General features: G+C 51.4%; 6 protein-coding genes across 13 annotated transcripts in view; 4 read left to right on the top strand and 2 right to left on the bottom strand.

The window, feature by feature from the left end:
- The first annotated feature begins 7,904 nt into the window (after positions 1 to 7,904).
- On the top strand, positions 7,905 to 53,558 carry ADGRE3 (adhesion G protein-coupled receptor E3). 5 transcript variants are annotated; one of them, XM_047095087.1, is made up of 17 exons: positions 7,905 to 8,060; positions 11,132 to 11,246; positions 14,625 to 14,675; positions 16,248 to 16,370; positions 20,229 to 20,384; positions 25,105 to 25,142; positions 31,376 to 31,559; positions 34,583 to 34,702; positions 40,606 to 40,790; positions 43,177 to 43,344; positions 44,378 to 44,575; positions 44,874 to 45,109; positions 45,402 to 45,468; positions 45,883 to 45,974; positions 46,819 to 46,987; positions 48,265 to 48,360; positions 51,964 to 53,558. In XM_047095087.1, the coding sequence occupies exons 3-17, from the start codon at positions 14,657 to 14,659 to the stop codon at positions 51,988 to 51,990; spliced, it is 1,878 nt and encodes a 625-aa protein (XP_046951043.1). In that variant the 5' UTR covers positions 7,905 to 8,060; positions 11,132 to 11,246; positions 14,625 to 14,656; the 3' UTR covers positions 51,991 to 53,558. The 5 variants fall into 5 exon arrangements, with proteins under 5 accessions (XP_046951043.1, XP_046951041.1, XP_046951040.1 ...); XM_047095086.1 differs by having other exon boundaries at positions 7,906 to 8,060; positions 16,245 to 16,370; XM_047095085.1 differs by lacking the exon at positions 11,132 to 11,246.
- Positions 53,559 to 57,819: 4,261 nt separating this feature from the next.
- Positions 57,820 to 69,041, bottom strand: CLEC17A (C-type lectin domain containing 17A). Of its 2 annotated transcripts, XM_047095096.1 has the most exons (12): positions 68,930 to 69,041; positions 68,706 to 68,783; positions 67,341 to 67,373; positions 67,194 to 67,244; positions 67,069 to 67,110; positions 66,868 to 66,909; positions 65,933 to 66,073; positions 65,785 to 65,847; positions 63,912 to 64,007; positions 63,549 to 63,700; positions 61,797 to 61,906; positions 57,820 to 59,138 (listed from the first exon to the last, which is right to left on the bottom strand). In XM_047095096.1, exons 1-12 carry the CDS (start codon positions 68,961 to 68,963, stop codon positions 59,006 to 59,008), a joined length of 975 nt encoding a protein of 324 aa, XP_046951052.1. In that variant the 5' UTR covers positions 68,964 to 69,041; the 3' UTR covers positions 57,820 to 59,005. The 2 variants fall into 2 exon arrangements, with proteins under 2 accessions (XP_046951052.1, XP_046951053.1); XM_047095097.1 differs by lacking the exon at positions 61,797 to 61,906 and having other exon boundaries at positions 59,006 to 59,138.
- Positions 69,042 to 79,370: 10,329 nt separating this feature from the next.
- NDUFB7 (NADH:ubiquinone oxidoreductase subunit B7) lies at positions 79,371 to 84,029 on the top strand. Its single transcript, XM_047095098.1, has 3 exons — positions 79,371 to 79,539; positions 83,225 to 83,393; positions 83,834 to 84,029. The coding sequence occupies exons 1-3, from the start codon at positions 79,428 to 79,430 to the stop codon at positions 83,964 to 83,966; spliced, it is 414 nt and encodes a 137-aa protein (XP_046951054.1). The 5' UTR covers positions 79,371 to 79,427; the 3' UTR covers positions 83,967 to 84,029.
- Positions 84,030 to 84,115: 86 nt separating this feature from the next.
- TECR (trans-2,3-enoyl-CoA reductase) lies at positions 84,116 to 108,797 on the bottom strand. 2 transcript variants are annotated; one of them, XM_047095090.1, is made up of 13 exons: positions 108,689 to 108,797; positions 87,145 to 87,195; positions 86,466 to 86,517; positions 86,087 to 86,131; positions 85,888 to 85,991; positions 85,695 to 85,810; positions 85,490 to 85,595; positions 85,278 to 85,350; positions 85,155 to 85,198; positions 85,024 to 85,081; positions 84,854 to 84,942; positions 84,465 to 84,510; positions 84,116 to 84,366 (listed from the first exon to the last, which is right to left on the bottom strand). In XM_047095090.1, exons 1-13 carry the CDS (start codon positions 108,701 to 108,703, stop codon positions 84,239 to 84,241), a joined length of 927 nt encoding a protein of 308 aa, XP_046951046.1. In that variant the 5' UTR covers positions 108,704 to 108,797; the 3' UTR covers positions 84,116 to 84,238. The 2 variants fall into 2 exon arrangements, with proteins under 2 accessions (XP_046951046.1, XP_046951045.1); XM_047095089.1 differs by lacking the exon at positions 108,689 to 108,797 and adding an exon at positions 95,067 to 95,722.
- A 6,864-nt stretch (positions 108,798 to 115,661) lies between these two features.
- DNAJB1 (DnaJ heat shock protein family (Hsp40) member B1) lies at positions 115,662 to 119,364 on the top strand. The gene is made up of 3 exons (XM_047095093.1): positions 115,662 to 115,942; positions 117,136 to 117,716; positions 117,950 to 119,364. Exons 1-3 carry the CDS (start codon positions 115,732 to 115,734, stop codon positions 118,178 to 118,180), a joined length of 1,023 nt encoding a protein of 340 aa, XP_046951049.1. The 5' UTR covers positions 115,662 to 115,731; the 3' UTR covers positions 118,181 to 119,364.
- A 12,500-nt stretch (positions 119,365 to 131,864) lies between these two features.
- GIPC1 (GIPC PDZ domain containing family member 1) overlaps positions 131,865 to 138,901 on the top strand; it is a 10,024-nt gene continuing 2,987 nt past the window's right edge. The window contains exons 1-4 of one of the 2 annotated variants that reach the window (XM_047095094.1): positions 131,865 to 131,913; positions 134,036 to 134,159; positions 135,893 to 135,980; positions 138,167 to 138,488. In XM_047095094.1, the coding sequence (XP_046951050.1) occupies positions 138,201 to 138,488 (288 nt within the window). In that variant the 5' untranslated portion in view covers positions 131,865 to 131,913; positions 134,036 to 134,159; positions 135,893 to 135,980; positions 138,167 to 138,200. Of the gene's footprint in view, positions 131,914 to 134,035; positions 134,160 to 135,812; positions 135,981 to 138,166; positions 138,489 to 138,901 lie in introns of those variants that run through there. The other variant, XM_047095095.1, reaches the window with a different exon arrangement.

Genomic DNA, 138,901 nt, shown 5'->3' with positions numbered 1-138,901 from the left:
ATCTTGTGCCCAAAAACGCCATGACCGTTGAGCAGACTGCTTGGCAAGCTAACGGTTGTGGCGAGGTGTACCGTCCCCCGCATCTCTCCAACAGGGCAAGAATATGTCCTTGGTCCTTCGGTCTGGGGGCCGCTTGCCCAAACCTCAGCTCCATCCCCACAGTCACATCAGTGGCAGGGAACGCCGACGTGGCAGAGGGCAGGAGACCAGGCATGCGAAGGTCCCGTGCCCCCAGATGCGGCATGACCCATCTACTTGCACAACAACAACCAATAATACAATAGAGCAGTTGTAACAGCATCCCGGAATCAGAGTCTCTCTCTCGAAATGTCTGATTGCCCCGCACTCACCCCTTTTCTCCTTGTGATGACGTGAGATGACAAAATGCCTCTGTGAGGCCCTCCCTGTGGGCAAAGATGAAGTGAGTTGAATGGCATAGGCGTAGTGACGTAGCGCTAGGCTGGTAACCACGTCTGGACCATGGGCAACTGAGGCCGTGAAACGCAAAGCCACAGGTGAGGGTGGACGAACGCATTTGGGACGTTTGGTATAAGGCCTAAAAGTAAAGTCTAGTATTTTTTTTTTTAAGGTTTTTATTTACTTATTTTGGGAAAGGATGCACGGGGGAGGGGCAGAGAGAGAAGGGGGGACAGAGGATCCAAAGCAGGCTCTGTGCTGACCGCAGAGAGCCCGACGTGGGGCTAGAATCCGTGACCTGTGAGATCACGACCTGAGCCGAATTCGGATGTTCGACCCAGGAGCCACCCAGGTGCCCCAAGGTCCGGTATCACGTGCTGCCCTGGTGTCTGGGGAAACTGGGATAGCCTGGATTGACCCAACCATAAGTTTGCCTCCCCAGTCTGCTCCCACAGAAAAGATCCCCTGTGGAAACCATCCTCCTTATCTTGGGGACCAGGCGCAGTTGCTGTTGGGTCCTGAGTAGCAGGCTTCAGCGCCCTGCCAGCCTGCAGAATGATTCAGACGAGCCCAGCCCATCCTCCCGTCAGGGGAGGGGAGCAGCACCAGGAGACCCCTCTCCCTCGTGTTACTACAAAGCCTGCCTAGGAGCCGTGCACAGTGTTCCTGAGTGCAGCCCTCTGGGGCCCTGTGTGGCGTGTGGCTTCCTCCTCCCCTGAACTATGAGTATATGTGACTCATAAACTACGGTGACTCTCCTCTGTCTGGCATCGGAGGTCATGCCCACAACTGCCAGGCAGGAATCCCTCCCTCGCCAAAGAGGTGAAGAAGAGTCCATCAAAGCAGGAGGGAATGTAAATCACAAATCTTTTTAAAGCACCACTGGGACAAAATAATCAGAATTTCCGGCGTGTTTACCCTTTGACCCAGTTCCAGTGAGTTTTCCCATAGAAATATTTACGCGGGATCCGGGCGCCCAGCCGGCTCTGTCAGAAGAACACGCGACTCTTGATCTTGGGATTGTGAGTTCAAGCCCCACAGTGGGTATAAAGAGCACTTCAATAAATTTTTTAAAAGTTAAAGAAAAAAGAAACATTGACACAGGATCTGTGTTAAAAACATAAGGCTGTTCATTGCAGCATTTTGGGTTACGAGGTAACTGGAATCAGCCTACCCATGCATCTGTAAAGGACTGAGTAATTCCGTGTAGAGCAGTATGGTGAAGTCATTAAAAGTGCAGTGGTAAAACAGTACTGAATGATGCAGAAATAATTTCACAGTGTATCTTACAACAGCTACTCAAAATACATCAGCGTTAGGAGTTAATTACACAGCAACATCCTTATTTGTCTCCCGTGGCATTTACCTATTCCCAAACTTGCCCTGCACCAACTCTGATTTTATTCCCTAGAACTACTTACATAAGAATGTATTTGGGGGGCTCCTGGGTGGCTCTGGGTGGCTCAGTCAGTTGGGCGTCCAACTCTTGATTTCAGTCATGATCTCATGGTTTCGTGAGTTCAAGCCCTGAACTCGGGCTTGGAACGTCGGGCTCCAAGCTGACAGTGCGGAACCTGCTTGGGATTCTCTGTCTCCCTCACTCTCTGCCCCTCCCCCACCCATGCTGTCTCTGTCTCTCTCAAAATAAATACTAAATAAAATTTTTGTAAAAAAAGAATGTTTTTTAGCAATTAAAGGGAATAATGGGGTGCCTGGGTGGCTCAGTTGGTTGAGTGTCCTGCTCTTGGTTTCGGCTCAGGTCATGATCTCATGGTGTGGTGAGTTCAAGTCCTGAGTCAGGCTCTGTGCTGGCAGCATGGAGCCTGCTTGGGATTCTCTCTCTTCCTCTCTTTCCACCCCTCCCATGTCTCTCCCTCTGCCCTTCCCCCACTCATGCTATCTCTGTCTCTCTTCAAATAAATAAATAAACTTTTTTAAAAAACCAAGGGAAGAAAATCAAATTTTATTAATGCCATGGATGTATTTTTTCTCCTGAAGAGTAAATGGATTGGCAGGATTTTAAATGTGAGAAAGTTAAGATTGAGTAAAATTTATCAATCTGACATGAAATCACCAAACACAGAGAAGGCATATCCTAAACATTTGTGGGATGGATGGAGGGATAGATGGATGGATGGATGGATGGATGGATGGACAGAAGGAGAGAAGGAAGGAAGGAAGGAAGGAAGGAAGGAAGGAAGGAAGATGGATGGGTGGATGGATGGAAGAAAGGATGGATGGATGATAGATGATGGATGGATGGACAGAAGGAGGGAAGGAAGGAAAGAAAGAAGGGAGGAAGGAAGTTGGATAGGTGGATGGATGTATGGATGATGAATGGATGATGGATGGATGGACAGGAGGAAGGAAGGAAAGAGAAGATGGATAGGTGGATGGATGGATGATGGATGGACAGAAGGAGGGAAGGAAGATGGATGATGGATGGATGGACAGAAGGAAGGAAAGAAGGAAGATGGATAGGTGGATGGATGGATGGATGGATGGATGATGAATGAAGGATGGATGGATGGATGGGTGGATGGAAGGGTGGATAGATGAATAAATATGAAGACCAGGTTCCTAACCCCCATTTCCTATGCCTATTACTAAATTTAGCTTATTAATTCAATAATATCTGTGGACCTCAATTTCCAAATGCAATAAGAATATAATAGTATATTTAAGATAACATAAAAAAGGACTGGTTAATACTCTGTAGGATTGGCCTCGGCTCCTTACACTCTAAAGGTTTAAATCTTCACCCTCAGTCCTGCTTAACAAACCAAACATTTGAAGCTACTTTGAATTTCTTATTCCTTAGTTTTCCCAGAAGGTGGCAGTATGGTGTAAGGACTAAGTACTCTGTATCTAGGTCCAAATAGGATTTAACCGTCGTCGTCGTCAACAAAATTAGATTGCTGAGGGATCTTGTTTATGCCTTGGCATAATATTATTTCTAAATCTTGTTTCAGATAAAATCATAAAGAGTGAGGAACCTTGAATTATTTTTTCCTACTTTCTTTTGGTGACAACCAAATAAGGGAGGGATTCTATTAGGTCAGGCTCCCTAGGCTTGTGATTTACTGGGGACTGCGCTCAGGAGAGAGAATAAGGAAAGCAGGCTACGGCAGAGTAGCAACATTTGAGACAGTGGGTATACACAGAAAAAGGTTTGGGTGCTGTGGGTGGGTGCTTCTGGCACTCTGCCCGGGTCCCATCCATCACTGTGCCTGTCAGGTTCTGTCCCCCACACCCCCCCAAGGGCAGCCCACAGCCAGTGACTGATGGACCCAGGGGATAAAAGACCTTGCCTCCAGATGGATCAAAGCCATGGTGCACCCTCCAGAGCTCCCCCAGGGAATGAAACCGAGGCTAAGACTCCTACTGAGACCACCTCATTTAGCTCCTTCCCCTGCCTATCATGCTTCCTTAATATCCTTCTCCCGAGAGAGTTCTCCAAAAACTCATGGGCACCCCAGCCCCTACTGTCCCCCAACACATCATGTGGATCCCAATTCCTACCTCGGGTTCTTACAGGCAACTGGCCCGAGATAGCCACACTATGAGGAATTTTCTATCAGTTAGTATGGGCTAGCTTTGGGATAATTGTGAAGGTTTTGCGGGGAGGAAGTGCTTCTGGGTCTTGAGGAAGTGCACCTAGCATTAGAGAGGAATGAATTCCAAGTAGAGGGAACAGCATGTGCGAAGAAAAAAGACTTTATGAGAATGGGGATTTTTGTTTTGTTCACTATTTTATCCCCTGTGCCTAGAATAGAGCGGTGCAATCTGGGGTTAGGGTGGAGGTCAAGCCTGGACTCTGAGGTCTGTAGACACCTGGAGATCCCCATTGTTGAGAGCCAAGCTACCAGCCCCGCCACCACCAAGAGACCTCTCAAGGGCTAGTCAGGATAGTCAGGAACTTGAAGTCACCAAGGGCAGCCACTTCTGAGAGTAACTGATAACTGCCCTCCAGCCAGATCTCTGTGTCATTAAATCAGTATTGATTGAGCACCTATTATGCCCCAGACCCTGTGTGAGGTGCAGGAAATACAGCGATGAATAAACGAAACAAAATTACTTGCCCTATAGAGCTGGCATTCTAGTAAGGCAGAGAGATAGTAAACAGAATAAGGGAAATAAATTGTTTTGTATAGTAGGAGGTGGTGATGGGGTGCCCGGGTGGCTCAGTCAGTTAAGCAGCCAACTTCAGTTCAGGTCATGATCTCACAGTTCACGAGTTCGAGCCCTGCACCGGGCTCTGTGGTGACCGCTCAGAGTCTGGAGCCTGCTTCTGTGTCTCTTCTCTCTGCCCCTCCCCTTCTCATGCTCTGTCTCTATCTCTCTCTCTCTCAAAATAAATAATTTTTAAAAAAGAAGGTGGTGAGTGCACTGGATAGAAACAAGTGGGGGAAGTGGATGGAGGGGGTGTGTGAGAGAGAGACAGAAGAAGGGAAGAAGAGACAGAGAAAGATTTAGACAGGGAGATCAGGGGAGACCTCACTAAAGAGAGGACACGTAAGCAATGACTTGAAGCGAGCCAGTGAGTCAAGTGGTCGCATGCAGGAATCTGGGCGAAAGCATTTAGGTAGAACAGCATTAGGCAGAAAGCATTTAGAAAACAAGAAGTACAAAAGCCCAGAGGCAGGAGTGTGCCTGGCATGTCCAAGGAAAGGCAAGGAGCTGAGGCAGAGAAAGCAGAGTGCAGGATGGGGGAGATTGGGAGGAGACGAGGGCGAGGAGGTGACTGAGACAGATCGTGCAGGGACTTATGGGCCATGGTGAGGACCCTGGCTTTTATTCTAAGTGAACCGGGACTCCCGAAGGCTCTCAGGAGAGGAGGAGTAGGATCTGACTTAGATTTAATAGGATCACATTACTCTTGACCTCAGTAGAGCTTTATTAAACATCACAGCTAGGCTGAGATGGACCAGGAGGAAGCAAAGAGAACCTTTCCAACCCGAATCTAGGACCAGGGTGTTAGGGGTAGGAAATCAGCATAAGAAAATGAACAAACTGTCATGAAGTCAACAGTAGCAAAGACAGCAGTCTGATAGTAAGGTGAAAAATCTGGGATGGATGGATGGAAGGAAGGAAGGAAGGAAGGAAGGAAGGAAGGAAGGAAGGACGGAAGTACAGGTGGATGGACGGACAGACGGATGGATGGACGGACAGATGGACAGATGGATGGATGGACGGACAGGTGGATGGATGGATGGATGGACAGATGGATGGATGGACAGAACGAGTGTCTAGGACCTCGACCTGCAGGAGACTCTCAGAAATAACTGAGAAGACACTTTCAGAGAGTCTTATTTTCAGCAAGAAAACCCCTGGAGCTTTATGCTGTAATTTCGTGGTAGTAAAAAGGAATTCTAATCTCATTTTGTATCACAGGTAAAAGACTAGAAGCATTCTGGTTTATATGTATGTGCTCTACGAAGCGGTGTGGGGGTAATAGCCAGCCAGCAGGGCAGGTGGACAGCCTGAGAGAGGGGTCTGGAGAGGTGGACTCGGGCCAGATCAGGTAGACTTTATGAGCCTAAGCAGCACATTTAGCCTGCAAAGTATCCATGGGGCCGTGAGGCAGAGGTGTGATAGGCTCAGATTCATATTTCAGAAAGCTATCCCAGCTGGGGGGCAAAAAATGGGATGGCAGGACAACTAGTCAGGAGACTATCGAAGTGATCCCAGATCAGACATGCCTGAGGGACAGAGAAGTTGAGTGACTTTCCCAAAGTCACACAGCTAATAAGGGGCAGAGCTAAGATTTGAACCCAAGTGGTCTGACTGTGGAATCAACACTCTGTAATAGCACATGCCTGACCATCAGGTGGTCTTTCTCGATCCACTCTTGCCTCCAACTATCAGCACACTTACAGAGGACCACTGGGGAGGAAGAATAGGAAGCCCCCCTGCATGGCTGCTTGGCCATTGTGTGTGTGTTGAGGGAGGGGGGTAGTGTATGTTGAGAGCCCAACGAACTGACCATGCAGGACTTATGGTCTTGACAAGGCCAAGAGTCAGCTAATTTCACCATGCTCCACTCGCCCAAGGAAGCCCCTCTGTTCGTTTCTCCCCATCTGCCTAGGCATTCTTGCCCTGTCTCCTCCACTCCCTGCTTTTTAAATTACTTGCTCAGGACTCTTTTCTTACTCTACTCTCTCTCCCTGAGCGATTTAATATAGTACCATGACTACACTTACCATCTAAGGGCCATGGTGAGGACCCTGGCTTTTATTCTAAGTGAACCGGGACTCCCGAAGGCTCTCAGGAGAGGAGGAGTAGGATCTGACTTAGATTTAATAGGATCACATTACTCTTGACCTCAGTAGAGCTTTATTAAACATCACAGCTAGGCTGAGATGGACCAGGAGGAAGCAAAGAGAACCTTTCCAACCCGAATCTAGGGCCAGGGTGTCAGGGGTAGGAATCAGCATAAGAAAATGAACAGACTGTCACGAAGTCAACAGTAGCAAAGACAGCAGTCTGATAGATAGCAGGGAGGAGAGCCCCCTCTTTTGTGCGTGAACCAGATCGACTGTATGTATAATGAATGTTGAAATCACAGTACGTCAAAATCAACTTATCCAAAACTTAACCCTGTCTCTCCCCCCAAAAACCTTCTTTTCCTCCAAGTTCCCTTCCTCTGTAGTTCTTAATAGAAAAGATTGTGTTAATTTTGTTCACTGCTGTATCCCTAGAAAGTAGCACAGATCCTGTCACTTAGTGATATTTGTCTCGATAAATATTTGCCGGAGGAGGGAAGGACTTAAGGTTTTCTTCCAAATCCTGCAATTGGTTTGGATTGCTCCAGATAACCAAATAAGTTATCACCCTGGACTGGATTTTTGAGACTCCAGCCAGATCTGTGGAGTGCCATCTGCTAAGGAGGTAAAAATACCAAGATTTGTGAAAATGACTGCTCCAGTAACTTGAGATACCAACAGAGATACCCTAAATTCTGGCTTACCCAACTCAAAACCACAGCGTTATTTAAGCTTGATTTTGACACCAAAGTCACTTCCCACTCCTCAGATAATGCTCTGTAACTAAAAGGCATTCCTCTCCTAGGGTCAATTGATTCTGTCACCCCAAGGGCAATCAACAATAGCTATGAAAACCTACCACCAAAGGAGCATATGAAAATGAGTGCAGAGGGGCGCCTGGGTGGCGCAGTCGGTTAAGCGTCCGACTTCAGCCAGGTCACGATCTCGCGGTCCGTGGGTTCGAGCCCCGCGTCGGGCTCTGGACTGATGGCTCAGAGCCTGGAGCCTGTTTCTGATTCTGTGTCTCCCTCTCTCTCTGCCCCTCCCCCGTTCATGCTGTGTCTCTCTCTGTCCCAAAAATAAATAAACGTTGAAAAAAAAAATATTTAAAAAAAAAAAAAAGAAAATGAGTGCAGAAAACATACAGAAAATAAACAAAAAAGCAGAACCACGGGTCTGGTGGTGAAAGACAAGAACAAGTTCCCTTTTCTGATAGAAATTTCCTTAGTCAGCTAACCTAAAGTATGTGTATCAAGTCTCCTAAAATTTCCTTGCAGTCAGAGAGGTGGTCAGCTTAAAAGCACAGTGAGGAGCTTCAAGTGCTGGCTGGCAAAGGTTACCTACATGCAGGAATGCAAGGGCCATCACTCCTTCCAGGTATGTGTGACCTTGGGATTGACTGTGACCTTGGGATTGAACCGAGCTAGTGGGTTCAACAATCAGCTGTCTTTTCCTTCTCTTTCTTCTGCTCTGCTTTAAACATTCTCTTCTGGGGCGCCTGGGTGGCTCTGTCGGTTGAGCGTCCAACTTCGGCTCAGGTCATGATCTCACAGCTCATGAATTCAAGCCCCGCGTCGGGCTCTGTGCTGACAGCTCAGAGCCCGGAGCCTGCTTCAGATTCTGTGTCTCCCTCTCTCTCTGCCCCAACCCACTTGCATTCTGTCTCTGTCTCTCTCAAAAATAAATAAACATTAAAAAAAAAAAATTCTCGGGGCGCCTGGGTGGCGCAGTCAGTTAAGCGTCCGACTTCAGCCAGGTCACGATCTCGCGGTCCGGGAGTTTGAGCCCCGCATCAGGCTCTGGGCTGATGGCTCAGAGCCTGGAGCCTGTTTCCGATTCTGTGTCTCCCTCTCTCTCTGCCCCTCCCCCGTTCATGCTCTGTCTCTCTCTGTCCCAAAAATAAATAAACGTTGAAAAAAAAAATTAAAAAAAAAAAATTCTCTTCTTCCCCTTGGCTTATGGTTTCTTTCCTCACCACCCTGTTCAGACTGCATTGTCAAATATCCCTAAAATGTTCCTGATGGCCCAATCCAAGGACTTGTTCATATTCATCTTCACAGGTTTTCTGTTTGACATCCTCTCCTCCGTGATAATTGTGTGACCTGGCACTGATCCGACTTTTTCTCTACCTCTCTTGCCATTCTCTCCCCCCCATCCTTTTTCTTTGTCCTGTGCCAAGAATATGAATAACAAGCAACATTTCAAGCACTCACTATGCACCTTGTATGTATTAACCCATTCAGTCCTCACAGTGGGCCGATGAGGTGGGTACCAGTATTTTCCTCATCTTAGGGATGAGTATAATGAGCACAGAGAGATTGTGTTACCTGCCCAAGGTCACACAGCTTGTAAATGGCAGTCAGGACTCGAACCCAAGCCGCCTGGCTCCAATTCTTTGCCATTATGCTCCTCCCACAGGATTCTGCTCAGGGACTCGTCTTTCTGCTCCCGCTCCCGGAATCTCTTGATCCTGTGGCTTCAGTCGCCACCTCTGTGTAGACGGTTTCCCAACTCTGAAGTCCCGTCCAGCCTTCCGGCTCCAGATCAAATAGCAATACCAATAGCCATAATATCAATCATACCAATAACCATAATATCAACCAAAGCTTACATTTATTGAGCACTTACTCTAGCCTCACATCAAGCTAAAATGGTTTTACCTGCATTATTGTAGCAAATTCTTCACGTGAATGATACAAAATACCATCACAGAGAGGTTATGGGACTTGGTTCAAGTCTCACAGCTGTTTAGTTGCAGAGGCAGGTGGTAGATCATAAAGTCTATCAAAATAATATAAGCTCTCGGGGCACCTGGGTGGCTCAGTCAGTTGAGCATCCGACTTTGGCTCAGGTCATGGTCTCGCGGTTCGTGGGTTCGAACCCTGGGTTGAACTCTGTGCTGACAGCTCAGAGCCTGGAGCCTGCTTCGGATTCTGGGTCTCCCTCTCTACCTTTCACCTTCTCATGCTCTGTCTCTCTGTCTCTGTCTCTGTCTCTGTCTCTCTCTCCCTCTGTCCGTCTCTCTCTAAAATAAATAAGCATTAAAAAAAATCTTTTTTAAAAAAAAGAATTGGATTCTAGTGCAAACAAAATGATCGTGGGGACAGCTAGCATTTACGGAGTGATTTCTGCCAGACATTACACTTCACACATGCCCTCGTTTATGTCATCACCCCCAACCCCAGGAGGTAGGCAATGCTGTCTCCCTATTTCATATAAGGAATCAAAGCAATTAAACAACTTGCACAAATAGTGTCCAAGCCACTTGACCTCCAGACCGGTTTCCTCATTGACAAAAAGAGTCAGTGGATGATTTCTAAAGTTTCTTAGAACTGTGGGATGCTGGCATGCTCATAACTCTTGGGAAACCCCAATTTTAAGACACACGCACATAGTATTGAGCACAGGTTGCTGGCTGGACTGGAAGGAGACCCTGAGGACTAGGCTTGAGAAAATGTGGTGGTTGGGGCGCCTGGGTGGCTCAGTCGGTTGGGCATCCAACTTTGGCTCAGGTCATGATCTCGTGGTTTGTGAGTTCGAGCCCCGCGTCGGGCTCTGTGCTGACAGCTCAGAGCCTGGAGCCTGCTTCAGATTCTGTGTCTCCCTCTCTGTCTGCCCCTCCCCTGCTCATGCTCTGTGTCTCTCTGTCTCTCAATAATAAATAAATGTTAAAAAGATTTAAAAAAAAAAAAAGAAAGAAAAGAAAAGAAAATGTGGTGGTGCCCCGGCTGCCTGAGCCTCAGGAACTAGGAAACGCTTTTCAACCTATATGTTTTACTACTTGGCTCTGTGAGTTATATTCATCATTTGGGCAGGTGTAGTGTTAGGCCACTTCTGCAAAGTAATTATTATACCAAAGTCGGGGGAAGGGAAATTTAAATGTATTAGGAAATATGCCAAGACCCTGCCGCTAAGCAGTCCACAGCCCAGCTGAGAATATATTCATTGGACAAACAAAACTATTCAAAATGGTCCATGAATGCGGTTGTGTAAGTAACTGATCACAACGAGCACCCTCTTTAATGCAGGCAGCACGGAAGGACGAACGACAGCCCCCCAAAGATGTCAACGTCCTAATCCCCTGCAGCCTGTGAATATGTCACCATATGAGCATAGGGGAGGAAAAACTTCACCTCTACCCTCTTAGGGTCTCTGGCCAAGAATAAGAATTAAGCTGACATAAGACATTAACAGGAGAGAAGCAGACAAGTTTCATTACCCTGCAACATGTACACGAGAGCCTCTTCGCAAGAGAACGAAGACCCAGGAAAGCGACACCAGAGCACAAAGCTTTTGTGCCTTTTCAACAAAGAAATGACGACTTTGTCAAGGGACAAGACGGAGGGGTTGGGGCTAGGGATCGTGAATGGTGCGAAAGTGACTAGGAGGTCTGTTGGAGGGATAACTGGGGGAAGCCAAGGGCCGTTCCAATGAATGTGTTTATACAGATCCATTTCAGCGTGCATTCCCAGTCTGGTGGTAAGGACATCCCTCGCTTCCTGGCACCGGGAGGGCACCTCTCTCTCGGGGGAAATGTTACGGCCTGATTCTAAGCAGGAAAAGGTAGGTCAGAAAGCCCTTCCTGCAAGTGCTGTTTCTCAAGTGCCTTCCACTCTATAAAATAAGCAACATGCCAAAGCGGCATGTTTTGAGGTGTCATGTCCCAAGCAATGTCACATGCTGAAAGGGACTTTACAGATACGGATTATGCTAAGGATCTTGAGATGGGGAGATTATCCTGGATTATACAAGCGAGCCTCTTATAATCATGGGCGTCCTTTTAAGAGGGTGGCAGGAGACCAGCAGGGAAGGAAGATACTCGACTGCTCGTTTTGAGGGTAGACCGTCAGCCGCGGAATGTGGGTCACCTCTGACAGCCGGAAGTGGAAGGGCATGGATTCTCCCCTAGAACTTCCAAAAGGAAGCAGCCCCACTGATAACCTTAATATTAGCCCAGTGAGGCTAACTTTGGACGTCTGGCCTACAGAACCATAGGAGAATACATTTCTGTTGTTTTTAAGCCACTAAATTCGTGGTAATTTCACAACCACCAGAAACTCATAAAGGGAAACCCAAAAAGAGGTAGCATTGCCCTCCCTCCCATTCTTAAAGGGTTGCCGCTAGCCCATAGGGCTTTGTCTCCCAAATCCTGCAGTCGGTCTAGATTGCCCCCCAAATGACCAAGTAACATATCACCCCTTCTACTGGACTGTCATATCTGGGGAGCAGCATCTACTGGAAGAAAAGGTACCCTTTCCTCCAGTCGTTGTCACTGTAAACCTGTCGCTGTCAATGGCACCTCCATGCATGCAGCACGTGTGGGATTTCTGAAAGAGAGGTCATGTGGGTTGATAGGTTATCAGCAGGAGCCCAGAGCCTGAGTTGAATCTCAGCTCTGCCCCTGCCTAGCTCTGGGAAGTGGAGCGAGTTACTTAGCCTCTCTGTGCCTCTCTTTTTTTTTTTTAGTATTTATTCATTTTTGAGAGACAGAGAGAGAGTGTGAGCAGGGGAGGGGCAGGGAGAGAGGGAGACACAGAATCGGAAGCAGGCTCCAGGCTCCGAGCCGTCAGCACGGAGCCCGATGCGGGGCTCGAACCCACAAACCACGAGATCATGACCTGAGCCGAAGTCAGATGCTTAGCCGACTGAGCCACCCAGGCGCCCCTCTGTGTCTCTGTTTCTTCATCTGCACAACTGGGATCATGCTACCAGCACTCATTTCCTGAAGTCATTGCAAAGCTAGATTAAGGGCATGTGCCTAGGGTGCTTAGAACAATGCTTGGCATGGAATGAGAACTCAATTCCCCTTAGATGTTGTAGAGGCTGGCCTTAGAATTTTGTCCCACCCCCACCAAAGAAATCCTCTCTCCAAGACATGGTATCTCTCTCCAAGGGGGTTTCACTGGCGTGTTTATAGGCAGGATGGAGGGAGTGGTTGCATCCCAGGGCATGCTGCCTTTGACTCCAGAAATTCCCTGTAAGTGTTGTTTCACAGCCACCAGCCGATACATGTTCTGGACCTCCCCAGGGAAGCCACACCCCCCCATCTTCTCCAGACTGTCGGCCTCAGACTCTCTCAATCCCCTGATCTCAGTCCTCTCTGTACAGGAATTGAAGTTCACCCCAGCTCTACCTAACTGGGCCACCCTGACCTACACCCGTCGCCCAACTTGGTTAACAGAGACCCTTCCATTGCCAGGACCCACTTTCTTTTTTAATTTTAGCTTTATTGAGGTATAATCGATAGACCAAAAAGTTGCACACGTTTAGTATATACATCTTGATAAGTTTGTACGTGTGTATACACCTTACACCCACAATACCATCACCACAATGAAGATACCAAACATTTCACCTACAAAAATTTCCCTGAGTGTGTGTGTGTGTGTGTGTGTGTGTGTGTGTGTGTGTTTGGTAAGAACACATAAAATGAGATCCATTCTTTTAATGCATCTTGGACTGCACAACACTGTATGGTTAACTACAGGTACTGGGTTTTACAGCAGGTCTCCAGAACTTACCTTATATAACAAAAACTTTACATGCATTGAAAAGCAATTTCCCATTTCCTTCTCCCCCTAGCCCCTGCTAACCACCAATCTGTTCTCTGCTACCATGAGTGTGACTCCTTTAGATATTTCACGTTAAGTGAAATCATACAGTATTTGCCCTTCTGTGTTTGACTTATTTCACTCAGAATAATGTCCTGTAGTTTATCCATGTTGCCACGAGTGGCAGGACTTTCTTATTTTTTAAGGCCAACTAGTATTCCATTATATATATATCACATTTTCTGTATCCATTCATCTGCAGAAGCCACTTTCTCAAGGGGTAACCAAAGTTGCAAATAAAGTGACTAGTCACCAGAGCTAAACTTCAACAAGTGGGCACTATAGGAGCCATTGGTTGGTTGTTCATATTGAAAGATTCCCACACGATTTGTAACCAATCATTGCCCAGGACCAGCTCCCACGACACTCCTGCCCACCCAAATCCTGCCCTGGGACCCAACCCACCTCCCCATAATTGGGCATCTACATTAACATCTGCTGGAGTAGAGAAGGGGGTCCAGAGTCCATGCTGATTGGCCGATTCCTGCACCATACCAGCTGTTAGTACTATCCTTGCAAATGGAAAATAATTCTAGATGTTGGTATGTAATAAGAATGAAAAGAAGGTGAGGGGAGAACTAGCTATCAGAGTGGTGTCGGATTTCTCAGGAAAGGGAAAGAGAAGCCACCCATCTAGCCATTGTCTTCAGGTCTTGACCCGAGCAGGAACACGCTGATGACACCACCAGACGCTGGGAAGGTTTGGGGAAGAGGAAGGAGCACTTGATCAGCCACAGTAGAGGCAGCCCACATTTCCCAAGAAGGCAAAAACAATACTTCCCTTCTAAGAAGTGTTTCTAGAACCTTGCCCATCTTCCCTCAAGAGGAAGACTGATTCTTATCCACGTAAATCTGAGTGGATTGGCGACTTGCTTGTAACCAGGAGAATGTGATAGGAGTGGAGTTTCATGGCTTCCAGGGCTGGATCTTAACAGGACACATAGCCCGTTGGCGGGGAAGCTCCTTCTTAGAGTTCTGAACTGCCATGGAAGCTGCCTGCCCAAGGTTGCCATGTTGGGAGGAAGGCCAAACTCCCCAAGTCTAAGGCTCCATAAAGGGGTGACAATGCACAGTTCCCAGCTGCTCCAGACCTCCAGGCCACTGCCTAACTGCAACCGTGTAAGAAACCCCAAGCCAGAATCACCCAGCTGAGCCCTTCCCAGAGCACAGAAATCATGAGAGATGATAAAATGGACCTTGCTGGTTTAAGCCACTACATTTTGTGATGGTTTTTACGTAGCAGTGGATAGCGGGCACACAGCCCTTGGAGAATTTCCTGGAATCTTTCCACAGCCATCTCACATGTCTCCCTTCTGCTTCCCTGTTCCAGGACTCTGTTTTCTGCTGAGTTTGTCAGAAGTCATGGCTCGGATGACCAAAGGTAAGTGCTCAACGCCTGACTTCTCCACAGTCCGAGACCAGGAAAGGTGGAGACCAAGGGTACATCTGGGACCACTCACATCCTCCAATGGGCTAGAGCAAAGAGGCTTGTTCTGGGAGTAGAACTTGGGGATGCTCGAACCCACGGACCGTGAGATCAGGACCTGAGCCGAAGTCAGACCCTTTAACCGACCGAGCCACCCAGGCACCCCAGGTTTTATTTATTTATGTAATCTTTACACCCAATGTGGAGCTCGAACTCACGACCCCAGGATTAAGAGTCACACGCTCTTCCAACGGAGTCGGCCAGGCACCCCTTAATGTATCTTTTTACTTTAGTGTCCTTTGTTCATTTTTTTTCAGTCACCACAATGTGCCCAATGTAGAAATAGAACAGAGGCTAAAACACACAAAGGAAGTGAAGTGAGCACTCCAGAGGGGAGAGACAGAGCAGGACGGTAATCATTTTATTCTGATAATAAGCGAGGCACCAAAACAAAAACAAAAAAAATAAACAAGATGATTTAAGGCTAACTTTAATCCCCTAGAGATCTCACTAGATTCTGATTCAGCAGGTGTAAGGGTGGGGCCTGAGCTTCTGCATTTCTAACCAACTGCTGGGGGATGCATTCTGAGTAGCCAGACTGCATTGTGGCCCCCATCAGGTTCCCAGTCCCCTCTCCCTGTGAACACCGCATAGGGAGTGTTCGAGATACTTCCTCAGCTCCAATCATTCCCAAGAGGGCCCACCTTAAGATCATTAGTGTATCTCTATCTATTTGGAGTCATACATAGACTTGCAAAGATAATGTGAACCCGTATCCGAATATACCTCCTGTGGGTCCCTACACTTTCAAGTTTTTATAATCCTAGCTGATACGTCTTGTGTGCCAGGCACTGCCCAACACACTTTACATGTATTAATTCACTTACTCTTCACAATAATCCATTTTACAGATGAGGGTACAAGGCACAGAGAGATGCACAGACACACGGCTGATAAGTTGTGGAGCCAGGATCGACCCCAGGGTCTTAACCAATCCATTCCCCCCTTTTAAAGATTCTGCAATGGGGGCGCCTGGGTGGCTCAGTGGGTTAGGCGCGCGACTCTTGATTTCGGCTCACATCATGATCTCACGGTTGGTGAGACCCAGCCCTGCAGAGGGCTCTGCACTGACAGTGCAGAACCTGCTTGGGATTCTCTCTCTCTCTCTCTCTCTCTGCCCCCCCTCCCTCTCTCTCAAAATAAGTAAATAAAAACTTAAATAACTAAATAAGTAAAAATAAAAATCCTGTGCCGATCTTGAGAATAGCACCATTATATTGCATTGAAATTTTTGTGTGAAAATTAACGCCAACTCCAGACCTCTGTCATGCAAACGAATCCTCACTTTGTTCTGTAGCTTGGGTTTCGTAGCTCTCGTTTTGTAATGTACTTAAGATCTCAAAGGAGGAAAAGGGTGTAGGCTTCCTCATCCTGAAGAGGCCCCAGTCAGAGAGGCAAAGCCAAATGGTAACAGACATCTCTCAACCCCGGTGACATCTGACCTGCCCCCTCTTTTCCCTGCAGCAGCTACCTGTCCACAGTGCCCCCAACACGCTTTCTGTGTCCACGGCACTTACTGTACCTGCGACTCTGGATACGCTTCTGACTCTGGGAAGAAATTCTTCACATTCCCCCTTGAGACATGCAATGGTAAAGGGGTAATTTTCAAACCACCCGGTGGCGGGAGTGGAAGGGAGGCAGCATGGGGACTGCTGTGGGTGGTGACAGCCACGCGGAAAAATCTATTGGCTCAACACTCATCAAGAAAGAAATGCTTCCGGGGCACCTCGATGGCTCAGTCAGTTAAGTGTCTGACTTGGGCTCGGGTCATGATTTCATGGTTCCTGAGTTTGAGCCCCGCATTGGGCTCTCTGCTGTCAGCGCAGAACCTGCTTGGGATCTTCTGTCTCCCTCTCTCTCTGCCCATCCCCCCACAGGCATGGGTGTTTTCTTTCCTCTTTCATTCTCTCTCTCTAAAATTAAATAAACTTAAAAGTAACATCTTTAAGAATGGGGGAAAGGAGGGAGAAAGGAAAGAAGGAAGGAGAAAGAAAGAAAGAAAGAAAGAAAGAAAGAAAGAAGAAAGAAAGAGGAAGGGAGGGATGAAAGAGAGAAAAAGGAAAGAAGGAAAGAAAGAAAGAAAGAAAGAAAGAAAGAAAGAGGGAAAGAAAAGAAAGAAAGGGAAAGAAAGAAAGGGGAGGAAGGGAGGGAGAAAAGAGAAGAAAGAAACAAACAAAGAAAAGACAAAAAGGGAGGGAGGAAACAGAAAAGGAAAGAAAAAGAAAGAAAGGGAAGAAGGAAAGGGGGAAGGAAAGAGAGAAAGAAAGAGGAAAGGGAGGAAGGAAGGGAGGGAGGAAATAAAGAAAAAGAGAGGGAAGGGAGGAAGGAAGGGAGAGAGGAAGGAGAGAAAGAAAGAGAAAGAGGGAAGGGAGGAAGGGAGGGAGGGAAGAAAGAGAAAAAAAGAAAGGAAGAAAGAGAAAAGAAAGAAGGAAAGAAAGAAAGGAAAATAAAGAAAGAAAAGAGAAGGGAGGGACAAAAGAGAGAAAAAGGAAAGAAAGAAAGAGAAAGAAAAGAAAAGAAAGAAAAAGAGGGAAGGGAGGGAGCAAAGAGAAAGGAAGAAAGAAAGGAAAGAAAGGGAGGGAGGAAAGAGAAAAAGAAAGAAAAAGGGAATGGAGAAAGGAAGGGAGGGAGGAAAGAGGAAGAAAGAGAGGGAAGGGAGGAAAGAAAGGGAGGAAAGAGAAAAAGAAGGAAGGGAGGGAGGAAAGAAAGAAAGAGAGGGAAGGGAGAAAGGAAAGAAAGAAAGAAAAAGAGAGAGGAAAGGGAGGAAAGAAAAGAAGGAAAGAAAGAAAGAAAGAAAGAAAGAAAGAAAGAAAGAAAGAAAGAGAAAGAAAAGAAATTCACGAAATCAACATCTTCTTTCATTTATTTGGAAGTTCTGATAGACTTTTCCATCCCCTTCACGGCGACCTCCTCTTTTCATAATCACACATGTGTGTCTGTGCCATCACCTTCCAAACTCAGCAGTTACTCCCCCCGCCAAGATGCACTGTTTTCCCCAGCAAGACGCTTCGTTTCAGGTAAAGGAATGAAGAGAGAACTCACCGTGATGGGCACCGAGTAACACCGCGCTATGCACCTGAAACTAATACAACACACGTCCCTGTGTGTTAACGATACAGGAATTTAAAAAAAGAAAAAGAAAAAAAAAAAAAAAAAGCTGCTTCATTTCACCCTTGCTTCCCCTCCCCCAGGAAAGAAGTGAGATCCGGAGAACGCTGTTGTTTCACCCCCCTCCTTAGCTCCCCTGCCACATCCCCGTGAAGTTCACACTTTCTCAGGGTTCCCTGCTCGCCCCTGCTTCCCCTGCCCTGCCTTTGCCCACAGGCTGAGTTTCTCTTCTCCCTGGTTTCACGCTTGCCATCTGTCCTTTATTTGGGGTACTTTTTCCTGTGCTTGCTTCGCGCCGGGCGCTCTCTCCGCTGTTCACTTTCGCGAGAAGGTTCTATCCTGCCCAGGTGGGGAGTGTTCCGTCCTCTTATCCGCGTGATCCATCAGCGACCTTCCCACGGATCACAGAACTGTCTTCAAGCTTGCGGGGCTGCAGAGGGAACGCAGCACCATCTGAGGCTCATTCCTCTGTGGCCACTTCTGTCTCACGCTCACTGAGGTTCCTCGCCGGCTCCCCAGGGAGAACATCCTTACTTTCCACTGGCTTAGGGGTGCGACCTGAAAGCTGACACGGGGAGGCTGGGGGCAGAGTGCCTGCGAGATGGGAACGAGACTGTCACGTCTGGCTTCCTCAAAAGAGAATGGCTAGGGAGCAGGCAGCAAAGCTCATCTGCGACGCTATGTCACAGTCTGAAAAGTCCCCATTTCGTGTTTGCCAGATCGGATGGGGACATCCTCACCACCCGCGTGACGTTTGGAAAGGGGCGACGGGGACCCTCAGGACTGGAGACATGTTGACTTAATCAAGACGTTCTCCCTCAGTCGGTTAATCTAGCAGGTGTATGACTGTGCCCGGGTTGCTGTAACAAAACACCACGGACCGGGCGGCTTAAACAACAGAAGTTTATTTTCTCGCCGTTCTGGAGGCTGGGAAGCCCACGGTCGAGGTTCTGGCTGTTCTCTTTTCTGGGGAAAACCTCTCTTCCTGGCATGAAGGTGTCTGTCTCCTTGCTGTCTCTTCACATGGCCTTTCCTCACTGCACACACACAGTGGTCGGGCAGGGAAGGAAGCCCTCGTGTCTCTTCTTCTACAGACGCTAATCCTATCAGATCGGGGCCCCATTCTCATGATCGCATTTAGCCTGTTCCATCCTTAGACACCCCATTTCCAAACACAGCCACACCGGGAGTTAGGATTTCAACATATTGAATTGAGGAGACCTACAAACATTCATAACAGCAGACATGGCCAGTATTTCACTTTAGATGCCCTCAGCCTTGGCCATTCTTTTGCCAAGTCCAAGGCTCTCTCTGGCTACCAGAGACCCCTCAGCTCATGCTCAGGACAGGTGGGAGTATCAGAGAGTAAGCTGTCCCTGCAAGCACTGCTTTTCCGATAAATGGTAAGATTGGGCAGACAAAAGCATTATCAACCGTAGCCAGAGCATGGAAAGAGCCCAAGCGTCCATCACTTGATGAGGGGATGAAGAAGATGTGGTATGTCTATACAGTGGACTGTTACTCCGCCATAAAAAAGAATGAAATCTTTGGATGAAACTGGCGTGTATTGTGCAAAACAAAATAAGTCAGAGAGACGTAGATACCATGATTTTTTTCATATGTGGAATTTAAGAAGCAAAACAGATGAACATAGGGGAAGGGGAAAAGAGAGAGAGAGGGAGGCAAACCATAAGAGATCCTTAGCTATAGAGAATAAACCGAAGGTTGATGGAGGGAGGTGGGAGGGGGTAAGCTAGATGGGTGATGGGCATTAAGGAGGGATGTGCACCGAGTAACGTGTTGCGATGAGCACTGGGTGATGTGTGGAAGTGACGAATCACCAAGTTCTACTCCTGAAACCAATATTACGCTGTATGTTAACTAACTACAATTTAAATAAAAACTTAAAAGAGAAAAAGATTTCGGAGATAAATATCCCAGTCCCCCACCCCTTGGAATGTGCCTCTGAAGTGTGTGCTCTACACCACCTCCCAGAGGTTCCCAGGGGAATTGAGTCCCTATCGCCCACAATGGAAACTTACCTCTTTATTTTCTGCCTTCCTTTCCCTGTCTCATTTCACCACCTCCCTTCCAGTGTTTTCTGAGATCACCTCCCACATGAAGTACTTGCCCATGAATTCTTATCTCAATGCCTGCTTCTCAGAGAACCCAACCAAAGTCAACGAGGAAAGGGAAGAACAAAGACAACCCATTACCTTGACTGAGTTGTCCTGGAAAGCCAGGACAGACCCTGGTGGAACGGGTATAGCCTCTGGCACGTATTAGATGCTCCATAAATCTTTGTCAAATGAATGTCTAAATTCCTCTTTTGTGTTGCAGACATTGATGAATGTAAACCACCCATTAGCATATATTGTGGACTTAACGCTGCATGCCAGAATGTCGAAGGAAGTTTCCACTGCCACTGTAATCCTGGGTACAAACTCCTCTCTGGGGACACACAATTTGAGAATTCCAATGAGAACACTTGTCAAAGTAAGAAACATCTTGTCTTCCTGTCTCCCTTCTTTGTTTTTCATTGAATCTAATGCCGGAAAGTGTGTGTGTGTGTGTGTGTGTGTGTGGTGAGGCTAGGACATGTTTCCATTTTCTGGAGGTAAATGGATGATGGAAAGAGGAGGAAAAAAGGAAAGAAGGAAGTATAGAGAAATAATGAGGTTAATAAGACAAGTGGCCTTTGGAAATGGGGGTAATGAGGTGCTAAGACAGGATTCTTTGAATTGCAAAGAGGAACTCACTCAGGCTAACTTAAGCAGAAAAGATGAATTTATGATAAGGATGCTTGGATGTGTCTTGGAACTCGAGGACAAAAATACAGCTGGGCTTCTGGAATGAACTGAAACAGGGGACTCTAGCGCACACGATCAGGGCACCTCAGTCTCTGATACTCTTTGGATCTGCCCCTTTCTTCTTTATCACCACAAACTGGCTTTCTCTGCCTTCTTAGTCCGCAGGACAGGAAATATGGCCGCCAAGTCCAAATCTTACCATGGTTAATGATCCAAGCACCCAAAGATCAATCAGTTGACTCTCTTTTGGATCTAACTGCAAATTGTTTGGAAATGTACCAATTAGTCCAGTTTGAGTCATATGCCCACCTTTGGATCTCTGTCCAGGAGAGGCACCATCTTGTATAAGCATGAGCACTCTCACGGAAACCACATAGACAGGGAAACCTTTGCACAAGAAATATGGGAGATCATAGCTAGAAGAAGCGAGGGGTAGATGGTAGGGTAGGAACATCCTGAACTTACCTCCCCCCATGAAGACACCAAAGCTGCAACTACTTTAGAGCAACTCTCTCTGAGAGCGACCCGAAGACTAGCCGAACAGCTCTTCCACAGGTAAAGACACGGAAATAAAGCCACATCAAGGAGGGTAACAGCAGCAAAACACGGTCAGGTCAGGAACCAAAACCCCCATTGCGGTGACCCACAGGCTGGAGGGATGTCACCAGTACAAAGGTTCTCCCTGAGCAGCAGGGCGTTCAGGCTCCACATCATGCAACACCCATCTGGGGACCTGCGCCAGGAAGGCAAGCCCCCAGAATGTCTGGCTTTGAAAATCAATAGGGCATATCTATCAATAATTACTTTAAACGTAAATGCTCCAATCAAAAGACATAGGGTGACTGAATGGATTTAAAAACCAAGACGCATCTATCTGCTCCCTGTAAGAGACTCACTTCAGACCTAAAGACACATGCAGATCGGGGGCATCTGGGTGGCTCAGTCGGTTGAGTGACTGACTTCGGCTCAAGTCATGATCTTGTGGTTCGTGAGTTCAAGCCCCACATCAGGCTGGCTGCTATCAACTTGTCAGCATGCAGCCCACCTCAGATCTTCTGTCCCCTTCTCTCTTCCCTCCCCAAAATAAAATAAAATAAAATGGAATGGAATAAAATAAAATAAAATAAAATAAAATAAAATAAAATATGAAGACACGTGCAGATTGAACATGAAGGGATGGACAAAGATATTCAAGCAAACGTAAATAAACCAGCCAACCAAAAGCTGAGGTAGTGATACTTAGACTAGATAAACTTTAAAATAAGGACTGCCATTATATAATGATGAAGGGATCAATCCAATAAGAGGATATAACAACGGCAAATACGTATGCACCCAACATAGAAGCACCTAAATATATGAAGCAAATATTAACAGACATAAAGGGGAAAATTGGCAGTAATACTCGATAGTAGGGGGCTTTAACACCCCACTTACATCGTTGGATAGATCATCCAGACCAAAAATCAGTAATGGAACAGTGGCTTTGAATGACACGTGAGACCCGGTGGACTTAACAGATATATTCAGAACATTTCTTCCCAAAACATCAGAATACACATTCTTTCCAAGTGCACACAGAGCAGTCTCCGGATAGTTCTCATGTTAGAGGCCACAGCGCAAGTTCTCAGTGCATTTAAGAAGATTGAAATCTTCCAGATTTCAAGATCAAGATCAAGAGTCACATGATCCGCCCACCGAGCCAGCCAGGCGCCCCTGACCCAAAATCTTAGGGACACAGCAAAAGCAGTTCTAAGAAGGAAGTTTATAGTAATACAGGTCTACCCCAAGAGACAAAGAAAAAGAAAAGATCTCAAACACTAAACCTTATACCTAAAGGAATTAGGGAAAAAAAGAAAAGAGCTCAAAGTTAGTAGAAGGACGAAAATAATAAAGATCAGAGCAGATGTACTACCAGGTATTTATCCAAAGGATCCAAAAATGCGGATTCAAAGAGGCACCTGCACCCCAATGTTTGTAGCAGCACTATCAGCAATAGCCAAATTATGGAAAGCGCCCAAATGTTTATCAACTGATGAATGGATAAAGAAGATGTGGTGTATATATACAATGGAATACTATTTGGCAATGAAAAAGAATGAAACCTTGCCATTTGTGACAACCGTAGATGGAACTAGAGTGTATTATGCTAAGCGAAATAAGTCAATCAGAGAAAGACAAATATATGCTTTCACTCATATGTAGAATTTAAGAAACACGGCAGATGAACACAGGAGAAGGGAAGGAAAAATAAGATAAAAACAGAGAGGGAGGCAAACCGTAAGAGACTCTTAGATACAGACAACAAACTGAGGGTTGCTGGAGGGGAGGTGGGGGGTGGGTGAAATGGGTGAGGCCATTAAGGAGGGCACTTGTTGGGATGAGCACTGGGTGTCGTACGTAAGTGATGAATTGCTAAATTCTACTCCTGAAACCAATATTACACTATATGTTGACTAATTTGAATTTAAACAAATAAATTTAATTTAAAAAAATAAATAAGGGGCGCCTGGGTGGTGCAGTCGGTTAAGCGTCCGACTTCAGCCAGGTCACGATCTTGCGGTCCGTGAGTTCGAGCCCCGCGTCAGGCTCTGGGCTGATGGCTCAGAGCCTGGAGCCTGTTTCCGATTCTGTGTCTCCCTCTCTCTCTGCCCCTCCCCCGTTCATGCTCTGTCTCTCTCTGTCCCAAAAATAAATAAACGTTGAAAATAAATAAATAAATAAATAAATAAATAAATAAATAAAATGATATTCTACCAAAAAAAAACAATCAGAGCAGAAATAAATTAAAGACTTCAAAAAAACAATAGAAAAAATCAGTGAAACTAAGAGAGGGTTCTTTGAAAAGATAAACACGTGATAAACCTGTAGGCAGGCTCATCGAGAAAAAAAGAAATTCACTAATTCATTGAATCAGTAGATACACCTCACAGGGTATAGATTTCACAGGGTGTTGCAAGGATTAAGTAAGGCTTAAATGAAATACTACCATACAGAGCACTCAGGACACTGCCTACAAAGGTTTGCTAATGTGTTTCACATTTCATCTGGTTCTAATATATATATATAATATAACATATAATTATATGTAAATATAATTATATAATATATAGTATAATTATATGATAAATATATAATATATTTATATATAATAAAATTTTATATTTATATATATTTTATATGTATATATATAATATATATATAAACTCTCTGATCCTACTAGGTAGACTTAACCTCAGTCTAATGGTTAACTGGGATGTCAGCATGTGTTGGCCTTTCCTCATTTTCCTAAAATAGAGATGGGGGTCCTCACAAAGTCCAAGAAGCTACGCACAAAGGTCTCATTAAGGGCTGATAACCAAAAACTGATACTCTTGTTTCAGTTGTCATTCGCAGCCAGCCTGAATTTTAAAACCAGAAGTATCTAATTTCCTGTCCCCTCGGCCATTGCGGTTATTTTTGTCCAGCCAAGACTGAATTAAAGAATCTAGAGTTTACGTTTTCCTGCTTCCTCAATGCCAGAGTATCTCTACCCCAGCAATATTGACATTTGGGGTCCAATAATTCTCTGTGGTGGGGAGCCACCGTGTGCATCGTAGGCTGTGAAGCAGCACCCCCAAGCCTCCACCGCTAGGTGCCAGTAGCATTCCCCATCGCAAGTTGTGACGGCCAAAATGTCTCCAGCCATCGCCAACATCCCCTGGGGGCAAAATCACACCCCCCCCCCCATCAAAAAACACTGCTTTCCACCAGGATAAGGAACTTGACTCTGATCTCTCAAAAGAGCACAACCTTGTCCGTGAACATAAAAAAATTGAGTTCAAAAGAAAAAAAAAAAACAAAAACCAGACTCTTAACTGTAGAGAACAAACCAGGGGTTGCCAGAGGGGAGGTGGGTGGGGGGATGAGTGAAATAAGTGATGGGGTGAAAAGTACGCTTATCCTAATGAGCACTGAGTAATGTACAGAATTGTTAAGTTGGTATACTGCACACCTGAAACTAATGTAATGCTATATGTTAACAATACTGGAATTTAACAGGTAATAATAAAAATTTTTAAACAATAAAGAAGGGCCGCCTGGGTGGCTCAGTCGGTTAAGCGTCCGACTTCGGCTGAGGTCATGATCTCACAGTTTGTGAGTATGAGCCCGGCATCGGGTTCTGTGCTGATGGCTCAGAGCCTGGAGCCTGCTTCGGATTCTGTGTCTTCCTCCCTCTCTGCCCCTCCTCTGCTGGTGCTCTGTCTCTCCGAAAAATAAACAAAAAAAAATGTTTTTAAATAAAAAAAATAAATAAACAGCATGCGTTTAGACCTTCTAGGTGCAAAGTTGTTCACCCTGCCTGTCCACCTGTCCGCGCTTTCACTCTCAGTTCCAGCAGTAACTTCCCTTTATATCTTTTGCAGAAACCACTTCCTCAAAGACGACCAGAGACACGGAAGAGGTGAGTAGAAGTTGAGTCTTGGAACCCAGATAACAAGTATCCACAAAGCCCAAAATTAGCATGTGGGTGTGGATACCATATACTATATGTGTGCTAGACATTGTATATCATACATATATAAGTGTCATATATATTTCATATTACATGTTAAGGTATATAATATATTTTAATATACTTTTTAATTATAATAGAAATTAATTATGATATAATAGTACGATATTATATATAATGTATATTATATATAATTGTGAAATATGCATATGGGTTGCCATGTTTATCACTATACGTACATTCCTATGTATCTCATGGCAGAGTTAGATAGAGTGTGTATGTCCATATGGATGTGTGTGTGTCTGTGTGTGTATGCTGCCTCCGAAAGATAGGATCTATCCCAGGCCGAGAAAGGTGGACTAAATGAAACTGTACAGAGACCCAAATATCCAATAGCTTTAAAAAGATGGGGCTTTATTACTTTCTTTATTTAAATGTTTTTATTTATTTTTGAGAAAGAGACACAGAGGTGAGTGGGGGAGGGGCAGAGGGCGAGGGAGACACAGAATCCAAAGCAGGCTCCAGGCTCTGAGCCATCAGAGCAGAGCCCGATGCGGGGCTCGAACCCACAAACCATGAGATCATGACCTGAGCTGAAGTCGGACGCTTGACTGACTGAGCCACCCGGGCGCCCCAGTCTTTATTACTTTCTGACTTAACTAAGTCCAGGCTGGTGAGGCCTTTCAGGGTACCCACATTCTTCCCATACTGCTGCTCCACCATCCCCCAGCACCTTGTCCTCAATGATATGACCTAAAACAGGTTGCTCCAAAGCTGCATTTGTATTGGTGGGTGGTGGGGAGATAGAGTCCAGGGCAATTTGTCTGGAGCACAGGGTGAAGAGGGAAGAGTTGGGAAAAGGGATACATCTACTCACTCTATAATACGCTAATGAAGTTGCGATCATTTCCTTGGAGAGCTGTCTGAAAGCAACAATCCAGAAGCTGAAGGTAGCCCGGCCAAAAACTAGCTGCAAGGGAGGCTGGGACAATGTGGCCTTCAGACGGAGAACATGGTCCATATAAAATCTGAGGAATCCATTCAATTATTAAAAAGAAGGGGGAGGGGCGCCTGGGTGGCTCAGTCAGTTAAGTATCTGGCTCTTGGTTTCAGCTCAGGTCACGATCTCACGCCTCGTGAGTTCCAGTCCACATAGGGCTCTGTGATGACAGTGCGGAGTCTGCTTGGGATTCTCTCTCTCTCTCTCTCTCTCTCTCTCTCTGCCTCTCCCCTGCTCACTCTCTCTGTCTCTCTCTCTCTCTCTCTTTCAATCTCAATATAAATATATAAACTTAAAATTTTTTTTTAAATAAAAGGAAGGGGGAGGGGAATGGATACTGTAGGCAATTACAAGAGACAGACCAAGAAAGTGCCTTTTAGGTAGCAATCACTTAGCGTCTGTAAATGGACTCTGAATGTTAACAAAGGAAGGACCCATGTCTCTGAGAATCTATAGTCTAGCAGAATGGGCTGGTCCCTTCCTCTCCCCACTCCCCACCCTCACCCTGCTCTACTCCAGAGGGACTGCTCACACCTTGACCTCCAAGCTCCAGGCCTCCAGGTACATGCTGCTGTCTCTACCTGAAACTCTGTTCCCAGTACCTCACCTGGCTGGCTTCCTTCCTCTCTTCTCTGCTCAAGACTCAATTCAAGCATCACATCCTCCTGGATGGCCTCTGTAAGCCCTCCCATATGAGTTAATACCCCCTTCCCCAGGTTCTTCTGCTGGAGGGATGGGGAGGTCAGAAGTACAGTCAGAGGTTCAAATCTCAGCACTTCAGTGGCAAGTGACATGGGCAAAATGACACAACCTTTCTGTATTAGCCAGGGATCTCCAGAGAAACAGAACCAACAGGGGACCCAGAAGAAAGAGATATGTTATAAGGAACTGGCTCATGTGATTATGGAGCTCCACATGTCCCAAGATACGCAGTAAACAAGCCAGAGATTCAGGACATCCAATGGTGTTGTTCCACTTCAAACCCAGAGGCCTGAGACCCAGAAGAGCTGACGTTTCAGGCAAGCATGAAGGAAACAAAACCTCTGTCCCAGCTCAAGGCAGTCAAGCAGGCAGTCAGGCAGAAGAAAGTTCCCTCTTGCTCAGACATCTTGTTCTATTCAGGCCCTCAACCAATTGGACGAGGCCCACTCACGTTGGGGAGGGCAATCAGTCCATCTACCCATCCAAATGTTCATTTCATCCAGAAACACTCTCACAGACACACCAAGGGTCATGCTTGACCAAATATAGCTGGGTACTCTCTGACCCAGCCAAGTTGACACATAAAATTAACCATCACACTCTCCAAGACTGATTTACTCATCTGTAAGATGGGGTAATAATGGTCTCTACCTCCTTGGAAGGATGGCAAGGTTAAATGAAATAATACATGTGGAGTACTTAGCAGAGTGCCTGGTCCATAGTATACATTCTGTCCAGGTTCTCCATTGTTATCTCTGGTGGGCCCACAATAGTCACAGTCATGTGTTGTCACCACCTAGACAGTGAGCTTCTTGAGGGCAGGAATCAGCCCAAGCCTGCACTGGGAGTGCAACAAGTGTTCACTGAAGTAGTGAACAAATAATCGTGTAATTATCACGCAACAGGAACATTTCATTATGAAGTTTCATTGCCCATTTCCTCAAACAGTGAAACATAGCGGGGCACCTAGATGGCTCAATCAGTTGAATATCCAACTCTTGATTTCAGCTCAGGTCACGATCGCGGGGTTGTGGGACTGAACCCCATGTGGGGGGCTCCACCCTGATTGAGATTCTCTGTCTCCCTCTCCCTCTCTCCCCTGCTTGCTCTCTCTCTCTCTCTTTCTCTCTAAAATAAAATTTAAAAAAAGGTAAACATAGAATTACCATATGACCCAGCAATTCCACTCCTAGGAATATACCCAAGGGAACTGAAGGCGGAGACTCAGACACTTGCACGCCTATGTTCATAGCCACACTATTCACAGTAGTCAAAAGGAAGAAACAGCCCAAGTGTCCATCAATAGATGAATGGATTTTTAAAAAGTAGATCCCCAAGGTAGAATGTGATTGAGTCATAAAAAGGAGTAAAGCTCTGATTCACGTTACAACGTGGGTAGACCTTGAAACCATCATGCTGGGTGAAGGAAGCCAGGCACGAAAGGTCACGTAGTGTAAGGTTCCATTTCTATCAAACGTCCGGGACAGGCAAATCCATTAAAGCAGATTAGCGGTGTCCCCCAGAGGCTGGGGGGGAGGAGGTGTGGGGAGTGATCGCTTCATGGGTTTTATCTTGGGATGCTGGAAATGTTTTGGAACTACACAGAGGTGGTGGTTGCACCACCTCGTGCATATACTAAGTTGCCCCGCATCGTATACTTTAAGAGGGTGTATTTCGTGTTGTCCAAAGTACATCCCAGTTAACAAAATGCATTGCCAGAAAAAGGTGCAAAGTCCTCTCGCTGGATCAGACACTACAATAGCAATTCTGAAGGGCAGATGCTCTGGTGCCTACCCTGTACGGATGAGTTTCAACCACGAACATCTCAGCTGTCATTTAGTGGACAGAGGTATGTTTTCTATGGAGGCTGCCTGTAAACTAGCAAACTCAGCTCAGGATTTCCACAAAGCTCAGACCAAAAGAGCCAAACCTTAAAAAGATTTGCTCGAACCCTGGTTCTGAATGTTCCTGCAGCCCTTTTTTGTATATCACTCTGCTTATAACTCTTCGGTGCGGTTGCATTTTCCTCCTAAGAGCATCCACGCCACCCATGAACTCTGAGCACCTACGTCCGCCAGGGACTGTTCTAGATGCTGTTTCGTGAAGAAGACAAAGTCCCTGTCCTGATGGGTTTTACTGTCTAGTAACTGAACACACAGCCCTACCTCGTGTTGTTGGGATTCATTTTACTGCACTTCGCAGGTATCGTGTTTTTTACAAATTGAAAGTTTGGGGAGTCCCTCCCCCCCCCCCGCTATGGAACAAGCCTGTTGGCGTCATTTTTCCAACAGCATTTGCTCACTTCGTGTCTTTGTGTCACATTTTGATCATTTTCACAGTATTTCAAACTTTTTCATTGTTATTACATCTGTTATGTTGATCTGTGATCAGTGATCATGAGCTGCTGAAAGCTCAGGGGACGATTAGCATTTTTTAGCAATAAAGTATTTTTTACTTAAGGTAAAAAATGTGCCTTTACTTAAGGCACACTTTTTTGTGTTGATTGATTGGTTGGCTTTTTTTTTTAATGTTTATTTATTTTTAGAGAGAGAGAGTCAGAGTGTGAGCGGGGGAGGGACAGAGAGAGAAGGAGACACAGAACCTGAAGCAGGCTCCAGGCTCTGAGCCATCAGCACAGAGCCCAAAGCGGGGCTTGAACCCACGGACCGCGAGATCATGACCTGAGCTGAAGTCAGATGCTTAACTGACTGAGCCACCCGGGCGCCCTTAAAGTTTTTATTTTAATGCCAGTTAGTTAACATACAGTGTTGTATTAGTTTTAGGCGGACACGATAGTGATTCGACAATTCCACACATCAGCCGGTGGTCATGGGTTAAATAGGTGATGGAGATTAAGGCGTGCACTTGCGGTGAGCACTGGGTGACGTGAGGCTTGTACATTTTTTAGACATGCTGCTATTGCACACTTCATAGACTACAGTATAGTGTAAGCAAAACTTTTATAGGTACTGGGAAACCAAAAAGTTTATTTGAATAGCTTTCCCGTGCTATTCACTTTACTACCGGGGTCTGGAAGCAAACCTGCAATCTCTGAGGTGCGTCCGTACCCACAAATCCCCTGGGAAACCGGGTGAAATGCAGATTTGGACTCATGCCCCAAGAGTCTGCATTCCAAACAGGCTGCCAGGTGATGCTGATGCCGCTGGTCCAAGGACCACGCTTTAAGTACAAGGATGTGGGGATTCGCGTAAAAATAGCCTTTCAAGTCCGCCTATATTGCGATTTTGTTACACCTATATTTATAAAATTCCACCGCAGCCCTTCGTTCTTTTCACCCTCTGTCTCATGTCTTTGCTTCACTTCGTAGATGAATTTCTTGATTTAAAAAGGCCAGTTAGAACGAATGTCTTTTCTTTTCCTCTTCTTTTCGTTTTTCGGTTTTTGTTTTGTTTTGTTTTGTTTGTTCGTTTTTTTTTAATTTTTTTTTTAACATTTTATTTATTTTTGAGACAGAGACAGAGCATGAACAGGGAAGGGTCAGAGAGAGGGAGACACAGAATCTGAAACAGGCCCCAGGCTCTGAGCTGTCAGCACAGAGCCCGACGCAGGGCTCGAACTCACAGACCGTGAGATCATGACCTGAGCCGAAGTCAGCCGCTTAACCGACTGAGCCACCCAGGCACCCTTGTTTGTTCGTTTTTGCATGAGGAAAGAAACTGCTAGAAGACATATTCCCATAGGGCTTTTTTTTTTTTTTGACAGCTTATTTATTTATTTGTTTTGAGAGGGTGGGGGGAAGGAGCCGAGAGAGAGAATCCCAAGCAGGCTCCTCACTGTCAGTGCAGAGCCTGATGGGGGGGCTTGAACCCACAAACCTTGAGATCATGACCTGAGCAGAAGTGGGAAGTTTAACCAACTGGGAACCCAGGTGCCCCTAGAACATCTTTTGAGCTATAACAACTTCACTTTTCCTCAGCTTTGGCACCACTGACATCTCGGCCTGAGTCATTCTTTACCGCGGTGTGGGGGAGGGCTGTCCTGTGCCTTCTAGGGTGTTCAGTGGCTTCTCTGGCCCCCACCCACTGAGCATCCCTCGGTGGTGACAATCCAGATGTCTCTAGACATCACCAAATGTCACTGGGAGGCCAAAATCGCCCTACTGGAGCACCACTGTTTTATTCCTCGCAAGCTTACCACTTCCCTGATGGTAAACGACGTTCATAATAACTATCCTCATCTGGGCACAGACACTGTTCTTCGAAGGTGGCATCTCTTATTCATTTAATCTTCCCCAAAACTCTAGGGCATTCTTCTACTGTCCCCATCCTTATAGGAGGAGACCAAGGCACAGAGCAATCGAGTTATTTTTCCAAGTTCATGCAGCTGGTCAGTGGCAGGGACAAGATTCAAACCAGGTCCTCTGGCTCCAGAACCTGCTTTCTCGTGCTTTCTACTTTCCCTCAGGGTGTGGGATCTATCAGATTGGATTTTTTTTTTCTTATTCTTTGTGTCTCCAAAGCTGCAACGTGTTGTTGAGAAATTCGAGTCACTTCTCACTAATGACACTCCATGGGCAATGGAAGAGAAGAGAGAAGTCGCATCTTGGGCCACAACTCTTCTCCAGACTGTAGAATCGAGTGTTCTAGAAACTGCCTTGAAATCCCCAGAGCAAAAAATCCAGAAAATTCACAACAGTACTGTGGGTAAGAAGAGGAGCTGGCCTGATACACACAGGGGCTATTACAAGCTGGAGTCTGGGTTACACAGTTAGAAAAGTAAATAAACACGCTGCCTGAGTCCATTTATATAGAATTCTAGAAAGTACAATCTAATCTATAGTGACAGGAGAAGGGGGAGAGAGGAGTAAAAGAGCATGAGACAATTTAAGGAGACTGTTGGGAATGAGAGGCACGTTCAGTACCTTGATTGTGGTGTTAGTATCACAGATGCATACCATATACACACAGGTGTATACACACTCTATGAAACTCATCAAATTGTACACTGTTTTATATGCAATTTGTTGCACATTAATCACACCTCCATAGAACTTTTAGGAAACGAAGGGAAAGGGAAGGGAAGGGAGGAAAGAAAAGAGAAAAGAGAGAAAAGAAAAGAAAAGGAAGGGAAGAAAGAAAAGAAAGGAAAGGGAAGGGAAGGGGAAAGGGAAGGGGAAAAGAAAGAAAAGGAAAGGAAAGGGAAGGGAAGGGAAAGGAAGGGAGGAAAGAAAAGAGAAAAGAGAGAAAAGAAAAGAAAAGGAAGGGAAGAAAGAAAAGAAAAGAAAGGAAAGGGAAGGGAAGGGGAAAGGGAAGGGGAAAAGAAAGGAAAGGAAAGGAAAAGGAAGGGAAGGGAAGGGAGGAAAGAAAAGAGAAAAGAGAGAAAAAAGAAAGGAAAGGAAAGGAAAAGAAAAGAAAGGAAAGGAAGGGAAGGGAAAAGAAAAAACAAAGGAAAGGAAAGGAAAAGAAAAGAAAAAAGAAAAGATGGTCAATGGTTTCCAATCCTGAGTCTAGGATTTTGGCTTAAAAGTAGTTTGGTTGTTGTTTTTTTAAGTGTGTTTCTTTATTTTGAGAGAGAGAGCACGCACAGGCATGAGCAGGGGCGGGGCAGAGATAAAGGGGAAGAGGAAGGATCCCAAGCAGGCTCCCCGCTAACAGTGTGGAGCCCAACGGAAGCTCGAACTCGCAAACCTGTGAGATCATGACCTGAGCTGGAACCAAGTCAGACATTTAACCTACTGAGCCACCCAGGCGCCCCTAAGATTTTATTTTTAAGTATTCTCCATACCCAGTGTGGGACTCTGACTCACGACTCTGAGATCACGAGACACACGCTTCATTCACCAACAGAGCCAGCCAGGCACCCCAAAAAGTAGGGCTTTTTTGCCCAATAGTTACTGACACATGTCACAGTGATAGTATGTAAAGCATCCCAGAAGGAACATCTCACTGCATATTTTTTTCAATAAAAACACTTTTATCACCCTTGTCATATATATGTATACTATAACCAGGTGAGGAGATGATATTGTTAAATAGCTTGACTTTAGCAATCATTTCACTATTTTATAAAATACCATAGCAAAACCCAGTATTAGATTTGTTAAAAAATACAAAAAAAAAAAAAAAAAAACACACAAACAAACTAAATTTAGGCCAGCCAAATCTGCCCAGAGCCCGGTCTTCCCATCCTATAGCCACATAGGTACACATCTGATGAAGAAACATATTTCCTGTGTGTGTGATTTTGTGCATGCAGTTTTCACTCATTACATCACTAACATATTTCCATGTAAATGGTATACATCATCATTACCTACATTATTATCTTCAACGGTTTATCAAATTGCACTGTATATAATTTATTTGTACTATATTTATTTCCCTATTCTGGGAATTGTGGGTTGTTGCCAAAGAACCCCGTGAAAAAGACCATTGAAAATTTATCTGTGTGCATTTATTTGATATTTTCTTGGGATAAATTCATAGATGAAGAATCATTAGGTCAAGGAGAAAAGAAACATTTTATAGACTTTGATGCATATCACCACATTAGCCTCCAGAAATGCTGTTTGCTGTGTTTTTATTCAGCTCAGGGATATCAAAGGATTTGTATATGCCTACCTAAACATTCTGTTTTACCAATTTGCATGATGAGATAGTTTATGCTCTATAAAAATAATAATAATAATTTTTAATAGAAAATAAAATCCAATGCCTAACCTTCTTGGGAAACTGGAATCAGGATTCATTTATTAACTTGTTTGTTCATTCATTCATTCACTCATTCATATCATTCAAAATTAAACCATTTTTCAGATTACAAGTAGCTCTCACCTTTCCTGATCTGGCCAGGTCCTAACTGATGGGAAACTGGTGCCCTGACCTCAATGGGTTTCATTCCCCTCATCTGTGAATGGGGATAATACCATGAACGGGAGATACAGGAAGAACCCAACTGTATCCAGCACCCAGCTTCAACAATTTCTAACCCACAGCCAGCCTTAACCATCTGCTAATGTTTAAGTTAAATATTTCCATGAGCTTTTTTCTTGATGGCAATTCTCCTGTGACCTCATTTTCATCAGAAGCATGGTTCCCCATTATAGAGATAAGCCATCAATTATTGAATCAGTTCCTCTTTGTTGAACATTTAGATCACTTCCTGTTTTCCACGCTATCACCTATGCTGCTATGAACTTTCTCATAACTAAATCTTCCCTCCCGTCCATGTCGTTTTCTGAGAATAAAATTCCTAGGAACAGAATTGTTGCTTCAAAGATGATCGCTAGAGAACGTTAGTTACAGACTTGTATTTCAGGGGGTGCCTCAGTGGCTCAGTCAGTTAAGCATCCGACTTCAGCTCAGGTCATGATCTCACAGTTTGTGAGTTCAAGCCCCCAGTCTCTGTGCTAGGAGCCTGCTTCGAATTCTGTATCTCCCTCTTTTTCTGCCCTTCCCCTTCCCCCACTCATGTTCTCTCTCTCTCTCTCTCTCTCTCTCTCTCAGAAATAAACATAAAAAAAAAAAGAACTTGTTTTTCAGGAGTTAAGGAGTTAACTTCTTAACTTCAGTTTCCTCACTCGGATAATGGTTCCTCATGGGGTTATATGACAATGTACAGTGCCTGGAACATTCTAGACATTCAGTAAATGTGACCTGTTCATGTTGCTATTCACATTTTTAAAGCTTGTAATAATGATAAACTTGCCTGTTGTTTTTCTCACCAGCTATTGAAACTCTAGTTGTTACAGACAATTGCTCTGAAGAAGGAAAGGTCTTCAGCTTGAACACCGACATGAACTCAGTGGACATCCGTTGCAATGACATCGTGCAGGAAAACGTGAAAGGTACATGTAGTGGCTGCATTCAGAACCTCTAAGACACACAGATCAGCATCATTATGTGAGTCACTGGGAGAGTCGCCAATAAGGTCTTTCCTAATTGGTTTGTTACCCGAAGACTGTGTCATTTGAGTCTTTTCCTTTAAAAAAACAAAAAAAAAAACAAAAACAAAAAAAAAACAAAAAAAAAACCTCCCCAAAGTGGAGGCTTTCTATTCTTCAGTGTGTAAGACACTTCTTTGCAATTTGGAGGCTTTTCTGTCCAGGTCTCCGACAGGGTTCACCCAAATGCAGTCCCCGAGAGAAGCGTAAGGAGTGTATTTGGGATGTGATTCCAGGAGGCATCGGTAGGCGGATTAGTCACCGTTCTCCAGAGAAACAGAATCGATAGGATATGCGTGTGGGCAGAAAGAGAAACAGAGATCTTAAGAAATTAGCTCATGTGATTATGGAAGGTAGCAAGTCTAAACTCTAGCCAGCAGGCCGGAGACCCAGGGAAGAGTTAATGTCGTAGCTGCAGACCAAAGACAGCCGAGAGACAGAATACCCTCTTGTTTGGGAGAAGTCAGTCTTTTTCTTAAGGCCTGCAACTGATTGGGTGATGGAGAGTAATCTACTTTATTCAAAGTCTCCTGATGGAAATGTTACCCTCATCTGAAAAATACCTTTACGGCAACACCCGGACTCACGTTTGACCCAACAGCTGCGTAGCATGGCCTAGCCACACTGACACAAAATTAACCATCCCAGTAGGAGAGAGAGGAAATGAGACAGAGAAGAGGGGACGGCCACTACAGGTGTCAGTATGTCAGTGAGCAGATTTGCTGCAGGTGGTAACTGTGACCCGCCCTACTGAGCTCTCCCATTCTGCCCTGTGTACAAATCAAACACACTCCCTACAGGGAATGCCCCCAGGCAGAGAGTTACAATTGTTCGCAATAGAATCTATCAGCAGATAAGAAACCCGGGGCGCCTGGGGGGCTCAGTCAGTTAAGCATCTGACTCTTGACTGGCTCAGGTCACGATCCCTGGGTCCTGGGATCAAGCCCTGTATCAGGCCCTCTGCTGAGTATGGAGCCTGCTTGGGAATCTCTCCTTCCCTCTCTCTGCCCTCTCCCCTGCTCGTGTGCGCTCGCTCTCTCTCTCTCTTTCTCTCTCTCTCTCAAACCCAAGAGGGCCCAGGGAATAGTCAAGGCACCTACAGTACCTGCTAATCCTGTGTACAAAGGAATGGATTGTTAAACTATTAACTGTCCCAGTGTTGCCAGACTTTCTGGTGTTTCAAGAGAAACCAAAAATCAGGTTGGTTGCATGAATACCTTCAATTTTTTTTTAATGTTTATTTATTTTTGAGAGAGAGAGAGAGACAGCGTGAGCAGGGGAGGGGCAGAAAGAGAGACCCAGAATCTGAAGCAGGCTCCGGGCTCTGAGCCGTCAGCACAGAACCCGACACAGGGCTCGAACTCACAAACCGTGAGATCGTGACCTGAGCCCAAGGGAGATGCTTAACCAACTGAGCCACCCAGGCGCCCCGAATACCTTCAGTTTTCTTTTCTTTTTTTTTAATTTTTTTTTCAACATTTATTTATTTTTGGGACAGAGAGAGACAGAGCATGAACGGGCGAGGGGCAGAGAGAGAGGGAGACACAGAATCGGAAACAGGCTCCAGGCTCTGAGCCATCAGCCCAGAGCCCGAGGCGGGGCTCGAACTCACGGACCGCGAGATCGTGACCTGGCTGAAGTCGGATGCTCAACCGACTGCGCCACCCAGGCGCCCCATACCTTCAGTTTTCAAATTTGGTCTTACGATAGCTGCCATGGCGTTATAACTGGTGTAACGTGATAAATGAGGTCTTAAAATCCCATCCTGTAAAGGTGGGTACAGCTGGTCTGTAATGTCAGCAAAAGTCCCAAAGGAAAGACAACAAAACGTGGACAACTAACCACATGCTGAACTGAGGAAGTGAGGCAATTAGTTCCTATTACTTCCTCTCCTCCCCCAAAAAGATAAACGCGTGAATCTGCCCCGTTCGAGAACGGGCCAGGCGGAGGATAGAAGCCAACCTCCAGCCACGTGATTCACACCGGCGTTGTCCCCAGGTTCTTCTGAAACTCACGATTTGTGGAGAGTATGCACGACTTCCCAGTGCAAGCCAGACGAAAACACATCTGTGGTCCCGCTTGCTCTTTAATCGCATCCTGGGGTCGTGGGGGGGTCAGGATTTCACATAGGAATTCAGAGACGACACAGCTCAGCCCACAATGGCTGCCTATGCTGAATTGTTTAAGTAAATTACACACATCGTAATGTGATTGCATGGGCCTCAAGGGGCCCCTGGCCTAGAGGTGCCCAGTACGGGACTATTCACCCTCCCCCAGTGATGCCCCATAGTCTCATCTCTGGACATTTGCATTATCTGTTCCTCTGCCAGGAATGCCAACCACCACTCCACTGGGTGAACTGTTACTCTTCAACACAGCCTAGCCCGCACCTCCTCCATGAGGCCTCCCAAGACTGCGCACTTCCATCACGGCACCAAAACCTGACCCTCCCTCCTCTACGTTCCCCCAGCATCTCGAACCTACCCCATCCTGGCATCTAACGTGTTGTGCTGTGTCTTGATTGACACGTCTTTGTCTCCCCCACTGTGCTGGAATCCCCATAAGGACCAAAATCATGAATGATTTCTTTCTATAGTCACCACGAGGGGCACATCACCTGGAGGACAGGGACAAATGTTCGCTGAATTAAATCCACATTTAGGGCGATGCCTCAACATTCCCAATGAGAGAAAAGAACCCATTGACAGATGTGTGACAAGCTCAGAGAGGGACATTTCTCTGTCCCTCAGGCTGTGTCTATTCTTTGTCATGGCAGCCATCCTGTGTCCAGTAGGGATGTTGAGCAGCAGCCTCTCCCCCACCTTGATTCACTAGACGTCAGTAGCCGTCACCCAGTGCGACAACCAAACATGCCTCCAGACATTGCCCAATGTCCCAAGAGGGGGCAGAATTGCCACTCCCCCCCCCGCCCCCGCCATCTGAGACATGCTCATCTAGAGCGACCTTATAAATGACCTTCAAAGAGCAACAACTTTAAGATCGAAGGGAGGTGTTACCAACTCGCCCCGAAGACACCCACCAGAGGTGAGCCGGGACTGTCCCAGGTAATTCGAGACAGACAGTCACATGACACCAGCTCCCCTGTAAAACATCTCAGAGAACAAACCCAGGCCACAGAGGCTGACCTTGGAAAAGTACAGCCACCGTTCTCTTTTCTGCTTGCGATTTTGCTCGTAACCAGAATACCTCTGCTCAAAACTAAGCCGTTTCCAAGCATAAGAGCAGGTGGACAGATCACCTGCCCGTCTTTTCCATCCACCTACCGCTGTTTCACTCTGACAAATGGAAAACTGTCATGAACTCAGAGAAACAGAAATGAATCGCTTCTGTTCCCTCAGGCAAGACCAGAGAAGCCTCAGTAGAGAAGCGTGTGAAGAATTTATTCGAACAGGAATTTATTTTACTGCAGAGCTACTAAGTGGCTAGTAAGGGACTTCTATCCAGAAACCTGTTAACCTGTTTCCAGTCCCTACAATTCTCACTCATCCACATAGATGGCCTCTGCGGCATGGACTTCTCTGCGGCTACAAAGAAAAAAGAAAACTTATGGACATGGGAATATGGTCATAGCTTCCTGTAACTCTGTATAACCCATACTGTAGCCCGTAATCCATTATATTCAGGCTAACTACAAATGCATTTGTTTTCTCCTTTTATATAAACAAGAGAAACTTATTTTCTCACAGTTCTGGAGGCTACAAGTCTGAGATCAAGGCGCAGGCAGGGTGGGTTTCTTCTGAGGCCTCTCTCCTTGGCAGATGGCCACCTTCTCTGTCTTCACACGGTCTTTTCCCTGTGAGTGCACGTCTCCGGTCTCTCTTTGCGTGTCCAGAGTTCTTCTTTACTCTTCAATGCGGCTCAGCTCTCACCCCCTCCGTGATGCCTCCCAGGATTGCCTATTTCCATCACGGCACCAAAGCCAGGTCCTCCCTCCTCTGGCCCCATCTTTATAAAGGCCCTGTCTTCAAACAGTCACATTCTGAAGGACTTGAACTTAATGAATTTGGAGGGTAGGGGGGACACAATTTGGCCCACCCTATTGATATATGCCATATACATGTCCTTCCACTGTATAATAGTTATAAATTCATGATATAAATATATCATGTGCATTTTGATTTTTAGCCTATTAAATAAAGTATGTTAAATTATGGCATTCTTTTGCTTAACATCCTTTAGTGCCTTTCCACTAGCTTAAAATAAAAGATCTTTTTTTTCTTTTAGAGAGAGAGAGAGAGAGAGTGGGGGGGGGGAAGGGCAGAGATAGAGAGAATCCCAAGCAGGCTCCACCCTGCCAGTGCAGAGCCCCACACAGGGCTCGAACCCATGAACCCTGAGATCATGACCTGAGCTGAAATCAAGAGTCAGCCACTTTTTTCTCCACCCAGCCGCCCCAACCACTGTCTTAAAATAAAAGCAAAAGCCCTCCTCAAGGCTTATAAGGCCCTGCAGGATCTGCCCCCATCACCCCTGCCCTCCCCCCTCCCCCCCACACACTCTCCACCCTACACACCCCTCTTCAGCCACACTGACCTCCTCCCTGTTCCCTGAACCAGCTGGGCACGTTCTCTTCTGTCGATGCCCACATGGCCCTCCCTGCCGTCACTCTGCTGTCTGAAAACTGTCTGAAATAGCATCCACCACATCTGCCTGTCCCCTCACCTCACTTAATTTTCTCCGTATGACCGATCATCCTGTGACATAGGCTTTTATTGGTTTGTTTATGTTTGTTTGCTTCTCTCCTGGACCAGAAAGTAAGATCCCTAAGAAGTGGTTTATCCTGTCCCCCACTGTATCTCCAGAATAGTGTCTGGAACATAGTAGGCATTCCATCAAAGAAAACTGAATATGTGAATAGATAGAGGTATGGGTATATTATGATCTCTTTTTTTTTCAATATTTATTTATTTTTGAGAGAGAGACAAAGACAGAGACAAGCAGGGGAGGAGCAGAGAGAGAGGGAGACACAGAATCCGAAGCAGGCTCCAGGCTCTGAGCTGTCAGCACAGAGCCCGACGTGGGGCTCGAGCCCACAAACCACAAGATCATGACCTGAGCCGAAGTCGGACACTCAACCGACTGAGCCTCCCAGGCTCCCCATATTATGATTTCTATATACACTATTTCCAGATCTGGTTTACGTATATAATATATGGAAGGAGATGATTACATTCATACATACAAAGAGATAGACATACGTGTAACCCAACTATTAACGGATTTCCTTAAGTCCAGTCTCAACATTATTCTTCATCCAAAAGGAATGCAAAGCAAATGCTCCAAGTCTTGAAAAATAAGCCAGTCTTTCTGGAAGTCTCCAGGAGGCAGCAGAGGAAGTGGAATGACACCACATAAGACCTACCCAACTTGCTGAGTTTCCTCCTCTTCGAGGCTGACCCACCTCTCTCCTCTCCTCCTCCCTCAAAATCCCATCAGCCTCTTCTTGGGCCCTCCCCCCAACTTTGATATCATTTTCTCCTAAGGCCAGCAGTGTCCTCTCTTACACAAATCAGCTTAACCTCTCTCGGTCCATCCAGTTCTTCCCCCAAGTTTTCCCCTATTCAGTCCAGAAAAAGGGTTCAGGGCCAAAAACACGAAGTCTGTGTCCGAGGTGGAAAAGGGAGAGACAGTGAGCATCTCTATTGCACTCGCACTCAGGTATGTGACTATGCGTGCACACGTATACCTGTGTATATGCACACGTGCGTGTGTGTGCGCGTGCATCATAGGTGTGGGGAAGGAACTGTGGCATTTTTTTTCAAACTCTCATTTCTCCGATTCCTCAGGTCCCACCGCAATTGCCTTTATTTCATACTCTTCTCTTGGAAACATCATAAACGCAACGTTCTTTGAAGAGGCAAATGGCAAAGACCGAGTTTACCTGAACTCTCAGGTAGTGAGTGCCGCTATTGGACCCGAAAGGAATACATCTCTCCCCAAGTCTGTGATTCTGAGTTTTCAGCACGTGAAGGTGGGTCAGAGCTGCTCTTTGAGCGTGCTTAGGGGGTCTTGGAGGTGGACCAAACAATGTGCACTCCCTCCCCGGTCTGGGCTTCTGGACTGCGCCGTCGAATACCAGGAGCCTCGTGAAACGTGGTGGGTCTGAATTGAGATTCAGAAGATGTAGTATTTCTGGATTTAAACTCGGTATTTCCAGAGTTTGAACCCGTCCTATGAAAACCACCATGCAAAGCAGCTCATTAATAATTTTTCGGGGGCTGCTGGCTGGCCCAGTCGGTGTAGCCTACGCCTCTTGATCTCGGGGCTGTGGGTCTGAACCCCACGTTCAGGGTAGAGATTACTTTTTTTTTTTTACATTTATTTATTTTTGAGAGACAGAGTGAGAGTGGAGGAGGGGCAGAGAGAGAAGGAGACACAGAATCCGAAACAGGCTCCAGGCTCTGAGCAAGCGTTCAGCACAGAGCCCGATGCAGGGCTCGAACCCACGGACCGTGAGATCATGACCTGAGCCGAAGTCAGACACTTAACCGGCTGAGCCACCCAGGCACCCCTCCTTTTTTTTTAATCTGAAAAAATAATAATAATAATTTGGGGGCGCCTGGGTGGCTCGGTTGGTTAAGCATAGGACTTGGAATTTTATTTTATTTTATTTTTGAATTTACATGCAAGTTAGCACAGAGTGCTGTAATGATTTTAGTAGATTCTAGTGATTCACCCCCCATGTATAACACCCAGTGCTCATCCCAACAAGTGTCTTCCCTAATGCCCCCTACCCATTTAGCCCACCCCGCCACCCACAACCCCTCCAGCCACCCTCAGTTGATTCTTTGTATTTAAGAGCCTCTTATGGGGCCGCCTGGGTGGCGCAGTCAGTTAAGCGTCCGACCTCGGCTCAGGTCGTGATCTCACAGTTCGTGAGCTCGAGCCCCGCATCGGTCTCTGTGCTGACAGCTCAGAGCCTGGAGCCTGTTTCAAATTCCATGTCTCCCTCTTTCTCTCTTCTCCCCCGCTCATGTTCTGTCTCCCTCTTCTCAAAAATAAATAAATGTAAAAAAAAAAAAAAGTTACTAAGACAGTAGATTTTAAGTCCTCACCACAAAATAAAAATTACAACTACGTGAGGTGATGGATGTTAATTAACTTTGTTGTGCGGCGTATGCATAGATCAAATAATTATGTTGAATACCTTACACTTACGTAATTTATATGTCAATTATATCTCAAGAAAGCTGGCAAAGATATATAAACTTATTTTTTAATTTTAAAGAAAATAAGAATTGAGGGGAAGAAAGTGGGGACATGTCGGTTTCGCCTACCCGAGGCCTAAAATCTAAGTGTGGAATTTTTGATATATGGCATCTAGAGATGGTCTAGCGAATTATCAAGGGAGATACAGCCTCCCAACAGGAGAACATTTGCCTCGTCTCCTTGGCCCCATGAAGTGATGCTCTGGAAACCCTTGGGAGAAAAAGAAGAGGTGGAAGGCTGATTCTGTTCTCTCTCTCCTGGCGACATTTCTTTCCTAAACTTCCCCGTCTCATTGCATGAGCAGTTGTTGCTTTATAAGGGGTCAGGGACAGAACTGGTATGAAGGCATCATGGAAATTTGCCTTCGGGAGTGTTTAGGAGAAAACTCTATGAGCCATAGATACTTGATTTTATTTTATTTTATTTTATTTTAAAGTTTATGTATTTATTTTGAGAGAGAGAGGGACAGAGAGAATCCCAAGCCGGCTCTGATGTCAACACAGAGCCCGACGTGGGCTCAAACTCACCAACCGTGAGATCAAGACCTGAGCCGGGATCAAGAGTCAAACGCTTAGGGGCGCCTGGGTGGCGCAGTCGGTTAAGCGTCCGACTTCAGCCAGGTCACGATCTCGCGGTCCGGGAGTTCGAGCCCCGCGTCAGGCTCTGGGCTGATGGCTCAGAGCCTGGAGCCTGTTTCCGATTCTGTGTCTCCCTCTCTCTCTGCCCCTCCCCCGTTCATGCTCTGTCTCTCTCTGTCCCAAAAATAAATAAAAAACGTTTAAAAAATTAAAAAAAAAAAAAAACAGTCAAACGCTTAACCCACGGAGCCATCCAGGCGCCCCTCTTTTATTTACTTTTGTTTGTTTGTTTGACTTCCTGGTGGCAGATAAAGTCCTGAAACCAATGACGTCCTGTAAAATTCTGGCCCCCCAGAGAGCCTTGATTTTGTTTCGTGTCACATGGAACCCGAACAGCGCTGCGACTATGGGAACAGGCGTCCTGGCAGGCGTCCTCTTCAGTTAGAATAAAAATCGCCTGAGTCACTTCTAAGCGGCCACGTGTCTGTTCGCTTGCCACCCCAGTGTAGACCCACACGCTGAGAGTTGTCCGTCCCAAGGAAGAACGTGACGAGCCCCTTCTGCTTTCAGATGAAGCCCAGCAGTGAAAAGGCCGTCTGCGTCTACTGGAAAAGCACGAACGAGGGCGGCCAGTGGTCCAGCGACGGCTGTTTCCTGATACAAGCAAACAAAAGTCACACCATATGCAACTCCACCCACCTGTCCAGTTTTGCTGTCCTCGTGGCCCTAACCAACCAGGTACAACGCGTACATTTAATTCCTCCAGCCAGCCCTGTGTCAGCCCCTCTGGGGGGATGATAAATACTCTTTAAAAAAATGGGAGGGGTGCCTGGGTGGCTCAGTCGGTTTGATTTCTGCTCAGGTCATGATCTCAGGGTCATGAGATCGAGTCCCACATCGCACTCCCCACCGGGAAGGCAGCCTACTTAGGATTCTCTCTCTCCCTCTCCCTGTGTCCCTTCCCTTCCCTCTAAAAGAGAGAGGCGGGGAGAGGGAGGGGGAGAGAGAAAGTTACCAACATGGATAACTGGGACTCAATCCCATTGGGTACTCCTGGGAGATATCCTAGAACATGCATTTCAGAGCCTTCCCACATAAAGGTGAGGGAGCTGGGATATTTATCCACCAATGCCGTAACTTGTATTGTTTGAGGGCAGCTTCTAGGGGTATTAACATCCTGGTACTTGTGACCCCTCTGGCATGTCCAGGCATGCTCCTGTGGCAGGAGAAATAGTCTCGGGCAGGGTCACTGGATTTTACAGAAAACGGCCAAAGGGCAGGTAGCAGAGAGGGTGAGGGGCCTCTGCGACACAGGGCTTCCTTTATCTCTTGAGTGCAAGACTTAGCCTAGCACATTCTTTCATTTCCACGTGAATCTGCTGTACAACATAGAGCCTATGGTTAACACAGTATTGTGCACTTAAAAACTTGTCAAGAGCGTCGATCTCGTGTTGTTTCTTACCCCAGAAAGAAAAAAGCAAGGGGGACACAGGATCGTGGAGGTGATGGATAGTTTATTACCTTGACTGTGGTGATGGCATCATAGGTCTGTGCCTATGCCCAAACTCATCAAAATGTGTGCATTCAACGTGTGCAATATTTTGTATGTTACGTATACCTCAGTAAAGCCGGGAAGAAGACGACTTAGTCTGACAGACGCTTCTTAAACTCTTATCAACTGGCTTCATGCCTATGTTTGGGATGCCGCATTCCAAAGGGGGGAAAATTAATCCTGGAGACTGACTGTGATGTCCTCCTCGGTGGGTCCCAGGAGGAGGATCCCGTGCTGGTTGTCATCACCTACGTGGGGCTGGGCCTCTCTCTGTTGTGCCTCCTCCTGGCAGCCCTCACCTTCCTCCTGTGCAAAGCCATCCAGAACACCAGCACCTCGCTCCACCTGCAGCTCTCGATCTGCCTCTTCCTGGCCCACCTGCTCTTCCTCACGGCCATCGACCAGACCAAGATCAAGGTACTGACACTGTCCCAGAGGACCCCCTGCCCTGAGCCACGGGATGCTCAGTTCGTGGAGCCCTGCTGCACTGATACCTTAACACAATATCGTTGGGCGACAGGGAGGCTGGAGGGGTAAATAGCCTATTTCACGTTGACTGATGAAGCAGAAGACAATCCTCTCTCAACAACTCGACTATATATATATATATATATATATATATATGAGTTCTCCCCGCTGGCAAGGTATGGGAGGGGTCCTGGGGCCACCCTCCTCCCTGACAGTCCCTCCTGGTGACTCCTTCCTCCTCCCCCAGCTGCTGTGCGCCATCATCGCGGGGACCTTACACTATCTCTACCTGGCCTCCTTCACCTGGATGCTGTTGGACGGTCTACACCTCTTCCTCACGGCACGCAACCTGATGGTGGTCAACTACTCCAGTGTGAGCAGGTTCATGAACAGACTCATGTTCCCTGTGGGCTATGGAGTCCCGGCTCTAATCGTGGCCATTTCTGCTGCATCCAGACCTTCCCTTTATGGAACACCCACCAGGTAAGTGCCAACTCCCACTGCCCCTATCTTCTCCAGCACAACTGTGGCCATCATAGAACCAATAGCGATTTAATTTCCCCCGAACATGATAGGCAGAGGAAAGGTCAGTGCCCACTCCAAAGACATCTCTCTGGTGGAATTTTGTGTTCCTTGAACTGTTTTTAAGTCCTTAGGATTTAATTATTTTAAATGTTCATTATGAAGTATTTAATCATTATATGTTATACATTCTAGTGATTCTTTATCCACAAAGGCCAATGTTCTCTTGACTCACTTCTCATCTCTCTCTTAGATGCTGGCTCCACACAGACAAAGGATTTGTATGGACCTTCCTGGGCCCCGTCTGCACCATCTTCTCCGTGAGTAACACGTGACATCAGAGCCTCCTGCCTGCCCAAGTGACGGTCATTCAAAGACCAGGTGTACCAGGAGGGTTACAGGCAGCGGGAGCAATCATTCCAGTTGGCCCAGGACTGATGAGAGACCCCCCCCCCCCCAGGATGCAGGAATTTCCATTGTAACAACAGGACTAACATGTTTCCTGAGACCTGGGACTTTCAGTGCTAAAATTTGGAGTTTCCACGTGAACTGCATCGAAGTGCTCGCCAGAGTCACAGGGCAAACACATGCCTGAGTCACAGGGTGGTTGGTCTAGTCTTCTAGGACTCCTACAAAAGACAAAGCTTCTTACCTGCCGAGTTAGGTGTTGGATGAGCTAGGAGGATGCTTACCAGATGTGGAGTGAATTTAACACGCCTGTGGGCTTTCTGCAGATTAATCTGGCCTTCTTTCTGATGACCTTCTGGATTGTGAGAAACAAGCTCTCCTCCCTCAACAGAGATGTGTCCACCCTCCAGAACACCAGGTGAGGATGAATCAGAGGAATATCCCCCATCCAGAGCATTATCCTCAGAGCTCCAAGGATCTGATGTCCAGAGAGAATGGACTTTGCCCTGATACACAGAGATTGCTTCCATGCCTTACATAGTAGGTCCTGAGAACATTTCTATCCTTTCAACACACTCAAAACATCACATAACAGTTCCCAGAACCCAGCGCACCCTTTCATGGTCATGCCTTCATGCGTTTTATGCCCCCTGCCTTCCCCTTCTCTTGCCCCATGTGAACGCAGGTTCATCAACCACATATCACTTCGTCTAAGAGTTTGGGAATGTCCTTTCCTTTCCTCAACTTTGCACAGAATCAGTAGCCTCTATTCTGGGCAAAGCACATTCTGGGTCAGGTCATGGAGAAGGTGGGGACAGGAACAGCCCTGGATGGGATCTGGGCAGAAGTACCTCACTTTGCAAATGTTATAAGTGATCATTTGTTTTTGTCTTGCCACCAGACTCTAAGGGCTGTGGAAACAGAAGTCTTGTCTTGGTTGTTCTGAATGCCCAAGCCCCAGCCTAGGGCCAGGGGCACAGAATGTTCTCGACAATGTCAGCTGAGCAAAATTAGGGGTCCTCCTGAAGCATCGTGACCTTTTTGAAACTCACATTCTGGAGTGTCACTACCATCCCTAGTCCTAGTCAAACTGTCATCCCTGACCCAAACACCATTTCTTTTTATGGAATCATTGACGATAAAGATCCAAGTTGGTCGCTACTCAGTAGGAAGCATCCGTGGAGTGGACTTGAAAACAGGTGGGGTGGGGAGGGGGCTGTTGCTCCCAGTGCATCACGAGCCTCCTCTCTCCTTCTACCCAGGATGCTGACATTCAAAGCGACGGCTCAGCTCCTCATCCTGGGCTGCACGTGGTGTCTGGGCGTCCTGCAGGTGGGGCCAGCTGCCCGCATCATGGCTTACGTCTTCACCATCATCAACAGCCTGCAGGGAGTGTTCATCTTCCTGGTGTACTGCCTCCTCAGCCAGCAGGTAAACACCAACCCCTTTTTTTATTGTCATAAAGTTAGGACATAGTGTAATGAACCCTTGAATCGTTTCAATCTATGTTCTCTGAATTTTCATATAAGCTGTGAGCCATGTGTAAACACTATCTATGTTCTCTCTGCTTCAAGATATTCTTGATTATAAGATACATGAATTTATTAACAGCTTTCAGAAAGTAAATAGTTGCTACATCAAGGAAATATGTTTTTCTTCAGTTTTCCCATTTGTAATAGTCAGCTATTGCCGTGTAACAAACGACCTCAAAAATCTCTGGAGCTGAAACACAAACGTTTGCTTTTCTCATTCTCAAGTCTGATTGAGGTTCAGCCGATCTTGTCTGGGCTCAGCGTGGCTTGGTTCTAGAATGTAGATTATGTTCAGGTCTTCTCCTTGAGACTCCTCCTGAGGCTTAGCGGAAAGTGAGAAGCTCCCTAGGATCTGTTCTTCTGATGACAATGGCAAAATCACAAGAAGACAAGTCCTGTTGGACAGGGGCCATTTCAAGCCTTGTGGTCCTGCTTGAATCACTTCCACTGATATTGCCTTGGCCAAAGAAAGTCATATGTCCAAGCCCAAAGTCAAGGGAAAAGAACCCTCTAGCCACCAGGAGGCTAAGACAGGGTGTAATACTGTGACAGAGGAGTGAATAATTGAAATCTCTAATGCAATCCACCACACCACTTACACACATGAATTCTTAATCGCATTTCCATGTGATGGGATAGTTTCCATACTAATACATTTTAATAGTTCTATGACGGCATTAAATAATAAGTTAATCTTTCCAACATGTTATTATGAACATTTTCAAACACACAAAAAGGTTAAAACAATTATGCAATGGACACATATATACCAATCACTTCAATTATCTTTGTGCTATATTTGTTTTGCCACATTGTCTGTCTACATATCCATTCTTTTACCCATTCTCCACCACTAAGTCCCTGGTAACCCCTATTCTACTTTGTGGCTCAATTACTTAGACTATTATAAGGATCTCAGGTATGTGGAACCAGACGATATTTGTCCTTTGTTCCAGGCTTATTTCACTGAGCGTAATGCCTTCAAGGTCCATCCACGTTGCAGCCTGTATCAGAATACCATTCCTTTTTAAGGCTCAATGAATAATATTTCATTGTCCATATATGCCACGTGTTGTTGAAGTTTTTTAAAACTTGTTCTATTCCTGACTCACTGGTTTCTCTCTTCACCCACCAATGTTAACAGAAACCATTCCAGTCTTGTCTTTGATATTCCAGGTCCGAAAATGGTTCAGAGAGATCATGAAATCTAAACCTGAGTCTGAGACTTACACACTTTCCACCAGGTTTGGCGCAAACTCAAGACCCAGTGAGGTAAGAGGACTTGTGATTTATTCTAATGTTTCCTCCCTTGACACCCAAAACCCCCTCTCCGTGTCTTAGTATGAGGTCCCTTCCCTGGAGGGTATGACGGAGAGCTCTTTTCCTGATGACCTGGTTTGCATTTCTCATTCTTACCGTATCGTTCCTCAGTTGACCCTTCCCTGATTGCTGACAGTGCTTAAGCTGGCTTGTGTATATATTCTCATCATACAAACGAGTAAGGGTCAAACGTGTCACCAGCATAACTACCATCTAACGTAGAATCCTTGGGGGGGAGGCTTAGAATCACAGACATAGAGCATTGGTCATCATCCTCTGAATCCTGCTATCCCTTGGAGAGGTGGACGTAAGCCCAGTGGTGTTGGCAGAAAGGGCTCCAGGAGAGACACCTCACCCCAGCTGCTCTACATAATTATAGGAGAGGAGCATACGGAATAATGGGACCTTCCAGGGAGAGGAAATGGTCTTGTTAGAAAGAGGACCTCCATGGAACTTGATAGCTGGTCTTCAACTGTTCCTCTATTGATTTAACTCAGACTCGATGCACCAAGGAATGAGTTTCCAGCACTACCTTGGACCTCTCTGTAGCTGTCCCTTATTTGCCTTTTTGGAGAAATGAGAGAACATACTTCTCCAAGAAGGCATGCCCCTAGATAGGCAAGAAGGGCTCCAAAACTTGTAATCCAAAAAATTTTTCCCAGTCTCATTTGTATGCTCCCATACACCCACCACATCTGCTAGCCAAGGAGCCTTCGAATGTGCTGTTTTTAAAATAAACAGAATTGAGACACATAGTTTTCCACATTCTTTGAGCTAATATGTGATATTCTCAGCACTGGAAATATTGAGTCACTAAAGAAGCATCTATCCCTAACTGGAGGCGAATTCATTCAAAATCTCTCCAAAAGGTCTAAAAGGAAAACAAGACCAAAAAAAAAAAAATCTTAGGGCAAGTCAAGTGATCAGAAAACAAAACAAAACTGTGAGTATCAGATTTAAATCATTCCCAATGAGAGTAAAATTGTAAAAGGGACTGACTGCTGGCTGTGACCATTAAAAGACTTCCTTGATAATCCAGAATAATTTTCAAAGCTTCCAGCACTCCAGTAACTGGTTTCCTACAATAAATAAGGAATTTTTTTATTATTATTGTTCTGTAACATTGTGTAAATTGAGTAAGATGAGTGTATCTTTGAAAGGGGAATATATAGAGGGGAATATATATATATATGGGAATATATATATATATATATATATTAGCTCCCTGTAGGAAATACATTCACTTTAATTAAAAGAATCTCTGAAGCTTTTACTTTTCTAGGCACAGAGTATGATTAAAAAGCTAAGGAAAAAAAAATCCAGGGCGCCTGAGTGGCTCAGTCAGTTGAGTGTCTGACTCTTGATTTCGGCTCTGGTCATGATCCCTGGGTTGTGGGTTTGAGCCCTGTGCTAAGTGTGGAGCCTGCTTAAGGTTCTCTCTCTCTCTCTCTCTCTCTCTCTCTCTCTCTCCCCCTTTGCCCTGCTCATGCACTCTCTCTAAAACAAATTTTTTTTTAAATCCTTCCTCTTTCTCCATGGACAAATTTGCCCTTGGGTTAAATTCCTAGCTGTGCTCTCTAGAAACTTGCTAACGTTGGAAGGTCAGTTCTGCAACCAGGCAATATTGTTTGTGGAAAAAGTCATGTCTGACTAGACAGAGAGTTCTGTGAATGAACCGTAAATAACAGGAGGGAAATGGTAGCTTTGGACTTCCTGCATACAATGACTCATATAACAAGGCCAGGAACCCCTGTCCTCACTGGCTGCTACAGGAGGTATCGCTTTTCTCGTGCAGCTTTTAAACCAGGCTGTAACTTGTAGGTGGTAAACGTGATATTTGTTGAGTTCTACAACATGTCAAGGTGCTGCAGTGGGCAAGAGACATACAAAAGGAAAAAGACGTCGGGCGCCTGGGTGGTCAGTCGGTTGAGTGTCCGACTTCAGCTCAGGTCAAAGCATCTGACTCTTGATTTCAGCTCAGGTCGTGATCCCAGATTCATGAGATCGAGCCCCTATTGGGCTCTGTGCTGACAGGGCAGAGCCTGCTTGAGATTCTCTGTCTCTCTCTCTCTCTCTCTCTCTCAGCCTCTCCCCCCTCTCAACATAAGTAAATAAACATCTTTTTAAAACTAAAAAAAAAAAAAAAGAATTCTTCATTTGGGATTTTTTAATTCTCCCACTTCTTAAAATTTTTTTTAATGTTTGTTTATTTTTGAGAGAAAGAGAGAGAGCGAGCATGAGCAGGAGAGGGGCAGAGAGAGAGGGAGACACAGAATCCGAAGCAGGCTCCAGGCTCTGAGCTGTCAGCACAGAGCCCGACGCGGGGCTCGAACTCACGGACCGTGAGATCGTGACCTGAGCTGAAGTCGGACGCTTAACCGACTGAGCCACCCAGGCGCCCCAAGAAGTCCTCCCATTTAGGCTGAAGAAGGCCACACCTGTCCTAAGATTCCAAAATGCTAGGCGATCATGTCATTCTTTCCTGCCGGATGGAGCTCTTATCGCCAAGGACTTGCTAACAGGCTCTGAAAAAGCCACAATCACCCAGTTTTTGACCAGTTCGATCCAGTTCAGACACCAGGCTAACCATCCAGATGACCTCAACATCATTTCCATCCAACTGTGATTTTTAAAAAAAGCCCACCTAGGGGCGTCTGGGTGGCTCAGTCGGTTGGGCATCCGACCTCAGCTCAGGTCGTGATCTCACAGTTCGTGGGTTCGAGCCCCCCGTCGGGCTCTGTGCTGACAGCCCAGAGCCTGGAGCCTGCTTCCGATTCTGTGTCTCCCTCTCTCTCTGTACTTCCCTGCTCATGCTCTGTCTCTCTCAAAAATGAATTAAATGTTAAAAGAATTTAAACACACACACACACACACCTACCGGCACCATGACAGATCCAACTGTGTCCACGTGGGGGAAGAAAAGAGGTGGCACTTTGATTCCTAGAAGCCCCCTCCCCCTTGCCTGAAAAACCCCCACGTCAGCTTTGCTTACCAGCCCCTTAATTAGCCTAACCCCATAAAACCCTGACCATGAGACCTAACCAGGGAGAAGGTGCCTTTAGAACATGAGCTCCCTGGGGTGCCTGGGTGGCTCAGTCAGTTGAGCGCCCGAATCTTGGCTTCGGCTCAGGTCATGACGTCATGGGATTGAGCCCCATTTCAGGCTCTGTCCTGAGCGTGGAGTCTGCTTGAGGTTCCCTCCCCCCACCTCTCTCTCTCTCTCTCTCTGCCTCTCCCCCCCCAAAAAATTTAAAAAAAAAAGATTAATTTTTAAAATAAATTTTTAAAAAAGAACACAAGCTCCCCGTCTCTGTTCTCTGGCCATTGAATAAATTACCAGCTTACCATCAAATACTGTTTTGGTATTTGGCCATTCGACAAATGGTATATTGAGGAGGCAAGGGACCTACCACTTAAGTAACACTGCCTTTAACCCACTTCTGCACTTTCTTTCTGTTTTATTGGTGGGGGTGGGGGTGGGGGTGATGGTTGCTTTGTTCTGTTTCATCCTTAGTCTACCTTTAATCTAAACGTCTTTTGCTTGTTGGGGGAGGGGGGGGGGGGTTTTCCCAGAGCAACTGAAGAGAAAATATTCGAACTAGAACATTCGACCCCACATGGAAAGTCACAGCCACGGATTTGGTTGGCATCGTGAAGAACAGAGCTGGAGACCAGGGGGACCATTACTTTGACCTCCTTGGAGAGGAAATGTTCAGCCTTTACTTCCTGAAGTGTTTGTTCTGCGTAACGGGCCCCCAGTAAATGGGTGTTGCATTGGGTTTCTCTTCACTGTCATGGGCTCAGCCAGTGCTTGTCGCTGGGGACCCCAATCATGACCATTGCAAATAGTCCCTGGACGTTTTATAAACAAGGAAGGCCCCTTTAAAGGCCTTTCCTCAAATTCTTACACGCATTCGTCCTAACCTTGCTCTTGAAACTCATCCAGTCCTTCAGACCCTCAGCTTCTCCCAAACTGTCAGTTGTACCTCCTTTCTTATCCAGGCTAAAGCTCATGGTCAACCATGTCGAAAGATTTTCTCCCCTAATCGTGACACCTTACTCCCTCATTCTGATTCCATTCTGATTCCGGGGAACACCTTGATCCAGGACCAGTCCAACAATGGCAGTCACTACAGATTGCTAACTCAGCAGCCGTCACCATATCATATGCTCCTTATCAACACAACCTTGGTAATTTGCAGGTGTGGGACAGCAGTGTGCCTGGACGCAGGGGGCCAGCTGAGACTGGTCCGAGCCCAGGTATTCTCAACCAGAGGTGATTCCCCACCCCCATAGGACAGTTGACAAAGTCTGGAGGCCATTTTTTGTTGTCAGGACTGGGGAAAGGCAGGGGAATGCTACTGGCATGTATGTGGTAAAGGGCAGGGATGATGCTAAACGTCCCATAATGAACAAGACAGCCCCCACATCCACACAACCAAGGATTATCAATCCCTAAATGTCAGTAGCGCTGAGGTCAAGAAACCCCAGCCTAAACTAGCCGTAGCGATTGTGTTCCCATCTGCTAGAGACTGGTTTTGGATGGGTGCGTCTGGACCAGTTCTGGGCAATGAGATATAAGAAACACCTACTGGAAAATACTTCTTCTCCTTGATAGAAACAAAGACAAATTCAAGGGCAGCCTTCCCGTGACGTCCTGGTTTGGGCTGCTACACGACCCTATTGCTAAGCCACTTTGGGTCGGGTAATGTTATTTGGAGTCCAAAGCATCCTTCCTTGTGAACAAACCACTTCTCCATCAGGGCGGTGAGATCCCAGAATCACTCGGTTTGGAGTCATTACAAATACGTGCTTTCTGATATACACCAGACTCGCCATGCTACCCGGAATTTGTTCTTCCTGTCCGTAGTCCGCTTCCCCCCAAGAAAAGCTGTAGCTTTTCACTTCCTTCCTCTGCACCCATCACCGTTCCCCTTACATGAGGCAGGAGACCTTGTCGACTCCTTCAGAGATAACAAACACCAGCTGACAGGAACTACCCCAACTTCCTGACGTCCTTTACAAATACATCCACATCCATGCCTACCCTTGCTTCCTTCCCTCACTGGTGCCCTTCGTCCCTTCTTCCATTCTTCCACAACAGCACAGGGATCCCTCCTCTGGTTCAAGGCTAACCCCTCCCTCTGTGCTTTGCTTATCCCCTCCGGCCTCTCTGGGGACTTTTCTCCACTGATATCTCCTCTCTCTGTCTTGAGTCTCCCACCTCTCCGACCTCCTGTCTCCTGGTTCTTCCCCCAGCGGTATTTAAATGTACTAAAGGGGCCGCTGGGTGGTTCAGTCGGTTAAAGCATCCAACTGTTGGTTTCAGCTCAGGTCATGATTGCGCAGTTGAGGAGTTTGCGCCCCACATCGGGCTCTGTGCTGACGGTGTGGAATCTGCTTGGGATTCTCTCTCTCTCCCTCTTTCTCTCTGCACCCCCCCCCACTCTCTCTTTCTCAAAATAAATAAATAAGCTTTAATAAAGAAAGAAACTAAAAAGAGGTTAGCAAACTTTTTCTGCCAATGGCCAAATAAATATTTTAGACTTTTCAGGATCTGTGTGTGTGTGTGTGTGTGTGTGTGTGTGTTTATTAGAAATATAAAAACCATTTCTAACTCACTGGCCATACAAAAACAGGCTGCACTCAGGATTTGACAGCCCCCCCCCACCAAGCTATAATTTGCTGGCCCTTGTGCTAAAGGAAGAGAAATGGTAGAATCTAGGAAAATGGCCACTTGTACATTTCTCAACTCCTCTCCATCTCCTACACTAATGTATCTGCTTCTTTAAACCCAGAGTCTGCTGGGACCAATGGCATCTGGGTAGAGATGAGGGTGGTGTCTCTAGGGGAATCCCCAAAGGGAAATCTGGGGGTGAAATGTCTCCCCCATGCACCAGGTGGAGAGTCCCAAGATAAGCTGAAGAACACTCCAGGCTGAAGATCAGACACTGCCCATCCCAGGAAGAGTCTGGCCCACAGGGGTCCAGGGATAGGCCCGCATCACTCCCATGTGTGTGTGTCTGTGTGTGTGTATGCGTGTGTGTGTGAGATCCCTCTGGCCCCCAAGAACGCCAAGAGGAGCCCTGCTCCTGAATCTAGGAGGAAGCAGAGACCAGGGAACAAGGAGGTGTCTCTGCTTACCTGCCTGGTGTGCACATGCACCTCTTGGGGCGAAGAATCCACCTCCTCCCATCGCTTGGGAAACTGCCCCAACCCCTGCTTAGAGTTCTCAGCCCCCAGGTCTGAGCCCCAAGAAGAAATGACAACACTGACAGGTCCTGGCAGCTGCAAAGAGGATGGTCCGATGTAACTGACGCCCTCCCAACAGACCTGCTGGAGTAGACGGACAACTTAACACGAGAATAATTCCAATAAGAACTGAACACAATCAAATAAGAATGTAAGGAGATTCGCGTACAGAACCAAAATGCCCTTTGGAACTAAATAAAAATGGGATAAATAAACAAGAGACTTTTCTGGATCAACGAGAGAAGAGTACGGTCACTGTCAAGAGCCAAATTAGTGGCTTCGAAGAACACGTGGAAGAAATATCTCAAAGCACAGATCAAAATGCCAATTGATGAAAATTGCGAAGGAGAAGAATTAGCCTGAGATGCCCAGGAGATCTGACATGGGAATGATAGGGGGTTTTGGAAGAGTAAGGGGGAGGCATTCAGGTCCATTCGATGTAATTAAAAAAAAAAATCCTCTCTGCTGCATTAACTTCTCTCTCTCTCCCTTTCTCTCTCTCCACCCAACATTCTAGAAAAGTTGTTTATGCTCTGTTATCCCCACTTCCTGCCGCCCCCTCACTGCTCAACCACTGCAGTCTGATTTCTGCCTCCAACACACCCAAGAACGGCTCAATGTCCCAAATGCTTCCTCTGTGCTAAAGCATGGAGACTTCCCAATCTTTTCTAACTTGACCTTTGGGTCACCCTTAATTGCACAGGTCTTCTTTTCTTTTTCTTTTTCATAATCAAGTATCTCAATTTCGTCCAGCTTTATTGAGGTATAATTAACACATAAAAATTGTCCATGATGGTTTGATCTACATAAATTGTCCATGATGGTTTGATCTACGTAAATTGTCCATGATGGTTTGATCTACATAAATTGTCCATGATGGTTTGATCTACGTAAATTGTCCATGATGGTTTGATCTACATATGCATTGTCCCCTTTGCTTCTTAAGCTCTGTCTTCTTGGCTTCTCTGGCACGATCGTCCTATAAGAGTGGTCAACTCATCCCAGTTTGCCCAGTACTTTCCCTGCTTTAGCACTGAGCATCCCACATCCCAGAAACCCCCCCAGCCCAGGCAAGCCAGAACCACGCCACAGGCTTGTCTTCTCCTGTCCCAGAGTGTCTCGATTTGGATTCCCCCAAGAGCAAACTCTGAGACAAGGATTCAAGCATAAGTACTTTATTTTGGAGGTGATCCCAGGAAACACCAGCAGGAATGTGAAGACGGGAGTCAGAGAAAGAAAGGCAGCCAGTCCAAGCTGTGTTCAAAGATGTGTTATCGAGTCTCTGTAAATAAATAAACTTAAAATTTTTTTAATTAAAACAAAAATAAATGTGTCCACAAGCATTATTTTCTTCCTCAGCTCTAGGTAATAATAACTCCATCTTTCCTGTTCCTTTAGTTTTTTTTTTTTTTCAACGTTTATTTATTTTTGGGACAGAGAGAGACAGAGCATGAACGGGGGAGGGGCAGAGAGAGAGGGAGACACAGAATCAGAAACAGGCTCCAGGCTCCGAGCCATCAGCCCAGAGCCTGACGCGGGGCTCGAACTCACGGACCGCGAGATCGTGACCTGGCTGAAGTCGGACGCTTAACCGACTGCGCCACCCAGGCGCCCCTTTCCTGTTCCTTTAGTTGAAAATTTTGGAGTAATTCTTTTCTCTTTCTCTCACACCCCACATTCACTCCATCAGCAAATCCCATTACTTTTCTCTTCAGAATAGATTAATTTTCTTCCTACCCTTCCTCTCACCCGCATTTTCATCATAGCCCCAGGAGAGCCGCACAGGTTATTATCAGCAGACCCAGAACTCAATTCCTAGTGTCCTGCCTCAGCCCAGGATGTCTGTTCCATCACACCACACTGTTCCCTTCCCATGACTGCCAGCTGAGACAAGAGCTACAAGGTTGGGGTCTCAGGGATAATTCGAGTTTACAGACAGTCCCTTGAAAGGTGGCAGGTGCTGCAGAAAGAGATCAACCATTGGAGGCACAGACTGAGTCCAAATATGAGCTGTGCCACTAGATGACAATGGACAAGCCTCAGTTTCCCCAGCTATAAAATGGGGCTGGTAGTTGTTCCAACTTCACAGAGTCGTTGTGTCTGTCTAGCACACAGTACATGCTTGATAAACGGAGACTTGTCTTATTTTTATGCACCAAAAATGCCCAGCCTTTGCTCCCTTACGCCCAAAGTGGTAAAGGGGACCTCCTTCACACTTATCTCTCTACCTAAAACTAGACAATCATGAGAGATGTGGGAGGGAGATAGGTTTGAGCCAGCCCCACTGTGGAACACCCCAGCATGACCCAAAGATGTGACCACAGCCCCTGCTTCTCCATTTTTCAACACATTGCAGGAGGCTCACATTTCCTCTTCTGAGATGCAGGAACTTCCCCTGACCCCAGATAAACAGTCACTTGGACCAACGGCCCCCTGGGGTTGGATACCCACCCACGCTATAGTCTATGGGCTGTATGGGGGGCTGGTTTCAGTCCTGGTGAGTTGGGGACAGGTGTAGACGGGGGAGGAGACAAGGAGAGAGGGGGGCTGGAAGGGAAGTGAACACTAACCTCCCCCACTGCCCCTCTGCCCAGAGCCTCCTTGCCTCGATCCCCTGCTGTCAGTCAACACAAGGATTCAGCTACTCACCAAGGGTAGTTGTTGATCAAGCAATTGATCAGTTTGGAGAATGCCCACAACCCTTTGGATACAATTGAGGGATTGTCCAAAGGGTCTGCCCTGTTGCGTTGTGTTCAGCTGTGGGTAGTACCAGCCTCCCCTCGAGGGTGTTTCTGATGGTCAGAACCACTGGGCGGAGCACCGGTCCATTAGAGGGTATTGCAGGCTGTCCTGCTCTCCCCCAGAATTCACGTGTTCAAGTGCCAACCCCCAGGACGTCGGAATGTGACTGTATTTGAAGAGGTAATTTATGAAAACGAAGTCATTGCAAGGGGCCCTGATCCAATATGACCTATGTCTCCATAAGAAGAAGAGATTAGGACACAGATACGCACAAGGACAAGTCCATGTGGAGACACGGGGAGCTGAGAGCCAGATACAACTCAAGGAGAGACACCTCCCCAGAAACCAACGACATCGACCCGCCAGTCTTAGACTTCAGCCTCCAGAACGAGGAGGCAGTAAACTTCTCGCAAATAAGCCAGTCTATGGTGCTTTATTGTGGAACACGCCCTCCCCCACAGCAGACCGTCACCTTGGGCAAGGGCCACACATCGAACTGACATTTTGAGAAGCTCTCACACGGCAAGAGCTAACAGTCCAGGAAGGTCCACGGCAAGTAAAAGTGAATCATTCATCGAAGATCTTTGCAAACCACCAACAGCCTAAAGGCAGGTGCAGGCATAGGTAGCCACCGCCGCTGTCCTGGGAATCTGACCACACATTGGGGGAGGGGGCGGGCTTGCCTCTCAGGTGGTCTGCCTTTCTGGAAGCTTCACAGGCCAGGTCTTGGCAGAGGCCTGATTCTGCCCCCTAGGTCAGGCAAACCTCACCTGGGACATTGAGAAAGTTGCTTTGTCAAGGACAATTTTTCCCCACCTGCTTTCCCAGAAGCTGTTCCACATCAGGTAGGCAGTAAGGGAGCCCTGGGCCAGCACCCCAGGGTTCAGAAGAGCCAGGGAGTTTTCCGCTCCAGCTCAGTCATTATCAGACCCGGAGCCCCCCGCGGCCAGGATTGCTTCCGCGGAGCCGGGAGCAAGGACTTGGTGAGTTTCCTCCAGCCCCCAGAGCTGGGAGACAATGTCTAAGACCTGGTCTCCTGCCAGCTCGCCACCTGCTACAGACTGAATTGTGTGTCCCCCGCCCAATTCGTATCTTAAACCCTAACCCTCAATGTGATGGTTCAAGGCGATAAGGGCCTTTGGGAGGCGATCAGGTCATAAGGGTGGAACTCTTTGTTCCTTATAACAGGAACCCCAGAGAGTTCTCCCCCCTTGCAGCATAACAGAACACAGCAAGATGGCCCTCTGCGAATCAGAAAGTGGGCCCTCACCAAGCACTGCACTTTCACCTTGGACTTCCCGGCTTCCAGAAATTCAACAAGTAAATCTCTATTGCCTGTAAGCCATCCAGTTTCCAGTATTCTGGTACAGCGGCCTGAATAGACTAGGACATCATCCAATTGCACAAGCCCTCTAGTCGCCAGAGAATTGCTCTCACTTGCACCCAAGGGGACTGGCTCCATCCAAGCTGCTGGTTCCGTCGTAGGTCCATCCGTGTTGGTTCACAGACTGGCAGAGTCTTCCGTGGAAGGGCGGGAGGCTCTCATCCCCAAGAGCCGAGGGGCACTCGAGTAGGGACCCCCCCCCACCCTCAGCCGTGGGGTTCAACAGGAACATTTCCGCTCACAAATCCAGTAGGTCGTTTTGTCACAAGAGAGGTCATTCCAGGTGCCACCTTTGTTCATGCTGGCACAGTCCTCATCGTTGATGTTGTTGGGCTCCTCTGGGTCCCAAAAGCTGCAGAGAGGAAAAGCAGGCATTGGGGAGGGCACAGGGGATTTTTTTCAGGGCACTCTATGCGATACTGCGACGGTGGATACGTGACAACATACACGCGTCAAAACCCACAGAATGCACAACACTTGGAGCGAAGCCTAATGGGAACCGAGGACTTCAACTCATCATAATGTATCCATATTGGTTCATCGTCTGTAACAAACGTGCCACCCCAAAAATGCAAGATGGTAATGACAGAGGAAACTGTGTACCTTCTGCTCAATTGTTTGGCAAAAAAGAAAGCCTGTTAATTAAAGAAAGAATATCAGGGAGTCGGGGGGAGGGGGGAGGAAAGGCCCTCACGGTTCAAGGCTCTTTCTTGCATCCTAGCCATTTCTTCAGCTTTCCAGAATTACCTGAAGCCACCACGTTGTCCCCTTCACCCCCACCTTGTCTGTCTTAATTCAGCCCCGCCTCCCCGTTCACCAGGACGGTCTCCTGCTCCTGAGTCCGTTTCCTTCATCTGGTCAGTTTCTGCCTCTTACAAAGAACGCTTCTTGGAATCCTTCCAACCTCCCAGGCATTGTAGTATCTCAAGTCTCTTCCATTAAGGCAGAGCTGGATTTGGCAATTCGGTGCATGGGATTTACTAAGGGACGCTCTCAGGAGAGGAGTGCGAGAAGCAGAATGGTGCGGGGGGGAGACCTTGAGCCCCGATGTGGGTTCAGCCTGGTCTTGCCTCAGCCTAATCCAAGAGGGAGCTCTGGAGTGTGAACAGCACCACAGAGTTCTCTCGACTTGTGACACAGGGTCCCGGCTTCTCTTAGCCACTCGTTGGCTGTGGGCTGAAGTAACCTCCTAGGGGAGCTGGCCTCCATTCAGCTGAGGACAACTCTCTAGAGAAAGCACATCCGTGAGCCTTTAGCAGTCAGTTCCCTCTGCCGGGGGAGAGCTGCACCAGCCCCATGAGGGGGTCTCAGCTGGGCCCTCACAGCACCCCACTATGCCATGTCTTTGCTATTTATAGAGCGGTGCCCTCCTCCAGGAGTCTTTAACAAAAAATGAGAACCCCTGTCAGGACACTAATATGTCTAATATATAAAGAGCTCTTAGAAATAAAGAAGAAGGGGCACCTGGGTGGCTCAGTCGGTTAGGCTTCCGACTTCGGCTCAGGTCATGATCTCACAGTTCATGGGTTCGAGCCCTGCATCGGACTCTGTGGGCTCTCTGCTGACAGCCTGGAGCCTGGAGCCTGCTTTAAATTCTATGTCTCCCTCTCTCTCTGTCCCTCCCCTGCTCATGCTCTCTCAAAAATAAACATCTAAAGGAAGAAAGAAAGAAAGAGAAAGAAAGGAAGAAGGAAAGAAAGACGAAAAAAATTAAAATCCCAGTGTAAAAATATACCAGTGATATAATAAACACTTCACAGAAAAGTTAATACCTGTGTCTATTAAACATATGAGAAGATACCCAGGAGCACCTGGGGGGCCCAGTCGGTGAAGCGTCCAACTCGATTTCAGCTCAGGTCATGATCCAATGGCTTGTGGGTCCGAGCCCCACATCGAGCTCTGCACTGGCAGCACGAGCCTACTTGGGATTCTCTCTCTCTCCCTCTCTCTGCCCCGCCCCTGCTCCCCTGCTCACGCTCTCTCTCAAAATAAACTTTAAAAAACATACAAATAACAAAAAAATAACATATCCAACTCCAGTCATTATAAGAGAATGCAAGTTAATACTAAATTGGGATTCCATTTCATCTACAATTAAACCAACAAAATTACAAAAGTTTGATGAACTCTTAATGAAGAAAAGTATCGTCGAGCCAGCGAAAGCATAAACTGGTATAACCACTATGAGGGACAATCGGTGAATATTTGTTTAAAATACAAATACACACACTCCTTGAGAAAGTAAGTGTAAAGGCTGAGAATATAGGCTTTAAAGCTAGACTGGCTGGCACGGGCCACCTGCCAGCTCTCCAACCTTAGGTGGTTGCTCAACCTCTCTGTGCCTCAGTTTCCTCATCTTTAAAGTGGAGATGATAAGAAAAAATTTTTAAAGATGGGAACAATTATACCTTCTTTATAGGATTATTAAAAAGATTAAATCAATGGGTTAATATATGTAGAGTGCAGACAGACAGAGAGCTAGAGATAGAGAGATCCCGCTCATCCAAAAGGATGAAGCTTTTGGAAGCTGCCTCTCCCTCCCACCCTATAACCACTCCTCCTTCCCTCCGCCGCCCCCTCCCCCCGACCACTGGCCTGAGGACCTGACCTTATAGTTGTACTAAAAAGCAAAGATGTTGCAATGGAGAAAAATGTTTCATCTTTTTAAAGGTTTATTCACTTTTCAGAGACAGAGAGAGATAAAGCGTGAGTGGAAAGGGGGCAGAGAGAGAGGGAGACACAGAATCGGAAGCAGGCTCCAGGCTCTGAGCCGTCAGCACAGGGCCCGACACGGGGCTCGAACTCACGGACCGTGAGATCATGACCTGAGCCACCCAGGCTCCCCGCAATGGAGAAAAATTTTAAAGGTACAGGGACCAGATTCCCTGTGAGCAAAAAAGCACCCTTGGGCCTCCTTTATCCAGCCCGGCCTGGGGTTCTAAAGCATCTTCTGGCTTGGACTGCACAAAGACCATGGCGGGCAGAGACCCCAAGGGCCCTCAGTACTTGCCTCAGAGTGACGGGTGACCCATCCAGCCACTTCCAGTCCCCTTCATGGTCCCTGTCACTCAGCCCCAGCCAGTAGATCCGTGGAGAGCCATGAGCCTTGGCCACAAACTTCTGCAAGTACAAACTCCATTCAGCCATCAGCTTAATTACATCAAATGTAAGTGGTCTAAAAACACCCATTAAGAGCCAGAAATCGTCAGACTGAATTTAAAAAACAAGATCCGGGGCGGCCGGGCGGCTCAGTCGGTTGAGCGTCCACCTTCAGCTCAGGACATGATCTCACAATTTGTGAGTTCGAGCCCCGCATTGGGCTCACTGCTGTCAGCCCAGAGCCTGCTTCAGATCCTCTGTCCCTCTCTCTCTCTCTCTCTCTCTCTCTCTCTGCCCCTCCCTCGCTCGCACACTCTCTCTCAAAAATAAAGAACAGTTAAAAAAAAAAAGACCCAACTGTATGTTGTCTACAAGAAATCTGCTTGAAAATAATGACACAGGGGCGCCTGGGTGGCGCAGTCTGTTAAGCGTCTGACTTCAGCCAGGTCACGATCTCGCGGTCCGTGAGTTCGAGCCCCGCGTCGGGCTCTGGGCTGACGGCTCGGAGCCTGGAGCCTGTTTCCGATTCTGTGTCTCCCTCTCTCTCTGCCCCTCCCCCGTTCATGCTCTGTCTCTCTCTGTCCCCAAAATAAATTAAAAAAAAAAAAAAAAAAAACGTTGAAAAAAGAAAATAATGACACAGGTAAAGGATGGAAAAAGACCATGCAGACCCCCGGGCTCAAATCCCGGCTCTGACACTTGCTAGTTGTCCATGGCCACGGGCAAGTCTCTTAAACGTACGGTGCCTCGGTTTCCCCATCTGCAAAGTACAAGCAATGTCTACCGTGTGTAAATGGTTTTTGCACTCTAACCTTCGTAGCACCAAATCATCGCAGGTGCTTACGAAAAGCCAGTTTTCCTTCGCCGGTGAAACTGCTTTCCTACCACCTCAAAGCGCAGCAGGACCCACGCGTCCGTCATCGAGCTACGGGGACGGTTACTTGGGCATCACGTGACCCCTCCTGACTCACACGCTAATTCACAAGGTTGTTGTGAGGACGTTAATGTAAGATGCGAGGTGTTTGGAACACAGCCTGGAGAACGGAAGGAATATAATAGCCGTGACGATATCTCCGGGTTAGAGAGAATGCCGAGACTTGGGATTTGAATCCAAGGAGAGCCTGTCCTCTTAACCTTGTTATTTGAAGCCTTAGCAGCGGGGGCGCCTGGGTGGCTCAGTCGTTTGGGCGGCCGACTACAGCTCAGGTCACGATCTCGAGGTCTGAGGGTTCCAGCCCCGCGTGGGGCTCTGTGCTGACAGCTCAGAGCCTGGAGCCTGCTTCCGGTTCTGTGTCTCCCTCTCTCTCTGCCCCTTCCCTGCTTGCTCTCTGTCTCTCTCTCTCAAAAGTAATAAACAATTTAAAAAAAAGTTTTAGGGGCTAAGAGCATCGAGGCGACTCAGTCGACTAAGCATCTAACTCTTGAATTTGGCTCAGGTCATGGTCTCATGGTTCGTGGGATCAAGCCCCACGTCAGGCTCTGTTCTGACATTGCTTGAGACTCTCTCTGCCCCTCCCCTGCTCTCTCTCTCTCAAAATAAATAAATTAAACATTTTAAAAAAAGAAAAAGTCTTAGTGGCTCAAAAGCACTTCCAATTTCTCTCCATCCAGGAAGGCTATGTGAAACCTGCTGGCTCTTGAGGGCTTGGAGGGGATAGCTCACCTGTTCGGCGAAGCTACTGATGATGACCAAGTGAGAGTAATTCTCCTGGCAGAACTTCCGGGCTTCATCCCATGACTTGGTCCTTGGGGAGAAGTAGTAACACTTGCCCTCAAAGGGGAGCCAGCCCTCAGGGCAGGTGGTCCTGGTACAGTCTAGGGACAGAATAGTATGCTCTCAGCATGGCCCCAGAGCCGGGGTCATGTACACGGTGTGCCATACACAGTTGTGCGGGTTGCGCACTGCTCATCTCCAGGGGGCATCGTTCGGGTTAACTGCACTGAGAATCACCCCCCTGAGGATTTGTGCAACATGCCAGCACAGTCATGTCCCCCATCTCAGGGCAGTTCCCCAAGTCCCACTCACCTAATAAGCCCCGAAGTTCTACCAGGGACTGGTTGGTGTTAGTTCTTATGTGGTCAATATCCTTCTTCAGGCCAGCCAGCCCTGCCGTGCCAGTCACTGTCAGCAAGGATGGGCTGGAAGGTTAGTAACGCAAACGCCCATCTACCCATCCACCCACCGCTGACTGCAAACACCAGAAAGAAGCGAGACCCACGCTCCTCACTGCACCCTCTTTCTAGCGGGTGGTGCTAGAACTCAAAACTGACGTGCTCAGTGCCCAGAGAGAGTCCTAGAGTGGCTCAGAGGAGGGACTGAGCTCTGGGGCTTGGGGAAGAGTGGGGATGGTGGACTTCCTGGAGGAGGTGGGTTTTGCAGGAAGATAGTGACTCAGTATCCGCGAGAGAGAGGGAGGGAGGCTCAGCAGGCCGGGGCCACCTTTACAGAAGCAGACATGTTGGGGCAGGCCGCAGCGGTAGAGGTCAAGGTGAACCTCACAGGAGCCAGAGCTCAAAGTAGGGTGAGGGCCAATGTCCAGGTCCTCGAGTGTTAAGCCTGGAGTTTCGCCTTGGACTCTGGGCAGTGAGACGCCGCCAGTGGGTTTCGAGCAGAAGAGTGGCTTGAATGCAACATGCGACAATTGTTGGGCTTCACCAAACATGGCGAAGGCCGTGCTAGCCCAGGAGATTCTTCTACAACTAAGTATTCCCACTGCTCCCACGTCAGACTTGCCCACTTCCAGCTGGACACCCTTCCGTCTCTCTACCCACTAAAGCTTTTCTACTCCACCCACCTCTCTCCACCCTCATCCAAGCCACCATCACCTCTTACCCGTCCAACTGCCCCGTACTCCTCCCTTTACTTATGACATTGCCTCCTGCCACAGGGCCTTTGCACACACCTGAAGCCCTCCACCCCTCACGTGGTTGTTTCCCTTCCCTCGCTCAGCTACAGCACTCTTTCCCTAGGAAAGCCCTATATGACCTTCCCAAAGGTAAGGTCAAAGATCCCTTATTATATTTTTTTTCATAGAATCAGCATCCTTTGGACAATTCGCTGAAATTTGGGGTTTTATACTCATTTGGGTGATAATTTGGTAAATGCTTCTTAATACCTGTGCTGTCCAACAGAAGTAGAATATAAACCACATACATAATTTTGAATTTTCGAATGGCCCCATTTAAAAAAATTTTTTAATGTTTATTCATTTTTGAGAGAGAAAGAGACAGAGCACTAGCTGAGGAGAGGCAGAGAGAGAGGGAGACACAGAATCCAAAGCAGGCTTCAGGGGGACGCAGGGCTTGCACCCACGAACCGCGAGATCATGACCTGAGCCGAGGTCAGGCACTTCACCGACTGAGCCACCCAGGCGTCCCTAATGGCCCCATTTTTTAAAAGTCAGAAGAAAGCAGACAAAAATAATTTGAGTGTTATTTTTTTTACTTATGCCAATGTATCCAAAATATTTTAATGGGTAACCAGTATTAAAGATTATTATTCTTGATATTGTTGAGATATTTTACATTCTTTTTTTTTTTTTTGGAGCAAGTCTTTGACATTGGTGTGTGTTTTACACTCACAGCCCATCTCCGTTCAGAATGACCACACCGCAAGTGTCCCATTGCCACAGTGTCCAATAGCCTACTTGTCCCATAGCCACAGTGGCTCATGTCCGCCATATTGGACAGTGGCAATCTAGACGCACACATGCACATAAACACACACGCACACACTCTGCAAGGACAGGAACGGTGCCTGATGTGCTCCCTACCCCACCCGTCCCCCGATACCTACACAATTCCCGGCAAAGGCAGGATCGGAAGTGGCCTTGGGGTCGCATTTGAGGGGTCATGTTGGGCGTTCGATATGCATAACATGAAGGGAACAAAGCACTCACCACTTGCTTGCCATGCCGTCTGCTGAAAGGTCAACATTCTCAGCTCTCCCACCACCTCCTGGTCTATGAGGAAGAGTCCATCTTGAGCCCAGGCCCTCCCACGCCCCATGCTCAGCGTCTCCCCAGGCCCCATCCCCTTCCTACTCACACTTGATAAGGGTCACAGCCAGACCAGTGCAGCCCAGGAGCAGTGACACCACCACCAGCAGGCACAGGAACACCACCAGTCTCTCCTCCTGGTAGCACCCAGGACATCTGGACTTCTGACTGAGCTGGGACCCCGGGGTGGCTGGGGGAAGAGAGTGGGGACACAGAGACCAGTGCTGGTGCTTCATAGAGTGAGGAAGAGACACTCGAGCCTCTCTCCAAGAGCGGGGAGACAGAGATCCGTGGTCATGACTGGCTCCCCAGAGGGCGTCGGCGAGAGAGGGTCAGGGGAAGAGAACCCTGAAGGAGCCCAGAAGAGCACATGCTGTGCTTCAGGGCCATCGCTTCCCCAAACGGAGCCCCCTCCCCATCTCCAAATGAAGCCCCACCCCCATCCCATCTCCATTTTCAAATCCAACACCGTCACCGCAACCTAACACGACCACAACATAACCCAGAACACGGGAGAGAACGTGCCGTGTGCCAAAGCATCCTGTCACACCCTTATTACCGGATCCTCACCCTTATCACGTAGATGTCACTATTATTCTCGGTTTGCAAATAAGTACACGGAGGGCTTGGCGAGGTCGTGCATGAGTTGGACCCAGCGCAGCTCCTAACGTTTGCGATGCTTTACCCTATACCCTCCGGCAGCCCCTGCCCAAGCTGCTCCCCCCTTCTGGGAAGCTTATGGACCTTTGCATCAGGGGCAGAGAATGTTTCCCGTCCTTTATGCAAGTAGGAGGCGGGGCCTGAGGAGAATCAGGCAGAGACCCTGGGTCCCTCGAGTCTGGTTTAGACTCAGGGAGGAGGACCTTCGGAAAGGAGACACTTCTCTGCCCCAGGGTCTCCCTCTGGAGCTATAGGTCTGACTCAAGGATACTTGCTACCATGAGAGGGAAGAGAGGGGCACACCCGGGGGGCATGTGGACTTACCAGCTAGGGACGGCTGGAACGGAGGGCATTCGGGATTGCCACCTGGGAGAAAGGGAGAGAAGCGTTTATTCGCAAGTTGCTGCAAGACTCTACATCCCAAGATCAACACCTCCCCCATCCCATCCGATTTGTTCTCTAGGGAACTGGAGGGCTTCCCGGTGTCCCCTCGCAGGCTTCTGACAGGCTCTCCCCACCGCTCACCCAGTGGAGGAGATGTGCAGATGACAGGAGTGAGGTCCGGGCCTGGAAGGGGCCAGAAAGACAGTGGTTATGCAGACAAGGACTCCAGCCAGGTAAAGTGAAAGGTCCCAGCCCCAGATTCTCACCTTTGATCTTTGGGGACTTGCAAGGCAGTGGGGGGTTCTCTGTTTTCTTTCCTGGGGGGGGGGGAGAGGAGGGAGGGAAAGGAATGGTTAGGCCCAGAGCAGCACAAAGGCAGCACTGAGTTTATTGTACCCCCAGCCCCAACTCACCTGCCCTCGGAGGCCTAGGTGGGGCCATCGAGTCTGTAGAAGAGAAGTTCAGAGTTAGAGCCCGTGTGAGGCCCGGAAAAAGATCAGAAGCAGTGATGGAGCCAGGGCCGAGGCTCAGGTGGAGGGTGAGGGACAGGGTTGAGCATGAGAATGGAACTGGGGTTGAGCTAGAGCGACCAGCCGTCCTGGATCGCGGAGGACTTGCCCAGTTTTAAACCTCAAAGTCCCACGTTCCAGGAAATCACTCAGCCCTGGGAAAACCTGGGGCAGTTGTTCGCCCTCAGTTAAAGACACAGCTGAGTCTGGGCTAAGGCTGGGTTGAGGATGGGGTGGGGGGGACGGTGAGGGACACGGGAGCAGGGTCGCGGTGCGGGATGTGGTCCGGATGAAGGGTGGGACTATCACTGCACCAGGGGATGGGGAGGAAACCCCGTTTAGGTCGTGGTTCTGTGGAGGAAAGAGGCACGACTGCGGCTTTGGGAATAAAGCTGGAAATCGGACTGCAGTCGGAAATGGGGAAGGGGCCGACTTCGGGGAAGGGGCCGACTTCGGGGAAGGGGCAGCACCGAAGATGGAATGGGTGGGGTCCGTGTTGGAGGTGGGCTTGAGGATTGTGCAGAGACCAAGTGGGAGCTGGGAGCCGACCCGCCGCAGAGCCCAGGGCCCCTCCTGCCTCATTCGCAGCCCCGGGCACCTCCCGGGTCGGCCTCTCGCTGGACTAAGAAGCCGTGGACGCAGCGCCCCGCCCTACAGGGACCGGCCGGGGTCCAAGGACACCAGCACAGCGCGGTCGACCCTCAGGGGAGCCTCGAAGCCTTCCCTTTCATACCCACTTAGCAGACTCTTCTCGAGACCCGGGCCAGCCACGGAGCCTAAAGGCAAATCCGGTTCCCAGAGTGTGGATGTGAGGAGGCTGGGAGTCGAGGGTCCACGCACTGCTTACAAAGCACCGGCTTTCGTGTCTCAGGACCTGTGCACCCATCAGTTCTCTACCAGGCTCCTCTGCCTAACAAACTCCGGCTCATCCGTTAAGCCCCATCCCAATAGCCCCCCCTCTGACCCCAGTCTCCCCACCACTACAAGCGGAGCCCTCAATTCCCCCTGGAGATTTCCCCCGTTCTCTCGGGCCAATCCTTCGTGGACCTGCTCACCGGGGGCTGTGCCCGGAACCGCCCCTCCCAGTGGACAGGGAGACCTTCCGGGGCAGGGCAGAGGCACAGAGACACCTGTCATCACGGCGTCTGGCCGGGCACACAGGAGGCTGACCGTGCGTCTACAACGCCCAGCTAATGCCCCCTGGCCACTGCTTCCCTCGGGCCACAGGCCACACATTTTCTGCACCCGGCCTCTGAGGAGTCCTCTTACCTGGCTTGGGAGGGAGATCCTTGTAGGGGGGTGCCATGTTCTCGTAATCATCGCCATCCTCCTCCTCCTCTCTGGTCCCTTCCAGACGAGAGGCAAGTGAGAGCCCAGCCCATCCCCTCCTCTGTCCCTCGGCCCCGGTTTCTAGCCGCAGGGTGGGGATGCCGTAATCTGGGTCCCGACCATCCCTGGCTGGCCCCCCAGCTCCAGCCCGGCCAGGGTCATACCTGGCAGGTCCTGACATCCAGAGTTGGTATACATGTGCACGGCCACGGCTAACACGAGAGCCTGAGAAGAGAGGCCCGGATGGTATCTGCCTCTGACACCTCCTGCTCAGGTGCCTGAGGTTTCTCTCAGTTCCCTTTTTCATTAAAATTCAAGCACATGCAAATCCACCTTCGGGGGAACCACCCAAACCCCCCCCACACACGTGCGCGCACACACACGCACACACACACACACACACACAGACGCACACATCCTTCGCCCCAGTTTGGATTCACGCACAGAAGTGGCAACGCCTGCATCTGAGCAGCAAGCCCTGGGTGGAAAAAACGGATAAGCTCCTTCCTTCGTGGAACTTCCCATCAAGACACAACAGACACTGAACTAGGAAATAAATATAGAAATAAGTGGTTCGGTTTTTTATTTTATTTCCAATAGTCACCGAGTATTATTAAAATAAAATCACGTAGGGGCGCCTGGGTGGCTCCGTCGGTCAAGCGTCCGGCTTCGGCTCAGGTCATGATCTCACGGTTCGTGGGTTCGAGCCCCGCGTCGGGCTCTGTGCTGAGCGTGAGGCTGACTTAGGACTCTCTCTCCTGGGGCGCCCGGGTGGCTCAGTTGGTTAAACGTCCGACTTCAGCTCAGGTCATGATCTCACGGTTCGTGAGTTCAAACCCCACATCGGGCTCTCTGCTGACAGCTCAGAGCCTGGAGCCTGCTTCGGATTCTGTGTCTCCCTCTCTCTCTGCCCCCGCCTCCCGCTCATGCTGTCTCTCTCTCTTTCTCAAAAATGTACAAACATTTAAAAAGTGACATAAAACAGGGGCACCTGGCTGGCTCAGTCAGAAGAGCATGAAGCTTTTGATCTCAGGGTCATGAGTTCGAGCCCCACGTGGGGAGCAGAGATCGCTTAAATAAACTTTTTTTTTTAATGACAATAAAATACAATAAAACAGAGTGAGGGATAGGATAGAGGCTAGTGTAGAGAGATAAAGAGGGAAGGCCTCCTGGAAGTGACAATTGTGACAAAATGCTAAAGTGATAGGTGCTAAGTACTCCCATGTTCCACAGCGAACGTTCCATGTTCCACGTTCCTGGCTCAGTTATCTCTGGCTGCATCACAAATTACCCCAAAGCTTCGTAAACGACAACAAGCATTTATTAGCTCGCAGTTTCCGCGGCGCTGAGTTCAAGAGCAGCTTGGCCGGGTGACTGGTTCTTCCCCGGGATCTCGCATATCCCGTCAAGAGGCTCCCTGGGGCCAAGGTCTCTGTGCTGAAGCTGGGAGATCTGCTTCCAAGATGGGGCGCTCTCTCCAAAGGGCCGATGGAGCGTCTTCCCAATGTGGCACGGGCCAGGGTGGAAGCCATGCCACCTTGGATGCTTTGGCCGCACAAGTCACAAGCTGTGACCGCTGCTATCTTTTTTCACCCCGACCGGTTCCGAGTCGTCGAGGGAGGAGACGGCATGAGAGCGTGAACACCGAGACGTGAGGATCATCGGGGGCCATCCTGGAGGCTGGTCACCACCATCACATGCACAGAACTTGCAAAGGAAGGTTTTTCACCCTGAGCTTGACATCGACTGGAAGTTATTTAAAAAGTGAGAGTTGAAGACAGAAGTCTGTCCACCTCATTGGTAAAGCAAGGGATGAGGTTTTGACTCCGATCCCAAACCAGAGACCTGTGGGAAGGGGCTGCAGGAGGAGCGGCCGCATCTTTTGGTTCAGCACAGACGTGGGAGTTCCCTGAGAGCCAAGTGAAGACAGTGGGGTAACCAGGCTGGAGCCATTTGGAGCGCTCTGCCCAAGTGGGCAGCCTGCCTTGTGTTTCTCCAAAGGCCTGCCATCAGCCTTTGGGGCCAACGGCCTGAGAATCACCCATGACCCCTCTCTTCTCTCATTTCATGGCTCTGGCAAGTTGAATTTTCAAAAGATGGCTGCAACAGTATCTGTCTGTCCTACGTGTGCTCATGCAACGTGACCTCGCCAGTCCGCGAAGGAGTCCAACACTCCCCTTGAATCTGGGACGGTGGCAGTGACTCTCTTCTGACCACAGAATGTGGTGTGACTGACAGCTGCCATGCAGCCTCCACCTGGCTGTGTCAGAACACGTGCTCCCTGCCGCCATGTTGCGAGGAAACCCAAGCCGTATGGAGGTGTTCGCTCAACAGTCCCAGCTGAGGCCAGACTTCAAGCTGTCCCAGCCCAGGTGCCACACATGCAAGTGAAGACACCTCCTGATGTTTCCAGCCCCCCGGGACAGTAGAGTCACTGTAGAGTAGATTCAACCTCCAGCCCATTGAATCTTCCTATCTGAGGCCCCGGACGTTGTGGAGCAGAAACCAGCTGTCCCTACCATGCCCTGTCCCCTAGAATCTGTGACTGTCACTGAAGTGACTCTCAGCCACTAAGTTTGGGCTGGTTTCTTAGATACCCTAGATATTGGAAATCTGGCAAATCTGTTAGTAATCCTGGGTGGCTGTCCCTTCACAATATAACCAGCTTCTGAGCCGGTCTGACCTCCCAGTCTAAGCCGTCTGCTCGGATTACAGTAACAGCCTCCTTCTGGTCTGTCTGCCTTCTGCCCTTGCCCTCCATAGAGTGGAACTCATAGAAGCAGACAGGTGGTTGCCAGGGGCTGGAGGAGGCAAAAATTGGGTAGGTGTTGGTTAAGGGGAGCAGAGTTTCAGTTATGTAAGATAAATGAGTTCTGGGGAATCAGTGTACAATGATGTGACTATAATTGATGATGTTGTACTGTGTAGTTGAAATTTGCTATAAGGGTAGATCTTGGATCTTCTCGGAAGGAAGGAAGGAAGGAAGGAAGGAAGGAAAAAAGAGAAAGAAAGAAAGAAAGAAAGAAAGAAAGAAAGAAAGAAAGAAAGAAAGAAGAAAGAAAGAGAAAAAAAGAAAAAAAAGAAAGGAAGGAAGAAAGAAAGAAAGAAAAAGAAAGAAAGAAAGAGAAAAAAAGAAAGGAAGGAAGGAGGAAAGAAAGAAAAAGAAAAAAGAAAGAAAGAAAGAAAGAAAGAAAGAAAGAAAGAAAGAAGAAAGAAAGAGAAAAAAAGAAAAAAAGAAAGGAAGGAAGAAAGAAAGAAAGAAAAAGAAAGAAAGAAAGAAAGAGAAAAAAAGAAAGGAAGGAAGGAGGAAAGAAAGAAAAAGAAAAAAGAAAGAAAGAAAGAAAGAGAAAAAAAGAAAGGAAGGAAGAAAGAAAGAAAAAAAAATAAAGGAAGGAAGGAGGAAAGAAAGAAAGAAAGAAAGAAAGAGAAAGAAAGAAGAAAGAAAGAAAGAGAAAAAAAGAAAGGAAGGAAGGAGGAAAGAAAGAAAAAGAAAGAAAGAAAAGAAGAAAGAAAGAAAGAAAGAAAGAAAGAGAGAAAGAAAGAGAAAAAAAGAAAGGAAGGAAGAAAGAAAGAAAGAAAAAGAAAGAAAGAAAAAGAAAGAAAGAAAGAAAAGAAGAAAGAAAGAGAAAAAAGAAAGGAAGGAAGAAAGAAAGAAAGAAAAAGAAAAAAGAAAAAAAAGAAAGGAAGGAAGGAGGAAAGAAAGAAAGAAAGAAAGAAAAGAAAGAAAGGGAAAGAAAGGGAGCTAGTAACTGTTTTTGGTGGAGCCTGTCAGGTTTTCCACCTAGAGTATCGTGTTATCTGCAAAGAGTGAAAGTTCGACTCCTTCCTTGGCAATCTGGATGCCTTTTATTTCTTTGTGTTGTCTGATTGCTGAGGCTGGGACTTCCAACGCTGTGTTGAACAACGGTGGTGAGAGTGGTGAGATCCCTCTATCCCTACTTTCTCGGGGATTTTTCTCAAGAAAGGATGCCGTGGTTTGTCAGATGCTTTTTCTGCATCTAGTGAAAGGATCATCTGGTTCTTGTCCTTTCTTTTATCAATGTGGTGTATCACACTGATTGATTCACAGATCTCGAAGCAGCCCTGAAGCCCAGGAATGACTCCCACTTGATCAGGTTGAAAAATTCTGTCAATGTGCTGTTGAATTCAGTTTGCTAGTATCTTGTCGAGAACTTTTGCATCCAGGTTCATCGGGGATATTGGCCCGTAATTCTCCTTTTGAGTGGGGTCTTTGTCTGGTTTGGGAACCAAGGTAACGCTGGCTTCATAGAATGGGTCTGGCAGGTGATGGATATGTTATGGTAACTATTTCACAATGTACACGTACATCAGATCATCAGTTTGCACACCCCGAATATACACAAAACATCTATTTTATCTCGGCGTTGGCGGGAAAGAAGTCTGAACTCAAGGTTTTGGCACAGCCATGCTCTTTCCAGAAGCTCTAGGGGGGGACCCTCTCTTGCCTCTTCCAGCATCTGGGGCTCCTGGTGCTCCCTGGCTGCGGCCGCGTCCCCCCAGTGTCTGCCTCCGTGGTCACCCGGCCTCTCCCTGTGTGTCTGTGCCTCAAGTGTCTCTCTCCTTCCTCTGAAGCTTTACACCATGCTGGTGGCTTTGAAGACGCAGGAAGGGGCCATGAGCCAAGGAATGCAGGTCTAGAAGCTTGAAAAGGCAAAAAAAAAAAGGTGGCCCAGTCGCTTAAGCGTCTGACTCCGGCTCAGGTCATGATCTCACGGCCCGTGAGTTCGAGCCCTGCATCACGCTCTGGGCTGACAGCTCGGAGCCTGGAGCCTGCTTCGGATTCTGCGTCTCCCTCTCTCTCTGCCCCTCCCCTGCTCATGCTCTGTCTCTCTCAAAAATAAACATTTAAAAAAATAAATAAAATAAAAATATTTTTAAAAGCCAAACAAACAGATTCTCCCACGGGATCCTCTGCTGACACCTGGGTTCAGCCCCCATCGAACAATTTGAACTTCAGACCTCGAGAACTGTAAAAGAGCCCGTTCCTGTTGTGCGAAGCCACTAAATTTGGGGGGATTTGCCATGGTAACCATAGGAAACCACTCTGTACCGCAAGGGGCAAGACCCCAGTCCCCCCCCCTCATAAGGGCTTTCTGCTGAAAGTAAAAGGCATTGAAACGCAAACTGGCTTAAGGCTTAAGCAACAAGGAAATCCCACCCGGCGTGTGCACAGGGTAGGATATTAGGTTGGGTTGCTGTAACAGACATTCAGAACAACATCAACTTAAAATAGAATTGCTTGCCTCACAGATCAATATAAGCAACCCACAGTCTCCACAAGCGGAAAATCTTCGCCAGCACATGGGGAAGGTGTGTGCTCAGCCCTGGCTGAAGTTGGGGGGGGGGGCTGCAGCAGACCAGCCTCCCTCTCCAGGGAAAGCTCACCCCAAGGGCTGGGCGTTCCCCATTACACTGCAAGAAGTAACGTGCAAAACTTCCCCAACCTGCCTGAGGTGTAGGTACAGCCGTTCCCATTCTACAGATGGGGAAATAGAGACTCGTCTGAGAAAAGGAGCCTGTCTGCTGAGCACACCCTGGACCACAAGGCTCCAGAAGGATGTGTGAGGTCAGAGGGAAGGGAGGGGACGAAGGTGGGGTTGCACCAGCCAAGAGGACTGATAGCATCTCTGCCCCACCAAGGGCGCCCCTTGAGGTGAGCGGATCTGGGGCAAGATCAGGGCGGCGAAGGCCGGATGGTCTCGCTGGGAGCTGGTAATGGCCACACGGCCAAGGCCATCCTTCAGGGCCGGCCACACAGTGGGTGCTCAGGACCTGGTAGAGGAATCCAGTCCCATCAACCGGGCATACATAAGGCCACGGGCCCAGGCTGACCCCAGCTCTGCCCCAGTCTTGCTGCGTGACCCCAGGGGAGTAGAACATCTCTGAGCAAAGGTCTTCTGATAGGCCCAATGGGGATCGGGGATTCAGTTGTTCATTTCATCCCACAACTCCCTATGTGTTACGCTATATTCCAGGGTACTGGGATACCTTGTTCAACAACAACACAACACAAAGGAAGATCACAGAATGGAAATCTCACAAAGCATGTTCTCAGACCGGACGCGGATTAAACTAGAACTCGCAGAACGGTATCTGGAAAACCCGCAAGTGTTTGGAAATTAAATCACGCCCACAGGTCAAAGAGGAAGTTGAAAATTAAAAATATTTTTAACTGACGAAAAGTGAAAGGATGCCATATCAAACTGCGGGGGGTGCAGCGAAAGCAGGGCTAAGGGGGCGACACAGGGCACGGATGCTTATGTTGAAGCAGGGGATGGGGTATATTTGAAAGTTGCTGAGAGTCCTTTTTTTTTTTTTTTGGTCGTTTTTTTTTTTTTTTTTTTTTTTCCCCGAGTAACACTCTTGGAAACATCTTTCTAGGCAATTCTCTACATTCTTTACAGGGTTGCCTACCCATCCATTCACTAACACTGTTCACAAGAAGCCAAATAGGGAACACTCATAAAGATCCGTCTTTCTCGGGGCGCCTGGGTGACTCATCGGTTAAGCATCCAACTCTTGATACTGGCTCAGGGCATGGCCTCGGGGCTCACGAGACTGAGCCCCATGTTGGGCTCTGCACGGAGCGTGGAGCCTGCTTGGAATTCTCTCGCTCGCTCGCTCTCAAATAAATACATAAAGTTCTCATCACAAGAAAAAAATTGTAACTCTGAGTGGATGCGAACTAGACTTATTGTAGCAATCACTTTGCCATATACACATATGTAGAAGCATTTTGTTGCGCATCTGACACTAATACGATGTCATGTGTCATTTATATCTCAATTTTTAAAAAGAAGAAAAAGGTGGGGCGCCTGAGCGTCCGACTCCGGCTCAGGTCATGATCTCACAGCTCGTGGGTTCGAGCCCCACATCGGGCTCTGTGCTGACAGCTCAGAACCTGGAGCCTGCTTCGGATTCTGTGTCTCCCTCTCTCTGCTCCTCCCCTGCTCATGCTCGCTTGCTCTATCAGAAATAAACTTTAAAAAAAATGTTAAAAATAAATAAAATAGAATAAATAAAATAAAAAGGTGATCGGGGAAAAGCCTGACAACTGGAATAGACTGGAGGACGTGGAGGAAGGCCATGGATAATGGCTGGCTATCTGGTGGAAGAGGAATCCAGGCTGTGCAAAGGCCCTGAGGTGTGTTCAAAAAAACAGGAAATGTCCCCCTTCTCCGTGAGCGTTTCTTTAACAACCGGCCCTCCTCCCAACCCTCCTTCTTTATAATTCTCCACGATAGTTATCACCGTCTGACATTCCATATCCCTCAGTTCTTTCTCTTGTCCGTTGCCTGTCTGCCCCCCATTAACAGCTCAGCTCCGCTACACGGCACACAGTAGGTGTCCAATGGGTGTTTGTTGAATGAATGAGTGACTGGCCTACCTGCCCAGCCCTGACGGAGGCCACCCAGGAGGCCAAGCCCCTCACTCATCCCTCCAACACCAACCAGCCAACCTCCCCGCAGGCAGCCGCAATCCCAGGGCAGCTCCAGGGCCAGATTACAGATGCCATCTTTTCTGCCCCGTGGGCAGATTAAGGCCTGCCCCAGGGGCTTTCTAGGCCTCGCTGACCTTGTTTTTCCTCCTCCCCCTGAACCGAATTACGCAAAGCTTCCTATCTCCCATCCAGCAGACCGTGGCAAGGCGTAGACACCGCCCAGAATTTCCTTCTCCACCCCGGGGGCCCACTTGGGCCTCTGAGACTGCTCTGCTCAGAAATGTTAAGACAGCACCTGCCTGGGGCAGGCCACAGGAGGCAGGAGAGGGTGGCGAGGGAAGCAGGAAGGAGGGGTGGGGGGCTGTGAGCAGTGAACCAGCGTATGGGGGAGGGGAGGGGGGGAAGAGGGGACGGGGGGGGGGGGGTGGGCAGGGGACACCGGAAAGTCTCTTTGTCAAATGGTTAGTAGAGAAAAACAGGAAGATTGCGTGGCACCGTTGGCCAAGGCCCGGCCCCTTCCTCACCCCGCCACAGGCTGCGTCATACCACCGTCCCCCTGACACCATCTCCCCCAGGTCCCAACTCTGAGGATGCACAGGCCACACTGAGGCATTCGAGTCCACGGTCCCCGGGACAAAAATGGGCCCCTTCCCCCCACCCTTCAGCCTCTAGTGAAATGACTGGTCCAGGAGCCTTCTCTCTGGTTGCCCTTTGTTAACCCGGAAAAAAAATAAATAAATAAATAAAACAGCCAATTATTTGACCAGCAAAATGAGTGTGTTTGGGAAAAGCAGAGGATCGCACCCCGGGATGAGCAAGGTGCGGCCAAACCACAGGCGAGTCCAGAGAACCAAGGGGAGGCCCGCTCTTCTATAAAGGAAAGAGGGGGTCGGAGGGCCTCTTATATACAAAAAGTCCGCTGGAACAAATCTGGAGTTGCAAGTGTGCTGGCTTCTCACTGGCTGAGTCGTGACCTTGTCTCACCCGCTGGGCCGTCGCCTCCAAGGAGGAACTCTTTCACCCTCCCTGCGGAGGGAGCAAAGCTCAGCAAGGTACCTCTTCTGCAGGTTCTGCTATGGAGGAGGGCGGTAGGGCGCGAGAGCGCCCCCTTCTGGCCGCCCCGCTCCATTTGCAACGCGGCTTCCTTTTCCCCCGCCTCCTGCCTTCCAGTTAGGGTGCAGCCCGGACACGAGTAATAGTGGCAAGCAAGTACTGGGCGCCTACTGTATACCAGGCAGTGAGCGCTTTTCGTGCGACCACCTAACTGACTCCTCCAAACCACGCTCTCCGGTTATTCATCTGCTGACCGCATAGACGCTTACGCAGCCCGTCACCTCTGGGTAAGCAGCTGAAGCCCAGAGAAAGGGAGGGGGAGGAGAGACATCCAGAACAAGGTTGGGCTGCCCGGTACAGCTGTGCAGATGGTGCACTGCACAATTCCAGGAGCGCCGTTCAGAAAGACTGCAATGTGAATGCTGCCCCCTGGAGTCTGAAAGAGCACAAGAATCACAACTCTGTGTCATGCTCCTGGGTCAGGTCCCAAGTAGCCCTGGAAAGGAAGTCTCAGACACCGTGGGTCCATCCTCGAGAGCCTGTTTTCTCCACCTAATAACGTATTGCGGCCACTTCTCCGTGTCAGCACGTGAAAGTCGGCTCAGCAATTCCCCCAAGGGTGGTTTTCAGACCAGCAACATCGCCATCACCCGGAAACTTGTTAGAAATGCAGATTCTGGGAACCCACCCCATACCTCCTGAGTCCGACCCTTTGGGGCTGGGTCCAGCTTTTACTCCGTATGAAATGAAGGACGAGGAGAGGGTTGCAGCCGAGGAATGACACGATCTAACTTCCTTTCTGCCAGGTGCACGAGACACTGCCAAGCCCCCATTGAACGACTCCTCTTTGTGAGCCTGTGCGGGTTTCCGGACAGTAACAAATTTGCACAGTATTTGGTACAGTTGAACACTGAGGCCAAGAAGCGTATCCGGCGGCATTAAACTGTGTTCTGTACTCTTAAGTTTTCATACATGCAAGCCCTAATGTAACAAGCGTGAAGTGTAACACCAGTTCTTTAGAGTGGCCATTAGAGGACTAGTAGAATTGCATCTTTTTTCTTTATAAAGCTATTACTTTGTTTAAAGTGTAGTTAAAGTATTTATTTATTCTGAGAGAGAAATATTTAAAATATTTATTTAAATAAAATATTTACGTATTCTGAGAGAGAAAGCAAACAAGCAAGGGAGGGGCAGAGAGAGAGGCAAGGAGAGAGAGAATCCCAGGCAGGCCCTTGGGCACAGCACAGAGGCCCAGGTGGGGCTCCAACCCACAAACTGTGAGATCATGACCTGACCCGAAATCAAGAGTTAGACGCTTAACCAACTGAGTCACCCAGACGCCCCTAGACTTTTTTTTTTTATTATTATTTGAGAGAGAGAGAGAGAAAGGGTCGGGGGAGAAGGAGGGAGGGAAAAAGAGAATCTTGAGCAGGCTCCGCGCTCCGCGGGGAGCCAGTCTCAGGGCTCTATCCCACGGCCCTGGGATCATGACCAGGGTAGAAATGCATCTACAATTGCATCTTATTTTATTTTTACAAAAGCATCCGATGGGATTTACTTAAAATGTCAGCTTTAAATACTTTTATTTATAAATAACTTTATTTGATTATTTGAATTCAATTTAATCAATTAAAATATTGATTGTGAGTAACTGTATTTAAACTTTTGATGTTTGCTAATTATATTACCAGTACTGTGCAGGGTTTTGTTTTTGTTTCGTTTTGTTTTTAAGACAAAGTCAAAAGTTCTAGAGGAAAAACGTTTTTGGGGGGAAATACTGTATACTATGAAAAATAACTTTCATTTATGCTCTAGCCCCGGGAGACCAGAGGCGCCCGGGGAGGGGAGGGAAAGTCCCCTGGCCCCTGGCCCCACTGTCCCTCATCGCCTGCCCCGCTGGTTTCCAGAAGCAGGAAGCCCCCCTTCTGGAATCCACCTGATCCCTAGAAAGGACGCGCTGCGCCTGTGCTGTCTCCGCCTGACCGCCAGGTGGAGCCAGAGAAAACGGAAGTCCTCCGGAGTCGTTCATCTCCCTGATCCCGGCTGCGACCTGCACAACCCGGAAGCCGTGGCTGGCGAAGGGGCAGTGCTTCCGGGTAGGAGCGAGGTGACCCCGGCGGCTGCAGGAACCTGCGGCTACTGCAGCCATGGGGGCGCATCTCGCCCGGCGCTATGTGACCGATCCGTCGGGGGAACCCGACCCCCAGCGGATGCCCACCTTCCCCCCCGACTACGGCTTCCCGGGGCGCAAGGAGCGCGGTGAGGCCCAGTGCGCAGGCGCGGCCGGCGGGCTCGGGGCGCGAACCCCCGAATCCCGGGGTCCCCGGGGTTGGGTTCGGGTTTCTCGTGCTGTGTCTGGGCTCAGCCCTGGTCTCGGCCCGGAAGAGTCCGGAGGACACGCGTGAGCCTGCCTGAGTGTGGAGGCATCCCAGGCAGAAGTCACGGTGTGAGCGAAAAGCCCGGGGGCGAGAGTGACAGTCGGGGGGCTAATGAGGCGGTCGGAGCTGAGCTCAGTCCCGGAATCACTGGGGAGCCAGGGGAGGGCTTATCACGGACGGGGCGTGTCCACCGTACCTCTATCCAGATATCGCTGCTGTTTGGGGGTGTACACAAAGCGAAAGGGGGGCTCGCGCCGCACATGCTGTCCCGCTCGTTGCTTCTTTTTTTTAATGAGTAATGTCAAGCACATCGAGGGCCAACCTGGCCAGGTCTCGGGCCGGGCACCGCGCATACATCAGGCAGTGACTAAAGAGAGCCCCAGCCCCGTGGGAGAGACAGCGGAGCCAGGCATTATCTCGGGCGCCGCCCCTGGGGGATATCAAGGCAGGCTCCCAGGAGTAGGTGGCTGGAGGCGAGATCTGAGAGGGATACGTAGGAATCGGCCAGATGACATACGAGGAGAGGGGAGGGTCAGTGCTTCTGACCAGATTTGCTTTGTCAAAACGTTGTGCTGGCTGCTGGGCGGGCCACAGGCAGGGCGACCGAAGCCGGTGGTGTGCAGAGAGGTCTGGGTTCGAGAGAACCAGGAGGCGGACGCCTCCGGTGCCCCAAATCCTGAGAGTCCTGCGGCCCCGCCTGCACCTGCAGTCCATCAGTCCCCCCACCTCCTGATCCACTGCCCATCGCCCCTCGCGTTGCCCATAATCCCACGGGCCTGTGCTCCACTGACCTGCTGAAACTCGGCTCTCCCTCCTGGCAGGAGGTGCAGCTGAGTATCACGGGAGAGAAACCCCCAACCTCGCTGACTGGTCTCCCCTTTGCCCCCCTCGGCGGACCCTTCATGTTACTGGTTTTCCCGCCACATTCCCTGGCACTCGGGTGGCCCTTGTGCCTTCCTAGACCACTGTCCCCCACCTTCTCTGTGACTCTGGCACCTTCTCCCACGTCCCTCCCACTTCCGTCGGCTGGTCACTTTACATCCACCCGTCAAGGAGCCAGAAGCAACCCGAAGAGCTCACCTGGCCTCCCTGCGTCCCTGGGCCTTGGCCTTCTCTCCTGTTACTGTGCACGATCTGCCCCTGCTCTAGCTAAGCACCCCCCCGCCCCCGCCGCTCCAGAGGAACCCTTTTGTGCCCCCTCACCTATCAGAGGGCTGCCCCAGCCGTTCTCTCCTCTCGCAGCATTGGTTTCCCCGTCAACGTGCAAACACGCTGTTGCTCCTGCCGTTTCAAAATCCCCTCCAGCGGTCTCCCCGCCACCTCACTGAAGGGGCTGCTGTCCCGCTTCCCTCCCACCCCCACGCCGCGCGTACCACTGGACCCCGTTGTCAGTTGTCACTTCTCACCGACCCGCCGCGGTCGCCTCCAAGTTGATCACTACCGCTTCCTGGAAACCCCTCGTCACCCGGGCCCCCCCACACGCCCACCCACCTCGCTGATGCTCCCTCAGGATTCTTGCCCACGTCCCTGTCTTGTGACTGTTGAGGTGCCTCGCTGCTTGGGCCTTCTGTCTCCACTCACTCCCGCCCATCCCTGGGGGTGTGTCTGCTAGACCCCCCGTTTCACACGCCTTGTGATGCTCCCAAGTTTTCATCTCCGGCCGGGCCTGGACCCTGAACTCCAGGCTCACAGGTGCACCTCCTGTATGGCATCTCCCACTCAGCAGGTCTGAAACAGAGTTTGTGACACCCTCCCCACCCCCACCAAGCGGGCCCCTGCCTCCAGCTCCAACGGCATGCTCAGGCTGATCCCTGAGGCATCCTGAACCTCAGGGCCTTTGCACCTGCTGTTCCACGGCTGGCAGTGCTCTTCCCCCAGGTGTGTGTGTGACTCACTCCCCCGCCTTCGGATGCCAGTCCTGAGGGACCCCTCCACATAAAGCTGTGACGCAGCCCCCAACCCCACCCCTCCCTCCCTTGCTTTACTGTTCTCCCTACTCCAGACCGTTGCCGGACATTCTGCAATGCTGTAGTTCTATCTGTGTGGTCTGCGTCTGCCTTCAAGGGCGTGCATCCCTGTCTGGCATGGTTCCTACTGTACCCCCAACACCCGGCACATGGTAGGCGCTCTGTAAATCCTGGCTGCTGAGGGATGATGCCGGAGCCCCGGGTGCACCGCGTTGCCGTGGAAGCCAGCAGGTGGATACCCCCGCCTGGGGCTCAGATGAAGGGAGTGGGGGGAGCAGGTTGGGGCTCATCCCCGGGGAGTAGCGATCGAAGCCGCCGACTGGAATGCGCAGAGGGCTCCTAGCAAGGACCACTGGCAGCCAACATTTAATGTTTGGGCAGCCGCGGAGCTGGAGGGGACATGAAGAGGGGGTGGTCCCCAGGGAGCTGTGGGGATGAGGTTCGAGAGGAAGCACACACGCACGGGGTCCTGGCATCTTGGGAGGCCCTGGTGAGAGCCCCGTGTGAGCAGTGCTGGGGTGGGGTGTGGAAGCTGGAAGACAGTGGGGTGCAGGGGCAGGAGGTGAGGGCCTGGGCCGGAGACAGGCAGAGGGGAGGGAAGCCAGCCAGGGGAAGAGCGCGAGATTGCCGGGGACGCCTTTTGGTGCTGATGGGAAGGAGCCGGACCAAGAAAGATGTCGAGGGGAGCGGAGGTGGCCCCTGAGGGTGCCGGCAGGCTGGGTCCTGGGCGCCCGTGCTGCCCTGAGCCCTCTCGGAGGCCGAGAAAGGAACGCAGGTCACCAGGCACGGTGGGCACAGGCTGGGGTATGTGGCCAGTTCCTAACGGCCCCACTGGGCCCCCCGGAAGGGGATTCACCCACCGGGACCCTGGAGCTAGTGTTCAGCTCTGAGTCACGAGCCTGGGCACTTCCCATGTGTTCGCTCAGGCAGCACTCACTGTGGACTCTGGGGCGGGGGACCGTTACTCCATTTCTTTTTTTTTTTTTTTTTTTAATATTTTTTTTTCAACGTTTTTATTTATTTTTGGGACAGAGAGAGACAGAGCATGAACGGGGGAGGGGCAGAGACAGAGGGAGACACAGAATCGGAAACAGGCTCCAGGCTCTGAGCCATCAGCCCAGAGCCCGACGCGGGGCTCGAACTCACGGACCGCGAGATCGTGACCTGCCTGAAGTCGGACGCTTAACCGACTGCGCCACCCAGGCGCCCCCCGTTACTCCATTTCTTAGCGGAGGAAGCGAAAGCCGGCCCAGAGGGCAAAGCTGGGGTCCGGGTCCGCCAGGCAACACGCCCCACGCCGGGGTGCGCCCCGCAGAGGGACGCGCTGGGAGAAAGTGTTTCTGAGCGTGGGCCCTGCAGGGTGGGCCTGTCCAGAGAGTGAGCCCAGGGTTGGGTGGGGAGGAAGGAGACCCAGGGAAGGGAGGTGAGGATCCAGCACAGACGTCAAGGTGCCCCGGGGTGAAGGGAAGAGACGGACCCTGATCCGTGGCTGCCAGCTGCACGTTGCCCGTTGCCCGCTGGGTCCGCCTGGAATCAGGTGTGATGGTGGGGAGGGGTGTCTAGCAGTGAGACCCCGACGAGCCCGCCCGCTCCTTGCAGAGATGGTGGCCACACAGCAGCAGATGAATGACGCGCAGCTGGTGCTCCAGCAGCGAGACTACTGCGCCCACTACCTCATCCGGCTGCTCAAGTGCAAGCGTGACAGCTTCCCCAACTTCCTGGCCTGCAAGCACGAGCAGCACGACTGGGACCACTGCGAGCACCTCGAGTGAGCCCCCGGCCCCGGCCCCAGCCCCTGCCCCGGCCTCGGCCCCGGCCCCTGGCCTGACCTCAACCCTGCACCCCGGCCCACGCCCCAGCCCTGGCCTCAACCCCGGCCCACGCCCCAGCCTGGCCCGGCCCCACCTTGGTGGAAGGAGGACTCTCAAGGGGCCTGCTGGGGGGACGGGTGGTCTCGAGGCCACCTGGAGGAATGGCCAGGCCAGGCTTCCTGGTGGGAGGCCCAGCTTCCGCCCCAGGGCTCGCTGTCAGCCAGCCAGCACCTGCTCGGCAGACCCCAGACTTAAAGCAGCCACACGCCGGTAGGTCTTTCCTACTCAGAGGCCTCCCAGAAAGCCGTGGGACGCCCATTCCGGGCCCTTCCACTTCCTGGGGCTTGGGAGGACCTGGCCAGGGGCCCTGACACCCGTCCACGTGCTCTGCTCGCAGCTACGTGATGCGCATGAAGGAGTTTGAGCGGGAACGGAGGCTGCTCCAGCGGAAGAAGCGGCGGGAGCAGCGGGCGGCAGACGTGGCCCAAGGCCAGGGGCCCGGCGAGGTGGCCCCCGAGGTAGCCCTGTAGCAGACCCACCCCCACCCTGTGGACCAGTCGATAAATAAAAGCCTCCGGGCCCCTCAGCCGGAACCCTGCCTCCTCCTGTGGTGTGCTGGCTCCCCAACCCCGCCCTCACCCCCCTCCCCCGAAAGAAACACGCGGAGCCTGAGCCCAAGTCTGGCGGGGGCAGGCAGGTTTTATTCCAAGCGCCGGACAGTGGTGGCACCCCCTCCTCCCCCGGAATGCTGCTGGGACAGAGGAAGAGCCTGGCTTGGTGGAGGCTGGGAGCCGGCGGCGGCTCAAAGCAGGAAGGGGATGATGGGCATGCGCAGAGGCGGGTAGTCCCGGAACTCCTTCAGGTAGCTGCGGTGCTTGCCCTTGGCCCAGATGGTCATCTGAGTGAAGCCCACCAGGGAGAAGAGGGCCACTGTGGGGCAGAGCGGGGGCGTCAGGGGGGGCCGCAGAGCCCGGGCCGGGGGGGGGGGGGGGGGGCGGGTGGCACGGAGGGAGGAGCAGCGGGTTCACCTGGGAGACACTGTGTCATGATGGCAAAGCCAATCCAGGATCCCACCTGTGGGGAGAGGGGTCAGGGGTCAGGGTGGGCAGGACAGGGCAGTGCCGGCCGCTCCACAGAGGCCTCGCCCACCTCCCCCCAACCCTTACTATCCAAATGCCGATGCCAGAGAGGCCTCGAGTAGACAGGATGACCTGATGAAGGCGCCCCCTGCTTCCTTGTGGCTGCGAGCCTGGCCTTGCACACCTCCCAACTCCCAGAAAGGCCAGCTTTTCCGTCTCCAGACGCTACAAACTGCCAAGGCAGCTGGTGAGCCAGGGACCCCTATCAGGGGCCGGTCCCTCCGTGTGGGACCCCAGCCCCAGGAGGGAGAGGGGAGGAGAGCGGGGCAGAGCCGCACCTCGTACGTATAGTTGGGGCAGGACACCAGCAGGAAGAGCCAGGTGAAGGGGTTCTTGGTGGGGTATGGGATCTTCCTGGTCTTGGACCCTGCAGGGCAGGACAGGAGGGGCAAGTGAGACCCCTCACCCGGCCCGACCCCCACCCCCTCGCCTGGGGCAGGCCACTCACCAGCTGGCCGCAGGTCCCGCAGGGCCATGTGGATGGAAAAGTTGCCAAGCTGGCAGATCTGTCAGGGCAGCAGGGTCAGCCGGGAGCCCCCAGACTCCCCACCCCAGACCCCTCCTCCCCAGCCTGCTTACCACGAAGATGGCGAGGGCCAGTTTCACCTGCTGAGCTCCATAGGCTGAAGAGGAAGCAGAGGGGTGGCCTGTGAGGGGAGAACCCAGGGGGGGTGGGGAGGGGCAGGGTCCAAGGCCACTTACTGGGGGGTGTGTAGAGAGGGTGGTTAATGTAATAGGCCATCCAAGCGGCGAAGCCCCAGTAGTAGGTGCAGTTCTGAAAGGGAGTGGGGGCTGCGGTGAGTCGGGCCGGCAGTGGGTGGGGCCAGTGCCGGGCGGGGTCTGGGCACAGGGGTCCAGGTGGGTGGGGCCGGGAGGCGGCCAGGGTCTGGCTGGACACACCCCGGGGCGCTCACCTTGAAGATGTTGCGCAGGGGCATGGTGCCGTGGGAGAAGCGGTGCACGAAGAGCGTCTCCAGCAGACGCTTGATGTAGTGGAATGAGTGGCAGATGCAGGCAAGGCTGGGGGGGGAGGGGCGGAGGCAGGCTCAGCTGGGGCAGGTCCAGCAGGCCTCCCCCCCCCCCCCCCCCGCCACCGCCCCTCCCCCTGGCCCCACTCACTGCACCACCGTGTGCCGGCTGGACGTGAAGTCATACTTGTGGCCGTAGATGAAGGGCACCCGGAAGTAGAAGAGCAGGTAGATGAAAAGGGGCCCTGCGTACTCGGTCAGGAAGACCTGGGGGTACGGGGAGCAGGTGAGTCACCCCAGTGTGGCTGCTGGGAAAGGAGGCCACGGACAGGGCTGCGGCTCACCGTCACCCAGCTGATCTGGGCCCCCAGGTCCCGGAAGTAGAGTGTGGCCGTGGTGCCCACAGGCAGCTTCTGCAGGACGTCCTCATCCTTCAGGGACTTGCCCTCTGCAGAGAGACCAGGCCGGGGCTCAGAGCTGCCCAGGACTTCTCCCACTGCCACCCAGGAGCCTAGGGGCGGCCGAGCAGACAGCTGTACTCACTGGGGTCCAGGCGGAGGGACTGGCGGGCAGGGTACCACTGTGGATCTGCGGGGAGAGCAGGGCATCACAGCGCACAGCACGGTGGAGCCCCGGGACCCCACGCCTCCTCCAGCCCCAGGACAAGGCCTCTGAGGCCCGTGCTAGGACCCAGCCGGGAACAACCCAGGCAGGAGAGGGATGTTATCCTTCCGAAGGCCAGGCAACGACATTCCTGCTGAAGGCCACACAGGGACATCTGCCCCAGGCAAGCCAAGAGAAGCCTGGGCCACACTGGGGGCATCTCTGCAGGACCTGGGAGGACAGGTGTACAGGACAGGGTCCCACCCAGAGGCCCCTGCCCAGAGGTCACAGGGGTGGCACAGCTGGGCCCTGGACTTACGGGTCTTGGTGAAGAGGTTCTTGATCTCGGCAATGGTGGCATGGGGCTCCACCTGGGGGAAGCAGAGGCCGCAAAGAAGTCGGGGGTAGGGGAGCCTGGTCAGGGCCCCCTCCTGGTGAGGGGGGTTGGACAGGGGGCCTGGGCCGCTGCTATGGGAGGGGGAAGGCCGGAGTTCGGGCCCCCCTACCTACATGGCTGAACAGCACAGCAACGGCCCCCCCAGAGTGGAGACGGTATGAGCCTGCGAAGCTGGGCCTGCTTCCCTGCCTGTGCTCACCCCCACACAGCTGCCCGCAGTGACGGCCCTCGGTCAGGGCCAGAACTCACTGGGGCGGGAGCCCCTTCCCCCCTGCCTGGCGTCTGCAGGGGGCAGCTCTCAGAACCCCCACCTTCTTCCCAGGCCCCAAAGCCCCGCAGGGTCCACAGAGGTTGCCTCACCTCCTCCCACCAGGGGGCCGGCTCCTGGCCACACCCAAGGGCCAGCGCTGCCCACCCCACCCCATGCCGGCAGGGGCAGGCCCGGGGACGGTACCCCTCATCCGCCCGAGGAGTAGGTGGGGTGTCAGGACACAGGATGGGGGGACGCAAGGAGTCCGCCTCCTCAGAACCAGGAGCCCCAGGAAGTAACGGGCCCAGACTCCGTGTCCTTGGCCCAGGGCCGCCGACGCCACGGTCGTACCTTGTCCAGGAAGCACAGCTTCTCTCGCGTCTTCGCGTCCAGAATCTCCACCTCGAAAAAGAGGACGGCCTTTTTAGGTTTTTTGGTCTTGGCGGGGGCGATTCGGGGGAGGCCGTTGAGGCCGAGGCCGAGGCCGGGGCCCGGGCCCGGGCCGGCCTCCCGGGCCACCATGCCCATGTTCAGGTCCATGCTGCCCTGCTCTGCCCGCTGCGGCCAGAGGCCCCGGCTGCCGGCCGTCAGCCCCCACCTCGGACCTCCCCAGGAGGAGCGGCTCTGGGCCGGGCGGGCGCGATCAAATTCTGCCGCGGTGCTGGAGAGGAGCCCGCGCCTGCCCTGGCACCGCCACCTTCTGTGCAGATGTAACCCGAGTGCCCCACAGCCACGGCCCAGCTAAATATAAAACTGCCCCAGACCGAGCCCCCCAGGAGCCATGCCACAGACCTCCTGGGGGCGACCCCTGGGGGCTGGGTCCCCCAAAACTGAGGCTTTTGAGTGGACACAGTGCCTGGACAGCACTGGGGGCAGGGAGACCCTCGGAGGCAGGCAGGGAGGCACCTCCCGCCTGGCCCAGTGCAGGGCGGGGCGGGCCTCGGGAGGAGGGCGAGAGAGGCCGAGGGCGGCCCAAGCCTCGGCCGGCTCAGGCCCACAGGGCTCACGGGGCTTGGAGAAATCCCAGCTATTTTGAGAATCCCAGAGACAGATCATCCACTTCCCCTTCTGAGCTGTAAGAGACACTGCGGATTATTTTCCTTGTGCATTTGTGTTCCCAGGGAGGTGACAGATTCCGAAGTTATTGGTGCAGAGAGCCTCTCTCTAAGTGTGGAAAGGGTCAGGAAACGGAGAAGTTTCCAGCTAGCATCCCCAGCCTGGATGGATGAGGCCCTGGCCCCGGCCCCTGCCTCCCTGACCTCCCTTCTCCACTCATTTCTCACTAGGTCCACCCAGGCCTGTCCAAGGCCACCTCTGGGGCAGTCTTCCCACCACGTCAGCCCAACACAGTGCCCTTGCCTAGGCCCTGAGCCCACAAAGCCCAAAGCCTGGCCACCCCCAACCCCACCCTTCTCCCAGAGCCACCCCCAGACAGTGGCAGAGCAGTGGGCAGAGTTGGGAGGGAGAGAGCCCCCCGGGGGGTGGGGGTGGGGGTCTGGCCCACCCATCCCAAGCAGGTCAGAGAAGGCGCCGGGAGGGGCCGTGAGCATGTGAACTGCTGAAGCTGGAGGGAGGCCCAGCAGTGGCCAGTGGATCCCCAAAGGCCCAGGTGCTCCCATGGGGGGCTTGGCACAGATGCTATTGACGTGGGTCGTGGCAAGAAGGCCTAGGTCTGACCTCAGGTCAGCCGCTAGCAAAGCAGGCGCTGAGAATCCTTCCCACCCCTGGCGGACCTCGGTCAGAGGCAGTGTGGAGAAAGGAGCCGGTCAAGAAACCCCAGGGCAGGGCCCCAGCCAGGGCTCTCTGAGGGCAAGGCCAGCCACCCACAGCCCGGCAGATGGTCCACCGCAACCAGCACCCCCTAGAGGGAAAGGGATCCCCTCACACATCCCCCAACAACACGGAAGATGTGGGGACTGAGTCTGGCCATGCCACGAGGTCGCCCGTGACCAGCCCCTCACTTCTCTCTGAGCCTCGTCCAGGAGGCAGGTAGGAAGGCGTGGGCCTCAAGGGGTTATAAGGGGTCATGAGACAATGTGAGTGGAGCACCAGCATGGGGCCTGACAGGAAGTGCCCCAAAACCTGGGGCCACGAGGCTGGGCGTGAGGAGGCCCGGTGGGAAGGGCACAGGCCTGGGTGCAGATCCTGGCAGCCTGCAGGCCTGTTTGCCCACGTATGCTACGCCTGCCCCACATCAGGGACACGAGAGGGCCCAACACCCAGAAGCCCTGGCCCATGCTGCCTGTTGGTGCTGCACTGGAGTGAGCCTGCTGGGGACTGCCGGCCGTGTGGCCTTGGGGGACAGCCTACCAAGCCCCTCTGAGCCACGGGCCAAACAGATGGGGCCAGAAAAGAAGCTGGTCATACCACCCAGGGTGTCTGGTCCCACCCAGGGGACTTGTGGGAGAGGGAAGGGGCACACTTGGAACGTGCCAGAAAGGGCTAGAATAGCAGGGCCGTGGGCAGGCATAGGGCCTGCCCTGTGGCTGCAGGTATATTAATAGTTCCTGGGTCCCAGCAGGGCGGTGCCCACATGCCTTCAGAGCCCGTGTGGGGCAGGAAGGCAGCACCAGGCCCACTGGGAGAGGAGGCCTCCAAGTTCCTGCTGAGCCACTCAATAGCTTAAAATATAAGCAGCCCCTCTCCCCGCCGGCCAGCTGCTGGGGGAGGGCTGAAATCCTACCCCTCTCCCCCAGCCTGGGCACCAGACCAGGGTCCGGGGAGAGTCGGGGGCCCCGACTGGCTGCCGGAGAGGAAGCTGGGTGGCAGGAGGGGTGGCCGGGCGAGGGGCACACTCCCAGCGGCCGCGCCGGGGTCAGTCCCAAGCTGGAGGACGGGAGCCCGCGCCCTCACAGAGGTAAGCCTGGCCCTCCGGGCAGCACCCTGGGGCCCAGCCCACTGGGGTGGGGGTTGCCTCAGCTCAGGGCTGCTGCGGCTGGATCTGGGGCTGGGTCGGTCCTTTCCCACTTCTCACCCCCTCATCCCAGGACCCAGCAGCTTTCATGCTGAGAGAGGTCTCAGAGGCCCTGAGGGAGGGGAATGTAGGACCCAGGACCTCTCCGTACGATTTTATAATTACTGCAAACTGAAAAGTGAAATAAAAGTTTATGCTAGGTGGCAGAAAAGAAAGAAAGAAAGAAAGAAAGAAAGAAAGAAAGAAAGAAAGAAAGAAAGAAAGTTATGCTAAGTAAAAGAGGCCAGACACAAAGACTCACCATATTATGTAAAGTGTTCAGAATCGGCAAACCCAAAGAGCCAGAAAGACTGGGTTGCCAGGGGGCTGCGGAGGGGGGACGGGGAATGTTGCCTGATGGGAACCTGGTATCTTTTAGGGGTGACGGAAACATTCTAAAACTAAAACGAGGTGGTGGCTGCAGTGGGACAGACAACACTGTGACTCTACCAAATGCCACTGCACTATTCATTCTTAATGGTTCATTTTATGCGAACTGCACTTCAATAAATTATTTTTAAGGGGGGGAGGGGATGCGCTAAGAAGCAGGCCCCAATTACCCATCAAAACAAAATGCCCCAGGGCAGGGAGCAGCAAGGGTACCCCACCCCCATCCACCTCCCAACACTGAGGGCCTAAACAGAGGGGACATGGTCAGATGCTTCCCATTCTTCAGTCCCTCAGCTTACCCACCCACTGCACCCCTTCCCACCCCGCTGCGACCCCAGCCCCTGCTCTGTGCTGAGCATACCTCCCATGCCCTGTCTTTCTTTCTCTCTCTCTCTCTCTCTCTCTCTCTGTGTCGCCTGCCCAGGCCTGATGCCAGCCTAGGGTGGGGACCCAGGGTAGGCCTACGCCAGGTCAGACGGTGCAGGCAGCTGCCAAGCACAGCCCTTAGGCAGGGTTCCTGAGCACAGAAGGGTAGGCAGCAGGCCCAGGCCCCATCCCTGGGGAGAAGACAGGCCTGGGGAAGGGAGGAGAGGTCAGCCCTCCTAAGGGAGCTGGAGGCAGGTGAAGGGCTGGGAGGGGGGTCACTGGCCGGAGGTCCCAGCCGCTGACCATAGCTAGGGGGTGTGGCACAGCAGGCTCCGGCACAATGGATACAGAGGACAAGGACGGGGCGGACACCCTGGCCTGGGACACGGGAGCACGGCTCTGCGATGACAGTTCCACTGCCCGGGAGGAATTCTCACCCAGGCGCCTGAGATTCCAGGATCCGGCCAACAGCAACTCGTGGCACCACGAGGTCAGGGCATGGGGGTTGGGGGAGGGGGCGGGACCAAGGATGGGGCCACAGGCCACCCTGAAAGAGGGGCCGGGGTCAGGCTGCAGCCTTCCCCAGCTTGGAGGGGAACACCCAGAGCCACTGCTGAGCAGCAGGGCCCACGGCCTTCATGGTCTTCATGGAAACAAAGAAGCTGCTGATCAAGGTAGTCACAGTGGAAACAGGGGTGCTGTTTTCTGAGCACCGTTCTGAGCTAGTGTCGGCGCCCAGAGCAAGGCTCCAGGGGTGAACCCCACCTAGTAGATGAGAAACACCAGAGCAGTGGGAAAGCAGAGCAGTTATGCATCTGTAGGAGAGGCTCAGGGCCTTTGCACATGCTGTTCCCGCTGCCTGGACCACTCTCCCCCAGACCCCTCAGGGCTCCTCCCTTCACCTCCTTGGGTCTTCAGACAAATGCTCGGTGAGGTCCTTCCTGACTTAAAATAGCAACTCCCAGATACCAGCTCCCAAGGACAAGGACTGCCCCGTTCTTGACCATTTCCCAGCACACAGACCTCCCCAACAAGGAGCTGTGCTCCCTAAGCACCTGCATGAGGCACCTGGGCTTGCCTAAGGCCCCACCACCGGCCTCTGAGCCCAGGCCTTTCCCTTCACCACACCCCAGGGGGCCCTGCCCGCCTCGCCCAACCCCAGGGTGGCGGCAGGGTGGAAGCTGCTGCCTGGAGTTCTCCGTACCCTGGGCCAGGGACCTAGTGCCAGGGAAGCCTCTGTGAGGCCCCCACACATGCCCGCCAGGCTCCTGTGACCCTGTGGGGCCCAGCATTCTGGCAGCCAGACCCTCCTCCCAGGCTCTGGAGCACCACTCACTGGGGGAAAGGGCCAGGGACCAAGCCAGCTCCCAACTCCAGGGAAAGCTTGTTGACTTTCTGCACCAGCAAAAGCCCAACACAGAAGAGGGGCTCCATGCTGACCGGCTCTATGGAGCCTGGGCCCTCAGAGGCACTACCACAGGCCCCGTGGTCCCCACACAAGGAGGGCTCAAGGGCCTCCTCGGCTGTGTGCACATTACCTAGGCTCTAAGGTCAAGAAGACTCACCTACTTCCTGGCTGTGTGGCCCTGGACAAGTTACTCAACCTCTCTGAGCCTCCATTTTCTCATCTATAGTGTGGGCTGCCCCCACCTGCCATCTCGCAGAATTACCGTAAGATTTACAGAGATAATGACACCCAAAAACAGGAGATAAACACACCCAGCCTAGAAGAGATCCTGCATGGAGTTAACTATCATCAGACCAACACTGGCAAAACAGTACTGGCAGTACAGCCGGGCCCTTTCTCCCCAAATCCTGGCCATGAAGACACCAAGGTCAGGGAGGTGATGTGGTGACGCTCCATCCAGCCGGTGACAATGCGCCCGAACCCTAACAATAGCAAGACACGTGTGGGTGGGAGGGGCGGGGCTGCAGCGAAGTCCCTACTACGGTTCGCTGCCAGGCTGCGGCGGCTGCCCTGCGCTCCACTGCCCCCTTGTGGCCGTGGACTCCACTCCCAACTGCGGGAGGACGAAGACCCCTGTCAGGCAGAAAACGCCAGTGCAGGACCAAGAGCGAGTACTGGCTCGGGCTCCGCCACTTACCAGCCAAGAGGCCTCGGGAGCCACTGCCCCACGTTCCCTCTTTCGGCCCCTCGCCCGCTCCCTCCTCCCCTCCTCCCCCATCTCAGGCACTGCAGTGAACAAGACCCATCCCAGCCTTCACAGGACCGCACCCCACCCTGTGCGTGCTGTGGGGGAGGGGGGCGGGGGCGAGGCGGGGGACAACAGCGACCCGTCTGTCACCAAGCGTCGTGGAGAAAAACAGAACTGGGCGGGGGAGTCCGGGGTGGGGAGGAAGGCCATTTTCGGGACAGTGGTCAGGGAAAGCCTCCCTGAGCGGGGGGCATCCGGGCAAAGGCCAGTGAGACGCCAGGCAACAAGCGTGCGCACGAGGCAGAGGGAAGGTCAAGTACAAGGGCCCTGTGGCTGGATGCGCTCAGCGGCTCTGAGGAGCAGAAGGCCCAGGTGGCCAGCACAGAGCGGGCAGACGGCACAGGTGAGGGCTCTGGCTCTTACCCCGAGGGAAGTGGGCAGGTTCCCCTGGGAACTGGGAGACCAGGGCAACGATGCGGACGGAACAGGGAGGTGGCCACGGAGGAGTGGAAAGTGGTGGCATTCTGGACAGACTAAGGGCAGGACCACGGGATCTGCTGACGATGGTCTGGGGGGCCCGGGGGGTCCGACCTGAACCCCAGGAGGAAGGAGCGCCAGAAAAAAGGCGGCAGGAGGAGTAGGCGCCACCTGAGCCCAGGTGCGAAGAGCCACGCTTGCATCTGCTGCACCTGCAGGAGCTGCCAGGCGGGCGCGGCACACAGGGGCCCGGGCACCAGCGCCCACGAGGCCTGCAAGCCGGGGGCCCGGGCCCCTCTTGAGCCTCAGTGTCCCCCCGTCCTTATAAACACCGCCGGGCCCAGTGCTCTCCAGGCCCCTCCCATCCGCCAACAAGCCTCCGTGGCCTCGCGGCGGAGTCCACATCCCAGGGCCCCTTGGGACAAGGGGTAGGCACAGGCCTGAGGGTCGGCCCGGATTCTAGGTCACCCTCACCAGCTCCCGATGTTGCCCCTGGAACCTCTGTGCATCCTCAGGCGGACCCGCCCAATGGGCACGCGTGGAAAACAGCAGGCCTGGAGCTGCGGCGGCTTCCCAGGCCCCTCCTCGTCCTCCCCTTTCACCTGCCCAGCAGCCGAGAGGGCAGGAGCTCTTGGCTCCACTTCTCAGATAAGGAAGCCGTGTTCCAAAGGGTGAGGGACGCTCCCGGGTCACACAGCAAACACCTGAGCCCAGACGCACGCTCGTGTGTGCTGAGAAAGGCCAGCACCCCGCCCCCCCCCCCCGCCCTGCCCACACAGGCCTCTGGGGCCGCACCCCCAGCCGGCGCAGGCTCGGAGGCGGAGGCCCCGCGCAGAGACGGCACAAGCAGCACACCCAGCCTCCGGCGGGCTCTCTGAGACCCCACGTGGGTCTGCCGGCCAGGAAAGGGCCCTGCAACTAGGCCACCTTGTGAGGGACGTGTGCGCCCTGGTGGTGACGTCTTCTCCTGGGCCTGGGGCACGAGAGGCCCGCTGTGGGTGCAAGCCCTGCTCAGGGCAACCTGGGACTCCAGACAGAGATGCAAAGACCTTGACAGGTCCTTCCGCCGGCTGGCCCAGGCCCTCGCGGCCCCCACGGGCCCCCGCTCGGGGCATAAGAGCTGCCGCACCCAGAGGAGGGAGGCCTGGCGGCGAGCGGCACAGCACCCGTCCGGCTCACCCGCTTCACAGATGCAGAGGCTCGGGCACGTTCGCCTGGACTCGGCGACTCAGCACTTGCAGCTCCCTTTCTTTCCCTTCCACTTTCCAGAAATATCGAAGTCACACCGCTCTCGCCAGGGTGGCTGAAAAGACCTTGGGCTCAGCTGCCAGGAGGCCAGCACAGGCCGCACCTGCTCCGCCAGAAATACCTCCTTCCCCAGTGGCCTCAGCCCGTGACCCCATTTCTCTGAGGTGCCCAGCGCACTTGCACCAGCCTCCCCGACGTGCCACCACGGGGGCAGAACGTTACCAAGGCTGGCAAGGGCGGGGAGACGCTGACCACCCACTCCCAGGCCCTCAACCAGCCAGTTCCCACCTCCTGCCCCTGCTGGCCAGACAACAAGAGGCAGGGTCTGAGTGCCAATGTCCCTGGGCTCTGGGATGGGGGCCAGGAGACGCTGGAGGAGCCCCATACACCCCAGCGGCGTCCTGGAGAACATTCTTCAGGTGCTCAGGTGACCCCAGGTTGGTGGCAGCAACCACACAGAGCACAACCTGAAGGGGACACCGAACCAACACAGCGGGGACCCTGGGTCCCGGGCCCGTTGACCAGCTGCCCACTGGCACCCACAGCCCCCGCACCTCCCTGGGCTGGCACAGGCTGCACCTTCCGGGACTCCAGAGGGCGCTGTCCCACCCAGAGCAAGGGCTGCCCCTGGGGCCTGTGCCACTGGGAAGCGCCCCCCCAAGAAACATCTGTCGGATGCTTACCTCGTGCCAAGGGCCGTGCTGAGACCTTCGCCTGCCTAACTCACCTAGCCTCACCGGGGCCTGTAAGCTAAGGACTGTGACCCCAGTTATGCAGCTCAGAAACGAGGGGGCCCTCGCCCAGGGCACACAGCCAGGAAGTGCCGCAGCCAGCGCCGACGCACCCGCTTGGGCCCACAGCCCCCGCCACACCACCACCACCGCTCCGAAGAGTGGGGTTAGATGCCAACGGGGGAAAAAAGGTGGGAGGGGCCCCGGGATGTGATCATCTGGAAGGCACCCCCTTCCCTCCCGATGCTCCAACTCCAGCACACTCGTCTTGGAAGGTCCAGACTCTGCAGAACAGGTCACTACCAGGGAGCCCAGGGACTGAGCCCGCTCCTCGCAGGCCTCAAGCTCCCGTGGCCCCAGCACACTCAGGGTCCCAAGGGAGAAAGACCCGTCACCTCCTGACACCACACAGAGGTGTCCAGGCAGGCTCAGCGGCTGTCTTAACGCTTCCTGCATGGTTTCCTGTCAGGCCCCAGGGGGAGGGGTGGAGGGAGTCCCCACGGCAGTGCCTCAGCAGAGGCCAGAGTCAGCCCAGCCTCCCAGCCTGAGCCTCAGCGTCTCCCTCTGGTCGATGGGAACGTTTGAAAGAAGACCTAACAGACAGGGTTCTCGTGGCACACGTGGCAGAAGTCCCACCCGTGGTCCCGAACCCTGCCTGCTCATGTGACTCCGCTGAAGAGCCCTGGACTGGGCAGCCTAGGCGGGGGACCGGGGTCTCTGAAGGGGGAGCCGGCACCCACAGCTTCAAAAGCTCCCAGGTGACAGATGGGAACAGCCACCTCGACCCAGGCTGCCTCTGGAAGCCCAAAACCCCTCCCAGTGGGGCCTCAACCATTCCCTGCAGGTGCAACCCACCCCTTCCTTGCCCTGCCCCCTGCAGGGTATGAGTCCTGAGTACCCAGCCGCCACCAGCTCACACTGATCCTACCAGATTGGCACTGTTACCCCATTTTACAGACAAGGAGGCTGAGGCTGAGGAACACAAGTCACCAGCCCAACAGCACCCGGCTACGAGCTCCAGTGGCAAGACCCCGTCTATATTTGCTCCTTAGAACTGAATGCTCTTCCTCCAGGGCTGTCCCCGGCCCCAGACCCTTGGGGGACGGCCCAGATCTGCACCCCGGCACCCCCTGGCCAGATCAAGGGTAGTGACCGTGTCTGGTCTCTGCATCTCTGAGCAGGAAGGTGCCATCAGGCCAAGAAGCTGGAAGAGGCAGGAGACACTGAGCCCTGCAAACACAGACAGGCTGATGGGAGCAGCAGGAGGAGCCCATCCAGGATGACCCCCCACCTGCGTCCAGCACATCTGGCCCAGTGCGGCAGGCAGGTTAGTTCACCCCAGAAACTTCCGGAATCGCCCGCTCTGGGACCCCCATGGCCAGCTTCATACACAGCAACAGCTAACACCTCCCACATGCTCACAAGGTGCCAGACACAGAGGCACATTCTCAACACAAATTACCTTTTACTATTAATCCCCTTTTACAGATGAGGAAACTGAGGCTCATTTGTTCACCACATAAATACTGATTGAACATCTACTAACTGCTACATGCCAGGCACTGTTAAAGGCTCTGGGAATTCAGCTGTGGAAAGAGAGACAGAAACCTTTGCCCATGTGCAGCTGACATTTTAGCAGGGGGGGGACAAAGACCATCAAATAAAGTTGCACATAACATTAGAAGATGTCATGTGCCATAGGAAAAGCAGAGCAGGGAAAGGGGACAGGGAGTGGAAGGTGAAGAGGGGGTGTGCAGTTTTATACAAACTGGTCAAGAAAGGCCTCCGGAGGAGACCTTGGGACAAGCCCTGAATGCAGTGGAGGAAAGAGCTGTTGAGAAATCTGGGGAAAGCATCCAGGCAGAGAAATGGCCTGTGCAAAGGCCCTGAGGTTCAGCATTCTTGGTGTGTTCAAGCAACAGTGCAGAGGACTGTGTGGCCGGAGAGAGTGAGCAAGAAGGGGGCTGGGGGGAGGTAACAGGTTGTGCAGGGTCTCGCCCTCCAGATGAAGACTATGGCTTCTATTCCCCCCCCCCTTTTTTTTAATGTTTATTTTTGAGAGAGAGAAAGACAGAGTGTGAGCAGGGGAGGGTCAGAGAGGGAGGGAGACACAGAATCCAAAGCAGGCTCCAGGCTCCGAGCTTTCAGCACAGAGCCCGACGCGGGGCTCAAACACTGACCGTGACGTCGTGACCTGAGCCGAAGTCGGATGCTCAACTGACGGAGCCACCCAGGCGCCCCTGGCTTCTATTCCAAGTGAGGTGAGAACCCTGGAGGATTCTGGGCAGAGCAGGGATATGACCTAAGGGTGGAAGCAGGGAGCCGAGTAAGAAGCTACGGGAATAATTCTGTCAGGATAAAAGATGTCTGAGACCAAAGGGTCGACCAACTATGGCCCAGAGGCCAATTCTGGTCCACCGCCTGTTTCTGTACAAACTAAAATCGTCCTTATACTTTTAAATGGTTGGGAAAAAAATCAGAAGCCTATTGCGCAGCACAAGGACATGACGTGAAATTCAAACTTCAGGATCCACAAAGCTGTATCACAGGAACAAGGCCATGGCTCACTGATTGTTAATGTATCATCTACGGCTGCTTTGTTTGTTTTTTTTTGTTTTACAACTATCGAGTTGAGAAGATGTCACAGGGGCTGTATGGCCCACCAAGCCCACAGTATTTCCCGTCTGGCCCTTCACAGATAAAGCCTGCCGACCCCTGGCCTGGGCCCGGTGATGGCGGGGGGCTGATGACAAGTGGCCGCATTCCAGCTGTACAGTGAAGGCTGAGCTGCAGGGTTCGCTGACTTGGACACGAGACGTGGGAGAACAAGCAGAGCCAGAGCCTCGGGGCTGGGTGATGAGAAGGCTGGAAGTGCCGTTAACTGGAGGGGGGACACGCAGTTTGAGGGCAGTCTGGAGCTCAGGTCGGGACATTATTAAGTCTGAAATGCCCATTAAACGGCCCCACGGAGAGCTCCAGCTCACTGAGAGACCACATAAGGTGGGGGGGCCGGGGGCGACGTGGAACCTTCGCAAGCCTGTTCTGCTGACTGAGAAGTTCCCGTTCATTCTCTCGGGAAGTGCTTACCAAGCCCCTCGACGTGCTGGGCCCTTGCTAGGGGCTGGGCTTGATGAATAGAGAGACCTATGTGTGACAGTAGTGTGCTGGGCAGTGTTCCCAGTGCTAGGACAGAATGGTGACCACAGCTGAGAGAGGCCATGCTCCTCGACTGGTCCTGTTCACACTCAAGGGGAACGTGGGCAAAGCACCTATCATGTAACATGAGGTTGGGACATACCAGGTGCTGTGAAGAGAGCCTGGCGGGGGACCCAGAGCACCAGAGGAAGTGGTCAGGGAAAGCCACTCTAAGGAAGTATTATCTGAGCCATAGCCAGAAAGAAGCCGAAGGGAGGACCGGCCTGAGGCTCCCTGTGGGAAGTGCAAAGGCCCTGAGGCAGCAGTGAGTTTGGCAGTGCTCTGGAACATCCAGCGGGAACAGAATGGACTTGAGCAGCTGAGGAGGCTGGAGTGCACGGAGGCCCAGACCAGCACTTTGGGAAGTCGCTGGAGTGCCACCACCTGCTTTGGTTTTGAGAAAGAGCCCTCCCGCTGCCACTGCTGGGAGCAAGCATGGAAACAGACACAGCAGTGAGTCTCAGAAACAACCCAGGCCAGAGACCTCAGTGGGGCTTGGACTAGGGCAGAGGTGACAAGTGGTAAAAAAGACACTCTAGTTCCTGGATCCTGAGACACCACTGATTGAGACCAAGCTGCCAATTTGGTGGGGGGGGGGGGGGGGTCGTGGAGAACTTTCTATATAAACATGACATGTATATATATCAATCATAAGACACAGCCCAACTTAAGGTGAAAACTGCACTCTGGGATAGAAGGAGAACACTAACAAGTTAAGAGGATTTCAGCAGAGGAGGGCAGGGCTTCTGGAAGGTTTAACAGGCCTCCCTGCATCTTTAAAGGGAGAGGTGAATTAAGAGGTGGCTCTCGCCGTTGACAGAGGGGTCCAGGAAGATGCCCTTGGCTGTCTTCCCACCTGCAGCATTACCTGTGAGCAGCACCCTGAGCCCCGCAGGCCTCTCTGGCTCCGCTCAGCCCCTGTGGTCGACAGCAAAATGAAGCGAGGGAAAAGGAACCGAGAGTTTTATACGCACGTGCTTCCCCGTGCCTTCTCTCCCCATGACGCTCGTTCCCAGGCCCAGCCGGGGAGGCTGGCAATGAGTTCACTTCCATGTGGCGTCCACGACACCCCAGGTGAGCCGGAATGTGGCAGAAGATGCAGTTCCCAGGCCCACTCCTCAGACCGCGCCTGGAGGGGCCTGGCAGGAAACATTCTTAGGGTCTGGTGATCGTGGCTCAGCACTACCCACGGGATCCCCACCTCATCCGCACATGAAAACTCAGAGTTCAGGTAACTTTTGGGTCAAAAAGTGGGGGGGAGGGGGAGGGCCAAACTCCAAAGTGCCAAAAGAGGAGCCGTGACCAGCTTCATGACGGAAAGGCAGGAGCTCAGGGTCGGGACTGCCAGCCCCGAGGGGCAGCCGTGTACCCCCCAACCACGTGAGGGTCCTTCCTCCTCATCCGACTGCAGTGTCTTGGGGCAGGGGGGGGGGGGGGGGGACTCAGCGATGCGGCTAACTGCCTGAGCGTGCCCGGTGCCTTGCTCTGCAAGCCAGTGTCTCTAACAGATGTGCACATGATCGCCTGGTCCGCCAGGGGCCAGGGCTCACAGCGAGCGAGGAGCTCAAACACACAAACTATCAGAAGGTGCTAAGCGCTGTGCAGAGAACTAAAACAGGAGAGGCGACAGGTGGCGAGTGTGGCCTGAGTGGATCAGGGTGGGGGGAACCTCTCAAGAGGAGGTGACATTCATGCTGAGCCCTGAATGACGGGATTCCCAGACAGGAAGGGCAAAGCCATCTCTCCTGAAACACTGGTATTTCGCACAGGGGTTGCACGACTCAACCCAGCCCTGGGGTGGATGGTGGATGGTCGATGGATCCCCATCCCCAGCCAGGAGATTCTGTTAGACTTTATTCTCTGGTGGAAATAATATTCCACAACATACTGTTTCGGACTACACGTATCTCCCCAAGAATTCTGATACTCCCCTCACTCCCCACGAAGAGTATGTTTCCCCAACCTTCCCTCCTCCCACTGACCCACCCTTCTCCTGAGTCAGACTCTTGAGGGGTCCTGGGGAACAGCTTCCCCCAAGAGTGGAGGCTCCGGGTCTGTGACCTGCCTCCTGGTGTTCCAGGATGCCCCAGTGCCAGTGCGAAACCGCCCTCCCCCAAGCTCGGCCGGCCCGCCCTCCCCCTGAGGACAGGCACTGTTCCCACGGGCCCCACCACAAAATTGGCATGGCCCCGGCCAGTGCTCCCTGGTCCCTTTAAAAAGGAAAAACAGAGTTCAGAAGGACCCGGACAATGGCACAAACCCTGCAGTCTATGGGGCCAACTGAATGGCCTGGGGACTCTGCTTACATAAGAGCCTGGTTCGAGCAGGGACAGGGCCAGGGCCGTGCCAGCCTGCCAGTCACCGTGACCTACTGAGAGGCTCTTTATCCCTCAGAGAGCTGGGAAAGGCTCGTGGCCCATCTCTAACTAACCACGAGACTGGCGGGGCGGTGGCGGTCGGGGGAGCGGGGGGAGCCCCAAACACCATCCACACCCGCCAGTCAGTAATAAGGAACAACTACTCTGCCCATTTATGCAACACACAGCAGAACGCGAGGACCCCTCCCCCCCACCCAGGACTTAAAAAATAAACCGCCCTCTTAAAGTTGACCTTTTAGGCAAAATCAACAGAGAAGGGGCTTCATCACCCTCAGGATAAAGTCCACAGGTCTCTGGCCGGTCGGCCTCATCACTCGACATGGGCCATCCACAAAGTCAGGCTTCCCGGCCTCTGCACATGCTGTCCCCTCCCCTTCCCTGAAAACCTTCCCTTTAGGGCCTTGGCTCGGTGAAAAGACCTGGAGGGCAGAGGCTGCGGTTAGTCCGTCTTCCTGGAGAGTGACAGGCACAGAGAAATGCACTGGAGCGAATGAACGAACGAATAAATGGCAGAAGGAAACAGATAAGTGGAGGCCCACGACAGGAGACCGCTCAGACCAGGACGACCCGCAAGCATCCCGTGTGGCCGGGGACAGGCCCAGGTGCGGAGCTGGCAGCTCGTGGTGAGGCCCAAGCATGGGGAGGAGAGGATGATGCGGAACAGGCTGGCTGGCCGCGGCGGTGCTGGACCCGGGGCTCGAGGACAACGGGCCGTAAGAAGCCAGCTTCCCTGGGTCACGATCAGTAAGGACTGACTCGGCCCAACGCGGGAGATGCAGTTCTCAGCCAGGTCCCTGCAGCAGCCCCACACTCGCCCCTCCGTGCCCCGGGAGCCTGACCACCAGGAGAAGACGCATTCGTGCATCTCGTCAGTCAGTAAGGAGGCGCCGGCCAGGCGCCGGGGAAGCTGCAGGGACAAGACACAGAGTGCCTCCCTGCCGTCACCAAGCTCACAGTCTGACCGTGTAGAACCCAAGTGAAAATGCAACCACGGCCCAAGGTGGGCCCGATGGACGGGAGCAGGGTGCCAGGGGGTGGGGCGGGGGTCATCCTCCAGGTAAGATGGTCCAGGAATGCCTCTCTCTGCAGGACGTGGAAGCTGAGCTCTCAGTAAGTAGCGGCCGGGGAAACACAGAGGAAGAGCCTTCTGGCTGAGGAAACAGGCAGATGCTCAGGGCTGGAATGGGGCTGCGGGTGTTTGAGGAGACGAAAGACAGAAGTGTAGAGGGTGAGGAAGGCAGGGGACAGAGGACGACGAGGAGCCCGAGAGACAGTTCTGAGGCCCGGGTGCTAAGATCCTCCCATTTACACGGGAGAAGCCCCTGCAGCCGCTGCAGGGTGCGGAACATGCCACAAGCTGCCCGGCTGCCGAGGGAGCAGGTTCGACGGCCATCAGATGGGCAGACCCACCCGAGGCACCCACTTCCTGGGACGGCTCTCTGTCCCACTAAGTCCGAAAAGTGGGTTCTGACTGTGCTTCCACTTGGCCCAGGGAAAGAGGCCGTCCCCAAATGTGACCTCCACCGTGTGTGACAGTGTATCAAGACTGACCACCGGCTGCTTCCTCCCTCTTCTGGGCATACCATTTAGCGTGAACCCATCTCCAGCAGCTTCCATGAAGGAGGCCTCCGTGGCCCGGTTCACTGGCAAGTCGTAAGGCTTTCAAGAGAGGCCACGTGCAGAAAGCATTTCCGAGACCTGACCGATGCGGCTCTCCCGATCCGTCCAATGATTTGTCCTGAACCACCTAACGCTCTGTACCCCGACTGCGGGCCAGGAAGTGTGCTGGGCACGTCACACTCCCCAGCGGCCCTCTGAGACAGGTGTCCTTACCCTGGATTCATGGGAGAGAAAACCGAAGCTCAAGCAGGGAGAACTGTCTGTCCCAAGGGCAGAGCCGGTGACCTCCAAAGACATCCCCCCCTCAACGCACAACCGCCCGGGTCCACCCACAGTGAAGCCCCCCGTGGCCCACCAGAATCCTGGCTCTGCCACTCGCTGAGGGACTAAGGGGCTGTCGCTTCACTCCTCTGTGCCCCAGTTTCCCCATCTGTCAAACAGAGAGAAGAACGGTCCCTACCCCATGGGTTCGTTACCAGGATTAAATGGGTTATCAGCTAAAAGCGCTCAGAGTGAGTACCAAGCTGGTAGAGGCGTTCTGAGGAGGAGGATTCCCTGGCTGTCCCCAGGTATTAAAACATCCTCTGCTGCCACCGGCAGTATCAGCAAGAGGGTGCTAAGACCTAGGCTGAACTAGGCCACCCAGCCCAAGGTCTGGCCAAATCTGTCGGTGAAAGCGCACGGACTGCCAACCAAACTCAAGGGCTGAGTCCCTTCCTAGCACAGTCCCCACTCAGGGCTGTCTGTCCACTTGCCACTTACCTCTCCTCAGGAACCGGTTATTCAAGAGTCTCTGCGCGGCTCCGAGGGAGCTCCCGGGTTCCACCCAGGCTCACCTAGGCCCACCCCGCCCACCACTCCGATCCTCCCACTCACCTCCCAACCTCAGCCCCGCCCCCGCCCCGCCTCCCCTGCCTAGGCCCCGCCCCCCTCGGCCCCACCTCTCCTGCCTCGGCCCCGCCCTCACCGCCTCGGCCCCACCTCCCAGACTTAAGCCCCGCCCTTCCCACTCAACCCGACCCAAGGCTCTTGGGCCAAGGCACACCAACACGAGGAAGGTCTTTAAACCTCACGGCGGCTTTCCCAGCCTGCCAATCCCAATCCGGCTCCCCCCTCTAGAACTCCGAGGGACAGCCCATCCGATTTTAGGGCCAAGAGAGACCCTCGGCCAGCACTCCACACCGACCCACAGAGCCTCTCCCACTCTCCCTCCAGGGACGCTTTGTCCTCAGAACAATGGCGCGGCACAGCACAGCCTGGCCACCAGCAGCCTTTGGAAGCATCAGCAGGGACAGAAACTGGAAAGGCGCAAACCCAGGGCTCAAGCCCAGCTACACGGCTTCCTGACTCTGTGACCTTCCGCAACTTAATTTGCTTCTCTGAGCCTCAGTTTCCTTATGTGCAAAGTAGAAGTAATACTCGTGCCCACCTGATCACCTGTGCTTGTTGGTGCCCACCCTCCCCCCCATTCCTCTTCTACGGATGGGCAATCAGACAGACCTGAGTCTGGATCCCCTCTCTGCCACAACATGACCTTGGGTAAGTTGGGCAAGTTCCTTCACCTGAGCCTCGTGTTCCTTATCCACAAATGTGAGCAAAGAGGACCCACCTCTCAGGTTTTCGGACAGATACAATAAATGTGACCTGTCCCTGCTATTAATCCAGCAGGATTGATTATCCGGCCCAAGAAGAGGGGATCACAACCAGCATCCCAGCCTGTCTGCAAATGCAAAACCAGTCCCAAAGACATTTTTGGAAGGCCTTTTCTTTCGATGCAGCATGCAGAAGGGTGTGAGAGTGAAGAGGTCAAGCAGTCCCCATTTCAGAACACCAACACCTTTCTGCAAACAGGCGCCACATTTAAGGTACGAAAGTCGGAGACCCACACATAAAACGGGCTCAACAGTCAGAGAAACCCAAAATATCCCTCACCTATTCCAAAAGGCCACAAGAATTCAGAAGAAAAAAGTACAAAAAAACCCAGCAGACACCCAAGATCCCACCTCCCAGATTTAAGAATTATTTACATCAGATTCCTTTTTTTTTAATAAAACAGACATAGCTGAAAGCCTTCCACACCCCCTTTCTCCCCACTCCCTCTCCCCAAGCAACGGTTCCTCTGTGTGATTCCCACATACTTCTAACCTCTAATCACAACATATCCACTTATTATGTACATATCCATAAGCAGTACAGATAAATCTCTCTCATTTGGTACTTTTTGAAATACATAGCATCTTTTGCAGCTTGCTTTTTTCCACTCAACAGGATAACTGGAGATTTACGAAAGGACTGGGAAACCAAAGTAGATTTTTTTTTTCATAAAATGGAACTGTGCACAACAGTTAAAATGAATGAACCAGGGCTACCTGTAGCACCCTCTGATGATTTATTTCCATCAACTTCCTAATGTTCTTTCATACTGACCTTTGCCTTCACAGGTTGCATTTGCCCCCAATGAGCAGTCACAGAAAGGCTCAAAGTAGTTAATCAAGCTGCTCTGGTCAGTGACACAGTTATTTACTGAGTGGCAGAACCAGGATTCAGCCCCACCCCTGCCCAAAGCCCACACACTTGGGGCGCCTGGGTGGCGCAGTCGGTTAAGCGTCCGACTTCAGCCAGGTCACGATCTCGCGGTCCGTGAGTTCGAGCCCCGCGTCAGGCTCTGGGCTGATGGCTCAGAGCCTGGAGCCTGTTTCCGATTCTGTGTCTCCCTCTCTCTCTGCCCCTCCCCCGTTCATGCTCTGTCTCTCTCTGTCCCAAAAATAAATAAACGTTGAAAAAAAAAAAAAGCCCACACACTTAAGACACCATTAACCATGGGTCTACTTTCTCCTTAATTTTTGCCTTCCAGCCCAGTTTTCTGGCTCTAAACAACTGCCATTTGACCAGAACTCTACCTTCCAGAACTTTCACATGCTTATTCCTGTGGCGTTAGTGGAAGCAAAACTTGCCTGAGGCAAGGTACTGTGTTGGTCTAGGATTATTCGCAAAATGAGCACCAACAGAGCTACCCTTTTGGGGGGGGGGGGTGGAAGATCCTACATAAGGGCAGTGGGGACCCCAAGAGGATGAGGCTTCCTTGTCTCCAGGTACCCATCTAGAGGAAACGGGCAGTGACGGGCAGTGATGGGCAGTGAAGGGCTCAGAAGACTGAGAGGTGCTGATCTTCCTGGGAATTAACAGACTCATTTACAAGACACAACAGCTGTTTTTCCAGTTACGCCTGGGATCATTACTTTGAGCTCTCATCTGCAATGGCAAAAACAGCAATAAAAAAAATATGGAAGGAAGGAAGGAAGGAAGGAAGGAAGGAAGGAAGGAAGGAAGGAAGGAAAAGAAAAAAGAAAAGAAAAGAAAAGGAAAGAATCCTGTAGCGTAAGATAAGCAGCTCTCTTATCAACCCTGATCCGACCCCAAGACAATCCCAAGGCCTCCTTTGCCTTCCAAGAAACCAGCTTCAGCCAGGACCCAAAGGTGACCCGTTCTATCTGCTTCATCTCAACTAGTCCACTGAAGGGATACTTTTTCCTCCCAGATCACAGAGGGGACACTGGCAGTGATGGTAAACTGTTACTGAAACAGCAACAAATCTCCCCTCCAGCTGGAATCCCGACCGCCATGACATCAGACCTCAGCCTCCATGAGCGCCCTGTGTGACACTCCACGCAGATCACATTTTTCTGAACATCACTTCTATCGTTTGTAAACTCCACTTCATTATCTCAAGGTCTCTCTCGGAGCCACAAAGGTCTTTTGAGGGAGGTGAACCCCTCGGTGGACAGGGGCTCACCTGGGGGTGAAGGATGGGCTTAGTTTCAAATAGAAATATATTCTTTGATGAAGACAACAGAAACCTTTACTCAAAGTTTGTTAAATGGGAGTGGAAGTAGTACCCGTGCTATTTTTACTGTTCTGCAACAGACACTTGGAGTAAAACTATTCTGCTTGCTGGGAGACAAGGGATCCTCCCACACGGAAAGTGTAGCTATCACCTTGGAGGGTACTTGGCAAATGTTAGCAGAAAATGAGAATAGAGAACACAGCAAAATAATTTTTTTCCCTCCAAGGTCACTTTGAACAGTGGGTTTGAAGCTCCCCCCTTCCTTCTGGCAGGAAAAAGACTTATTTCCATAAGGTAGAGCACGTTCTCCAGTGCAAGCCACAGGCCTCAGCCTGCACCGTTTCTGGAACAAATGTGCTCACCCCAAGGGTCCTCAGAGGCCTACTTTATCTGACTGCTAACTAAGGAAACTAAAACTCCATTTTTCAAAATGCCATATGGATCTTCCTTCCCGCATCTTTCAAACTGTGGCTTTTTCTCCGGGAGTGTAAGAGGGTTTGAGAGGGAAAACCGTATTAGAACTTTATTCTATAATCATAAAGTTGAATGGGGCATGAGAGATCGTTGAATCCTACCTCCTCATTCCTGGTACTGTGTCAAAAATGAGCGAGGACTTCCAGGTTTCAAATTAAAAAAAAATAATTAGTGGGGCGCCTGGGTGGCGCAGTCGGTTAAGCGTCCGACTTCAGCCAGGTCACGATCTCGCGGTCCGTGAGTTCGAGCCCCGCGTCGGGCTCTGGGCTGATGGCTCGGAGCCTGGAGCCTGTTTCCGATTCTGTGTCTCCCTCTCTCTCTGCCCCTCCCCCGTTCATGCTCTGTCTCTCTCTGTCCCAAAAATAAATAAACGTTGAAAAAAAAAATTTTTTTTTAAAAATAATAATAATTAGCAAAATAATAATAACAATAAAGGGGGCAGACACAGGTAATGGTATGTATGCAACCCGAGAATAAAAACAAGAAATCTCGGGGCACCTGGGTGGCTCAGTTAGTTCAGTGTCTGACTTCGGCTCAGATCATGATCTCTCGGTTCGTGATTTCGAGCCCCGCGTCGGGCTCTGTGCTGACCGCTGGATCCTGGAGCCTGCTTCAGATTCTCTATCTCCCCCTGTCTCTGCCCCTCTCATGCTGTGTCTCTGCCTCTCAATAATAAATAGACGTTAAAAAAAGGGTTTTTTTTTTTAATTAAAAAAAAAAAAAAAAACAAGAAATCTCTCCTTTCACTTATATGTGAAGTACCTAACATAGTCGAATTCATAGAGACAGAAAATAGAATGGCGGTTGCTAGGGGCTGGACAGAATGGGGAACAGGGAGTTAGTGTTTAATGCGGACAAAGTTTCAGTTTTATAAATTCAAAAGAAAAGAGTTCTGGAGATGGATGGTGGTGATGGGTGCACAATAATGTAAATGTACTTAATGCCACTTACAAATGGTTACATGATAAATTTTATGTTATGTGTATTTTGCCACAATTTTTTAAACTGAGGAGAAAGGAAAAAAAAAAAAAGACATCTCTACCTGCTAGTTTTCATTTGGGGACCAGCATGGCCTAGGGGCTGGCAACTAAGACCCGAGTCCTGAGTTTCTCTCTCTGTTCTGCATTTACCCTCTGGGCTTTGGGTAAGTCATTTGACATCTCTGAAACTATTTCTTCATCTGTAAAAATGGGAATAATAATAATAGTCCCCAACCTCATAGGCCTATGAGGATAAAAAATAAGAGAACATAATCTCATAGCACAAGAGTAATCACACGCTAAGTTATTATGCGTTTTAAGAATAAATTAGTTTATTATTTAATGTTATTTGAAAGTCAGTACTGATCAAATAATTAAATTATTAATATTCTATTATCAGCTAGATCGATAAGCGCATCAGACTTCGTTTTAAGGGAAGCAGCAGCCCAAGTTAGGAGTCAGGGGACCTAGGCTTCAAGAATGGCTGTGGGAGTGAGATTTCTCCCAGGTGACACGCAGGGATTGACTGAGACGATCTCTTAGATTACCAAAAAGCAAGATCAGCTTTGCTACGAGGCAGGAGCCAGGCCTGGAACTGCACCTCCCTCACCGCCTAATCTCCTCGCGGACGTCCCGGACGAGGGAAGGGGTCCAAAGATCTTGCCAGAGGCTGATTGCAAAGCCATTTCCTAAACCGAAGGAGGTAGCATAGTGCAACACTTATGCAAGACACCCTCGGATCGGGAGCCAGGGTCCCGCACCTTTGTTCCTCCCCTTGCCAAGTCTGCCCCGGCCCGCTGGGGGAGCTGCAAGGAACCTGCAAGCTTCCCACATCCTGCAGAGACCCCAAGAAAAGGCAACCCCACAACAGCCTAGGTTGCAGAATTAGAAATACCCCCCTGCACATGCGCGGTGCGATTTACGAGTGGCCCCGGGACACGACGCGCGCCCACTGCGCCTGCGCCGTCCCTCTCGCCCTTTGGGGCACAGGACCAGAAAGGGGGGGGGGTCCCAGGGTCCCACGAAGAAGAAAAACGAATGAGTCTGCGGCGGCCGCTAGGTCCCGATATCCTCGTTCCTTACCTCATAGTGTTTCATGGCTTCTTCACACGACCCCTACTAATCCTGCTGCCGCTGCTGCCTACCTGCGCGCGACAAGGAACAGACTCCCTCACGCGCTCGCGACCGCCGCGCGAGACTAACATCGGTTCCGCGTCCGCCCCGCCCCTCCCTGCCACGAGCGCCCCTACATCCAATCAGCGCGCGGGGCGCTCACCTTCGACCCCGCCCCGCGGGGCAGGTCTTGAGCGAGGACTAGCAGCTCTCGCCACGAGGCTGGCCAATCAGCTTGCGGGACACAGGGAAGCGCTAAAAGGTGTTTGGCCACCCACCAATCAAAATAAGGCCTCGGCGCCGCGCGCCCCTTGCCCGCCTCTCGGTGGCGTCGCTGTGGAAACCGAGGGAAGCAACGGTTACCGTAAAGCTGGGGGCGGGAGCAAAAAGTTGAGTGACAGGGGGAGCATCATCCGCCTGGCTGGAGGCGCGGCTGTGAACTCCCAGGTGGGCAGCCCCCTGGGTAAAGGGGAGCAACCTGAAAGGGATAGGAGCTGGGGGCGTGTGCTTGGGCTCCTGGATGGAGAAGCCTCTCCAGCGAGGGGACCCCCCCATCTGTCATGAATCGGAGGGGGGAATGCCTTCACTGCTCTTTTCAATGCAAGCCCCACCGCCCCACCTTGTCCGGCCCCATAGGCAGAGGGCCCACACTTGTCCACCTGTGCTGTCCAGCATGGTCACCACTGGTCACATGTAGCTAGTGAGCCCTTGAAATGTGGCTGGTTGGTGTAAATTGAGATGTGTTGTAAATGTAAAACACACACTGACTTCAAAGACTTAGTATTGAAGAGAATGTAAAATAAAAATCTCACTAATAACCTTTAATGTTAATTACAAGTTGAAATGATAGTATTTTGGATATATTGGATTAAAATAGATTATTAAAATTAAGTTCCCCTGTTCCTCTTTACCTTTTCAACATGCCTGTTGGAACATTTAGAATCACAGACCTGGCTTGCATTTGTGGCTGGTAGTTGTGCCTTTACTGGACAATGCTGGTCTGGGGTTATGCCATGCTTTTGCTCCTTTGTCATGAGCAGGCTGGGAAAGTTGGGCACCACCTCATACACGCACATACGTGCGCGCGCGCGCACACACACACACACACACACCACGCAAGATTACAGGACAGGGTAAGGAGTGAGTAGCACCTGGCACACGCCCTCACCTACCTTCTCTCCTTTCTCCTGGTTCCGGACCCTGCCCCTGAGCCTTCATCAACCGTTGAACCCTTTGGAATTTACAGGCCTGACATCAGAGACAGTGGTGAGAAGTCCTCAAAGGTAGATCACTGATTCACCGGGGAGCAGGGTGGGGCAAGGTGAGTCAGTGCTTAGCACTTAGTCATCCAGGTTCGGTTCTGGAAACTTCTGAAGCTACAGCTTTCAGGGACCAGTGACTCCCAGTGAAGGAAGCCAACGTTGTGGTCCTCAGAAACACACGATGTTTTTTGCCCAGGTCTATCTGGGCAAAAGAGGTGAAAACCTAAATGTTTTATAATTGTGCTTTCAAAAACACAGATCTTTCTCGATTGGCAATTGAGGGCTCACAGTATCTTGAGATCCTTTGTGTCCTGACAGCCTTCACTCCCTGGTCTCACCGAGGGGGGACAAGAGGAGTAATCACCTAGAAACCAAAAGTTAAAACCCTACCAAGTTGAGTTACTTGAAACATCTTAATGGTGCAGCGCTGAGGGGCACATTTGAACTGCTAAAATCTAGCCACGTTTTGCTACTTTGCCCGTCAATTTCCAGCTTCTCTAATGTGGGCTGGGTCCGTGTGTCTTCTGTCATGCTGTGTTGCAGCCAATAAGGTGTGTGGGGTCCAAACATGTCATTTTGGAGAGAGTCCATGTACATTCCTACGGACTCAGAACATCCTAGAATGTACCTTTTGAGACTGCTTTCCTGAGCCTTATACTCACTCAAAAGGCACAAAATCATTCTGTGATCCTACGATATCGTGTGCCAGCAAGGGCACACAAATAATTTCCACCCTCTTTTCATCCACAAGAAGCTCATAAAAAGGCAGGATCTAGCCCAGAAAGAAGAATTCCTTTTTTTTTTTTTTTTAAATGGATATTGCAGATGCAAGGACCCCTTATTGGCCTCATCTGGCTTCCACTAACCAGGCTGTCAGAAATAATATCCACCTTCAGAATGAAGACTGGCCACTTTGTTCGAACCATTCACGATACTCTACTGAGGCTCTCACTGTGCCTATCAGTTAGGGACAGCTAGACCCTCCTTCTGTCCCCAGCATCCCCAGCACAGTGGCTAATTCGCAACAGTCACAGTTCACGTTTGCTGAGCCAACTATGACAAGCCCCTTCAGGCGATTTCCAAAGGGGAAATTGCAGAAAAGCCTGGCGCAGTGGCAGCACTGAAGGATGAGCGAGGGCTCCTTTGATCTCGGATCTGGTGGAACCCAGGGTCATTTGGATGATGAAACTCTGGTGTGTCTGTCTATCTCACAGGCTCCTTTGTATTTCCCACATGCAAGTAGGTAGGATCTTGATTTCTCCAGGAACCTGGCTTGGCTTGTTTTGGCGTATGCGATGGAGCTGGTTCAGAGTTGTGGGGGAGGTGAATCCTAGAGCAGACAAGCCAGGGCTGGTTAGCAACTTGCCATTGTGTCAGGAATCCCAGAGAGAGGCTTCCAAAGTCCTACCCGTCTTGCCTTCTTTAAGTCCGTAGAATTTTTTGTCTTTTTATTCAGCTATCATTTACATACAGTAGAATTTACCTTTTAGACGGTACAGCTCAGAATATATGCAGCTGTGTCACCATCATCACACTCAAGTTCCCCCCAAATTCCCCCGTATCCCTTTGTAGCAAATCCCAGCCCCTGGAAGCCACTGATCTGCTTTCTGCCCCAATACTTGTACCTTTCCCAGAATGCCTTATAAAACGGCATCACAGCAGTAGGGTTCAAACAGTCTTTTGAATCTGGCTCCTTTGACTAACATAAGGCATTTGAGATTCATCTGCCGTGTTGTCTGTACCAACAGCTCGGTCCTTTTTAATGGCTGAATAGCATTCCAACATGTGGCTCGACCACAGTTTATGTATCCATTCTCCCACTGAAGGAAATTTAGGTTTTGATGGCTGTTGATAATTATACATCAAGCTTTGATAAACATTCGCTCGTGGGATTTTATGGGAACTTGGGTTTTTATTTCACATGGGTATTCCACTAGGGGTGAGACTGTTGGCTCATACGGTGGTAGTGCTTTTGAAGGTCTTTTTAACGAAGAGAAGCAATGTTGAAAAAGTGGTGATGCATTCCTTAAAAATTAAGGCTTTGTCATCATCTGAATCACATTTTACACAAGCTGAGGGCTTACCTATAAACACTGAGTGTGCTGAACACTTTATACTTCAGCATTTCAGTCACTGGGTGACCGCAGGCAAGTGACATGACCTCTCAGAGCCTCAGTTTTTCCACTGCAACGTGCAGGTAATATTAGGCCAACCCCAATGGATTATTGCGAAGATTAAATGAGTTACGGAGCATTTGGAGCTGGCTTGGCACATAGTAAGGCCATGTCATTAGAATAGCCGTTATAATGTTTATTTCCTGGCCCCTTTCAATTTCATCCTTATAGCAACCCTGGGAGGTAAGATCTCACTCTTACCTCCATTTTATAGGAAACACACCTATAATGATCAAGCAAGTTGTACAAGATCACACAGTCAGTAAATAAGTAAATAGTGGGTCCAAGATTTCAGCTGAGGCTGACTGACTCCAGGCTCACCTGCTTTGTTCCTATATCCGCAAGGGTTCTCCCAAAGAAACAGAACCAGGATGTGTGTGTGTGTGTGTGTGTGTGTGTGTGTGTGTGTTAAGAGATGTATTTCGGGGTGCCTGGGGGGCTCAGTCAGTTAAGCATCTGACATCATATTGGCTCAGGTCAAGTTCCAGCCCCACATCAGGCTCTGGGCTGACAGCTCAGAGCCTGGAGCCTGCTTCAGATTCTGTGTCTCCCTTGCTCTCTGCCCCTCCCCTCTTTGTGCTCACTCCCTCCCTCTCTCTCTCTCTCTCAAAAATAAACATTTAAAGAAATTTTTCAAAAAAAAGAAATATATATATAAGACATGTATTTCAAGGCATTGGTTTACACGATTGTGGGCACTACCTAGGCAAGTCTGAAATCTGTAGGGCTGACCAGCAGGCTAGAAACTCTTGGCCAGGAGCTGATGCTTCTTCCTCAGGGAAACCTAAGTATTATTTGCTTTTAAAACCTTTCAACTGATGGGACAAGGCCCACCCACATTATCCAGGGTCATCTCCTATACTTAAATCAACTGACTATAAATGTTAACCACATCAACACTTACATTACTGTTTAACTGAGCATCTGGGTACTATAGCCCAACTAAACTGATGCATAAAATTAACCACCCCATCTTCTCAGAGTTGAGAGCTCAAGATCGGCTGAGGTTTCTGCAGAGGCTACTGTCCCAGTAACATTTTGAAGTGTCCAATGAATGTCCAGGTCAAAAAATCCTAAGGAGAGGTGTTGGGGTTATTTTGCATATATTGGCGTTAAACAAAAATTCCTGAACATGACCCAGACTCACACAAGGAAGAGGGAGTCTCCAGCCCTAAGTTTGCCCCCAAATACAAAGACACCCAAAGTCATGTAAAGACCTTTGGAGGCTGCCATATTTGTAACTCTAAATTCATACTAGGGGCGCCTGGGTGGCTCAGTCGGTTGAGCGTCCGACTTCGGCTCGTCATGATCTCACAGCTGGTGAGTTCAAGCCCCACGTTGGGCTCTGTGTTGACAACTCAGAGCCTGGAGCCTGCTTTCGATTCTGTGTCTCCCTCCCCCTCTGCCACTAACCCACTCGCATTCTGTCTCTGTCTCTCTCAAAAATAAATAAATGTTAAAAATTTTTGTTTTAATAAATTAAATTCATACTATAAAATACTAGCATGTAAGCATGAAATCCACAAGCGCTGGATATTCCTTCCTGATGATGACTCTCCAGCTATTTATGTAACTTTCTGAAAAATTGAATTATTTCCCCCCTATGATGGTTCAGGACCCTGCTGTGTGTACTCACGGGTGCCCAGCCCAGATCCATCCTCCTGGGTTGACCAGTGTGTGTACTAATCCAGTCCTTAGTGACACAGTTACCCTTGGTGGGGTCAGTGAGTGGCCAAGGATGGCCAGAATCCCCCAGCTGGAAAGAGCGGAAAGCCATGGTCTTCCTTCTCAGGAGTTTCAGCTTGCACAGGGGTGGCAGTCTCTAGAAGCTTTTTGCTGTGACGCTGCCAGGAAGGGGGTGGCTCAGCAGCCCATCATTCAACAAGACAGTTAGTCACCCCTTTGATAGTGCTTCCTCTGTGCCGGGTCTGTCCTGGACACTTTACAAATGTTGACTCATGTCAATTTCTTTTTTTTTTTTCATGTTTATTTATTTTTGAGAGAGAGACAGAGAGACAGAGAGCAAGCAGGGGAGGGGCAGAGAGAGAGGGAGACACAGAATCCGAAGCAGGCTCCAGGCTCTGAGCTGTCAGCACAGAGCCCAACGCAGGACTCGAACTCACGAACTGTGAGATCGTGACCTGAGCTGAAGTCAGATACTCAGCCCACTGAGCCACCCAGGTGCCCCAACTCATGTCGGTTTCAAAGCCCTGTGAGGCGGGTACAACTAACTGCTGCCCCCATTGTACAGATGAGGAAACTGAGGCCCCACATGGCTCAGTAACCAGCCCAAGATGGTGCAGCCAGGGAATACTAGAACTGGAAATGAAACCTGCTGTCTGGCTCCAGAGCCAGCTGCACACCACCCTGACCTCCCAAGCAGTTCTTCCAGGAACATTCCGCCTCAGCCACCATCACTGCCAACCGCTTTTTCCCTACGGCCTTCTCAGGTGGTACCCCTTTCTGAGCCTCCTTTCGCCATCAGCCCTGTCTTTGACCACAGGCACCCCAGACTGTCAGAGCCAAAGGGGATCATGTTGCCCACAGAGGAGGAAACAGAGGCCCTGTGGGGTGTATGACACGTCCATGTCCCCCCAAATCATAAATGTAGTGGGGAGAAAAATGAAGCAGATGCATTAGAAACAGGCAGGAATACTTACGAGCGTCCACTGTGACCGGGCACCAGACACTGTTCCAGGCACTGGAGACCCAGCACTGACAACTGCAGGCCGGGAGGGAGGTGAATTGAACACGAAAAGTCAAAGAACGAGATAACTTCAGATTTCAATGGCAGGTAAAGCGAAAGGCACGAGGAGGAGCCTTTTTCCCCCGGAGGGAAGATTACTCCGGAGAAGTGAGCTTTGGTCCTGGAGCCTCACCCTGCTTTATGGTGAGGACAGGGACAGTCCTGGGCCTCCTAATTGCATTCTCCCCACAGCCAAGAGAACGGTGGGTGTTTTTATCCCCCTGTTACATAAGTCGGCGTAGCGGGGGAAACCTGCGGCAAGGGAAGATTAGTCAACTTGCTCAGAATCACCCGGAGGGGAACCCACCCCCGGAGCCCGGTGAGATGTGTGCGACCAGCTCTACTGTCACCTGGGGCAAGGCGGGGCAGCTCTGATGGGCGTGGCCGCCTCCAGCCCTGCCCCTTGCCGGAGGGCAGTGTCGTAACCTATTGACCCAGGCTTCGGACCGGACTCGCCGCAGGCCGGGTCAGCAAAGGCAGTCAAAGAAGGTCGCGATTGGCTCCCCGCAGAGAGTGGGCGGGGCCTCCTTCGCTCGGTGCGCGCGCCGCCGCCGGGATGCGTTGCGGGGGGGGGGGGGGGGGGGGGGGTAGCGGGAAGGGGCGTGGCCGTGGGCGGGCGGCCGTTGGCAGCGTGGCCCCGCCCCGGATGTCGCGCGTCGCGGACTGGGCGGCGGCGATTGGTCGGAGCGGCGCAGGGGGCGGGGCGGAAGGTTCTGGAGGGGGCTGGCGGGCTCTGGAAGCTTCCGCCGGACGGGTATATAGAGTCCGGGACGGGGCGGCGGCGAAGCCGGGGTACGGCGATAGCTGGGCGGCGGGCCGCAGGCGAGGGCTATGGGCAAGGACTATTATCAGACGCTGGGCCTGGCCCGCGGCGCTTCGGACGAGGAAATCAAGCGGGCTTACCGCCGCCAGGCGCTGCGCTACCACCCAGACAAGAACAAGGAGCCCGGCGCCGAGGAGAAGTTCAAGGAGATCGCCGAGGCCTACGACGTGCTCAGCGACCCGCGCAAGCGCGAGATCTTCGACCGCTACGGGGAAGAAGGTGCGTGCGCGCGCGGCTAGGGGCGCGCCCCCGCCGTTTGACTGAAGGGGAAACCGAGGCTCGGTGGCCAGGCTGCGGCGTCCCCGGGGGACGCCCCGGTCCCGGTGGGCGAGCAGCCCCCGCCCTCCGGCCACGCGGGCCTCCGCCCTCGGATTGGCGGCCGCCCGATGGGAGGAGGAGTCCTGGCCGCTGTGCTTGCCCAGAAGCTTCTAGCAAGTCTGGGGCTGCCCCTCCCTAGGCGCCTCCGCCCACGTCCCCGAGCGGCCCCGGGGGTGCGGGTGCGGGCGGCAAGGAGGACAGCCTTAGTCGGGCCGGTGGCGCTAGGGCCCCGGGGGTCCGGGGCTCACCTGGGCCGAGGTGGCAGGCGCTGGCGTCCAGGGGCGCAGGGCGGGGCCTCTGGCTGCGCGCCGGGCACGACCTGCGAGCCGCGAGCCTGCGACGAGCGCGCCGATTAGCGCCGACCTCGCTCCGGGGCCCCTGTGAGGGCGGAGTGAGGTAATCCCTGTAAAGTGCTTACCTAACCTGGTGCCAGGCACGTAGATGGCAGCGGGCGCCGGAGCAGTCCAGGTGCGGGGAGCGGCGGGGCCCGCCTCTGCCCGGCCTCCTCGGCGTAGGCCTCTTCGGGCAGGAGGAGGAAGCTTTCTTGTTGTCCAGTTGCCCGTTGATGACTCAGACTGGTTTCTGCGCTGGGTCTTAAGAAATGAAGTGGCTTCTTATGTAAGGATGGTGACAATTGGTGTCAGGGTGTGAGATTCTGAAAAGCTGTGTTTATTGTTTTGCTTTCACTTCTGCACTTCACACTTGACCAGCTCTAAAGTATTTTTAAGAGGAAGCGCTTACTGAAGGTGGACCCGGGATCATGTCTTTTTCGTCTGATCTCTTAATGGGTTCTTTGTAAGTTTTCACCTCCACGCAGGGAGGATAGGCAGTCAAGAAGTGGCAGGAGTTGGGTGGCCCTCAGAGTGGGCGCTTGGGCCCCTTGCCACTGTCCTGGCACCCTGAAGTACCTGGAGGAGGGGCGGTAAAAGCTTAGGGTTCTTCCTTGATCTTCTGTGACAGAGAAGGGAGGCTAAAAGAATTTTCCGCCCCCCCCCCCCCCCCATGGCTCCCAAGCTTTTTTCCCTTAGCGAAAGGTCTTAGAGGGAGAGAGGCTCCCCGCCAACCATCTGATTTCTTCTGACTTTGCCTTTCAGGCCTAAAGGGTGGTGGCCCCAGTGGCGGGAGCAGCGGTGGTGCTAACGGTACCTCTTTCAGCTATACGTTCCACGGAGACCCTCATGCCATGTTCGCTGAGTTCTTCGGTGGCCGCAATCCCTTTGACAACTTTTTTGGGCAGCGGAATGGGGAGGAAGGCATGGACATTGACGACCCGTTCTCTGGCTTACCCATGGGCATGGGTGGCTTCACCAACCTGAACTTTGTCCGCTCCCGTCCTGCCCAAGAGCCCACACGAAAGAAGCAAGATCCCCCCGTCACACACGACCTCAGGGTCTCGCTTGAAGAGATCTATAGCGGCTGTACCAAGAAGATGAAAATCTCCCATAAGCGGCTGAACCCCGATGGAAAGAGCATTCGCAACGAAGACAAGATCTTGACCATCGAAGTAAAGCGGGGCTGGAAAGAAGGGACCAAAATCACCTTCCCCAAGGAAGGCGACCAGACCTCCAACAACATTCCAGCTGACATTGTCTTTGTTTTAAAGGACAAGCCACACAATATCTTTAAGAGAGATGGCTCTGACGTCATTTACCCAGCCAGGATCAGCCTTCGGGAGGTAGGATGCTAAGTAGGGTGGTATGGGGGGGGGGGGGAGGCGATTGGTTTTTGAAGCGTTCGACTTCATGACAGATACTTCTGAGCACTCAGGGGACAGGGCAAGACTGATCCAGGGACCTGGTTTTAGCGATAGGGACCTGGTGGCGCTTATCCTACATCAAACAGCGTCCGGGCAGGAGTCGAGCGCCCTAAGCTGCCTTCCATCTAACGTTCTCTCTTTGCTCTCCCAAGGCTCTGTGTGGCTGCACGGTGAACGTACCCACTCTGGACGGCAGGACCATACCCGTCGTGTTCAAAGATGTCATCAGGCCTGGCATGAGGCGAAAAGTTCCTGGAGAAGGCCTCCCCCTCCCCAAAACGCCCGAGAAACGCGGGGACCTCATTATTGAGTTCGAAGTGATCTTCCCTGAAAGGATCCCCCAGACATCAAGAACCGTACTGGAGCAGGTTCTTCCGATATAGTCACCAGGGTTTCCCAAGGACTGACCGGGGACCTTTCCAGAGCTCAAGGATTTCCAGACTGTTCCACCAGTTGTGGACCCATGAGAGGGCGGGAGGGCCCAGGGAGGGCTTTCGTACTGCTGAATGTTTTCCAGAGAACATATTACAATCTTTCAAAGTCGTGCACTAGACTTAAGTGGTTTTTCGAGTGATAGGGCGGCAGGTGGTGGGGACCGCAGGAAAAGGCCTTTCAGTCTGTCCCACTGGGTCCTGCAGCCCTCCTCGGATGGGCCCACGCCCTCCTCCAGGCCGTGCCTGTGGGCGAGAGGCAGACCCACAGCTGGACTTGATCCGTCTGTAGCCCTTTGCTTGTGTGGCCATTAGTTGGTATCAGCCTGCCGTCTCGGTTCCCAGGCCCTGTATGCTCCTCAGTTTTTGTTGTGTGAGCAGTTCGTGTTTTATTCTGTATTTGTCTCCCACGTCTTGCTGTTCCTCTGAAGAATCCTATTTTCTCTTTCGCCATCTCAAATTGAGAACTGACCTAGACTGTTTTTGCAAAACTGCCTGGCCGGCACCCACAAGCAATACCTCTCGTTCCAGCAGGACCAAGGGCGCCGGCCTCGTGTGAATGAGCTGCACAGACGCTTCTCCCTGGAGGGCCTAGGGCCCTGGACAGAGCTGGGGGCCTTCTCGACCCCTGGCTCCGAGGCCAAGTGCACTCACTTAGGGGTCATACTCTTTCTTTTTTCTGTAAGGCAATCTTTAGGCACACCTGGGACCTACCGGCGACCCGGGTAATTTTGTGTTTAACGGACTCTGGACTCTTTCAAAAGGATCTGATCCTTTTGATTTTGCACAGCCCTGGCTATAATCCCTTTTGATAAAAGGGTCTTTGCTTCTGATTATAGGAGCACTGTGGAACGTTTGTAAATATGTTTTTATAATTCCGTGTAACGTTGGTGTGCACTCACAGGAAATCGGCCCCCGGCAACTGCTGCTTTCTGTATTGGGCCATGATGGAACTCCAAAGGAACCTTGGGAGTCGGGGAGGGGGGCAGGGAGGGAACAAAGTGTCTGTTCCCTGCAGGCCAGTCTGGTGCTCAGACATTGGGACTCATTGTAAGCTGCCACTGCCAGCACGAGACCAAAGCGTGTGACTTGTCAATGTGCAGCACGACAGCATTAAAGACCGATGCTAAACCTCAGGGGGGCAGTCCTGCGACTCTGTTTGAGGGCTTTGCTGGCTGGGGCTGGGGCGGTGGCTGGGCGTCCCTCAGATGCAGTCAGGTGGGAGGCAGGAGTCCCCTGCGAGAGGGAGAGAAGTCTCCCAGGGCTACGTGGGGAGCAGAGAACGTCCGTCCACACCACCTACATGCACGCGATCCAGGCATCCAGAGAGCCCAATGGATTTGAAGCTCTGTTTTGTGAAGGTTGGGGCTGGAGTTAAGCAGTTCACTTTCCCGTGTTCCAGGCAGAGCCTGGTTGCTGGGGCCAAGGGGTGGTGTAGGGCCTGCCCTGTGATCCCCGTGCACTCCTTTCTTGCCGGAACAGGCAGAGTGGCAGGCAGGCCCTGGCCAAACCAGACCCGAATTCCAGCCCAGGGCTGAGCTCCTCCTGGAGAAGACACATTCCCTGCCCTGGCTTCATTCGCAGGCCGCTGAAGTTGCTTTTGCTTTGTAACTTTTTTTTTTTTAAGAAAACTGGTTTTATTACACAGTAAGTAATTACAGAGGCTTAAAACAGTGGTATTGCTACTTTGCTATGAGATGTCTTAAAAACAGCGTTTAAAATCAATCAAGGAGTGGCTTTCCCTTCCGACTGAAAGGTGACCACTGGGAGCGAATGGGGGCTGGGCTGTCCAAGAGAAGTTTCTGCAAGCAATGGGAATTTTTAGGTCGTCTTTAAATGGGACTGCTTTAAGATTCAACAAAATACATTCAGCCTCTCCGTTGTTCCAGTCACATTTCCAGGGCTCGGCAGCAGCCACACACAGCTAGTGGCAAGTGCTGGACAGCACAGATCAGAGGGCTTGCCCCCCAAACCTAAGATGGGGCTCTCAGCCCAGAGGACGCCGTCCCAGTTGGGAGGCGACCCTGAGTGTCAGAGCCATAAGGGAGCTTGTCACAGATGTTTACTGAGCTACCTCAGGCACCAAGATGACCCTTCCTGCAGAATTGGCCCTGGCCTTGGGTCGTAGGCCACCCCTCCCCCGGAGTGCCATCCCTGTGCCCGTCACCGTTAGGTGGTAGGTCCCTGCAACCTTCCTGTCAAAGTCACCGACACAAAAGCACACAAAACCTTAAAGTGCACACAGTTCTGGGAACTTCTAGAAATCACCTACCCAGCACAGTGGGTGGGGCAGTGGGATTCTTTAGGAACGTGTTCGTGGTGAAAAGGACAAAAAGGACCCAGGTGGACAGAAAACCGGCCCCTCTGACACTGCGTTGTTTTGCCACGGGGGGCCTGGCGCATGCCTCTGTGTGTGTGTGTGTGTGTGTGTGTCCCGAGGTTTGGTGTATCTCCCAAGAGACTCCTCCCTCGCTTCCTTGGCTTCCCTTTAGGGGATTTCTTCTTTCCCACGCGGACTCTGAGCACATTCCAGAACTTCGTGTCAGTCCGTGTGGAGCTGCGTCTTAAGCCACCGGCCCAGCAGTCATGTTTTAACATCACTTAAACAGTGCAAAACCCAAGATGCACGTTTGGCCTGTGGACAGAAGCGGAGTCCCCTCCCTCCTCCGGGCCTGCAGTTCCCTCAGCTGCTGTCCCTGTACGGACTGGCCACGGCATCACGAGAGCTTTCCCTTTAGAAAAAGGAAAACGATTTTTGTGTGCGCATTCTCTCCAGAGGCTGTTTAAGCATAATTTCTAAAATGTCAGTCTGTTTTTGCCCAGGTAATCTGTCACTACTAGACTCTGGAGGGGACAGAATGAAAATCCTCCCCTCCACCCTGCTATTCGAGTCCACCCCCAACGAATGTCCCCAGTTTCTCAGGTACCTTCCCTGAGTCGCTGCACAAATCAATTTTTCCTTTTACACAAAGGGTGTATACTGTGCACTCTGCATTTCCCCCCTCACGTGTGGTGGAAATAGCGAGCTTCCTCATTCCTGTTAAGAGTGTGCCTTTATCCTGCCAGGACTACCTAGCTGGATGTGAAGATCCAGACCGGTGTTCGGTGGCCCCTACCTCTCCCCTAGCCATTGTTCTTGCTTCCAGATTCGAGTCCGGGACAACCACTTGTGTGACCTTGGTCAGGTGACTCAGCCTCTCTGTGCCTCAGTTTCTTCAACTGTGAAACGGCATAACAGTACCTCTTCTAGGATTGTAAGGGTTTTCTGGATATGGAGATAATAACACCCACCCACACACACACCCACACACACACACACACACACACACACACCAGGACCCAGCATAGAAGAAGCACCATATGAGGGACGCCTGGGTGGCTCAGTCGTTTGAGAGTCAGACTTTGGCTCTCGCGATTCATGAGTTCAAGCCCTACATCGGGCTTGCTCGCTGCAGTTGCTGAGGAGCTTGCTTCGGATCCTCCGTCCTCCTCTCTCTGCCCCTCCCCTGCTCTTTCTGTCAAAAAATAAATATTAAAAATAAAAAGAATAAGCACTGTGTGCCAGTTATTATGTGAAGGTTTCTTATTCCACAGCTGGAAACCCCAAAAGCCTTTGGGGGTGAGTGCTCTCAGCTGAGCTCCAGGAACCCACTTGCCAGGGGATCCCCTGAGACATTCAGCGCACCCTGAGGAAGCTGTACCTGAAGCAGGATCACTCCCATTGCAATCTCAATGTGACAACCAGCTCACTCGAAAGATGCAGAGCACCAGGCTCCAGAACGGAGCAGCCCCCTCGCCCCTTGAATCCCAACTCTGTCACTCTGCTGTTGTGTGTCCCTGGGCACGTGACTTTTTTACCACTCTGAGTCTCAGTGGCCTCCTTTAAAAAAACGACACAGGGGCGCCTGGGTGGCGCAGTCGGTGAAGCGTCCGACTTCAGCCAGGTCACGATCTCGCGGTCCGTGAGTTCGAGCCCTGCGTCAGGCTCTGGGCAGATGGCTCGGAGCCTGGAGCCTGTTTCCGATTCTGTGTCTCCCTCTCTCTCTGCCCCTCCCCCGTTCATGCTCTGTCTCTCTCTGTCCCAAAAATAAATAAATGTTGAAAAAAAAAATTAAAAAAAAAAAAAAAACGACAAACGAGGCACAGACTTCATAGCGTTCCAAGTGAAAAGTGGGTAAGTTAATGCAGCAGGGAAGAAGAGCACATGAAATTATGAACTTGGCTTCTGTGCACACTCAAGGGGGTGCTGAGTTCAAGTTCTGCTCGCTGCGTTCCCATGAGAAAATGGCAAAACCTCTCAAAGCCTCAGTTTCCTCCCTTGTAAAACAGGACAATTCCAGCTAGCTCTCCCTTCTCACTGCCCCCAGGCCAAAACTCAGTTAACCCCTGAGGTCTCTGTGCCGCAGACCTGGCACAGAGCTAGTGTGCAATTAACACGAGCAAATATTTCTAAAGCACTTAGTTGAAAGCCTGTCCCGGGTCGTCTTTTTCTTCAATTTTCTTTCTTTCTTTCTTTTTCTTTCTTTCTTTTTTCTTTTTTCTCTTCTCTTCTCTTCTTTTCTTTTCTTTCTTTTTCTTTTTTTTATGGAGGCTCTACACCCAACATTGGGCTTGAACTCACGACCCAGAGATCATGAGTCCCATGTTCTACTGACTGAGCCAGCCAGGCGCCCCATGTCCCACGCCTTAAATATTATTCTTATTAATTATTGAGGTACACAGCATAGCACCTGACACGTCGTAAGTATTGTTCATTCCATCAACATTTATTGACCACCTACTGTGGACCCAGCCCCTGTACTTAATGCTAGGGACACAGCAGTGAACAACCCCGGCAAAACTTCCTGCCTTTGGCAGAGCTAACAGTTGAGTGGGGGGGGGGGGGTGTGTGGAGAAAATAAGGATAAATAAATAAAACAACTAATGTACTAGATAATGGGGAGAGTGATGAAAATATGAAACATGGGGGTAGAGAGTTTGGGGTATTTTTAAAACTTTTTTTTAATGTTTATTTTTGAGAGAGACACAGACAGAATGCAAGTGGGTTAGGGGCAGAGAGAGGGAGGCACAGAATCCGAAGCAGGCTCCAGGCTCCGAGCTGTCAGCACAGAGCCCGACGTGGGGCTTGAACTCACGAGCTGTGAGATCGTGACCTGAGCCGAAGTCGGACGCTCAACCGACTGAGCCACCCAGGTGCCCCTTGGGGTATTTTATTTTAAAACACAGTTAGCGAACGCCTCTTCGAGAAGGTGATATTTGAGCAAAGACTTGAAGGAGGTCACTTCTTCGGGTGGATATGGAGGGAAGGGTGTTCCAGGCAGAGGGAGCAGCCTGTGCAAAGGCCCTGAGGCAGGGGTGTGTCTGAGATATTTAAGGAGCAGCCAGGAGCCCAGTGAGGCTGGAGCAGAGTAAGTGAGGGGTGAGTGGGAGGAAGCGAGGGCAGGGGGTGACGAGGCAGTGGTGCAGGACCTGGGGCCACTGGGAGGACTTCAGCGTTTCCTGAGTGAGGTAGGAACTTGCAAGCATTTTGGTTTTTGCTTTGTCTTAATTTTCCTCCGTTCGGGTGGAGGGTGGGGCGTGTCATTTGATTGTATAACTTCGAGTCCCTGAGACAGATCATCAGACTCTCGAAACTTCAACGTACCAACCTTTTGTCTGAAAAGAGCACAGCGCAAACAATAAGTATCTGTGTTTTCTATTACAATCTAGTTCTTAAAGTACATGTGCTCATCATGCTCTCTCGCACCGACCTGAGCATGCTCCCCTGGTCTGCTGATCCCACGCTTGCCCGAGGAGGGGTGGAGGTGGGGCGTCTGATTTCTGAGTTCTCAAACTACGATTATTCGGTCAGACATCTTCCCTCATGAAGGGAGGAGAGACAACCTCAGGAAAGAGCCTCAAGCCCCTGCCACCCCCCCCCCCCCCGCCAACCCTAGTTTCCTGGAGGTCACAAACCATGCCCTAACAATCTTTCCATCGCCGGTGCTCACAGCAGTGCCTGGCCCAGAAACTGCCCTCTGAGCGTTTGTCAAATGAGTAATTGAGTGACAAACTGATTCAGACAAGAGGACTGGCCACATGTATCCTGTGACCACTGATGTTAGGGCGTGTGCAGAGGAAAGACAACCCAGCCCTGGGAAGGGTCCCCCCCCCCCCCGTGCCCCACTTGCCCCAGCTCCCACCTGGTAGAAATGGCTGTTCTCTTGGGCTCCAGGAAAAGCCCCTCGTTCCTGGGGTCCTTTTCCCACTTCGTGATTCATGGCTTAGTCATTAGGCACAGTTCCTAAGTGGCAGGTCAACACTAAGCCCTAGGAGACTCAGAGACCCAGCGGCCGGGGGGGGGGGGGGGGGGGAGGGGGTTCGTTCCCGAACCCTTACCAAGTCAGAAGTTTTAGGTTCCTGGGGCTGCCGTAACAAGGTGCCACAGACTATGTGGCTTGAAACAACGGTAATTCATTCTTCCACAGGACAGGAGGCCAAAAGTCCGAAACCAAGGTGTGAGCAAGGTTGGTTCCTTCTGGAGGCTGTGAGGAAGATCCGTCCTGTGCCTCTCTGCCCCAGTCCCTGCCTCCCCCTCCCAGGGCCCTCCTCCCCCTGCCTGTCTCTGGGTCCTCTCTTCTGTCTCTTATAAGGACGCTTGTTAGATTCAGGGGCCCGCCGTAATCCAGGCTGATCTCACCTCAAGATCCTTAACTTAATTACCTCTGCAAAGACCCTTCCTTATTCCAAATTGGGTCACATTGACAGTTTCAGAGACACGGACGTACCTTTGGGAGGCCACCATTCAGCCCACTACACTGGGCAAGGCACTGCCCATGACCGTAGGGCTTGGAGGGAAGAGGCCTGGCCCTGGGGGAACAGGCCAGGGGACAGGAGTCTGTCAGAGCTCGAGGATGGGCCAGGGAAGCCGAAGCCCCCACCCCTTGAGTCTCTTAGGCACGCAAGGGGTGTGAGCTGACAAAGGCTGGGCTGAGGAGTGAGGCCCTCGGGTGCCTGGAACAGAGAGGGTAGGACAGGGTAGGGCGGGGCCTGGCCTGGGTGAGACAGGCCGGGTGCCAGAGCCCTGCTGAGGCAGGCCTACAAGCCTGAGGCAGAAGAGAAGCCTGTTGAAAGAGTCTGAGTCAGGAGGGACAGGGCCTGGTTTGCCTTTGCTGGAAGTCCCGGCTGAGGCCCTGGGTGTTTTGTCTCAGTGGGGGCCCAGCTTTCCTTGGGAAGGTATTGGTGGACATCAGTATGACCGGGCCTGACTCCAGATGGGCTACTTCAGCAAAGGGTGTTTTGTGGGCAGATGGCCTTTTGGGGGGGGGCCTTCAGCAGAGGAGGGGACAGGACCTGACTTACGAGCTCTCAGGCGCCCTCTGGCCGCTGTTGGGGTTGTAGGTCTGGGAATGGAGAGAGGACGGAGCTGGGAGAGATGCCACAAGTCAGCTGCTTGGGGGGCTGGACGAGGCAAGGGGCCAAGGCGGTGGTGGGAAATCACCAGCGATGCATTTCAAAAAGAGAGCTGCCCATTGGCCCTCCAGAAAACAGTGCTGCTTCAGGGTTTTATCATGACATCCTAGAATCCAGCAGCAAAAGGCAGCTGCTCGAGCAGAGTCTGAGAGACCTGGGGCCAGAGGACCCAGCCTGGGAAGGGCCACCTCCTTTGCTTCCCCTCCAGGCCCGTCCCGCTGAGACCACTCCTGCCAGGCTGATAGGGGGACCCCAAGCACAGGCCATCAAACTCCCAAGATCACTGTGGCCAGGGCATTGTCCCTCCTTGGTCCTCCCTGTCCCCCATGGCTCAGAGCAGGCCCCACCCACCCAGAGGGGTATCTTGGGGTTGAAAACACCACACCTATGAGTCACTGTTCAACTTCGAGCTAGTGGCTGCCCCTCTCTGAGCCTCAGCCTCCTCCTCTGTAGAATAGGGGTGATATCCAGTGGGATTATTCATGAAAAGCAGGCAGCACAGACCCTGGTACATAGTAAGAGCTTAATAAAGGTGTCTGTTTCTATCATGTTTCTATCATGACATACTGAGGTCATCTCTGTGACCACAACACCGTTTAGTAATAGCAGCTGGTGTTCATTGAGCATTTACTATCTGCCCAACACGACTGTAGGCACTTGACACAGAAGAGCTCATTTTATTCTGACGTAATCATAACAGCTTTAGGAGGTGGGTCCTATTATTATTCCCATTTTAGAGAGGAGGAGACTGAGGCACACAGGGCGAAGGGGCTTGCCCGGGGCCACACAGCCGGCGACCAGTAGAGGTGATGGAGAAAAAAGACTGTATCCTACCCCACAACCTGAGGTGGACGAGAGATGGAATAAAAGACATAGAACGAATAGAAGCAAAAGCAAAGCAAAACCATAGAACGAATAGAAGAAAATACAGAAGAATGACTTTGTGACTTAAGAGCCCCTTTAATGAAACATCATGGGTGGAAACCACAAGCGAGTAAGTCCTGTTGTATTGCAGCTGAGAATTTTCTTCCAAGAAAGGATATAATGGTGACACGAATCATCACATGGCAGAATGGGAGAATATGTTCGCAATGCCTCATACTGCACCTACCTCACAGGGCTGTTAAGAGAGTTACACGGCTCAGGAGCACCTGGGTGGCTCAGTAGGTGAAGCGTGCGACTTCGGCTCCAGTCACAATCTCACAGTTTGTGAGGCCAAGCACCGCGTCGGGCTCCGTGCTGACAGCTCAGAGCCTGGAGCCTGCTTCGGATTCTGTGTCTCCCTATCTATGCCCCTCCCAGGCTCCTGCTGTCTCTCTCTCTCTCTCTCTCTCTCTCTCTCTAAAATAAATAAACATTAAAAAAAATTTTAAATAATAAAAAACAAATAGGTGAAAGTAATTTGAGTAGTACATTTTATGCAGCCCAATACATCCACATTATTATTATTATTATAACGTAGACAGAATAAAAATGAGCTAATGAGATATTTTACATCTTTTACATCTTTTTACATCTTTTCTTTGTACTAAGTTTCCGAAATCTGGTGTGTATTTTACACTTAGCACATCGCAATTTGTATTTGCCGTATTTCAAGTGCTCATACCTACATGTGGAGAGCAGAGATTTCGTGTAGGACAGATCGGATGGGACAGGGCACAGCTAGATTCTATGAGGAGCACATGCAAATCAACGAGTAAAAGACGGCAACCCAAGTGCAAACAGGGCAAAGAATATGAACAGGCAATTTACAAAAGAGGAGAAACTGAAGGCGATCAAGCAAATGAGGAGATGCTCAAAGTGACCTGAAATCAGAGAAATGTGAAAGATAGCAATGGTGATGTCACTTGACATCGAGTCAGAGTGGTAAAAATCAGAAGCTGGATAAAGCTAACAGCTGGTGGAGATGTGGGTACATGGGACCCTCTGCACTGACAGAAGGTGTGGCTGGGGGCAGCCAGTCCAGGACGCCACACAGCAACGGACTGTGCCCTGTGATCCAGCATCTCTGCAACCAGGTCTCTCTCTTAGGGAGATTTCCACACAGGTCTCTGAAGGGACATGTCCAAGGCTGCAGTGGCTGGGAGCTGGAGGCTGCCTGATGTCCATCCCCAGGGGACAGAGTCGTAAGACGTGAGGGATGCATCTGTGGAACATCAAGTAGAAATCAGAAGAAAACAGACGCAAGAGATTGACAACACGGATGGATACTGAAGTCCTACTGCAAGACAAGCAAACAAGCAAGCAAGCAATACAGTGCTAACTGGAAAAGGAAAGTAAGAAGCCAAATGTAATAGAATACTCACATAAAACAAGGCACATTTTCAAGGAAACATACAAACAGAAAGGTGCACATTAAGCCCATGGCAGTGTTGCACCAGAGATGGGAGGGAATTGGGGGGTATTTTTCCCTAATGTTTATTTTGAAATTTCCAAAGGTACAGAAAACTCACAAGAAGGGGCACCTGGGTGACTCAGTTGGTTAGCATCCGATGTTTGGTTTCAGCTCAGGTCACGATCTCGAGGTTCGTGAGTTCAAGCCCCGAGTCAGGTTCTGTGCTGACAGTGCGAAGCCTGCTTGGGATCCTCTCTCTCTCTCCCTTTCCTTCTTTCTGCCCCTCCCCTGCTCCTGTTCGCTCTTTTGCTCTCTCTCAAAATAAATAAATAAACTTAAAAAAAAAAAAAGAGGGGCCCCTGGATGGCTCAGTCGGTTGAGGGACCGACTTTGGCTTGGGTCATGATCTCACGGCTCGTGAGTTCAAGCCCTGCATCAGGCTCTGTACTGACAGCTCAGAGCCTGGAGTCTGCTTCGGATCCTCTCTCTCTGCCCCTCCCCCACTCACTCTCTCTCTCAAAAATAAATAAACATTAAAAAAAGAAAACTTGGGGCGCCTGGGTGGCTCAGTAGGTTAAACGCCCAACTTTGCTCAGGTCATGATCTCACAGTCCATGAGTTCGAGCCCACGTGGGGCTCTATGCTGACAGCTCAGAGCCTGGAGCCTGCTTCAGATTCTGTGTCTCCCTCTCTCTCCGCCCCTCTCCACTTGCTCTCTCTCTCTCTCTCTCTCTCTCTCTGTCTCTCAAAAACAAACATTAAAAAAAAAAGAAAACTTAGGGCGCCTGGGTGGCTCAGTTGGTTAAGTGTCCGACTTCGGCTCAGGTCATGATCTCGCGGTTCATGACTTTGAGCCCTACGTCGAGTTCTGTGCTGACAGCTCAGAGACTGGATCTTGCTTTGAATTCTGTGCCTCCCTCTCTCTCTGTTCCTTCCCCACTTGTGCTCTGTCTCACCGTCTCTCTCTCTCAAAAATAGAGAATAAAAAAATGTATGGGAAAAAAAAAGAAAACTCACAAGAACAGTAAAATAATACCCATATGCTTACTTACTCTCCTGGCTTCAGCGACAATTGTTACTATTTTGCCACATTTGCTCACGCTATCTCTCCTCCCCTCCTCTATATTAATACTAATGTATACCATATTATGATGTTGTATATAATATATATACACATACGGTTTTCTTCTGAGCTATTTGGCAGTCGCAACCATCACAAATTTACCACTAAAGAATTCAGTGTGTTTTTCCCACAAATAAGAACATTCTCTTATCCAACCACGGTGCACTGCCCACATTCAGGAAATTTAACCTGGATATGATATTATCTAAGATCCACCCACATTCAAATATCCTCGAGTATCCCCAGAATATCTTTTGTAGCTGTTTCATCCTTTTTTTTTTTAAAGAAAATTATCAAGGATCCAATCAAGGATTATACATTGATTCTGGCTGTCATCTCTTTGTTTCCTTCAGTCTAGAACAGTTTCCCGGCATTTCATTCATTCACTCCTTCATTCATTCGATGAATAGATGGATTTTCCCTTTCATGACATAGATCTGTTTGAAGAGTCCAGGCACTTTTGGTGTTTGTTTTTTGGTTTGGGGTTTTTTTGTTTGTTTATTTGTTTGTCGGCAGAATGCCCCTTAATCAGGAAGTATCTGGTTGTGTCCTTATGATTAGACTCAGGTTAAACACTTTGGACAGGACCAAGTACTTTGCAGGTGTCCTTCTCAGTACATCACAGCAAGATGCATGTGAGGTCAGCCTGTCCCATCCCTGATGTTAATTTTGATCATTTGGTTAAAGTGGTGACTGCCAACTTTCTCCATGGTGAATTTTCTGAGGTATCTTTTTCCCACTGTAATTAACAAGTAATTTGTGGGCTGGTCCTTCGAGACTGTGAATATCTACTCCCCCACTGAGGAGCCTAGCCTGAATTAATTATTCCTCTACTGGCTGCAAAATGGGGATTTTCTCACTCAATCTTTCCTTCGGCACATTTTAGCTGGCACTCCAGACTTTTTCCTCCCCCCAAAGGGGCAAGAGGTGGCCACCTCTGCGCCCTTGGACAACCCCCACACCCCTCCCTGGGCGCCTCATCAGTCAACAGGTGGATCCAGGTGGATTCTGCTCAGGACTCTGCTGTCCCCGTGGCCCCACATACTGTCCTCTTCAGGTGTGTGGGAGGCAGCTCAGATGCCAGGCACAAGCAGGGCAGTGGGTGCAGTCCCACAGAGGACACTGGCCCAGCCACAGCAACCGATCACTCAGTGGGGATGGCAGAGGTCAGCAGAACAGGAAGAGAAGGACAATAGCTGTGCCTGTTGCCACGGCAGTGGCAGTGTTTGCCAGCTGGGTGGGGCCGGTCTCGCTCGAAGCCGTCAGTGGCTAAGCCCAGGCCACACTCTCCTCTTCCACTTCTCCCCTCGGTAGGCCCTGGCGGGGCTGGGATGTGCAACAACTCACCCTGGGCACTGCAGAGACCCAGTTATTTAATGAAGCTTGAGCAGAGTCGCAGCCGTTAGGGGCCTCCAAGAACTACAATTCCCAGAACACACAGCAAGCCCCTGGCCCAGCCTCAACTGCCCCAGCGGCCCCGGCTTTGAAGTAGAACAAGGAAATCTCACCTGTCCTGGGAACTCAGCGTCCTGGTCTGCATGAGGTGCGTTCGTGTCTGCGTTTCTTGGACCTCCTCCTGCCTGAGAACTCTCGGTTAGAAGCCAAACCTGGCAACGGTGAGATGCACACATGTGGGCTGTCACCCTGCTCTGTGCCAGTCTCAGGACCCGGACGTGGGTGGGGAGCACTGAGATGGAGGAGACAGCCTCATGAAAGCAATGGCTTGGGCTGGTTGGGTACCCCTTATAGTCTAGCACCTATTACGTGCTCAGTAAATATCCGCTGGCCTAACCAACAAGCAGACAGTCTATCTCTCCCTTGTCTTCCCTTCCATTACACCATTTCCCCCAGTTTTGCCAGCTCCTAGGATACGGCACTGTCCTGAAATGTGCTGTATCTCTCTGTCCGGCCCCCAGGCCTTTTGCACGCGCTGTTACGTCTACCAGAAGCACACTCAGCTTCCCCGTTGGTGTGTCTGTAGAGATAGGCCAGAGCCTGGCACGGAGCAGCAGCACATTAAATATTTGACGAGTGAATTAATGAATGAATGAATGCCCTTATCCATTGTCCATCCCAGGAAGCAGGGACACTCGGGACCCTCCCTATTCATCTCGATCCTCCGCCCGCTCGCCGGCCTGGAATGAATGCCTCCCTTTTACCCGCTCCGAGGATGGCCGGGCCGGGTCGGGGGCAGACCGGAAGGAGGAGGGGATCGGGGGCTGCCCTGGGCCCCCTCCCGGGTCTCCTAAAGGGTCAGCTTTTCCGGACGTGGGGAGTTTACCTCTTGGCGAAACTCAGCCTCGGCCACCTGCTGACCAGCCCCAGACCCTCCCGCCCCTTACCAACCAGGACACCCCAGACCGACACTCAGCCACCAGCACGTGGTCCAGGGGCCCCAGCTTCCCATTGGTTGCTCGTCTCCTTCCTTCCCCGCGATTGGCAGGGGCCCAGCCTCAGGTCCCCCCTCCGCGCCCTACGGTGGTACAGCCTGCCGTGGCTTAGGCGGGGTGGGAAGGTCCACTGCGCCGCGGCGCGGGGGGGGGGTGGGTCGGGAAGAGCCGGGCGAGGCGGAGGGATCCCTTTGGAATGTTTCCGTCGAAACCACCCTGGGCGGGGCGGCACGGCGCGGATTGGCCACGAGCGTCGGACGGCCGCTTCTGATTGGCGGGACGCGGGCGCCGGCCCCGCCCCCCTGGCCGCGGCTGCGGGAGAGGCCCGGCCCGGAGTTTGCGGAGGGCCGAGCGGGGCGCGCGCAGGGTGGCGGAGGCGGCGCAGGTGAGTGCCCCCCGCGGACGGGGCGCGGCCGCTCCGGGGACCCCAGCGCGGGCCTGCGGGGCCTCAGACGCGCGGGGATCCGGCGGATCGAGCGGGGCGGGGCCGGCCCCAGGGACATGGCTGGAAGTCTAGGTTGGGCGCCAGGATGCCCGAGGCCCCTTCCCAGAGGGGCGCCTGTCTTTCCGCTGGGGGCAGGGTCAGACGCTTCCCGCCGCTCAAACGGGGCCGACAGGCCACCCTGCCCCCTGCGCTCCTCTGGACAACCCCCCTCCCGGCAGGGACAGCCGCGGGGTCGGTATTTCTGAGCCCTGCCTGGGCATCTCCCTGGAGGTGGCCTCGTCCCCATCCTCCAGGGCCTAGAGGAGCCTGGGGAGGACCGAGGTCCCGACAATAATAATGAAAAAAATCACCCCGGCTGGCACTTGCTGAACGCCATGCGTATCAGTGGGTCTAAACACCTCATGGAAGGTACGCTTACTTCTTTTAGAGGTGAAGCAACAGACCCAGGAGGTAGAGTGACTTACCCAGGGTGACACAGCTAGCTAGTAAGTGGCAGATCTGGAACTCGAACCCGTGCTGCAGAGTCCAGATCTGGAGTCTCAGCCACTAGACCACATGGCTCCGTGGCCTCTCTGCTTGCTGCTATCCCCAGCCCCCAAGCATACACATCTGGCCACACCTGCCGGTTTTTGCTTTCCCCCTAAGAGGTCACCAGACATCAGCCCTACTTTGCCTCCCCTGAGCTGGAAAGGCAAGGTCTGAATACCAAGGTCCAAAGAAGAGAGTGATGTCTGTGGGGGACATAGGGGACCTGGATGTTGGGGTCCTTTGCCCCCTGGGCCCCTCTGGGAAGCCTGGGCTGAGGCCCTGGGCAGTAGGCGTTCTCCCGGAAACACCCGGGAGCCGGTTTTTCAAGACTGAATCAGAGGCCTCCCCCTCCCTCCTCCTCTCCGAAGCAATATCCTACTGGAAAGGGGAGGCTGGGTGTGGTGTCCCCCCCTCCCCCAGTTTATGTCAGCCCCCAGGAACCCCCTCCCCTGCTTCCTGCTGCCCCCACTGCACTTCTGCGTGGTTGTGGCGTTGCTAAGTTTCAGGCCCTTCCCAGGGAAGAGAGGGTGGGAATGCTGGGATTCCAGCCAATGTGCTTGGCGCCCAAGCTGACGCTCTTTTCCTCCATCCCTATGTTCAGGTTTGAGGGGAGACCGGGAACGTAGGGAGGGGGTGGCCGTTAGCAACTCCACGGCAGGCATGTTCCGAGGATAGGAGGGCTCAGAGTAGGCGGGATGAGGGCATAAGGCACATCCATTCATTCTACACTTACTGAGCACCTACCATGTGCCAGGCACTGTTGTTGGGACAGAGAACACAATAGTGAACAAGACAAAACTCCCAGCTCTGTGGGAGCTGTCATTCTCGTGGACACAACCAAGTTAACAAGGAAATAAAGATCCCTGCAGACGGGAGAAGTGCTCCGTGCTATGAATAAAAGTGCTATGAATAAAATATGAGGAGGTGGCTTGGTAGAATCTGTTGGGCAAGGCGGGGGTGGGGGGGGCTCTTGGAGGAGGTGACTTCAGAGACAGGGTCTGAATGACAAAAAGTAGGCAGCCATGGGACGATCGGGCAGGGGGCACGGCCAGGGCAAAGGCTCTGAGGCTAGACCGAGCTTGGAATAGTGTGGCTGGGGCACGGGATAAGGTCACAGTGGCAGTTCCGCAGGGGTCTGTGGCTCATATTAAGGAGCTCAGAGCTTTTCCCCCGTGAGGTGGGAACCTGTTGTAAAATTGGAAGCCGGGTAGTGACGCGATCTGGTTTACATTTTAAAATAGAGACACGAAGTTAAATAGCAGCCTAAGACTGGAAGACAAGAGTTCTGCCAGGGCAACGTGTAATTAAGTTCATGGGCCTGAGCTGTCTGGACCACAGGGGCGGTTCCTACAGGCTGGGGCAAGCCAGGGAGGCTGCCTGGAGGAGGTGGCTTAGCATAGGCCAAGGCAGGCAGGCAGAGAGGACTGGGATGTTCCCGGGCAGGGCAGGGGAGGAGGCAGTAATCATAATGACAATCATAGTAACAGTTTCCTTAAATTGAATGTCAGGCAAAATGCTTGTTAATGCTAATCAGGTTGTGTGCGTGATCTCTTTGGACTCCCATAAGCACCTTGAGAAACAGGAATTCTGCCCATTTTTTCGGATGAGAAAACCGAGGCCCCATCACATGAAGTGACTTGCCCACGGCCACACAGCTGGTAAGTGGCAGGGGTGGGATCTGAACCCAGGCCATCCTGCCTCTTGTAGCCTGGAAGGCAACTTCATTAATCACTCACTTTCTTCACCACCACTATTCCCTCCTCACAGGTAAGGCCATGGAAACTAGCCTGAACCAGGGCAGCAAACGTAGGCAGAGTGAGGAGGCTGGGAACTGGTGATCTGGATGTGGGGGCCCTGGGAAAAGGGGGACGTTTGAATCTTAGCAGCTGACTGAAAGATGATGGGACAGATGGAACCAGTAGGAAAAATCACCCTTTACGGAACCCTTATTGTGCGCCCACATGCGTGATTTCCTTGGAGCTCAGAGAAGTTAAGACACTTGCCCAGGGTCACACAGCTCGTAAGTGGAAAAGCCAGGTTCCAGACTCATGTTCTCAGCCTCCTGCTAAAATGTATGAGGAGCAGCAGAAGGAGAACCAGGGGAGGGGATGATGAGGATTCGTGCTGGTTTTGTTTGTTTAAGCATCATTGAGTGTGATGAAATACCTTCATACCCCGAGGCAAAAGTTTTGGTTCATTCAGAATTTTCTTTTTTGTCAAATGTTCTGTGAGCGCCTTCTGCGATGGGTGCTGGAGATAGAGAGATGGATAACCGATGAAAGGCTGGTCTCTTGGGCGCCTGGGTGGCTCGGTCAGTTAAGCGTCCCACTTCGGCTCAGGTCGTGATCTCACGGTTCATGAGTTCGAGCCCCACATCGGGCTCTGCGCTGACAGCTCAGAGCCTGGAGCCTGCTTCAGATTCCGTGTCTCCCTCTCTCTCTGCCCCTGCCCCGCTTGTGCTCTGTCACTCTCTGTCTCTCAAAAATAAATAAAAACATTAAAAAAAACATTAAAGAAAAAAAAAAAGACCGGTCACTTGAAATGTCTAAGGAGTGCCCGCAAATCAAGAAGAAAAAAGATAGGCATTATGATAAAAAACAAACTGAATGCAATTTTTAAAAGCGGGCAAAGACTTAAACAGGCAGTTTGCAACAGGACAAATCCAACCAGTTCATGAACGTGTTAACAGTTGTTCAGCATCACTGATGATGAAGGGAGTAAAAACGAAACTGCGATGAAAGGTGAGGGAGACACGCTCCGTGTCTGTGTGGCCGATGGAGCACCTACCCTGCACCCAGCACCATGCTGGGAAGTGAGGGCTGAGGATCACAGAGGTGGGGCTTGCGTGTTTGCTGGGGAGACAGTATCCCCTCGAGGGCAGGGACCACAGAGCCAGGCACGGGGACCGGTGGGCTAATGACTATTAGGATCATTCCTTCATCCATCCCTTCATTCATTCGACAAATGCATACTGAGCACCTGCTACACCCCCGGGCACTGTTTTCTGTGCTAAGAATATAGGGATGAGCAAGGCAGACAGACTGCCTTGCCCTTTCCCAAAACAGTGAACGAGAACAGTGGATGAAATCTACATCCCACCTGAAAGAGGTGTGACAGTCTCTGTGTGGATGCCACAGGGCGCAGTCAAGTGCAAAAGCTCGGACACTCGATTGTACCTGGTGTGTTAGAGGGGCAGGGACCGGGCCCGTGTGCCTGGGAAGACCGAGCAAGGGGGAGAGCGGGAGAAGGTGGGGGCAGGGAGGCGATGGGGGCAGGTCTTTTGGGGCGTGTGGGTGGAGGGGAGGACGGTGACTTTTACTGTGAATGAGGTGGGAGCCCCGGGAGGGGTCGAAGCAGAGGACAGAGGTGAGACGGGACTTGTGTTTTACAGGATCATTCTGGCTGCCGTGTTGACCGGAGACCGTGGAGGGTGAGGGCAGAAGCCAGGAGACTCGGAGGAGGCAACCGCACTAGTGTAGGTGAGAGATGATGGGGCTGGACCAGGTGCCCGTAGAGGAGGCGGTGGAAAGCAGACAAATGAATGCGGGAGCAAATGAGCGGATGCGTGAGTGTGAGCGCAGCGCACTGGGCTTGGCGGAATCCGGGAGGGCTCCCTGGAAGAGGAGAGTTGAAGGGAGGGAGCGGGAAGTCCCCTTTACACAGAAGAATATTGTTTGGCATGATGTGATCCTCAGCACAGCCTGGCCAGGTGAGTGTCCCCGTCTGTAGAACAGGCATCCGAGGCCCAGGGAGAGTGAGTGGCCTAGGGAACCACTTTGCACGTGGGGGGCAGACAGACCCGAGAGTGCTGCCGGCTTCTGTGGCTTAGGGCAGCTTCTGTGGCTTAGGGTGCATGGCTTGAAAATGAAACCTGACCTCCTTCCCATTCTGGGAAGCCGGCACGGTCGACCCCTCCTACGCCCAGCACTTCTTTAACCCCCCCCTCTTCACGCATCGCTCTCTCTGTTCCAGTTACACTGGCCCCTTGCTGCTCTGCGAGCAGAGTCCGCGAGTCTGCTCAGAGCCCTCCCGTGGCTGCCCCCTCGCTCAGAGCGAAAGCCTAAGTCCTTCCTGGGCCCTCAAGGCCCTGCCCGCTCTGCCCTATCCCTCCCTGCCCTCACCTCCTCCTGCTGTCCCCCTCACCACTCTGTTCCAACCATGCAGGCCCACTTGCTGTCCCTCAAACACATGCCAAGTGTGTCCCCATCTCAGGGCCTTTGCACTGGCGGTTCCCTCTGCCTGGAGCTGTCTTGCCTCACATCGTTATATGGAGGCTTCTTCCTGTCATTCGAGTCTCAAGTTCAGCTTCACCTGCTCAGAGAGGCCCTCCTTGATTTTGTTGGTAGAAGCACTTATCTTGTTTTATTGTCTTCATAGCACCCTTAGAAATTATACTAGGCTTTTACACATTGGCTTGCTCACTGCGCATTTCCTCTGGACTGTATGCTTCGGAAAAGCGTGAACAGAACCCCAGCTGGTGTATATGGCACCCAGGAGAGAGTTAGAAAGAGGCAGGCCTTCCTCCCAGCAAACACATCAGCTTGGCATGTAGCTCGACAAGCCAGAGCAGAGGCTGAGTTTCAGTCCCACTTGCCACCTTGGTCGGGTGCTTTTGCACAGTGAACAACCTGTGGAACTGCATACAGTGCCCCTAGTCAGGGACCTTGGTCATCTTACTGAAGGCAGTATCTAAAATGGTGCATGGCATATAGTAAGTATGCGAAAGATACTTATTTGAAAGGAGGGTGGGAGAGAGAAACTGAGAGAATAGCAGTAGGAGAAAGAAAGAAAGTGTATCAGGACAAGTTTTGCTACAGTAACCGACAACCTCCAAAATCTTAGTGGCTGAATTCCACAAAGGTTTTTTTAGTCCTGCTACATCTCCATTGCAGCTCAGTAGGGGGTTCCATTCGTCATAGTCCGTTGTCACTCGGGGCCAGGCTGATGGCGCTGCCACCTGGACAAATGTGTCAGGTCACCCTGCCTGGGAGATGCAGACCCCCGGAGGCTCTTGATCTAGTACTGAAATGCTTCAGCCCAGAAATGCCATGTGTCCCCTCCTCTCACAGCTCATTGGCCAGAACTAGTCATATGCCTGCCCAGTCACAGGGAGGTCAGTAAATGTCACCTGGCTGTGTGCTTTGAAGGGAGAGTCGGAAACTTTTTGTGCACAGCACCAGTGACTGCAACCAGTAGAAAGAGAAGGAGAAACTGGAGGCACCTGGGCGGCTCAGTCAGTGAAGCATCTGCCTCTTGATTTCAGCTCAGGTCTTGATCTCAGGGTCGTGGGCTCAAGCCCCATGTTGGGCTCCGCACTCGGCGTGAAACCTACTTTAAAAAAATAATAATGAATAAATACCTAGAAGAATGAAGAGAAACGTAACCGCTTTGAGCCTCCACTTTCTCGTTAAGTGGGCGTATTCGTAGCAAAATATCGTCCCCATATCACGACGTCGTGTGAGGATTAAGTAAGGTCACAGAGCACTTTGCACGGGGTCGTAGTAGGTGTTATATGCTGTGGTTACTTCTGAACCAGTACAGAAACGCTGGGACTGGGTTTTGAGCCGAGGCCGGTCTGTTCACCGGGTCAGCAGTGTGCTCCTAGTGGGGGAGAGGCGACCCGAGGCCACTGCCCAGGCCCTGAGCCCGCCTTCCCGCCCTGCAGGTCTCCTGAGTGTGCCCCCTGCTTCTCACCGCTCATGCCGCTGGGACTGGGGCGGCGGAAAAAGGCGCCGCCTCTGGTGGAGAATGAGGAGGCCGAGCCAGGCCGTGGGGGGCTGGGCGTGGGGGAGCCGGGGCCCCTGGGTGGGGGTGGGGCGGGGGGGCCCCAAATGGGGTTGCCCCCCCCTCCCCCGGCCCTGCGGCCCCGCCTCGTGTTCCACACCCAGCTGGCCCACGGCAGTCCCACTGGCCGCATCGAGGGTTTCACCAACGTCAAGGAGCTGTATGGCAAGATCGCCGAGGCCTTCCGGCTGCCGGCTGCCGAGGTACCCACCGGGGAGCTGGGCACCAGGGTCCCTGACAGCGGGCTGAGGCCTGGGCGTGCGTCCTGTCCGTGAGCTGCGGCTCAGTTGCTGAAGGTGCAGATGCCGACACCAGCTCCCTACCGGAGGAACTGGTGGGGTCACACTGGGTGCTGAGTTCACATCAGTCATTAGGGCGCCTGCACCCCAGCAAACTGTGGGGAACTGGAGAGTAGGGCTGGGTGCTGAGTTCCCATTAAGCATTGGGAGGCCTGTGCCCCAGTGGACTGCGGAGATGGATGGCCAGGGCTGGATGCTACCTTCCCATGATGCATTGGGAGGCTTGTGCCCCAGTTGATTATGGGGTCTGGCGGTCAGATGTGAGGTTCGTTTCTCTGGGATGCATTGGGAGGCCTGACCCCAAGGACTTGGGGGGC

This window comes from Lynx rufus, unplaced genomic scaffold (genome assembly GCF_022079265.1).
Source record: "Lynx rufus isolate CCGP_SWC_20201006 ecotype Redwood Valley unplaced genomic scaffold, mLynRuf1.p SCAF_4, whole genome shotgun sequence".
NCBI lineage: Eukaryota > Metazoa > Chordata > Mammalia > Carnivora > Felidae > Lynx > Lynx rufus.
The sequence above is the reverse complement of the archived record's forward strand: the minus strand, read 5'-3'. Positions and strand labels throughout refer to the sequence as shown.

Excerpts from the sequence above, each read along its gene's own strand:
- NDUFB7 (XM_047095098.1), top strand. The coding sequence starts at position 79,428 with ATGGGGGCGCATCTCGCCCGGCGCTATGTGACCGATCCGTCGGGGGAA. Across the intron at positions 79,540-83,224 it reads CCCGGGGCGCAAGGAGCGCG|AGATGGTGGCCACACAGCAG; the intron begins GTGAGGCCCAGT and ends CGCTCCTTGCAG. Across the intron at positions 83,394-83,833 it reads GACCACTGCGAGCACCTCGA|CTACGTGATGCGCATGAAGG; the intron begins GTGAGCCCCCGG and ends CTCTGCTCGCAG.
- ADGRE3 (XM_047095084.1), top strand. The coding sequence starts at position 8,036 with ATGCAAGGGCCATCACTCCTTCCAG. Across the intron at positions 16,371-20,228 it reads CCCCCTTGAGACATGCAATG|ACATTGATGAATGTAAACCA; the intron begins GTAAAGGGGTAA and ends TTTGTGTTGCAG. Across the intron at positions 46,988-48,264 it reads ACTGCCTCCTCAGCCAGCAG|GTCCGAAAATGGTTCAGAGA; the intron begins GTAAACACCAAC and ends TTGATATTCCAG.
- DNAJB1 (XM_047095093.1), top strand. The coding sequence starts at position 115,732 with ATGGGCAAGGACTATTATCAGACGCTGGGCCTGGCCCGCGGCGCTTCG. Across the intron at positions 115,943-117,135 it reads CGACCGCTACGGGGAAGAAG|GCCTAAAGGGTGGTGGCCCC; the intron begins GTGCGTGCGCGC and ends TTTGCCTTTCAG. Across the intron at positions 117,717-117,949 it reads CCAGGATCAGCCTTCGGGAG|GCTCTGTGTGGCTGCACGGT; the intron begins GTAGGATGCTAA and ends TGCTCTCCCAAG.
- CLEC17A (XM_047095096.1), bottom strand. The coding sequence starts at position 68,963 with ATGTATACCAACTCTGGATGTCAGGACCTGCCAG. Across the intron at positions 65,848-65,932 it reads GGCTGTGACCCTTATCAAGT|ACCAGGAGGTGGTGGGAGAG; the intron begins GTGAGTAGGAAG and ends TCTTCCTCATAG. Across the intron at positions 63,701-63,911 it reads AGAACTTCGGGGCTTATTAG|ACTGTACCAGGACCACCTGC; the intron begins GTGAGTGGGACT and ends TTCTGTCCCTAG.
- TECR (XM_047095089.1), bottom strand. The coding sequence starts at position 95,570 with ATGCAGGAAGCGTTAAGACAGCCGCTGAGCCTGCCTGGACACCTCTGT. Across the intron at positions 85,596-85,694 it reads AGCCGGCACACGGTGGTGCA|CCTTGCCTGCATCTGCCACT; the intron begins GTGAGTGGGGCC and ends CTCCCCCCCCAG. Across the intron at positions 84,367-84,464 it reads CATGACACAGTGTCTCCCAG|TGGCCCTCTTCTCCCTGGTG; the intron begins GTGAACCCGCTG and ends TCTGCCCCACAG.